This window comes from Ammospiza caudacuta, chromosome Z (assembly GCF_027887145.1).
Source record: "Ammospiza caudacuta isolate bAmmCau1 chromosome Z, bAmmCau1.pri, whole genome shotgun sequence".
In the NCBI taxonomy this organism is placed as follows: domain Eukaryota; kingdom Metazoa; phylum Chordata; class Aves; order Passeriformes; family Passerellidae; genus Ammospiza; species Ammospiza caudacuta.
This window is the reverse complement of record NC_080632.1, coordinates 14,763,872-14,908,050: the sequence shown is the minus strand read 5'-3', so window position 1 is coordinate 14,908,050 and position 144,179 is coordinate 14,763,872. Positions and strand designations below refer to the sequence as shown.

The window sequence follows — 144,179 nt, the reverse complement described above, 5'->3', positions numbered from 1 at the left end:
GAAAGGTGTAGGAGTAGTGGAAAAAGCATTAGGTTCAGACCAGTAAAAGGATTTGTGTTTAAGTGTTAAGCATTAAGGATTTGAGGTGAAGTAAGTTAAGTAAGGGAAGTCAAGAAATTTTTAATTGCTTACGAACTTATGTTGCCCGTCAGTATATTTTTGTTCGGGTAGGGGCACCTTTGAAGTTTTAGTTTATTGGTTTAAAAAAATGGGTAAATGTGTTAGCAAAGAGGGAGGCTGCCTAAGAAGAAACAAGAAAGTGAGAAGTATCCCCCTTGATAGCCCACTTGAGCAGCTGTTAGACAAGTGGGATTCTCAGGAGGCCACAAAAAGCCTAGACCAAATCAAGATGGTTCATTATTGTACAGAAGTCCGGCCAAAGTTAAAAGTTACAGGGAGAGTGGCCTTGGTATGAAACATGTGATCAGTGGATGTGCTCCCAATTGAGTCAGCATTTAAGAACCCAAGGAAGTCCAAATGTGGAACAACTAGCCTATGCTTCCTGTTGCAGAAAAAGGCCACAGGTGACGAAAGTTTAAAAATTTGCAAATTGAAGAAACAGGAAAAGGACAAGGAGAAAATTGATGGGGCAAAAGAAGTTAGTAGGAATTGGAATCCCCTCATGACTGGTGCCATCAAGAAGTTTTTGACTTTCATGACAATGGGCTGTACTTTAATGATGATAACCTATCAGGGAGAAACAGGAACCACCTGTCTAAAAGGGGCAAGAGAATCTTTGGCAGCAGGCTGGCCAGTTTGGTGAGACAGGCTTTAAATGGAAGGATTGAGGGCAGGGGATGTGTTGTGTCTGAAGTGGCAATGTTCCTGCCACTGCTTCCTCCTGGGGAGCCAGTGCATTGACAAATCTCCCTTGGCTGCCTCTCAATTTGAGAACCACAGGGCTAACTACATCAAGGTGTGTATGGCTTTGGTAAATCCCTTCTAGGGAACCTGGATGCTGCATCACATCTCTGAAATGCCTGTACTCAAATCCTTACAGCATGGAGAACAAAAAGGAACTAGAAACCTAAACAGGTTGATGTCACTGCTCACATTACTGGAATGTTGTCATGTGTACTGTATAGAAAGGACAGCTCAGCATGGTGAGGTGATGGCATTGCTCCTTAAGTGGGGGAGCACTGGGAATGTATTGAGCACTTCCCAGGGACAGATGAAAGAGTTGAGAATTTATGAGTGAGAATTAAGGTGCAGGCTGACAAGGGTGACACTGTAGTGGGTAGTTGCTGCAGGCCACCTGATCAGGAGGAGGTTGATGAGGTTTTCTGTGGGCAGCTGGAAGCAGCTTCACAGTCACAGACGAGGGAGCTTCAAACACCTTGATACTGTTGGAGGGACAGCATGGCTCAGCACACCCAGTCCAGGAAGTTGACCATTGACAGTAACTTTTTGACAGAAGTGAAAGAGAACCCAAGAAGAAAAATATGTTGCTGGACCTTGTACTAACAAACCAGGAGGGACTGGTCACAGATAAGAAGGCTGGGAACAGTCTTGGCTATAGTGACTATGAGATGGTGGAACTCAGGATTCTTCGTGGAGGAAGCAAAGCACTAAGGACGAGAACCCCGAACTTCTAGAGAGCTAACTTCAGCCTCTTCTAAGGGCTGAAGAAGAAAAAGAAACATTATGTAAAATGTGGGGCTGCTGCTGAACCACATGGGTGTCCTAGTGACAGAAGACACAGGTCAGGAAGGATTACTGCATGCCTTCTTTGTCTCCACCTTTACTGCTGAGGCTGGTTCTCGGGAGTCCCAGACCTCAGAGTTAAGAGAGGAATGCTGGAAAAAGGAAGATTTCGCTATGGTCAAAAAGGGTTGGGAGCTGAGGGAGCTGGCAGATATCACTGTTAAGATTCTCTCCATCATCTTTGGAAAATGATGGAGAACAAGAATGGTTCCCAATAAGTGGAGAAAGACCAGTGTTACCCCATCTTCAAAAAGGGAGAACACAGGAAGCTACCTGCCAGTCAGCTTCACCTCCCTCCCTGAAAAGGTAATGGAACCTTTTCTCTAGAAGTCACCAAGCATGTAAAAGAAAAGATGATCAAGAGAAGTCAGTTTGGATATACCAAGGGGAAATCATGCTTGACTAGTCTGATGGCCTCTGTGATGGCATGGCAGCATGAACTGGTGAGGGGAGCTATGGAGGTTGTCTACCTTGGCTTCAGGGCTTTTGACACTGTCTCCTATAACATCCTTGTAGGTAAGCTCAGGAAATGTGCAAAGGGGAGTGGACAGTGCAGGTCAAGAACTGGCTGAATGTCAGAGCTCAGAGGGTCAGTGGAATGGAATCCAGTTGGAGGCCTGTGGTCTGTAGCATTCCCCAGGGATCAGTACTGGATCCAGTGTTGTTCAACTTGTTTGTCAATGATCCAGACAAAGGTGTATAATGCAGCTTCAACAAGTTTGCTGATGATATGAAACTGGGGCTGGTTATCAGAAGGCTGTGCTACCATTCAGTGAGTCCTTGGTAGGCTGGAGAGTTCTGAAAAGACAGAAACCTAATGAGGTTCAGCAAGGGCAAGTGTACTACAACAGGGGAGGAATAACCCTAAGTACCAGCGCAGGTCAAGGCCTGACCTGGAAAGCAGCTCTTTTGAGAAGCACCTGGGAGTCTTCATGAATGACAAGCTGACTATGAGCCAGCAACGTCCTTGTAGGGTTAATGGGATCCTGCATCAGGAAGAGCACTGCCAGCAGTGCAGGTCAATAGGGAGGTGATCCTGCCCCTCAGCCCTAGTGAGGCCACATCTGCATTGTTGTGTCCAGTTTCTCAGTACAAGAACAACAAGGAGCTAGTGGAGAGTGTTCAGCAGGGGCCACAAAGATGATTAAGGGTCTGGAGCATCTCTCTCACAAGGAGAGACTGCAGGAGCTTGGCCTGTTTAGTCCAGAGCAGAGAAGACTGAGAGGGGACCTCGTAAATACAAACATCTCAGATGTGGGAGACAAAAGAATGGTGCCAGACTCTTTTCAGTGGTGCCCAGTGAGAGGACAAGGAATAATGGCCATAAAATCAAACACAAGAAGTTCCATGTTAACATGAGGAAGAATTTCACCTGAGACTGGGAAAGAACTGGAACAAGATGCCCAGGGAGGTTGTGGAGTCTCCATCACTGGAGACATTCAAAACCCACTTGGAAGTGCTCCTGTTCTCCCTGGCTCTGGGTGAATGTCCTGGTTCCACCAGGCAGAGTTAACTTTTGCAGCAGCCATGAATGGCACAGCCAGGTTATTCTATAGCAGCTCAGGCCCTGTGCAGTGGGGACAGACAGGTGTGGGGTTTTTCGCCGAGGTGTGTCGGATGTGCCTGCAGGTGGCACCGGATTCCATGTGCTGAGCAATCCCATGTCAATTATTCACCTGTCTTGTATACTCTGTTATTAGTATTGCTGTTGTTGCTGGTAATTTTCTTATTTGTTTTTTCCTAGTAAATTCTCCATATCTCAACCCGTGATCTTTAGCTCTTTATGCCTCCAGTGCTCCTCCTGCCACAGTGGGGAAGGGAGAAAGCAGCGTATGTATGGGCTGTTTCCTTGGGAACACTTAACTGAAGAACACCAATCCTAAACCATGACAGTGACCCTGCCTTGGCAGAGGTGTTGGACTAGATGATCTCCAGAGGACCCTTCACACCTTAACTGTTCTGTGATTCTGTGAAAATTCAGCAGAATACTGCTCTTGGTTTCAATACTCCTGCTTTCACAGGAGTATCAGTCTGCCTCCCTAGAGCATACACATCTACATATTGGCAGCTTTCACTGCCCTGGCACAGCTCAAGGGACATTTCCTGTGGATACAGCCTCTCTTGCTTCCATATGCACACACAGCTGGCCTGAAGGCAGCAACCACTGGAAGCTGGAACTTTTAAAACACCCTGAAAAAACAGCATCAACTAATGTAAACACTGAATTAAACAAGGAATGCAGATTTAAGCAGTGCCAGGTCCACCCAACCTGAGGTCTTCTGGCTGAGTTGTACAGGTTGAAGAGCTAAAGCATTTGCTTCCTCTACTAGGGAAGGGGTAGGTTCCCTTGAAAATGCTCAAGAGCCAAGTTCCTTCTGGATGCACATTTTCCTTCCCTGACTAGAGAGGGAGGCTCAGGCAGCCAAGATCCTAACATCAGCATCTTAAGTAAAAACTTGCCAGTCAGTCCAAACTACTCTTTAGTCCTCCTAAAATCAGAGAAACTGGTATATGAGCACACTTGAGAACCAAAGCAATGCTTTCTCCCCACAAGTCACCTATTGTTATGTTTTGTAGGAAAAATTGTTTCAACCAGGATACTCAGGAGCTGGGATGCAATAATGTGAATGACTACGATACTTTATTTCAGCTTTTATTAAAAAAAACCCAGGACATCACTTTTACATTTCAGAATATTTTCAAACAAGTTTTTTTTTTGTTAAAGCTTTAGGTATCTAAAAAGTGTCTACATGATTCACACCTGTATGAAGCTTTGCAAGTCACATCATAATCACCAAACAGCTATATTGCACAAAGATCCACACAATACCACACCAGTTTTAGCTTAGTCTACATTGTAAAGTGCTGTTTCATAGGGAGAAACTTGAAAAAATAATTATCTGGATAGGCAAGTACTGCTGAACTGCATTTCTGAAAGTTGACACTTCCATAGTAGTTGAAAAAAAGATCACAGCATGTTGTCAGTGCCTCTTGACAGTGTGTTTTTTATTTAATAAGCTGGAGTAAGCACCAAAGAGTACTGTCTGGAATGCATACTAAGTATTCAAGTAACACCAAAAGTCAAATTAATTTTTAAACTCAGGATGAGATAAATATAGATATATCAAAAGGTAGATAAATGTTTAAAGTAGCATCAGTTTCTGTCCAGTAGAGTAATTGCATAGCAGAACACATGTTAAATGAATTTGAAACTCTAGTAGAAAAGGCCCCTAAATTTTGAATTTCTTACTTCTACAGTCTCAAACCAATAATCTTTTTTTAGATCATGGAGTCTGAGACACTGTCTTCATATCTGCAATAGACTGTTCCCTTTACAAATATTTCCATAAAGTAAAAAAAGGTCTGGGGATACAAATCCAGATGCTTATAAAAAATCTTAATGTGGAAATGTGGAGTGCTAACCATGACATAAAGCATCTAATTTAGACCAGTTTCTGAAACAGAGGAATCAAAAATGAAATATTTGTCTATGGAAGGAGATTTGGTCTGGAAAAGAAAGTTCAGCCCTACAACCTACAACTCTAAGCCGATTCTTGGTGTGGTAGATGAACTGACCATGCCAGTTATACAAGGGGAGAAGTCACAGCTACTGAAGTGAGAATCCTTTCTCCTGGCTCTCTCTGACTGCTGCACTCACATAATACTCAGCAGAGTATACTAATGTAAGAGTTTTCAGTGTTTGACTTGGGGTTTAATAAATATTGGAGGGGGAAATGAAGTGGAAGGAACAAAAATCTTAACAGCAGAGAGATCATCTGAGTCTCACTACAACCAGTTTGCTCCAAGACCTGGAAAAGCAAACAAAAACATGGGCATGTTTGTGTTTCCAATTAAGCTACTCAGGAACATCCAAGTCTAGAAGCGACTGAAGAGCTGCAGAAGGCCCTCAGAACTTAGTGACTAGGTAAACAAGCATGATCGACATAAATAAATGCAAAACAGCCCACCAGTGGGGAAAACCCTGCACGCACCCTGCACAACCATCAGGACTGCGTGAAAAACAATGCAGAATAAGCTTCATCATGACTATGGTATCAGGTATCAATCAAATAAAAGGCAATTACGGTTTTAGGACTACAAGAAGGAAAACACAAAACTTTGTCATCCGTCACAGCAACAGGGTGTCTTATGGACAGACTGTTGTCAGCCTCAGCAGGCAAGAAGATTGCAATGGCTTCAATCCAGTAAGAGGGAAGATGAAAGGGATGGAATGACAGAAATTAAAGGCTATAATGATAACCATCTAAACCAGAAAAAGTTACTAAAAAGGCTAACTAGTGAGAGACCCTTTGTCTTTTCGCTTGGGGGAGAAAATTCCAAAAGGTACCCCATACTTCACACCTGCTGCTGTGTGTTTCTCACACAACTCACAGTGAATTTATGGAGTGCACTTTCACACAGTCTCATCAAGACAGAACATTTGCAGATGAGATGCAGAAAAGAAGTTGCGGTTGCTCGGCCTTTCTGGCTGGTATAGACAACTGCTTCTGACAGTTTTTTCCAACAGTGGCCACAGTCAGAGGCTTAAGAGAGAAGACACTGGGAGAGGTGGACTCGAGGTCAGATCAGTTCAGACAGCAAAGCCTGCAAAAGATTTGCATTATGACCTACATTCACTTAACTGTATTGTGATTTTCAGGTCCCGTTTCAGAGCTCTGAAGCTGTATATACATGTACTTAGTAAGCATCCTTTACACACATTCATCAAGATGCAATACTATCCCCAAATTAGAAAGCATATCCCCAAATTAGAAAGCATATCCCCAAATCAGAAAGCACCAAGTAGTTACTAGAAACATCCTTCACTTTAGATCCTTATTTTTCCGTAAGTCAACAGTTCACACACCCTACTATTTTTATACATGGGTTTCTATAAAAACAGGCAGTCCACCTCCATTCTCAGTAAGATCATGAAACAGATCCTGCTGGAAGATAGGTCAAAACTTATGGAAGAAAAGAAAGTGATCAGGGACAGCCACATGAGTTCACCAAGGGCAAGAACTGCTTGACTCACCTACTGGTCTTCGGTGACCCAGTGACTGCAACAGTGGATAAGGGAAGAGCTAAGAGATGTACCTGGGCTTCTGTAAGGCCTTTGATAAGATCCCCCACAACATTCTTATCTCCAAACTTGAAAGAGAAGGGTTTAAGTGGATGGACTGTTCAGTGAATAAGGAACTGGCTGGATAGCTATCCATTGAGTCAACAGCTCAATGTCCAAGCAGAAACCAGTAATGAGCAGTATCCCTCGAGGGTCTGTCCTGGCACTGGTGTTGATGTGGATCTCATGAGGTTCACCAAGCAGGGTACTGCACCTGAATCCAGGAAATCTCTACTATCAATACAGACTGAGGGATAGAGAGCAGCTCTGTAGAGAAGGACTTGGGCATCCTGATGGATGAAAACTTGGCCATGAACCAGCAATGTGTGCTTGCACACACTGCGTTCAGCTCTGGGGCCCCCAGCACAGTGGTTCCAGAGAAGAGGCACAAAAATTGTCAAGAGGGCTGTAATACCTCTCCTGTGAAGACGCTGTAAGAGATGGAGTTATTCAGCATGGAGAAGGCTCCAGAAAGACCTTATTATGGCCTTTTAATATATAAAAAGGATTTTAAAAAGGGATGGAGGAAGCCTTTTACCAAGGCCTTGAGAGACAAGACAAAGGGCAATGGTTTTAAACTAAAATATGATAGATTTCGGTTGGAGATTTTTTTTTTTAAAGGAAGAAATTTCTAACAATAGGGGTGGTAAGACATTGGAGAAGGTTTCCCAGAGAAGTGGTGGATGCCCCTTCCCTGGAAGTGTTCAATTTCATGTTGGATGCAGCTTTGAGCAACCTGGTTAGTGGAAGATGTCCCTGCCTGGGGCAAGGGGTGTTGGAACTAGATGGTCTTTAAAGATCCCTTTGAACTCAAGTTGTTCCCATGGTTCTATGATTCTGCTAATGTGATACAGTTTTAACATTAGAGGAAGTGAAATTTGAAGGGAGACATCCTTTAAGGCAGAAATTAGGTCTCAAAACTTAACCAGTGCATTTTTAACATTCTTACTAAGAAAAATCCAAGCTGCTACTAGATTAAAAAAAAATCAGATATTTCTTTAATACTTGCTTTTATAGGTTAATTTTTTAAATTCACATATAATTACTCATGTCAGCAACTCACTTCCTTTTCCTAAATACCAGGTACCATTACTCACACATGCAAACATTTCTGATTTTTAATTCCAAATTCTGACATTTAAGGGAAAATTGCACTTTATTTTAGATAGCTTATAGTTAAAGCCTAGAAGAATAAAGAAACTTACCATTATGCCACCAACTATATGACACTGAGTGTCAGAACTTGAATTTTAACTTACAATCACATTAAGGGTATACAACATGCAATGAGATTCAAGTTTACCTTCATCATTCCAAGTATAAGTTAAATATTCAACACCATTTCTAATTTCTTCTTCTTTCCTATTATATTTTTTATATTCTATTCTGTGCTGAAAGGCCAAACTGGTGCTCAGGGGTTAACTGGACAGCATTTAACCCTGCAGAGGCATTCAGGCAGATTTCTTAAAAGGAGAATGGCAATCACACACCGTCAGCTTTGACTTCATTAAATACAAAACTGACTATGTAAGGATTTAAGTGAAATAAAAGGCAGATTTCTACCCCGAAGAGTAAGTTTTGGTTGCTAGTCCTGAAAAGTAAATTTTGGTTGCTAGTCAGACTTCTTCCCTGCTCCCCCCAGGAAAAGAAGTCTGTGGAGAACAGCATTGCACAGATGACAAAAAAGGCAGGAGAATTCTCTGGTGCAGAAGTGCCTGGACCATTTATTTTAAAAAAATCACAGGCCAGAGGCTTGTGAGCAACTTGTAGGTGGAATATAATTTATCAGGACTAAAAGCTAAGGTAGAATTCTTCTGCTTACATTTTCTGTCTCAGAACAGCAATGGGAAGAGTTTACTGCACTAGATGTCGTCGTGGTACTCCCTGTCCTTGGCTGTGACAGCCTCCTCAAGGTGCACTGCCGCACTGCCCATCAGGGCAAACGCTGGGTACATCAGGCCGGAGCAATCCACCTCACACTCATACAGGCACTTCATGCGGCCTGCATCGTAAAACCCCACCCTGCCTCTGTCACAGTCAAGGCAGACGCCCAAGCACGACGGCAGGGGAAGGATTCTGCTGGCTGGATCCTTGGGAGCAGCAGGTGTGGCAGGGATAAAGAACTTCTTCATGCCTAAAGTGACCAGTGTGCAAGGCTGCGATGAGTCGAAGAAGATATCTTCACTCCCACTGTCATGACCGCTGTCCTGCTCGTATCTGGAACACAAAAAAACCCCACGTGCTTTTGACAAATGCTGAAGTGGGATCAGTGATGTGAACAGAAGAAGAACATTTCTGTCAGACCGGCAACACCACATGATCACCCAAAAATCTTGGTTAAAAAAAAATCACAGAATCATAGAATATCCTGAATTAGAAGGAAAACACTAAAAACATCATATTCCAAGTTCTAGCCCAGCACAGGACAACCCCAAGTGTTACACAATGTGCCTGAGAGCATTGTCCAAATGCCTCTTAAGCTCTGGCATGTTTGGTGCTGGGACCACTTCCCTGGGGAGCCTGCTCTAGAGTCCAACCACCCTCTGGGTCAAAAACCTTTCTCTACTATACAGCTTAAGGAGCTCATGACAAAGTTTTATGTCATTCCCTTGGGTCCTGGCAATGGTCACCTGAAAGATAAGATCAGTGTCTCCTCTCTGCTCCCCTCCATCTCCTCTTCCCCAGGCTGCACAAGCCAAGTGACTTCAGTCAATCCTTATAAGGCTTTCACTCCAGCCCCTTCAAAATCTTCATGGCCCTCCTCTGTACACTCTCTAACAGCTCAGTGTCTTTTTTGTGTTGTGGCACCCAGACCTGCTCCCAGCACTGGAGGTGAGGCTGCCCCAGAGCAGAGCAGAGCAGGACAATCCCCTCCCTTGCCTGGCTGTGATGCTGTGCCCGATGCCCCCCAGGACATGGGGGCCCTCCTGGCTGCCAGGGCACTGCTGGCTCATGTTCAACTTCAACCAGGATCCCCGGGTCCCTTTCCTGCACTCATTTCTGCTTTCCAGCCTGTCATTCGTCTGTCTGTCTGTACATCCAGGGTTGCCCCATCCCAGGTCAGAACCCAGCACTTGCCCTTGCTGAATTTCATGCAGTTGGTGCCTGCCCAGCCCTCTCATTGTCAAGATGTCTCTGCAGGGCCTTCCGGCCTTTGAGGGAGTCAGCTGCTCCTCCCAGTTTTGTATCATCTGTGGCCTTACTTAGTAACCCTCCCAGTCCTGTGTCCAAGGCATTTGTGAAGACAAAGAGCACAGAGCTGAGCATGGAGCCCTGTGGAACCCCCAGTGACAGGTCACCAGTCTGGTGTCACCCCATTCACTGTGACCCTTCTGCCTGGCCCCTGAACCAGTTGCTCATCCATCACGTGATGTCTTTATCCAGCTGTGTGCTGGACAGTTTGTCCAGAAGGATCTTGGGAGACGCAGCATCAAAAGCTTTACTAAAATCAAAAGAGATTACATCAACTTCCCTTGGTCAGCTCAGTGGGTTACATGTGTCATGAAAGGAAAGTAAGTTTTTAAAGCAGGACTTTCCCCTGATGACTACACTGTCCTTCAGGGGTTGTTCAGTAATTCCTAGAATAATCTTCTCCATAAATTTACCAGTCACTGAAGGGAGACTCACAGCCCTGTTGTTACCAGGGTCATCTTTCCTGCCAGTCTTGAAAACTAGGACAACATTTGCCAGTTTCCAGTTGACTGGCACCTCCAAAGACCATTGAAACATCAGAGAGGTCTCACAATTACATCAGTCAGCTCAGTACCCTAGGAAGAATCCCATCAAGCTCCACAGACTTATGGGGATTTGGGTGGAACAGCAAATCCTGCACAAATTTGGGATTGGCTGGGAGTTTATCATTCTCACAGCTATGGTCTTTGAGTTCTGGGACCCCCAAAGACCTCTACTGGTGTTGAAACTGTCAATAAAGCATTAAACATTCCTGTCTTGTCTCTGTCTCTTTTAGTGAGGTGACCATCCTCCTCCTGTATTAGGCCAATGGTATTTCTGACTCCCTTTTGCTATTATCGTGTTTTTAAAAAACTCTTTTTATTGTTCCCCGCGTTCTGGCCAGCTTCAATTCCAGTTGGGATTTGACTACATGAACTTTTTCCCTCAGATGTCAAGCAGCATCTCTTTATTTCTCCCACATTGCCCAATCTTGCTGCTATTTGCCATACCTTTTTTTTTTTTTTTTGCCTCAGCTCTAGAAGTTCTCTGCTCACCCAAGGCAGCCTTCTATCCCACCTGCTTGACTTATGATATTTTGGAATTGCCTGCTCTTGTGCCCTTAGGAGGTGGTGCTTAAAAAGTGACCAGCACTGATGGACTTTAGCACCTTCAATAGTGGCCTCCCAGTCTTTCCTGACTAGTACCCTCAGCAGCCTGAAGTTTGTTCTCCTCACGTCTAGAGTTGAAGTTTTGCTGGCACTTCTCCTCCTGACAACAGAGATTTTAAATTGCTTCATGGTTTCTGTGGCCAAGACGGCTGCTCATCTCCACTTTGCTCACGAGATCCTCTCTGTTGACTCAGAAAAAATCAGGGAGAGCACCTTTCTCAGCTGGCTCCCTTAGAACCCATACCAAGAAGTTATCATCCAGGTGTTTTATGACTCCTCTGGACCTGTTTGTATCATCTATGTGGTGCTTTCAGTTAACATCTGCCAAGCTGAAGTGCCCTAAAAGACAAGGGTGGTTGATGTAGAGATATTCCTTAGTTCCTTAAGGAATAATTAATCAGTGTCAACATCTTGGCTGCGTAGCCTGTAGTAGATTCTCACAAGGACATCAACTTTGTTTGTGCCATAATCCTTACCCAGAGGTTCTCAACTGCAGCACTGCCAGCTGCAGGCTCCATACATTCCAGGCACCATGTTACAGACAGTGGCACCCCCACTTCATCTGCCCCCAGTCCCTCTGAAGAGCCTGTAACCAACAGGGCACTCCAGTCACAGCACTCATCCCACCAGTGACACCTAGCTTAGCCAGGAAGGAAGAGGCATTTAGTAGGTGGGATTTCACTTCGGTTACTTCAAACAAGTAATAACACCTGAACTCCAATAAGGACAAAACCACAGAAGGCTTTACTAAGAAGTGGGTGTATCTAAATATACTTAGGCTAGGCAATCATTAATGAATCTACAGGTACAGTAAATCAGTTAACTTGAGAAGTAACTTAGCAAATATGACCAATCATTACAGACAAGAACATGTCCTGTGAGTTTTCCATGATGCTGCTATGTTACAGTATCTGTAAAATTCACAAAAAAAAAAGGTAGTGTTTTAGTGGTTTAAGTTTGGTGACTTTTTTTAAAGTGCTCTGTCTGAAGACTTCCCTGAAAGTTTCTCAGATGGTTACTGGAGAGTCTGCAGACATACTTGGTCAGTCTACATGCTTTGCTCTCCACCTCTGTCCTCAGATAAAGACGCATGGAGAAGCACGCATTCTTCAGTAGAGACATTCCCTACTTAGGATTTCAGTTTTGGGGTGCTTGTGGGGGCAGTTCTTTCTGTGTCAGCTAAAATTTTACAGCTCTCTATGCAGAGAAAGAAAAAGAAATCAGGAAATTTAGATCTAATTTCTCACTTTGCAAATGGCTCCATCTGGCTTCAAGCAGCTCAAGATTGTGCTGACACATTTTCCATGTGTTATACAGGAAGAAGTCAAACATTTCTAAATTTCTAAATAAGAGTCCCCAGGAGATAGCCTTCCTGCCTGCAGTTCCCACATATGTGCAGGCTTGCTATAGCTCTAATTGTGAGATGGAAATCTTTTTATTGGTTTGTCCACTGTACTTTGGCTTGTGCTCAGTAGCACTCCAATGCAGCATGCAAGCATGTAGCCTGGGGTAAGCCAGTGACTTGGAATCCACTGTGACACAGCTAGTGCAAAAACATACAAATATGCACAGTGAATACTGTTCCTCTGAAAGGCTGCCAAACCTTGTATGCCAAGGGAATTAAGGCAGAACCTTACTACTGATAATCAAGTATTGCTTCAGTCTTAAAACTTACTTATTTTTAACCTTCTTGCTTTAACTGACATTCCTTGGCATCTACAGGAACCTGACTTCTTTCCCAAAAAGAAAGAAAATAGGACGACTCTGGATAATCAGGACATCTTTCTGCTAATAACGGGGGAAACTGCTTACACAATATCCTTCAAACTTTTCACTGGTTAGGTTCACCTTGTGTACTAACTGAAAACAGACTTGCTCTTCATTTACTTTTAAAAAAAACCCCATCTTCATATGTAAAACATGCATTAAAGCAAGAGTATGCAATTTACCTTTGACTGATAACATCAGAGGTATTGTGGAACAATTTCTGTATCTTGCTGCCAGGAACAACTCCCACTTTCACCAGGTATGAGTAGGCTTCAACATTAAAAGCCCAGAAGTGCTTCCCTTTGGCAATCCCAGTGTCACCAATGATGTAATCCAGGGTTGTGAAGCATCCAACCTGCAAGCTCTCAGATCCCAGAAGCAGAGGAAATCCAGCCCTACTTTCCACAGATGTTCTTCTTGGGTTCAGCTCGAGATGTTCACTGTTGTACCCACATTTGTCATCAAAAAGAAAACTGAAAACTGAAAAATAGTATGCCAGAGAAAAATTCTGCTTAGTTATGTATTTGGCCTTCTGTGCTTATAAACTACATTTTAAGTCATACAGGCATTAGAATTTGCCACTCTTAAAGGCTACCAGGACTGTCATGCAAGCTAACAGTCTCTGTATGTTACTGACTTAATCTGTAACAGTGCTTCTAAACATTTATGAAACTGGTAACAGTGTAGGAGACATCTGGGAGCTACTGGAAACTGCTTTCAGCTCTTAACACTGACGGATATAAGAAAACCCCCTACCCGGAGCCGGAGGAGTACGCATGGTAACTTCTCGGCTCCAAGGGCTGCCGATGGACCCTTTGTAACCTTGAACTCTAAAGGCGTAGCTGCTGTCATCATCGAGATCAGATAATACTTTGCTCTTGCCACACACTTCAGTCTTCTGCCATATCACACTCTCCTCTTCTTTATTAAGTTTATGATACTCAAGGACATAGATATCAGCTGAATCTGTCTTCCCAGAGCATTCCCAGCTGATCAGAGCTTTGTTGTACATTCTGCTCTGCTCTTCGTTGATTTCTGGTATTTCTAGACCTGAAACACATGAGAAAAAAGGCTCTGAAATTTAGATACATGTTATTTTGGAGTTAATCATACAACCAGTCCTGGGTAACCCAAACTGTTATTGTATTCCAAATCTAGCTGTGCCCAGTGAGATTTCAGCCACTTTGTAACTAGGGAGTATTACAGTTATTTTTGGCCCATTGCTATTTTGTTTTTTTAGTAAACTGTTATTTTCTTCACTTCTATCTACTCATATTTTTTTTTCCTTATTGGTGGAAAGGGATTGGTTAAAACAATATTGGAAGGAAACTCATTTTAAAGCATGCACCTCTTAAAACTGTCTTAAACCAAGAGATAACCCCTTTGTTGAGCTATAGCACTGTTAAAGGGGGAATCTGACTCTCTCAATTAAAAGGAGTAGATGAGGATGGTTCTCTGTTCATACACTTAAATAAATCCCCTATTTTCTGTTTTTACTTTGAAAGGCTTGAGCCTTTTTTTTTCTGGCAGCTTTAAAAACTATTTCTTTCTGTCACGCAACAAAAAGCTTTTAGAAAGACTGAGTGTGATGTAAATACAATATTTTGGAAGCCAGTGCAAACTGGTACTGTAGGAAAGGAAATGTAATTTTAGTTTCTTTATGAAAGCTGAAACTAACACTGCTGCCAGGTAATGCCTTCTGAATCATGGAGACAGAAGGAACAATGCAAGCCACAACACTGAGCTCTGCAACTGCTGCCCTATGCAAGTTCTGCCTTTCTCCAGATAAGCCTTTAAAGCTAAAACTTGAGAAAGACCTAATGCTCTCAGAATTTACCATTGGAATAGAAGGACAAGTCACCAAGGATGTCTTCTTGCTTGGCAGTGTCCACCACAAAGCCTTCAAAAGTAGTTGCAGCTGCTGGTGTAAAGCTGCTCAGAGACTCGGTAGCTTTTTGGATTCTGAAAACACAAAAGTGGGATAGCACAAAAAAAAAAAAAAAGGCAATTCAAGTTGGACATTCCTTAAAGTAAAAATGCCAGGTTTTGCTTTTAAAAAGTTTGCTTTCATGTACTTACTGATGTCTCCCAGAAGTTTTCTCTAGAATCTCTAGAAAGATTCTCAAATGCCAAATTTAAAGGCTGTTTGTACATGAGCGTAAAGATAATGAACAGGTAGTCATTCAGTTGGCAAAGCATTTAAATAATCTGGAGCATTACATTCAAAGAACAAAACTGATGTAGGATGCCAGTAGAGAACACAAAGATCAAAGAGCCTAAAGCCAGAAGAGTCCTGGTAAATTAACTTGCAAATACCTGATAAAATCTCTGAGACAAGGAATTTGTCAGGGAGCTAAACAGACTGCCCTCCCACTTCAGTCCCACTGAGCAAGGCTAGGCATTGTGGCAGGACAAGAGCACTCCTCTCCTGAGTGTTGTTTCCTAAGGCACACTCTCATGCAGGAATTCCAGCTAAACCAGGATCATCTCCCAAGAATACAACTGCACAGACATCCTGGAACAGTACTTGTGTCTCAAACAGAAGATATTTAAGATACCTGACATGAAGTTGTTTTGCTGTTTGAACAAAACAAGAGGGATCTGTTTCTTTAAGCACTTCTTGAGCATATCCTACAAGGCCATTATTTTCCAGGAGCCCTTGGTATTCTTCCACTTGTGTTTGCAATTTTTCCAACCTTATATTCTTAGAAGTTTCAATTGCCCTAAGAGCTGCAGATTTCTTCTCTTCCAGGACACAATATAATTTCTCAAAACTATGAGATGCTTCTTGTTTAGCTCTTTCACTGTTGCACTAGGAGCAAACAAAAGACATTTCAGACAGATTCTACGTCACTGTGACTCTGTACAGAAACATGCTTAAGGTTGTTCAAGATATCACAGTAATCTAGTCATCCATTTGACAGGTAAGACTAATGAGCTTTGTTATGCTATTCAGCACTGAAAATGAGATCAGCACACCACCCAAGCTAGTCAGCATTTGCTGTCTTTAACAGAGAATGAAGAGCAGGAAAGTATTCCTCTGATTACACCCTGAGTTATGCATTACATTTGTCTAGAGAGCTCATGAAAAAGCACTGTAAAAACAGTCTCAGAAGTCTTCATGCCCAAGTGCTAGACGCTCTTCCACCTTCCCCAATCACCCTGACATGAGGGTCCAGCCCAGCTTCTCGTGTACACCCTCTGAACCTCTGAATACTGCCCTGGATAAAAGGAACTGCAAAACTCAGAGGCAGTCTGCAATCAAGACACACCAGTACTAGGAGCTTCTTTCATTTCTGCCTTTGTGCTTTTCAGCTTGTATGTGACTCTTTTGCAGGGAGATTTTGCCCTTAATTCTGCCTTTCTCAAGGTAAACAGGCAGTGTAAATAGTGCACCATCATAAATACCCTACGTGTAACCCACTTTGATTAAGGTACCAAATAAGCTTTATTTTATTTAAATTTACACAAACATAAACTTCCTTTTGTCTGCTTCCCATACTGGCAGGACTAGGTCTTACCATGTGTGACTCAGTCTACCACAAACTGTTCAAAAATTGTTTTACTACTTAACTGAAAAACTCGAAGTTTGAAACATTTCACTGAAAACAGTTTTGAATCCTTCCTGTGACTGTACAAAGGCCAACCCCAGACAACCTTGAAGCCACTCTTACCTCAGTTTCTTTCATCAGCAGATCCAGCTGTGTGATGTGAGCCTTCACCTGGCTCTCCTTACTGATGAGGTACTCGATATCTTTTGAAAGTTTCTCCTGTTGAAGTAAACCAGCAAGAACAGGACATCTCACACAAATTGACAACCAGCACTAGCAGGTCATCCTGTTTTATCCTCAGTTTATCTAGCCACAAGGACAAAAGCATGACACCAGTTATGAGCAGCAGTCCTGCGGAGAATTGTTTGGTGACCTGCAAAGCAACTCTGAGAAGCGGCTGCTGGCACAGGCTGAAGGATCAGAGGTAACAGTGTCAGCTGGCTCCCAATCACCCAGGAATCACCCTCTCTTGGATAGGGAAAAAGAGGCTTCAGGATATTAAACTTACAGAAAGGATAGTTATTAACTCATTTGTAGTAAGAGTTGCTAGAAAAATGAGTAGTTCAAATCACAGATTTGTCCCAGTGCTTCCTTAGCTGCAAGAGTTACAGGAAAAGCCTTACAAACTGGTGAGGAGGCCATATAGCACAAGGCAGGCTAATCTGATCTTTTTTTTTCCTTTTTTTTTTCTCCTGAGAGCAAGAGAGGAAGAAAAGAAAGAAGAGGAAGTAGGTGCTGCCTTCAATAGCTATCTGATGTTTGCAAGTCTTTACTGTTGTGCTTTGCTTAGGAAATTAACATTCTGAAGCTATGCAGCTTCAGAAACATACAAAGATATCAACAGATACTTCAGATGCACATTTCTCAGACCGGCTTCTCAAGTATCCTCTACCACAAGCTACCTGAACACTTATATTTAAAAAAATTGATTGTAAAGTTGATTAATTACTTAAACCTTCCGCGTTGTCTGTACTGCTGTACAATTAGCTGAAATAAGATGCCAGCACTTTTCTGGAGTTATATTTCAAGCATCATAGCAAACAGTTTGGTTTCTAAAATATGCCCTATATCACATTAATATATATATTAACAAATCTTGCACAATGACAGGGCTCAAAACTAGTCCAGAGTCTCCTAAACACACATCCTGGCTTCTATCCAGGGGAATTTGCCCTCACATCAGAAGTATTCTTTCCCTTCTTAAGGCCAGGTCCAATGATATTTTCTTGTACCTTAAGGGTTTTGTAGGCAGTGCTCATGGTTGTTACCCTATGGTTTGCATGACCTCCACCCAGTTTGCAAAGATGACAAACAGGCCTTCTGCAGATTTCACAGTACATATTTACTCTCTCCATTTCATGTTCTGGACACATCAAAATCTGTGGGGAAAAAAAAAAAAAAAAGAGCAGAGACAGTACAGGTGTACTTCCAAAATGGAGGTTCTCAACAAAAAATGAAAACATCCAATGAACCCAAAGCAGCGTGTGACTTCATCAGTGAATTTTTTATAGTCAGTTTATCTCAACCTTTTATATTTGTCAAGGCCATTGAAAGCCAGCAGATGAACACATACAGTTTCACAAGGTTTACAGTAAGTAAGCCTCTAGCAGTGTCTGTGTGGCCTCCATATAGCAATCAATCTTTTCCTAACCCTGCCCATGTTGTTTGCAATCCCTCCAGCACACTACACTCCACCTCAGAGCTGTAAATGCAACATATAACACACTCAGCCTGTCAAACTTAACCATGCTCATGCCAGCATCTCTTGCAAGAGCTATGAACTGATTCGTAAAGCAAGAGCTGACATAACATTGCAGCAATTTAAGTCCAAGCTACATTTTAATAAACCACATAGCCATTGCTTTTGGAGCCACGAAGTGCAGCCACCACCTACAGCTACAGTCATTTTAAAGACAAAATTTCAAATTTGTGTTTCAATTTTTCTGTCTGACTCCGGTTGGAAGCTGTTCACACTGGCTGCTACTTCCAGGATTAGCTCAAACAGCATTGCAAGAAAGCTGGAGTTTGCTAAAAAAATCACCTTTCAAAACCAGAACTTTTTGAAATGAATGCTCAAAGAGTTAAAAAAGTGCTGCTCAAGTCCAAGTTCCGGCAACAGATTAAACATATAAAGTGTGTGTGTGTGTGTGTTCATTTAAAAAAAGAAACAATGCTTGCTTTGCCTCATTCTAGAGAAAGACAACATTTGGGTCATCTATTACATAGGAGTTACCAAAGAGGAACTTTTGAGGAAGCTTTTTAGTTTCAATATGCCCCCACACAAGAGAGGTCAGAAAAGGGCATAAAAATAGAAAATTGTGAGCATCACAAATATGGACACAATAAGCTAAAACCTGAAACCAGCTTTCAAATCTCAAATGTTATCCTAAGGAATGGTTAAAGGCACCAGGCTCACCAGCACGTTAAGACTATCCTTCAACGAAATATGCAATTAGTGATCCCATTTGGATTGACTACTGGATTTGGAAGGAAATAAGAAAGAGAAAAAAGGAAGATGCCAAGAAAATCAGCTGTGCAGGCAAACATCTCCAAAAGCTACAGTCATTCACTTAATCTGCGGAAGTAATTTTTCCACACAGCAGTGTGGAAATTTTCCACACCTCACAGAAAATCCTTGTTTTTATTCATCTCCTCATATAAGCAAGAACTACAGCCTGCAAGCAAGAGACAGCAGAGGTCAGCAGACTGCCTTGTCTTCTCTCAAAACTCAAGAACAATCAGCCCAGTATGTGCTTCTCCCATCCCCACCACACACCCTACAAAGTGCTCTCCAGCCTGGTTGTAAATTAAAGTGGTGACTGAGGACATTGTTTAGGGAATCAACAAATACTACATGCTTTCAGCTCAGGTCTTAAAATTGCAGTGCAATGAAAAATGCACTTTTCTTACTTTATATTAAGCTCAAACAGTCCTCAGAAAAGTTTCTGTAAGAGCACAGTAAGGATCAGCTTGCTGCAGTTGGGAAGTTTTTCAAAACAAGTAGATGTATCTAAAGTTACCTACACTGTGCTTTTCTCCTTTTTTCCCCTCTTCCTGTCTTCACATACAATTAGAAATGCTAAATCCCACACGTGCACACATACTCAATACATCAGTGTCAGAATAATCTAAACCACTTCACCCCATCTTGCTCTGCTTCAAGAGAATTCACCTACTGACTTTTAATCCTGAATTCAGTCTGCATGTAGTAACACCACAGGGCACTTTTAGGAGTGCACAAGGATCACAAGATGCCTTTGGTATTTTCCCATAGCAGACCAGCAGCTGTGAGGATTTAGATGCCATAGAAGAAAAGTTTTTAAGGAGCTGTATAGCATTTTAAAGCAAGAGCTGAAAGATAGCATGCAAACTTTCACCTTTCTCATTTATCCAATAGAGGGACATTTCACACAATGTGCAAGCCCATTTGAAAGCATATGAAGCACATGTTCACTTTTAACTGGAATTAGTGTTTTAGACTCAAGGAAAATACCACCAAGTGGACTTCTGGACGTTCAGTATCTCCCAGCCTGCTAACTTTAGAGGCTCAAATTTTTCCAGTCTCAGAAGCAAAGTACACCAGGAGTGAAGAGCTTCTTACACATTGCACATTAGTCAGATTTACTTAATTTAACAATAATTAATCAGGACTCCTTTACCATCAGCATTTCTGGCACCTGTGAGATGTCCAGCAAGGAGGCACAGGCACATGCCCCTTCATGTCCCCCAACCTGTGCTGGGACATTAAGGTCATTATTGTGGTCCCTGGTTAGCAAGATATATCTGTGACATGTAACATCTGTGATCTAACAAATTCAGTAGGGCACTGCCATGTACTGCACCACGCTCAGTGTGAGACACAAAGGTAGTGGCATTTTGTTACCACTGTTTTGCCTGAATGCAGTAACAGCAGCACCAGGCTATAAAGTAGAATTTTTGCCATAGCTTTTTTATCTCTTCTGCTATAGATTTAAAAAAAATGGTGTAATAACAATGGAGAACATAACTCCATCTTTTGTTCTTGTTAGATGCAAGGAAGGAGAGAAAGAAGATGCTTGGTGATGGATCAAACTCAAGCACAAAGCATCCAAAGGGGATGTACCTAAAAGGGACATGGAAGAGGCCAGGTGTGTGGGGGTTTTTAAGTTTACCACACACAGCATCCTCCCTAGGCAGTCCATTCTAGATGATCAAGACCAAGGTGCCAGTAACACCAAGGGGGGTATGGATTCAATCCCTCTATGAATCATTCACTTAAAAGCTGGACTTGATGATCCTTGTGGGTCCTTTCCAACTTAGAATATTCTGTTATTTGTGATCAATAAGCCTTAAAAAAGAAAAGAAAAAGAAAAGAAAGACTCAGATCACAAGTAACACAATCCATTCCACAAAGTAAAAACCCTTATTTTTACAGGACCCTTCAAGTATGTTCTCAATGTCCCCTTCAATGACAGCAAGGAGCAAAAGCTTGTGGTTCACTCAATAAATAACAGCAATTGTCAATAAAGCAATCATGGTCCTAAAAAGCAACTATCATTGCGCAGATATGTCTGCAGCTACATGAGAATGCTGCAACCTGAATTCTGTAAGGTACAGTATACTTACCTTGGGTCTGAAGTTGGTGGTTGGTCCTACATATTCATGCTGGGCTTTTGCTGTTCCCCAAGGATGGTGTATTTTGAAACATGGATTGCAATAGCTTGCACTGCAGTCCATGCAACTCTTCGTGGACTCCTGAGCTGGAGGTTTGCAGAAATCACACATAATAGCAATGGCTGCCCTGGCTGCCTGTCTGTATCTTTCCACAATGGTTTCCAAAGTGAAGTTGCGAAATAAGCCATTGATGCCACGCTCCCCAAGATCAATATCCCGCTGGCAACTCGGACAAGGAAACAGAGTTGATCTAGGAGTCAGTGAATTGCGTTTTCTGCCTATGTAGACACCAAAACCCAATTTAGGATGAGTGTAAACTAAACTGGTTTAGATTTTAAAAGAAGCACAGGAATTTATGAACCAATTCCAGACTGTAGCACATCATCCAAACAACACCAATTCATACGCAGTCTGCCAAGCCAACGAGAATACAATTGCCCTGACAAGGTAGTGTAATGTCTGACTCCAAAGAACATTACAAACTACTACTCGAAAACTTAATTTTATGTTAAGATAAATTTAGCTCTTCCAATTCCACTTTCTTTATCTAGTTTTGGATGCACTCAAGCTGTAACCTTTTGAAACAATAAACACAAAACTTTGTGGAAGCCAAGTGGTTTAAGACTAACTGGTTACCCATAGAGAGAGCAGCAGCCTCCTAACATATTGAAGTGAAAGATGCTTACTCCCAGAGCAAAAGAAACACATAGCTAACCTTGAGATCCCTGATACTTGCTTTGGCTGAGTTCAAACTTACTTTACTCATCCCAAGAGGCATCACAAAAAAAAATGGAAAATGAGGCAACAGTGTGACATCTTGTAGATGTGACAGTCTGGTCAGAGAGCAAGAAAAGTAGATAAGTTTTGCCAGAAAACTAGGTAAGTTTTTCAGCTTGTGAGACTTTAGCGAGTTGAAGAGAAACAGTGATAGCTTATTAATATAAAAAAATAGCTTATTAATTAAAAATATAGTTGCTTTCCTACTCTCTGTTTTCTTGATTTTCTCAAAGATTGTTTATAAGAAAGGCATTTTTTTAATTAGCCAATCAGGTGAAATGCATTGATTAATTGACCAATCAAGTCTATCTGTATTGGAACAATGTATAAAAAGGAGGATCTGAAGTAAAGCTGCTATGCTGTGCAAACCAGCCTTCTGGTGAATCTGTGTCATTTCTTACTCAACAGCAACATCATCTCAGCCAAATAATTTTGTCAAAAAATGCTGAGGCTCATTTGGCCCCTCCTGAAAGGCCTTAATAAAGGAGGGTTGCCAAATCAGCCCTGCACACCAAAGGGGAATCTGAGGTAGTTATATCTTCAAGTTACTCTACCCTCAGCTGAGGAACCACAGATCTCCACAGGGATGTTAAACAGCATGCATCTACCTCTATTAATTTCTAAAGGGGGAGCTGCAGGGAAGCTGCACTCCTACCAAACAGCTACCCACAAATTTCTCCCTCTCTCCACAGTAAGATCACAGGCTTAAGCAAAGCCACTAACTTAAGAAGCCTTTTGAGTCTGTAAGGAGATGGCTCACACAGACTCAGAGGTTATTCTCAAGGTAATATTCCTGAGGTTATCAAACCAGGAGTGCATCCTGTCTCACTCATGAGCCCACAAGCTGCAACTACCAGAAAGAATCCTTTATGTATTTCAAAAGCAGGCTAAGCCAGTCTTTAGGTTTAACTTGTATTCTCTCCGTTTCCCCTTACAAAGAACCAAAAACCCCAAATTCTGTAGTACTGGTGCACTGCTCTAAGATCTCTTTAAGAGCACTGCATATTTGTATAACTGTCCTGATTTCATCTGGGTTAGAGATCATTTTCTTAGCGCTGTGGTTTGGATTCAGTATGAGGTAATTACACACTGATGTTTTGGCTGTTGCTAAGTAGTGCTCATCCTAAATCCAGGACTTTCCAGAGAGCAGGTGCATGTAAAGCCAGAAGGGAGAACAGCCAGGACAGCTGATCCAAACAGCCAAATAACATGGCACGGACGTGACACAAACTAGGGGCAGTCAGGTGTGACACGGTGGGCACTGGGCGAACAATTGCATTGTGCATCACTTGTTTTTCTTGGATTTTATTCCTCTCTCTCTTCTGTATTACTATTTTTTTATTTTTGTTATCCCTTCAATATATACTCCAGTATACAATTAACTCTATTCCAGCTGAAACCAGGACACTAACAAAATTTTAAATGACTTAAAGCTGAAATCTTAGTGTTGAAATTGGCTCTTCTTCAGAAAGAGAAATTTGTTCTTCTCTGTATTTAATCAGTATTTTCCCATCAAAATTGCCAATGCTTTATTTCTTTCTGAAGTGTCCTGTACTGCTACCCAAAATAGACTTGCCTTGAACTGCTCTCCTGCTCCTTCACCTAACAATCCAAAACCTCCATTCCTATCATGCCCTTTCCAGTCTCTTCAAATAAAACACCAAACCAACCCTCCTATGAGGAATCAGTTCCTTTAAATATCTTTGAAATTTAACCTGTGGTAGTTATGTATGACTGTCAGCTAAGAACTCACAATCAGAGCATGGATAAGTGTGCATGCACTGACAGTCTCCCACCCAGCCTGGTCCCATGCTTTTCTGTAAGTTCCGAGCAGCACAACTAGGCTGCATTTACAGAAGAAGATGGGTGACACAAGGCACAGGTATGCAAATCTCTACCTAAAGGAGCAGAGATTGTTGCCTGATTTCACTTTTTTTCATATTTACTTGAAATGAATTAATTACTGCACACCCTGCAGTACCTATAACTTGGCATACACAGCAACACACGCATGCAAGGCACAGCAACAACAGTGAAACACAAATTGTATTTTCAGTGTACGCTCCAAGCTAGCACTGCACACAGGAACACAGAGAAATCTTCTATGCAGACTTCTACAATGTCCTAGACAACAAGATGACTTCACATGCAGCGCCATGCAGAAAACAGCTACAAAAAGTGATCTAGAATACACACATTTGCTGACACTACGAAAATAATCATACAATGCAGCACATATCAGGACTGCCTACAAGTAGTATGCTAGAGCAGAGAGTGAACAATGACAAAGCAAGAAAACAAGGAAAAAAACCATGGTGCAGTGGTCAAGTTTAAAAATACAATCTGAAATTCTTATCCATCCCAATGGAGGCCTTTCATTCTGCCAGTGGTGGACTGAAATGAGACTGTCTCATCATGAGCCATGCTCTGCCAAGACTGGTGACATTCTTTACGGAAAGCAATCCAGTATCAAGGAAGTCCTGCACACCTTCAGATGTCTCATCCCTTTTCATTGACAGCACTCTGAGAATCTAGGTTGGGGGTTTTTTCCCATTTTAAATCCTAGAAATTTATTTGCTAAGCTGCTTGGCGTGTCCTGCCACTTCAATAATAAAAAATAAGGAGATACATCCTCTTTTTGCCTACTGAGTGTTAAAATACTAACACTCTAGTTTGCTTTCTGCTTAAAGGATTTCTATACTCATATTTTAAGAAGTAGTGAATTACTGTGGACACTATCTTTCCTATCTGTATGGTGTCCAACTTGCTGAAACTAAATTCTGGTTATATTTTAAAAAATCCAAACAAAAAAAAAGCACACAAAAAAAAAGAGAAAAAAAACCCTTGGATTTTGTAGACATATTTAGATGTGCAGCTCAGAGAAAGTTAGCTCCTACCCACACTCTCTTTTAGACTTGCCAATTCAGTTTACAACAAGCAAATATGTATTTTGTGAAATATTAGAAATCACCACACGAAATTTTCCACTGTGATTTGTAAACTGATTGCTCCACTTGCAATAAGTTGCTCAATCAGTTTACAAAAAAAAAATCACAACATACACTCAGACTCACAAGTATTACCATACAGATTGCAAAGACTCAAGTCAAAAAGCAGTTTTAAGTATGTCCTTTAAAGACAATTTTTAAACATCATCTTCGCAAGGAGAGGTACCAACACTTAAAATGTTCAAAAGTCCAAGCTGCAGTGAATGGTTTGCAAAGGGATAAGACATCTTAAAGTTGTGTTTTTCAAGTAAAAAGTATTACCAGAATTCTATGGTTGTGGAAGACATGGACACTTAATGTGTGAAAGTCTAATAAAAAAAGATTTAAAAGTCAACTGGATTCTCTTGCAACTGGATTCTCTTGCAACTGGATTATCTTTTTTAAAATACAAATATATATGCTATCCATAACTCATTTAATGTTTTTGGATGGGCTTTCAGGGGGAAGGAAAAATGGAAGGGAAAAAAGGGGATGGGTATAGCAAGGGGAAGGGGTAAAGACGGAAGCGGGAGAGAAAGAGAGGGGGCAAGGGGAAAGGGGAGAGGCCTCCTAAGAGAAGCCAGCAGAGCTAAAATGTTACTTTCAGATACTTTAGTCTTTCACAAATCAAAAGAGCTTTCTGCAAAAAGAGCAGACATGGACAGCCTTCCAAGAGGTCTGATGGCACTGTACAGTATCTCAGTTTAATGACACTTTCAGCCTTCAACTGAGGCAATTGAAACTTCCTCTTCCCATCAGCTGCTTTGTCCTCCACTGAGTGTGAAATTCAGATTTGTGTTTAGCTCACTTCACATCCGTCTTGAAGGACACCATATTCCATGATTACTCATGTGTCTGCCAATACTGTGGCAACAAAGAATTCGGGGACTTTTTCTCCCATTTTTGGCCAACAATTACATTTTTAAAATGTAATCAGTATTAAAAAAGTCCACACAGTGGTTGAGCTGCTCAGACAAAGCTCAATTTTGGAAACAAGATATAATTAAAAGACTGACAATCCTTCAATCAGGTTGTATCATTAGACACACCAAATACTACAAGTCTAAGTGTGAAATGTTTCATTTTCCTCACACATTTATGTGCTGTGATAAACTGTGAGATTCATAACTACCTACTCATTTCAACATGGTGTAAAATTCAATCTGTTCTTCATCAAATTAAGCAGTTTTAAATAAAATAATGAATGAATATTACATTCCATTTAGCAGTGATGGCCAAACACCACCTGTAAACGTAAGGAAGATCAATCCAATAATCAAACTTCATTACCAGTAAGACAGTTTCATTGAAACTTGAGCATGTAAACTCCTGAAAATTAAAAAGCAGGGGGTGGAGGAGGCGGTGTGGTGATTGCTAGGGTTCTGTGTGCATTTTTGTACCCACCAATGTATACTCAGTCATATACAAACAAGGAAAAAAATATAATCCAATCCTTAACTGAATTCCAGTCCAGTTGACCTTTAAATCATTCTTGCACAGAATGAAAAGCTGTCCTTATAGAACTTCTTTGCTGTACCTTTAGTCACTGCAAAAGAATTTTTGTGGACTTGACCACTGACAAAAAGCTATATGCTAATTGACAATATTTAACTCGAGATCTAAATGCTAGACTATCTCTAGCCAACACAAGAAGTGAAGCATTTCTACCTCTGCACCCAAAAGACCTCCTCTGTGAGGCTGCGAACAATGAACAGAGAGCTGTTTAGACATCAAAAAATAGATATACCATTGGTTTACAATGGTTCAAATGAAAAGCACCAACTCTTTTCTCTCCTGTGGCTGCTTAACTCCTGCAGGGTTGAAAGGCAAGAATGTTTAATTTCCTAGCATAGCAAACAACAGTAAGATTTAAGCAGAACAGGAAAAGGGAGAAATAAGGCATTGGCGGGGGGGGCATAGGGAAAGATATTTCAAACTTTCACACGAGTGTCAACATAACCACATTACACGCTTTAATTGCACCCACACTGTAATTACAGTAACATTAGAGATAACTGAACAGCAATAAGAAATAGCCTTCATTTTCATGTTATATACAGCAAGGCTTTGCTAATTAAAAATTATTTTAAATATAATACAAACAGGAGAGTATTTTTAACCAGCACATACACTGGTTTTTAAGCAGCACTCCATTTCAATGAGTTCTGTCGCTTTTACATTAAGATAAATTGTACTTGTAAATGCAAGCTGTGTGTGCACAACAAATACAGAGCATGACCAAACACAGACCTTCTACAGTCCTTCTACAGTCCTTCTGGCATACCAAGAATTTAAATGCCAACCCATTTTAAATAGATTCTATTCCTTACAGAGACATCAGGGATTCTTTAAGTGGGGGGAAAAAAGAAACCCCATAGTGGGAATAAGGTGTCATATGCATTTTGAAATGTGGCACTAAGGTCTTGACACTGACATGCCCTGCACAAGCCTCCCACAAGTTCTAGTGGATTTTTGTTATGCATGTGAGACCCCACTTTGAATGTTTTCCTTGCATTATCTCTCTTATGGAGCTGTTTTCTTGCAAATTCCCCTACAGATCACAAAGCCAATTTAGCAAGGCAATGCACAGTATGAGTTCTTCAGATGCAAGGGAACAACTATGCAAATGTAAATTGCAAGCTGGCGAACATTGCTGGTACCAAACTGGACTGACAGCAAATCTCACACTTGATATAGCAATGGAGCTATAATGCCTATAACATTAGAAGCAAAAACAGTATAATCTGAATTTAAACATCTATTCTTTAATGCTTCAATTTCCATATGCTTTTTATTCTGTAAATTTGAACTGTCTGAGATTATAATTTTCCTGTGATGTGCATCTGCCCAAAGCTCTTTGAGGTAAGAGGGGGCAAGCTCATTATTTCTAAATCTCAACCCTCTCTTGCTACTCATCAAACAGGTCTTCAGGAAAGCCATCACCTCCCTGTTAGCAGGTCAGATCAGGAGATATATTCCCATCAGTTTGCTGAGACTGTGGCAGACCACAGCGGATTTAAAGATTTACAACTCCTGCAACAACCTGTGTACATGTATCTCAGGACAGGGTGGTGGTGGCAGGAGAAGTACCAGGTGGCTTTTTGCTTAACAAATTTATTTGAAAGAGTACCGGTATTAACAATTCAGTACTAAGCAGAACTAAATAGCTGTTTAAAAGAAGCTGGTGAAATTGCACATTTGATCTGCGAAAACTGGGAAGGATGAACTTTAGTAACGTGAAATATAAGATAACCCATGAGCTGTCTCCAGCCTAGGTGTAAAATCCCAGGACACCTCAACCAAACTTCCTTCCTTGCCTCCCAACCAGGTGTTTTCTAGGGACAATGCTCAGAAATCTTCAGAGCCAACCACAACTTCATACCAATTTAGTAGAATCCACCCCACTCGCCAAAGCTGATCCTCTTTAATATCATTCTAATCATTAAGAAGCTATGAACCAGCATTAGCCTTTTAAAGATAAAGCTTTGGAGTTTCTCTTGTTGGTAACTCTTCCTGAGCACAGAGAAGTGTGGTTTTAAAGTGGATAATTATGTCAGAAAAAAGCCTGAATGCCAAGATTAGATATCTTTCAAGAAGTAAAGCATGCACAAAGCACTTTCAATGCATCTGTAGGAGAGCAGACCAACTCATCCACGGATTACAAAGACTGCAAGAATGTTTCTAGCAGGATACCACAAAGAGCATGAGTAGTCCTAAAGCTAAGCACTCCTTAAATCTTCAAGCAAGAAGGAGGCTGTTAGGGCTGTCTGCTTCCAGTCATCTGCCCTTCAAATCTGCAACCGTGCAATAATCATAACCAATGGAAAATTATTTACTGTATGCATAATGAAGTGGGCAGGACAAAACTAGCTTGCAAAGTCTACACAGGCTCAGAAGGAAGTCAGAAGTACTGCATTGGGGCTCATTGAAACCAGAGCAAACCATGGCAGGCAATGAAATCATCAAAATCTACATCTCCATGCTACTGAACATGATGCTACTACATGTCCATGTAACTGAAATGCAGAAATAAACAACACAATGGTTATAAAGACTTACAGAATGCCACAAAGACAAATCTATTAAAGATCGAACAGAGTGCATTGTCCTTAAAAATATTCCCATTGTTCTGGACACAAAATTAACAAGAGTAGCACTATCCCCAAGTTATCTCTATAACTGCATCAGGAGTACCAGGAAGACACTTACCAATGCAGACACCATTCCACTCATGCCAGTCTAATAATAAAATCAGGAAAACATGCACAATTTCATAATTTACATACCTGCTCTATTAATCCTGTCAATTCTGTCCACGCTAGAAGCAGCGATTCTAATTCGAGGGCTACTCTGATTAGAGGATTCAGAGCCTCCATCAGCAAAGGAGTCTTCAAATGCAAAAAGTATTTCTTTCACACATTTGTGACAGATGTTGTGCTGGCAGGGAAGGATCAGTGGATGGGTAAACAATTCCTTGCAGGCTGGGCAGATAAGCTCTCTTTCAATACCCTTAATGGCAATCTTCATGATAGAAAGAGGGAGAAACAAGTCTAAGTGCAGGAAAACATGAGCCACCAAGACTTATGGCACTACTCTATGTCACCAAACCCCAGATCTGTAGAACAAATACACACAATTTTATCTGGTTTGAGGCACTTCTTTGGATAAAACAAATATCAATTAACATTTATGAAAGCACTGACAGCATTCATTTCAACTGAAGTGAACATTGCCACTAGGCAAACTCAGTTCATCTTTAGGTCATGTCTGCATTGCAGGGGAGGAAAGGAGGGGAGTAGTCTTAATTCCACTCAAGGACCTAGTGAAATGCAACCGAACGCAACCATACGTCTCAACAATAGGAGTCCATATGTTTGGCTTGCTCGCTGGCTTACGAAGAGGGAGAAGGGGGGAAAAAGGGAAATTAAGTGTCAGACTGGGTAAACAACAGGCTTTCCTGACGTGTAATTCACGTTTAAGGGCTGAAACTGTCTTGACTTCATTGGGGTAACAATTCTGAGGTCAGGAACATTATTTATTTATTTATTTATTTATTTATATGTTTATTTACGTCTTTTATCTGTCGCACAAAGAGCCGCCCGTGGGTAGGTGCGGCTCTTCAGCAGTTCCGCGACCCCCGCGGCCGCCCCGGGCAGCCGAGCCGCGGTGTCGGCAGCGCCCGCTCCGCCCGGCGCCCTCGGGCAGCGCTTCCCCTCCGTGCCCCGCGCCCGTCGGAGCTCCCCGCCAGCCCTGCCCGGCGTCCCGGCCGCGCCGACAGCCCCGCGGGGACGGGCGTGCCGGCGCCCACCGCGGGGCACTGACGGGCTGAGGGACTGACGGGCAGGCACACACCCCGCAGCCCCCCGCAGCACAGGAAGCGCAACGGCGCACCCCGCCCTGGCGGCCGCGCCCCGCCGGTTCCCCCCGCGCTCACCGGGCTCTCCAGCCGATCGCTCTCCATCCCTGCACCGCTTCCTCCGCCTCCTCCTCCTGCGCCGGGGCGCCGTCAGCCCGGGCGGGCGCTCGGGACACGCAGGAGCAGCGCCCGCGGCGGCGCCCGGCGCAAAATGGCGAGCGGAGGCAGCGGAGGCAGCGCGGGCGGGCGGGCGCGGGGCAGCGCGGGCGGGGCGGGGCGGGCGCGGCCGCCGCTGCCGCCGCAGAGCGGAGCTGTCCAGCCGGCCCCGCCGCCCGCGCCCCGCGGGACACCGCCGCTCTGCCCTGCTATTGTCCTGGTCCTTGTCCTTCGCCAGGCGGCGCCGGAAATGCCGCCCGTCCCGGCAGTGTTGAGGGCTCTCCCGCTCAGCCATTGATCACCCCCCGTGGTACCCGTGTGATTGAATCGCCGAGTCGTAGAACGGCTTGGCTTGGAAGGGACCTCGAAGATCACAGAATCACAGTACCAACCAGGTTGGAAAAGATCTCTGCGGCCATCGAGTCCACTCTGTGTCCTAGAGCCTCCGCGCCCCGGAGTTGACACATGTCAACTAGACCTTGGTGCCAAGAGCTACATCCAGTCTTTCCTGAAATACCTTCACTACCTCCCTGGGCTTTGAAGAAATTCCCTGTCATGTCCAAGCTAAACTACTCCTGATGCAGCTTCAGATATTGTCCTCTCAACCCAAACATCTATTTCCAATCCCCAGGACACCTTCTAGAATGGATGGCTCAATCCTTCTTAAACCTGGCCTTACTCCAGGGTTGTAGCGCCAACAGCTACTCTGGGCAACCTATGCCAGTGTCTCCTCACCCTCTCAGTGAAGAATTTCTTCCTAACATATAATCTAAACCTGCCCTCTTTAAGTTTAAATTCATGATGCCTTTTTACACTACCTGGCCATGTAATAACTCCCTCTCCGTCTTTTTCATAAGCCCCCTTTATGTACTGAAAGACCATAGTAAGGTCTCCATGGAACCTTCTCTTCTCCATGCTCAGTAGTGCCAACCTTGTCAGCCTGTCTTCACAGGAGAGGTGCTATAGCCCTCTGATCATTTTTGTGGCCCTCTTTTGAACTCACTCCAACAGATCTGTGTCTGTCTTGTGCTGAGAATCGCAGACCTGGATGCAGTACTCTGGGTGGATAGAGCAAGGGCAGAGGAGAGGGGGATAATCTCCTCCCTCAAGCTGCTGGCCACACTTCTTTTGATGCAAACCAGGATACAATTGGCTCTCTGGGCTGCAAGTGCACACTGGTGCCTGATATCCAACTTTTCATCCTGAGAACCCTCAAGTCCTTCTCCTCAGGGCTGCTCTCAAGGACTCCTTCTCCCAGTCTGTCCTCGCATTTGGAATTGCCTCGATCCAGGTGCAGCTCCTTGCACTTGCACTTGCTGAACTTTGTAAGATTCTCATGGCCCCACTTCTCTGGTTTGTCCAGGTCCCCCTGGATGGCATCCCTTCCTTCTTTTGTGTCAGCTGCCCTGCTCAGCTTTGTGCCATCTGCAGATTTGCTGAGGGTGCCCTGGATCTCACTGTCCATGTCATTAATAAAGATGCTGAAGAGCACCAGTCCCAAGAGAGAGCCCAGAGGAAAACCACTCATCACTGGCCTTCACCTGCACACAGAACCATTGACCACAGCTCTCTGGCCAATTCCTTATCACTGAATAGTCCATCCATCAAATCCATGTCTCTCCAATTTGGAGATAAGTATGTCATGTGGGAATGTGTCAAAGACCTTACAGAGATCATCTCTCGGTCTTGCCTTGTCAACTTTTGCAGTCACCCCATCACAGAAGGCAACCAGTTTGATCAGGCACAATTTCCCCTTTCTGAAGCTGTGCTGGCTGTCTCAGACCACCTCCTTGTTTTTCGTGTGCATTAACATTTTTCCATGAGGACCTGTCCCATGGTCTTCCCAGGCACCAAGGTAAGGCTCAAAGTCTGTAATTACCCAGACCTTCCTTCATCCCCTAATCAAAAATAGGTGTGGTGTTTCCCCTTTTCCTGTCACTGGGGGCTTTGCCTGACTGCCCTGAGTTCTCAAATATCATGCAGGGGCATGCACCAGGCAGGTTTTGTGGCAGCTAGGATGAAAAAGAGGTGAAGAAGTGATTATGATGGCCAGCACCTCCTACCCTTCCCTTACAGCGCGTTGCCATTGGAAAAGGGGTAGTAAATACCCTTTTCACCATCCACCAGAACAAACTAAAAATACTTTTAAATTTCCAGCACTTTCAGGTTTTGGCAAGGGTGCACACACAGCCATTGCAGTGGCAATAGTTAACATAGCTTAAGCTAAGGGAGAAAGAACCAGTTAGAGAGCTTTGAGTGAAAGCATGCACTGTCCTCACATTACACAGGGGAAGGAGGTTTAGTTAATTAAAATACATGAACCCTGGATTATATGAATGATGAAATGTTGCCAGTTTGACAAACACCAAATTTGACCTACTTGCTTATTTGAAGAAAAACATCAGGATAAGAAGTTCCCTTATCCCCTGAAAACTACTTTTCATATGAGTCAATAAAACAAACACTGTTGACATGCCTTGCTTGGACATTATTTACACCTGGGTTTTGGGGCCTGGATGTGAAACTTGAATGGAAATTTACACTCACAAATCATGAAGACAGAGGTGATATTTTTACATCTCCAGTATAACAAAGAAGAACTTTCTACAGAAGACTTATAAAGATATTATTTAGCATTTACTTTAGTAACCAGTTTCATAAAAATACAGAGTGCTCTGGTTGAAATTATTCTGATAATGCCAGCAAATGTACAGTGTGTGTATTCAAACTGATACATGTCACTTAACTGGGCGTGGGGAGAACAGGTTGGTAAGGTCATATGTTGTCAGCCTTCCAACTATGTTTTGAATACTGATTTGCAAGCCTCTGAATAAGGATATTATCTCTCACCCTACCTCTGCTATTCCCCAGCTTCCTTGATTCCAGCTTTCCTTACCAGCAGGCTTACCAGTTTTTAATGAGCACTTGTCTGCACTAGCACGCTACCCACCCCTGATTGTGGCTGATGCAGGGCCACACAAACAATCACCCCCAGACGAGGACAAAGACCCCTGGGCTCTAAGGCTGCCTTTGAAACAGTAGGATGAACTTTTGTCTTTGGTGCCTCAGCAAGGAAAACCATTCTGAGCTCCGTGCCAAAGGTGTAGATGCCAGCACAGGTGGATGTTGCCGGTGCAGACAAACGTGGAGCACACATTTTCCCCTGGCCTCCTGAAGTCTTCAGGTGGACCAAAATGCCAGCTACTGTTACTGCCAGGACTTGTGAATTATTCCTTGTTCAACCTCTTAACAGGTCAGTAAGGTATTATCTTGTTTGTGTACCTGTTTGCTCTGGCTTCAGGGTGGTTTAGAGCAAGATTTTAATTACCACCTCCATTACATGGAAGAAAACGTCCTTGAAGGTCTCCAAAGGGCAAAACTCCCTCTTCTGCCCTCACACCTTGTCGTGGGGTGACAGCCTTTATCCCAATGTCGTGTGTTGTGTCTGGCAGCTGTGCCTTTTCTCTCTCCCCCCCCCGGCCGTCTTGCTGCGGCGGGGCGGGGAAGAGAGGAGGGGGTGTGACCGGACCGGGCACTTTGGCTTTTGGCTTTTGGCTGCTTGGCTTGGCTAGCCGCTTGCTTGCTTGCTCTCTGCTTTCTGCGCTGTTTTTTTTTTTTTTTTCCTTTTCTTTTGTTCCCTCTTTCTTACCCTCCCCTGAAGATACTGGACCGGCTCCGGACCTGACCTGGGACGTCCAGGACCCGCCCCGGAGTCTGCGAGAGAAGCTCCGCGCCCTCCACAACACTGCCTGGTTTCTTTTCTTTTCTTGTGTTGGGGAGTGTTCTTTTGTTACTTGTAAATAAATAGGTTTTGTTTTCCACTTTGCTCCTCCGAGAAATTCCTTCCCGAACCCGGTATTGGGGGAGGGGTGGTTGGAGGTTTGTTTTGTTTTGGGGGGCTCCCTCTTGGAGATTTCCCCTAATTTGTCCTAAACCAGGACACACCTTTTTACTAGCCTTTGATCCTCCCCTAGCTCAGGACTACTGAATTTGCAGTGCCAAAATTGTCATTAGCTTCAAGTGTTGGGAGGAAAAGCAAAAGCTAGAAATGACTGATACATTAAAAAGATAAGAGCACAAACCAAAGTCAGAAAAGACTCCTGTCCTTGGCTTCTGAAAAGGGGGTTAATAAGATCAGCATGACTACAGAAGTCAGGCCTATCTTTCTGCTTTGTTTCCAGCCAAAGATGTGCATCAATTGTACACCCGTTCTGCTCACAGGGGACACTTTTTGCCTGGAGTAATGCCTGGGTAGTGTTTAAGCAGCTCTACACATCCCTCAAAATTCAGCCCAGTTGCTTTGGCAGACAGGGCCTGACCAAGATTTACACCAGGCCCTGCGCTGCCAAGACAGCAGAAGAAAACAGTAACTAGGATGGGTGGGCATTGGCATCCTCTTTTCCACCCTACCTCAGGTTAAATATGCTTGTTAATTAAATAATTGATATGCAGAAATCTCCCAAGTGTCATTTGCATTGACTATTAAGATAGTTTGAAGAAGGATGCAGCACTGCTTTCCAACAAGCTGTAAAAATCCTACACTTGTTAAAAAGTGCAGCTAGAGTCTTACTGCAGGAAAAAACAAAAGCCTGTCCCAAAGCACCAGAAAGGTTCTGCCAACACCTCCCCTGCCTTCAGAAGGTCCTCAAACCAAAGCTTTTCAAGACATTTTAGTGCTGATTTTGCAACCACAGCTTGAGACTGAATCCGTTTCCTGCTGGTCTGTCTTCCTCTGCCTGAAAATATTATTGGAGCCAGTGCATCACTGTGGAGATATGCAGGATGAGAACAGAATTTTTCCTGAGCTAGTATGACTGACTGTCCTGACACACAAACACTTTTCTCCCTGTGCAATGTGTTTTCTTCCAGGAGGAATTCAGAGGGGTGTTAGCCCTCATTCCACTCTCTGTAAATTGTCAGCGATGCAATTTGCTTCTCTACTTACTTCTTTTCTCCTGAACAGCTGAACCTAATGAAGATGACTTTTACCCACAGGTTTCTTCCAGTCACGCAGGCTAAAAAATAAGGCAGCAATAAGGCAGGAATTTATGCTGCCTCAGAGAAATGTGTCTGTTTTGGCTCAGGAATAGAGGCTCAGTTTTGTCTTCACAAAGGCTGCCCTTCAACTGTGTGACCTTGAAGAGCTAGCGTGGATCTGTAGACCTTGGGTGTTTCAAAGTGAACATAACTATGGCCAGAGTATCTCATCATAAAAATATCCTAATCCCTTGGTTCAGGGTTGTTTGTCTTCTCTGCACAGAAGTGCCACAGGTCCATCATCCTGAAGGCTGGGCAGGTTTCCTAACAGATCCCATAACCTGATCAGCAGGACTGGACAAGTTCAGGATGTCCCATGTGCCACTGCTTTGCAGAGAGGACTGAGCAATAAAGACTGCACTCACTGAATTGCCAGTACAATGGGTCTGCAATTAGCTTTGAGTAGGATTTGTAGCTAGCATGTTTCAAAGTGTACTAAACGGGTTCAGTGTGTCTTTACTTTTTAACAGACTGCCAAATACACAGCACTCTGCTTCAGTTCCACAATGCCTGGAAAGCAGAAAAGGATCCAAGGACCAACTACACACAATAGTCCACACAGAGGACTCTGCTCTTTCCCTCCATATCTTGCAATCACTTGCCAAGCAATGGAAGAATTCTAATGCAAAAGCTTTCCAAAAATACAATACATTAAAATCAAAATATCTCCCAGCTCTAAATTTAGAGACAGTCCTATCTCTAAAGATATTATTACTGTTTAGCAGAAAGACAATGTAAGGTTATTTTGAAAAGTGTTTAGAATATAAACCATTTACATGAAAAAAAAAATATAAGCAAATCAGTCATGGGGTCAGTTTCTGACGCTATAAAGATGTGACACAATAAATAGTATAGTACACATGGAGCACATGAGGAGCTTCTCTCCTTTGCTTCAGACTTTGGATATCCCTGTCACAGAAGACAGGGAAAAAGCTGGCAGGGAAAAAGACAGAAGAAAAAGCCAGCAGCTCACCCCTGCCATGTCACATCCCATGTGCTTCTAGGTGCTTCAGGAAAACTGTTGGAGTGATGAGGACATGTCTAAAATGTGGAAACACACCTCTGTCACACAGGCTGACTAACCCAGCCAAGTAACTGATTAAAAGCTGTGAAGAAAGGCAAATTGGATTTTAACTGCTCTTGACTGGTTAGATCTCCATCTCAGACCCCCCTGAAGTATCTGACTTAATGCTGCTGCCTGACACTGAACTCCAAGTTATCTCTACATATTCTCTTAACCAGAGTCACTTCTTTGTGCAAATGCACAAATACCACATATTCTGGCATGCTTTTGAATACTCTGTAAAAGAAAGAAAATTGCTGTTAGAGGAGAATTCTCCTCATAGGGGCCCAAATCCCAAAGAAGCACTTTCCTGCACATAAGCAAGAAATATGCAAAGCCTTATCTTCTTTCACATGTGGAGCAGAGCTCCAGTTTGGCTGATCAGGCAGCCCAGAGCCACCTGCTAGCCACCACTAGCAAATGTTTCATTTCTCCTCTCTGGCTCCTCACTGTGATTTCAGTTTGAACCTCTGTATAGCTGTGTCCCTTTTTGTCACCTGGACAAAAGGTGAAATGCTACCACAAGAGAATTTTACATTAGTCATTATATGAAACCAGGCAGAAGGCAGGGACAGAAATCAGTGTCACCTGCAGGTTGCAGGTAGAGAGCATGCACAATTTAAAATGCTCTTAAAATTATTTTTATATATTTCTCATGCTCGTAACATAAGGGGCTTAGAGCTTGTTTCCAGTAGTATCTATTTCTCTAAATGCTTTTACTGGAGAATAGCCTTTAAAGCTGTTTCTTATAAACAACAAACTGTAACTTTCAGGTTTTTCTTCTCTTTGCTGATTTATGTTCGGCGATATCTCAGGGATGCCACTTGTTCAGTTTCTCGGCTGTTTAGGCTTGTAAGTTTTCTGTGAGCTGTTTAGGTGGCCTGGAAAGGCCCAGGGATGGCCTTGAAGAGCCCGGCGCTTCAAAGGACGAGGAGAGACTTCTGATCTTGTCTCGGTCTTGGTGTTTATTAATTGTTTATCTAAAAGATTTTCTTTCAGCCCGACAGAGGTCTGCACAGCAAGTCAGCCATGGGCACACTTCACAAGCCCCTGGGCGGTCACTTATCTTTATACCCGAAGTTACGTGTACAATATTTATCATTTCTCCCCAATACCTTCTACCGTTATTAACCGGTGCACTTTTAGTAATAACCAATCCCAAAGTGCCACCACCACCACAGAAGATGGAGGCCAAGAAGAAGAAGAAGAAGAAGAACAGGACACGCCCCAATTCCTCCATCTTACTTCTTTAGACCCCCCTGTACCAAAATCCTAAACCCTGTGTTTTACACTTTAACTAACTTATCCCTTCACCATTCACCCAGTGAAACCTTCCCAGTCCTCATACAGGTGTCGTCTCCTGTGTAGGATCAAAGTCCAGCCACCAGACACTTCTGGCAACGTTCCAGGACTCCCGAGCCCCCCAAGGGTGGTCTCAGCCACTCTGCACCTCCGTCCTGAGGTGCTGAGATCCCACAACAAACTGTTGGTTTCTGCAAACGTGTGGAGTGTAGGAAAAGATGGTAAAACAAAGCAAACAAGTGAGGACCTTGATTAAAATCGAGCACGTCGTTAGCTTCCATCTGAAACTCCCATTGGTTTATATCAGCTTATTGATTGTATTCTGCTTATAGAAAAATGCTCAAAAATGGTTTTACGGAACAGATGGCAAGCATTGGTATCATTTAGCCCATCAGATATGATTGTTTTTTTACAACATCTAAAAATTCTCTGGAGTTAATGCTACGAGATAATCCCATGCATTTCAAAAGAAGAAAACATACACCTATGAAAGTAAACCAATTTGAATTGGAGTTTGGGTGAATAGCTGGGGTAGGAGTGAGTGTATTTTTTCTACTGCAAAAGTAAACTTACAGGGAATAATTTGGGGGAGTGTGGGGAAGAGGCAGGGTTGGAAGAAGCCTGAGACCATTTCTGGAATGACATATCATTTTGAGAGAGATGAGTGTCCTTGCTGTGGTTTGAACTGAGATTTCAGAGTCCTGAAAGAAGGTCACACAATCTCTTTCTGCACCAGTGCCTCTGATACAAAACACAGTTAGTTGTTAATCTGTCTCTCAGGGGTATTTTGGAGTTCTCAGATGCTACTGTGACATTTGTGACAGGTGCCACGGAGGCCCAGAATATCTCAGAGAGTATTGTAGTGAGCCTAAACAGATGTTGTGGATGTATGGATTACACAAGGAGTGTCTTGTTGGAACTAAAAGTGCTACATGCATCTTTCTGTTCTAGGTACTATGTGCAAGTTGTATGTACAAAGGGGAGTCACAGGAGAATAATGAGTACAGATCATTAAAAGGGATAACAGGTTTTTGAAGTGACATTCCCCCGGGGAAAAGTGATATATAATGATTTGCCCTGTTTGAGAGGTCTGAGGGAGGTTGCCAGCTAAGTGGAAAAACAGCATGCTTGCCAAAAGGGGTCATGTGCCCAGGATTCAAGAGCTGATGCACCGTACTGCAGGGACCCCGTGCATTGAGAGTGAGTGTGCAAGTGTAAAGTATTCTTATTGTGTCCTGATTTTCTAATAGATCTTTGTTCAGTGAAAGCCAGATGCTTAGCAGTTAACTCAGAGAATGTTAATGCTTCCAGGCGTTATTGAAAAAGCTTTATTGATGGGGGGAAGAGGGAACAGGAAGACTGGAGTGCTGAAACCTCTAAGCTGCAATACCCTGACCCCAAGCAAATACAGTTTAGCATGCTGGCATGATTTATGTCATCTGAGAAAGCAGTTTAATTATCCCAGCAGAATACCTCCAAGCTGCTGGATAACATCAATAAATTACAAAGAGGCTGTAATCTAAAACCCCGGTCTGAAGGTTCAAAAAATGCAAAAGGAAAATGTGGAGAGCAAAAGGTCTCAGAGCAGGGAGCTGGAGAAGCTCCAAGAGTGACTGCCACCATGGGAAGTCTGTGGGAGTCACACAACTGATCTTGCTCCCCTTTTCTTCACGTACATCGAGTGTCTGTGATGATGGGACTTGGCAATGTCATTGTCTGTGTATAAACAACAGCACTGTTTGTAATAAACATGCATATTTCACACTACTGTGCCAACTCTGCTGTCTATCGAGCCATATGCTCTTGCAGAGGGTGTCTGAATTAAGTACAAACTGCTTAACTGTGGAATAAGGGACAGATGTAGCACTGTCCCATTGCAGGGACATTGCAGGCACAAGGCGTTTCTGGCCTGAAACACTTCATTATTTTCTTTGGTGTGTAAAATGGACAGAACAAGACTGAATTTTCCTTTTCATGATTATGCTCAGGCAAGGAGAAGCAGAAAATCACCCAGGAAACTCCTCATTCACCTGCTCTAAAGGTTGTTCCAGAACTTTTAGAAGAGGGAGTGGAGGAGAGGGAGAGGGAGAAGGATGTGCACAAACACCTGGCTGTGAAGGCAGCCTTTAGAGATATGCTGGAAAGCCACCAGGATGAGTCTAGAATAAGCAATATTTCTGATAGCATCATTGTTTGCCACAATTATTCTTAAGTTTAAAAATAATTGCGGCAAACAATAATTAAACAATAGTTTAAACTTGTGGCTGCTTCAGTTTTTGAAAAAAAAAACCCAAAAAACACTGTGCTTGAATCTTTGGTGCTCCCTAGTTTTCACACATATCAGCATCTCAGCAGTACAAGAATTTGGATTTCCTCTTTTTTCTTTCTTTTTATTTTTTTTTTTTTCCCTACGAAATGCGCGCACAAGTTTTCCTCAAGATACGTGCCAGCTCTGAATCGGAGCCTGGGGAAGGCAGCTTTCTCTGCAGCGTTGCCCGCAGGCTGTGGCCAGCAGCAGCAGCAGCAGCAGCATCCCCCCGGGCAGACGCATCCCATCCCGCTGGAGCGGGGCATTCCCCGCGCACGGAGCAGGAGCGCGGCTGGGACGCGACAGATGCGCGCCCAGCTGTGCTGGGCTGGGCTGGGGGACACTTCGCGTGGAAATTGTTTTTTAACGTTTTCACCCCGTAGCCTCGGAAGTGTGTGACAAATATTAGTCGAGCCTCCAGAGTACATTAGCTGTACAGACGAGTCATTCCTCCCCCGACATTCCCCTGAAAACCCGACAAACCGCTGGCGAAGGGAGCGGTCTCTCCCCGCGGGCTCTGCCCGCCCGCCCTGCGCTGTGCCCCGCGCTGTCCCGCTACCTTGTCCCGCCGCAGCAGCTCCAGGATGTAGGCGAACCGGGCGCTGTCCGCGGCCGCCTCCATGGCCCCGGGATCGCTCCGGGCGGGATCGCTCCCGGGCCGCCCCTGCGCTCCCTTGGTGCCCGGCGCCGGTGCCGCGGCGCTCCGCGGAGGGGCCGCCCCGGAGCCGCGGATGCTCTGCCCGCCCACCCGCGCACGGGACTCGGGATGCTGCCGAGAACGCCTCATCCCGGAGCGTCCGGCAGGGCTGGCGGCTGGCACCGCCTCTGCCCAGGTGCGGGCGCTGTGCCAAAGTGCACAAAGTTGCACCTGCTGGAGGTCTCGTCCCAGCTGAGCGAGGCTGCGTCAGTCACCGAGCCTGTGGCGTGGGGCTGGTGGCTGTGCATGCCCCACAGGGCAACACCCGGGGTGGGCATGCCTCCTTTCAAAGCACAGGTTGTAGTGGATGTATGCTGAGGAACAGAATGATTCATTTGTACTCAGGGTCCATCTGGCTTTCTTATCTTCTAAGCTTTTGTTTAAATGACAAATCGTGTCTCAAAAGAGAACACCTACTAATGTGCATAATTGCATACATGATCTCTCTCGTGTGTTTGCACTCTACTGGTGATGTGTTTGTGGGGTAACTCAAACAGGAAGAAATCTTCCTGTCAGCTCTTTTCTTCATCCCAGACCTGATGAAGCTTTTAGGGATGAGATGGATACAACATGCCTGTATACACCTGTGCCAGAAAAACTGGTCCCAGCAAGCCAAGTACCATCCTCTTCTTGATGAAGGCAGCCATCAGTCCCACTGAAATGTTCACACCAGGCATGAGGATCAGCTATCAGGTGACGGAGACCCTGCACAACCACCCAGACACAGTGGGCAAGGGGGCTCCACAGGACAGCTGGGGAATGGTGTTTGACATGTGGCAGACATCCACTTCTGCTCCGTGCCTGTCCCCACTCCATGCCTTATATACACCTTCCTCCTGGTGGAGGAACTGCAGTTTGCTTCAGCCAGCAGTGGCTCATTCCTTCCTGTTCTGGAGTCAAACTTCCCCAAACACAAAGGCCCCAGCTGCCTGCAAGACCTGGGGGAGAAGCACAGGTGAATGGCCAGCCCAGTGCTGTCTCACCAGTCCTCTTCCAAGCTGAGGGGTGGAAGGTGACAAGCCTTTCTCACGCTGTAGCTATCAGGTATCCCATGGAGCACATCACCCCTGTGTGGTGAAAACATACCAAAGAGTATTTTATAACAGTATAATGTATCCCCTCAGAGGCTGCATTTCCTAAGATATTGATATAGTAGTAATGTTATCTCAAATTCTCTCTACAGGTTACTCACTGAAATAGTATATCCTTCCTTTCTCAGGAAATGGGACTCATGAATAGCTTGAGACTTTTCTGTTAATAGATATTGCACAATTATGTCTATCAAATTACTCATTATTCAAATAGCTCATTATTATGATATAGACAGGCTTTCAGTGCACTTCTTGCTTTTGTGCAAACAGCCCAGGAATAAACAATAGGCAGTGGCACTGGGGACAGTCAGATGTCATCGCCCACACAGCTGAGCAGTCCTCCATATATAATTGAATTCAGTGTGAGATATTTTGCTTTCTGGTTTGATTTCAGCTCACCAAATGGCAGTCATGTAGGAAGTTTTCACTACTCTAATTTCTTTGTCTCAGTGTGGAGTGCTGGTAGAGGGCAGGGCTGGCTGAGGCTGGGACAAGGGGCTGCCTAAGGAGTACCTTGCTTCTCCCAAGCTGCTCCAGCCCAGCAGCCATCTGCAGCAAACCATGCTAGCCCCAGCAGCACGCTCCTGCCTTCTCCCAAGCTGCTCCAGCCCAGCAGCCATCTGCAGCAATCCATGCTAGCCCCAGCAGCCCTCCTGCTTCATGGAAGGCTGTACCACAATATCAGAGCGAATCTCCAAACCATAACCAGCACCAAGAGCAAACATACCTTTGACCCTACAGCTCCTTAATGACAGGCTGTGTGAAAAACCAGGGAATTTACAGCCCTTTGAGCTCCACAGCACAAGCTGTTCACTCCCTGGAATGCTTTCTGCGGAAGGCACGCCTGCACTGGGCCTCAGTGCAGCTTTGTCATCTCTTGGTCAAGCAACCCCCAACAGCCACCAGCCAAAGTGTGTGAGACAAGAGCATCCTCCTGGCTCTTGCACCACGATCTGCTCCAAATCAGAGCTCTGTCTGGTGTTCTTCAGCCACCAACCACACCGGTACTGTGAACTGTGTGCTCTGAATTTCTGGCTGCTGTCTCATGATTTTTTTCTTTGACAGTTGGGTTTGGGTTGTGTGCTTTTTTCTCTATTTCTGCCAAACCTTGTAGTTTATGGCCAGCCTGGGGTGCAATTCAAGGACTTAGGACAAAAAAAAAAGATGATTCCTTGTCCCCCTTCCTTCGCCTCCTCATGTCCCACTTCCATAAATTGATAAATGTAAATGTAAATGTAAAGAGATGTAAATGTAGCTCAAGTCATGAAATCAGCCAGGGTAAAAAGGATACAGGAGAAGGTGGAAGAAGCTGATGGTTCTTTCATGATCTCTTCCTGGAGTGGTTTTGTTTCAGGATTAGCTCTGTTAGCACTCCAGGTTCAGATGGCTGCCAGTGATAGTTAAGCATGAGGAAGCCACAAACCACTTTTGCATTGATTTCACAGCTTCAGCAATGGCATCCTCCCAAGCAGCTCTAGCCAGGATGATCCTGGCCCCTGCATGACAGGGCACTCTGCCATCAGGCCTGCAGAAAAGTGTTTTTTCTGCAAGTCCAGCAAGCCTGAGCAGAGCCCGTTCAGCGTCATTTACACAATCTCTCTCCATATATCCAGACTAGCTAGGAATTTGGGACTATCTTCTGCAGAAGATAACGATTCCTGTAGCCATTCTGAGGGTCCCTGTTTACTTCTCCTTGGATAGCAAACAGCTTGTGCCAGTCTTTGCCTTGAGTGGCAGAAGGCTGACAGGGGAATGCACGCTTGGAAGGCTGCAGACAGATGGGGAAGCTTCAAGTTGCAGCTGGTGGCCCAGGGGCTTTCACCCCTCTTGGAAACTGATGGCTGTGTTTTACACAACCTTTGCTGAGGTGGGCTGTATGTTGAAAATAGCTGGGAGCTCCTCACCTGTTCCACACAAATACAAGATATGAAATTGCTTTTCATGCTTTTCCTTCTTTTGTTTTGTGTTCTACATCGGTTCCTTTCTAAGGAATCAGGATCAAATCATGATCATGAAATTTTTGTCATGAAATTATCTAAGAGTACATCATATTATGTTAAAGTGAAACATACAGGATCATATTTGTTTTCTGTTACTTAAACTTGAAACAGGTCTCCAAAAATAATAAGGATACCAGTCAGATTACCAAATTATATAAACTATTCGGCATAATTTTATATCAGTGGAAAAACTGGTCCTGAATTTTAATCCTGGAATGTCATGCAGCACAAGGTTCTGTTGTGGCATGTTAGTACACAAATGAAAACACAAAGGAAATTTGTGTTTCCTGACCTGTGAATTATGTTGATTCTCCCAGGACAATGATGACAGCTCTAGATTTTCTCTTTGATCTCCTTCTCTGTCTTAGCTGAATTCTAAACTAAATCTGAATGGTAAAGCTCACTCAGATGCTTTTGTCTTTCTGCTCCCCTAGGACGGTGAGGTATTTTCCCATTTCCATGGCACAGGGAATCCAGCCAAGCACACAGCCTCAGTAGCTGTCTAGCACCATGGGGAGGTTGGTCTTCTCCCACTGTGCTCCTGTAAATACACTTGAACCTGTTGGCTATCACCACCTGAGGAAATCAGCTTAAAGGGTGTTTGAAACCAGTTGCAGGTGGTATGGTTAAGGGCTAGCTAAATAATTCAGTATTAAGGAGAGAAAGAGCAGTTCCATTTTATAGGACGCAGGGATCTGTGTAGATGTACTTTCATCTCAGACAACTCCTATGTCACTGAACAATGAAGATGCAAGAAAGGGGATGTTAAAGATCACTAGTGGTAAACTGTGCCAGTGTTCAGCATGAAATGCTTCACTGTTGAATTGTACATGTGAGCAAACATTTGAAATCACAGAAGAAACACCTCTGAAAGGAGAGTGTGCATGTCTCTGGTAAAGACTGTGACCTGCTTTTATTCTCTGAGCCTGCATCCTGCTTGAGTAGTATGAAAGAGAATCCATGTGAATAGTTTATGAATTTTATATAAACTCCTTCCTTCTGCAGGGAGTGATGCAGATGTGAACTGTCACTGGCAGAAGAAAATTGCCATGGAACAGATGAGACCTTATGTTGGCTGGAAAGGTGTTGCAAGCAGGACAAATGAGACCAAGCTATTTCAAAGAGCAGAGTACTTGCATGCAGACCTAAACCTCTCCCCGCAATAAACCCCATCTCTAGTTTTTCTAGGCACCACAGGGGCCTTTTATTCTGCCATTTTTTCCCCACCTGTGCTGCTCTCAGGTAAACAGAGAAACAAAAGTTTCCAAAGTCTCTTGACAAGCAGTCAGAAAACTGTCTGTTTGTGCATCTCTTCCACATTTTAACTGATGTTGTTTTCAAGGTGGCCAACTCCTGCACCTTCACCCTAACAACCATGTTAATGAACTCCACTCAGGATCCAGATTTAGCCTGGGATCCCCAGATCTCTCACATGATGCAGCTGCCAAAACACATCTTCACTTTCTGCTAGAGAGTTTGATTTTTACCCTTTCAATGTCTCTAAACTTCCTTAGTAATGTCGTTTTTATCTCTGATCATCACAGACCAAAATAGGGTTTTATTTATTTTCATGTACTTTAATAGAAAACAGCAAAAACGTGAAGGTCACTAAACACATAGGGCTTAATATGGCAAATAAGCAACATGAGATACTGAAGCAGTGGCTAACACAACCCACTTGGTTGCTAATGGCCAGAAGAAAGATTCTCACCCTTTGACTGTACCTCTCGTTTCTATTCTGGCTGTAAGTCCTTGGCAAATGTAATAAAATTTAAAAGTGAATTCCAAATCCATGATCTACTGGAGCCAAATAATTTGTTCTACTGTGCTCAAACCTTTTTGACACTGGAGATAACTATCCCTAGGCTTTTTTTTTTCTTGCTCCCTTTAAAGACCTCTGTTCAAGTTCTATTAATATATTCATTCAGTGTTTTTGAGACACACACAAGCACACAAAATAAAGTACAGAGAGAAAATATCTGCACTGTTTGAAAAATTATCTTTATGTATGATTTCCTCCTAGCCTGTCCCATGTGACACTAGAAGAGTATCACATGCCCCTGGGAACAAGCTCATTTAAAAAATATGGGTTAAGTATGTAGACCACTATTAATATTTAATGTATTGAGTATGTTATTAGATATTTATGAGGAATAAAGTACATAATTATGCATACCATGAATATATCATGTAATTGCCATTTTTTGTTGCAACTACTGTTAATCAAGTTTGACAATACAAAGAGAATTTGGGCTATCTAAAGTTTTAACAAATATTAATTGACCAAAACACAGCAAGCTTAAGTCTATTAATTTACTGACTCTATTCAGTTACTTAAAACAATGTGTCTAATGAAGAAATCAGAGACATGCAAATCAGAGAAAGATAAGGGAAAGATGATCACTGCTGAGATCTGCATGCAAATGTTGTCATGTATGTTTTAGTAATTTTGTGTGTTTTTCAAAAGGGGCAGGTCTGTAATTGTGAAGGCTCTGAAGAATGAAGCATAGACATGAAAGCCTTTTAGACTCAGCTGGCCTTCAGAGACTATTACACCCTCCTACAAGGCCTGTCCAATTCATGCCTTCAAGGTTTAAGTGTGTCAGCTGGGCTCCTACACTTTTCTTTCAGCTTAACTACACCAGGATTAGGTTTGAATTAACTTTCCTTTTTCAAAGTGGCATGCTGTGCTCCTACACTGAAATTTGTCGCCTGCATTTACCCATGGGTTAATGAAGTCTTTAATCCCCTCTGAAGGTGGATTAAGCTCCCTGCAGACTGGCTGTGCTCAGAGCAAGGCGGGCGCAGGCCCTGCTGTGCCCGAGGGTGCTGTGTGACCCTCCTGTGCCACCAGAGCCAGCCTGCCCCTTCACCTGTGCGCCCGCTGGGCATCTGAGGCTCTCCAGAGCCCCCACTACCCCACTGCACCCCCAAAGGCTCCATTTAACACCAGTATCCAGCTGGGATCAGCATTTAGGAGCAGCTGCCTGCAGGAGCAGTGACTCTGCTGCCTCTGGGCAGGCAGCACTGCACTCCTGAGCCTCCTTCTGACAGCCTCCAAGGCTGACAAAGGCACTGGTGACCTATCAAAGAACAAGTGGCTCAGACAAAGTTGGCTTATGAGTATAAAGGGATGTGCATCGCAGAGCAAAAGGTCAGAAATGTCACTTGGGGGACTTTGTCTGGAGTCACTGCAAAGAGAATTGCTCCTTTTAGTGCTAATGAAAAGCCAGGAGTGGAGTACAGTGACACTCCTACTCCCTGGTCCTGTTGTGTGGAGTGTGGGGCATAAATTTGTTCCTGGCCAGCAGTATTTGGGGTCCAAACCCCCAAATCATGGCTCTGCCTGGTTCCCCTTGTGAGCTGCTCTGCAAGCAAAGCATCACGAGGTGCAGAGCCAGGCAGAGAGCCGTGGCTCCAGGCGCTGTCCCACAGATACCACTGAGCAAAGTGAGCTGTTAGCCTTGCTGTGTGGCCTTGGTTGCCTTCAGCTCATGGGTCACAGCACAGTCTCCCATGAGGAGTCCCTGCCATGGGCCCACAAGCACTTACACACTCTTCTGGAGTTTCTAGGAAATGAAATCTCCCTGGATTCCCATGAAAATTTCTTTTCGTTCCTTTGACTTCTACAACTGCTTGACAAGTACAGCAGTTCTCATCAGGCCTCCCTGACGCAGCAGCCTAACTGGGCAGAACAGACTTCCCTCCAATTCAGTTACAGCACACTAAATCCACAGAGGCACACCCACCTTGCCCTGCTGTGGAGAGGAAAGTCAAATGCATGTTAGTGTGCCAAGGGTGACCCCTCTCAGTCCCCTCCCAAATAACTTGTCAGGCAAGGATTTCAAAGATGTTAAAGATAGACAAACTCATACTAGTTTGGAATATTGTATTATTTATTACAATTTTACTGCATTTATGTTGAACTGCATTTATGTTACACACTGAGGTATGTAAAATGTTGGCAAAATTGAACATTTGAGCCTGGTTTAATTTTTTTTACCATTACTTTAAAGCAAACAAGAAAAATCTGTTCCTGAGTGACAGCAGTAGACGAGCAGAAGTGCTTCGGCTAGAGCTGTCTCAACCCATAAGACAAGGCACACCTAAAGTGCCTGAATCTTCATTTTCCAGCGTTTCCAGAGCACAAAACTTTACTGAAGTGACTGAGATTGGGGCATTTACTTGTTAAAAAAAAATAAAAATCTTTCTTTATGTTCCTGTTGACCCCAAATCTAGCTAGCATCAAAAAGCACCAGAAAGCTCAATTTGTTCTGACAGGACAAGCGGCCTGTGGGTAGCTGGAGTAGGCTGGGCAGCCAGTAAGGGGATGGGAGGGAGTCCAGTCCAGACTATCATATCAACAGCTGCTGCAGAATTTAATTTCCTTTTATAGAAGGGAAACTGTGGGAACTGTTGCTCTCCAAAGTCAGTGGAGCCTTTGGTTTAAGAAACTGCCCTCCCTGGGGAACAGACGCTGCGTAACATCTCAGACGCCTGTGTGTTTGCTCAGGTTTCTGCTGCAGCCAAAAACAGTGTGCTTGTGTTTGCTTTATGCAGGGACCTGTGATGCCTGCCTTTTCTGTGGCTTCTGGACCATGACTTGCAGTCACAGGAGCTGAGAAAGCCTTCAACAGTCCTGAGAGGTTACAGGTAGAGGCCAAGGGAAATGCAGTGTTAGGACCATCCAGGGGCAGAAGGAGAAACATGCCAGGAGCATTCCTGCTGCTCTGCACAGGGCCCATGGGGCACAGCCCTGGCTGGGATGCCTGGCCAGGTCTGTGCTGGTGGCCACTGAGCTCAGAAGCTGTCACAAGGCTGAGGAACAGCTTTCCCACTGATAGCTCCCATTCCCAGCTCGTGCTCAGAGCTGGCAACGCCCCTCAGCATGGAGAAGTGTGCATCCTGGGCAGAGTAAACATGTGCCTCTGCTGTTCCCTCATTCCTGTGTTTAATAAAAACTAGGATAAACCAGGGCTGGCAGAAGGGAAGGGGACAGGACTTGTCTTAACGCCAGGGAAGCTCACCTTGTTAAAGCAGTTAACACCTTTTCTTCAGATGCCCACCATCACAGTCCTCATTTGTACCAGCAGCTCCTCATTCTGTAGAATTAAGTTGTTGGAGGCTGGAGTTTCTTTACACTGAAAACAGATGTCAAGGCATGGAGCCATCAGGAAAAAAATTGGTGGTAGTAGCAGTTTGCATGGTGTGCACAGGAAGCTATCTATAGCAACTGGGAAGTCACAGAGGGCATGTTATCACCGCCCTGCAGGACTCATTCTGGCCACATACAGGGAGTTATATATAGAGCTGTATACAAAAATACAGAAGAGCCCCATGCCTGTGTTGGAAAGCCTCATCAGGACTTCTCTTGAGCAGACTCCTGTCCTTGACCTCACCAGAGAACTTCATATTTCAGAGGGTATTTTGGAAAGATGCTGGACAGCAAGTACCTCCCGAGGACAGCTGATCTGTAAAATACAAGTGTACAGACCAGAGTGCATGTATGTCCAATCAAAATAAGATTTCTGATTTCCTTCTGAAGTATTTTTGTGCTATTTGTAGAAACCTTCCCCCTGTCCCGCCTTCCCATCCATGTACCTCACAGATTGGCTCTACAATAAACTGTCCCAACAGAGCAAAGCTGTTTTGGTTTAAGAATCCACAGGTTTGGGGTTCAGGGGTGGTAAAAAAAATAAATTAAAGTGGAATCTAAATAACTGTAAAAAATAGTCCACCAAAGTGCCCCAAGGCAGGATAAACTGTTCCTATACCATGCCCAACAGTTCTTAGTCTAACTGCTATGAAAGAGCACCCCTGACAAATGCTCCCTGGGCAACAGGTTTACACAGAGGATCCCTTTGGCCATTGTAGGGTCTGAATTCAAAGGAGGTTTTAATGATAAAATAAGCAGAATGGATGTTGAGAAAAAGATGAAACTTCACTTTGGTCAAGTGAGCTTATTTTAGTAAGGCTTGGCTGTAATTTAAAGAAGGTTGTTACACAAAGATTTCTGGACAGCACAACAGCAAATAAATATAGCTCTGTGCTTACAGAAACCTTTAAATTAAACAAAAGCAGCATGCAATTTCAACAGCACTCTTGCATTTTAGCTTTCCAGGCAGCATAAGCACCTGCCCCACAAGCACTCACAAAGAGCGATAAACGACAGAAAATCTTGACTCATTTTCACTTCAAATTTTTCTTCTGCAGATTTCATGTAAAAGGATAAGGTGGGAACCTCTCTCCCAGGGTGAGACAGAGCCTTTGTCTCATGTCTGGAGCAAAGGGAACACAGGGAGAGTTCTGATGGAAGCTCAGGCTGGATCTTGCAGAAACAGCCTCATGAAAGCCTCCACGCTCTCCCAGACCGAGCATCCAAAGCGGTTGGGGTGGGGTGGGCTGACCTGGGCTGGGCACCAGATGCCTTCCAAACCACTCTATCACCCTCCTTCCCAGATGGACAGGAGAGAGAAAGTAAGATTGAAAAGGACTCACAGGTTCAGATATGGCAGTATACTAAAGCAAAAGTGAAAGTTTGCGCATGCAAAAGCAAAGAGAAAAAAATAGGTTTATTCTCTACTTCCCATCGTTGGCGAGCAATGTTCAGCCACTTCCCAGGAACAAGGCTTCAGCACCTGGAGTGGTTGCTCCAGAAGGCAAACATTGTAAATGAAAATGTCCCACTTCCTTCTGCTTTCCTTAGCTTTTATATCTGAGGTAATGTCATATGCAACGAAATATCCCTTGGGTCCGTTTGGATCAGCTGGCCTGGTTGTGTCTTCCAGAATAATCAGCTGGCTGGTTGTGCCCAGCCCCAGAGACAGCACTGACACTGTGCCAGCACTGCCCAGCTGAACCAGAGCAGCACTGTGTTATCAGCACCTTTCCAGCTGCCAGTGCAAAGCACAGCACTGTGAGGGCTGCTAAGGGAAAATGAACTCAGCCAGACTCAACACAACAGATTAGCTCCTGGTCCTCATCCTAGGACTTGGTTATCATCACTGTTAGGAGTTAACATGGAAGTCACTTTCACAAACAGAATAAAATTATCAAAACTCAGCTGTTACATTCATATCTCCCTCCTTGCATTTGTAAATTTAATATAAACAACTTGTGTGGCAAGTTGAAACCTCTTTCCAGAACATTTTTAATTCTGAAAGTGAGAGAGCATGCAGATTGTTTCCACAGAGACTTTTCCTCAATGAACCTTCTCTTTTTACTGCAAGTAAGGACCATATTCTTCCTCAGAATCCTACTTGTTCTCCAGTGATAGCAGCCTGTCTAGTCCTATTCCCAAGTACAGAGCCTGTATCTGCAGATGAAACATTTTAAAGGATGCCAGTCTCACCTTAGTGGGAGGCAAGATCATGGAGCAAATCCTCCTAGAAATTATGGTAAGGCATGTGGAAAATAAGTAGGTGATTTGTGACAGCCAGCATAGCTTCACTAAGGGCAAATAGTGCCTGACAATTTTGGGGGCCTTCGTAGATAGGCTTACACTGATGGATGTGGAAAGGACAGCTGACATGATATATGTGGACCTGTGTAAAGCCTTTGACACTGTTCCACATGACATCCTTGTTCCAAACTGGAGAGGGTGGACCACTCAATGGATAAGGAATGGGCTGTACAGTGTTGCTCAAAAGAGTTGTGGTCAACACCAAATGTCCAAGCAGAGACCAGTGATGAGTGGCCTTCTGCAGGGCCTGGTGTTGGGACTGGCACTGCTCCACAACCCTGTGGGCAGCAGGGACAGGGGGACTGAGTGCACCCTCAGCAAGTGCGCCAGTGACTCTGAGCTGCTTGGTGCTATCCACACACCAGAAGGAAGGAATAGCATCCAGAGGGACCTGGACAGGCTTGAGAAGCGGGCCTGTGTGAACCTCATGGAGGAGTTTGGTACAGCCAAGTGCCAGGTCCTGCAGACAGAAGTACAGGCTGGGCAGCAAATGGATTGAGAGCAGCTGTTCTGAGAAGGGCTTGGGGTGCTGGGTGAGAGGCTGGACACGACCTGGCCATGGGCACTCCCAGCCCAGAGAGCCAAACGTGCCCTGGGCTGCATCCAAAGCAGGGGAGGGAGGGGATTCTGCCCCTCTGCTCTGCTGAGACCCTACCCTATTTGGAATTCTGCATCCATCTCTGGGGATCCTCAACTTAAGAAGGACACAGACCTTCAGGAGTGCATCCAGGGGAGGCCACAAAGACGATCAGAGGGCTGGAACATCCCTCCTGTGAAGACAGACTGAGAGGGGCCTGTCTGACCTGGGAAGGAGAAGGCTGTGGGGAGACCTACAGCACCTTCTAGTACATGAAGGGACCCTAGAAAAAAGTTGGAGAGGGCCTTTTTACAAGGGCATGTAGTGACAGGACAAGGGGGATTAAAACCGACAAAGTAGGTATTAGGAAAAAATTCTTCACTATTGAGGGTGGTGAGGCATTGGGAAAAGGTTTGCCCAGAGAAGCTGTGGATGCCCCACCCCTGGAAGTGCTCAAATCCAGGTTGGATTAGGCTTTCAGCAACCTGATCTGGTGGGATGTCTCCCTGCCCTTGGCAGGGGAGTTGGATGAGATGATTTTTAAGGTCCCTTCCAACCCAAACCATTCCATGATTCTATGTTCTCACAACGCAGTTATCAAACAAGCACTTCTCCAGTGCCTCAAAAATAAAGCAGTAGTGTCAGGGTTTGCTGCCTTTGATGGGTTCAGCTTGAAAACCTTTGGAGGCTGTTGTGCTCTGTGCCCTTAGGAAGACAGGTCCTCACCCAGAACATGTAACTTGGGAAAAAACACATGACAAGAGCTACAGTTAAAAAGAAATTACAGTTTTCCCACATTTTCTCAACAGCTCATCAATTTTTATTAAACTCAGAAACTAACCAGGCAAATAGAGATCCAGGAACACAAAAGCTTAAAAATGGTGAACAGAAAGTGTAAATCTACAACACATTGTAACCACTCAGTGGAGTAATTTAATAACCATTTAGTATAAAGATATTGAGACTTTCTTTTTTTCCACCCAGTGTCATCTGAAGCGAGGAAAACTTGTTAAGTGGTCTTTTCTTGCAACAGCAAAAAAAGAGCTTTTCAGAACCACCACAGTATTTAACAACAACGTAAACAGACCAATAATCTCATTCAATGGTGAATTTTGGAGATGTCTCATATTTCGTTGCAACAATAGCATCTTCTTACTTAAGGTCTCTCTGCTTCTTATGCATGTCCTGACATCTCTTTGACCTCCACAGGGACACTGATAGCAAGTTTCTCCAAAATGCCAGGAGATGGGCTGTCCATAAAAGGCTTTGACTTTGGAAACCACTGTTTCTTCCCTTTTATATTAGGCAACCCCACACTGAATGGCTCACTTGGCACAAAGTTGAAATGTATTTTTTCGGGAACACAACGGTTTCTACAGAATATTTAATTTCTATACTGGCATCCATGGAGAAAGCAAATTTGAGGCAGCTTCTTCAGCTCCTCTCAGGTTGTCTTTTACCTTGGGCAATAAAGCAGAGAGCACGGTATTCTTAACATGTGCTTCAGCATATGCATGTCAGGTATTTCTGCAATACCCAATTTACTTGCTAGTTTTTTCAGTGACGATGATTGTTCCATTTAGAAAAAATAATTCTCAATATGAAAATTTATAAATACAAACATGCTTAGAAGCAGCCTTCCAAAATGGTGTTACATCTGTCAGCAGCTATGTACAAATCAAGTGGGCCTGAAAGCCCTAGTGACAATGTTTAAATCCCCAGTCCTCACATCCTATGGAAAAGATACATTTGACTTCCTTTGTTCAACATGCCATTTTAAAGCAGTTTTTCTGGAAGAGAAACTCGGGCCACCCACAGAGTTTGGGAGTGTTTCAGATAGGATAGAGGCACTCACATTTGTCAGCCTGATAGCCAAGAGGTTTTTTGTCCTCAAGCACATGGTAAAGCCATTCAATGCATGAATTTCTTATGTAGGTTCAGTCTCAGCAATGTAAAGCTGTGGTTAACATAAAATTATTAGAGGTAGGTAATAATCACATGGTTTACTTTTTCTAGCTACATTTAAACTTCACAGTTCACATTTAAGTTTTAGCTCTATTTTGATGTATCCCCTTTAAAAGTGATTTTAGGTTATGGACTTCTGTGAAACTCTTGTCCACTGATTTCTCATTTAACATTTTTCTAGTCAAAAGACACAATAAACCACAAAAATCAGAGAGACAATTCAATACAGTCAGAATCCAGATGTCTGCTACAGGAACATTCAATGTTCATAATTTGTTTGCCTGACATAAATTGGGACATTCAGAATGGCAAATCATATATGCAGAGTTGGTTATTAGTACTGATTTTTATCAACTTAAAAAAGATTAAAGATTACAAAAGAATTAAAGTAATAAGATACTCAGTGTGAGATGAAAGCATAGGTATTTTGCTGCCTTCATCAAAATTTGGGTTAATGAGAAACAAATACACCTTAGGCAACCTTAGGAAAGGCCAGCTCTGCAGTCAACAGGCAGCCTGAAAAGATGTTGTAGAATAACTGGGGGCCAAGGAGATAAGAAATGTAAAATCCATATAAAGAACCCAGGGTAGCTTACAGAAAACATAGCAAGAAACTTTACCTGTTTTTTTGAGACAGAAAACTGTTAAATTACTTTCCATGAGAATTTTTCTTATTCACATTGTATGATTTTCACTGTTACCCCCATATTTTCTGCTGAGGGACCCCGATGTCCCTCACAGATGAGAATGTGGTCACACACAGGACAAGTCAGGAGCCATAGCTCAGGATTTTGCAAGTATGGATTTGCCTCACCATAGTAAAATACATCATTTTTCACTAAGCTAAGTAAGAAATTTTGACTGTTTCCCAACAGAGACTCCCAATACTTTATTCGACTCTTCTGAAACTCAAAGCTACTCCCTCTACTAGGGTATGTGGTAAAAGCTAAAAAACTCAAAGATGGTTCACCGGCAAGGCAAAGAAGCAGCGGTGGGGATGGATAGCTACAATTACATCTCACCTTCATTGTAACTACACCAGAAATCCATCCTATCCTACCATGAAGTCAACTTGTCATCACCATCTGATGCAAAGACAAGTAAATACCATGCTTTTTTGATCAATTTTTACTTCAAGATTTTTATTGTTTGGTTTTAAATGGATTTTTTTCTAGGTAGACCCCTATGACCTTAGAGACTTCTGCTCAGGGAAGCTACTTCAGCCTTTGCTGACCAACATCCCATTAAGCCTATTCAGGAAAATGGGATTCCCACAGGAATTGCAGTAGTGAGCCCCCTAGCTGGGAGATACTCTCTTTCAGGTATCTTGCTAGTTCTTTTTACTTGTGGCTGGATTTTTGGTCATCTCAGCATGTGGTCAGTAAAACCAATTCCCAAACTCTATCTTTGCTCCTTAACTCCTTCATGTTCCTTGAGTCAGTACCTTTCTTTTGCTCCCCAGTCTTACCCTACATAGCTCAAATCCTTTCCACCAGTTTGGTTCCATTACTACTCCATATTCTTCACTGGCCCCTCCAGCCTCAGTATCTCCCAGCTTTCATTTCTCTCACTCTGCAACAGTCCTACTCAGGCACCTCATTCCCCCTCTCCAGTACTGGCCTCACAGTTCTCTTGGTTCCAGACCTCCCAGTTTTTACAACTACTGCGCCTCTCCTCCTCCAAGTAAAGCCTCTACTGGGACATGTCTGGATCACACACACCCTACCCCACTCGTCCTCTGCTTTTCCAAGCAGACAACTATCACTAGTCATGCTCCCAATGCTGCCATGAAAATTAATCTGCTACAGAAATAAAACCTATCTATTTAGGTAGGAAGGCTGCTACAGGTTTGGACAAGGTGATTGTTCTGGTAGCCTAAAGATACCTATTGGACCTCTCTGACATGTGTGCTAGGGGTACAACTACTTTCCACTTGCCCTGCATTGCAAAACAGGAATCATGTTTATCCCCAAAGCTCTTTTTGCTAGCCAAAAAGATCTACATCCTGTTTCTTTGGGCTCAGCAGTGGCAAATGGTGCACCTAATCTGTCTTAGGAAGTCTTCAGTTATCTTTGGAACCTTTAAGAAAAAAAAGTGCTGTTAATGACTGGCAAGTTGAAAGATGTGGTGTCTACAGAATGCACAAACTGACCTGCCACAAACACACCAGCTGCAAAGTTACTTCCTTCAACTCTGAACAGCACTTCAAGCATACAAAGTAAGGCACTAGTAAAGCACTAAAGAAGCTGAGAATGTTCATCATTACTCTAATTCAAACAACTTCAATGTATTGCAAAGGTTTGTCTTTGGAAGCAGGTTCTAATGCTACTCTTGCATACAGGTATGCTTCCAAAAGACTGGGCTGAATATCTCTTATTGATGCACATCAATATGCCACACTCTTAGTGAACTTCACATGAAGAAATTATTTCAGATGAAAACTCTGTCTGGCTAACAATCCACTGCATCTGTGTAAAACCTACTCAGAAGAATTATGGGATCCATTTAGTAAGGCCACACAACCTTAAAAGTCCAGTATATTGAATAAAATAATTTTATTTGTATTTAATTAATTTGTTTGAGAAAAACAAAGTTTATGGAATCTGAAAGTTGATGATAATAGGTAATTTTTAACTGAGACTTAATATGAGAGATTCTCTACCCAAAAATATGTCAAACAGTAAGATTATAAAGAACTTCCACATTCTGTGCTATACTGTATGATATGTAAACAATTCTGAAAATACTTCCCCATTATATATTTTGACACAGTATGCACAAATTTTAAAAAATAAAATTAAAATGAAGTTTAAATGCCTCAAGGGATTTCTCAGAAGTAAAGCCATCTGAAAAGCCATTTATGGTCTGCGGTGACAAACTTCTATATAATCAAAATATTCCCCATTTCACAATGCAGAATAACCTGCTGAAGGCAACTCCCTATCAAAGTGATGCCAGCAACACAGATCTGATTGTATGACTCCAGCACTTAAAAGAGCACATTGGTTACACATGGCTTTTAACCCTGGGCTACAATTATGCTACCAGAACTAAATTCAAGTCTAAATCAGTCATGTAGAGAGGTGTGTGTCATCTGAACGCTGTTTAAAGTCCGTGTTTTCCAGATCTGATGAAGGTGGTGAAGACGCTCTGATGCTCTTGTGCTTACATTTAGGGCAGGATGAACTTTGCAAATATCAGGTTCTCCAATTAATGACAAACCACAGATCCCAAAGTAGGCATGTAAAGCATCTGAAAGAAAGACAGAAAAGGAAAAAAAAAAAATTCAGGCTGTAACAGCCAATATTCAACCCATATTCAAACACCTCTGAGTAATTACAACCAAGGAAAACAAATAATCAGGTGCCATATACTGGATCAGCAGGCAATCTCCCTCCTCAGGGAAGAATGATGCATCTGACTCCATTGATTCAGAAGGCTAATCGATTACTTTATTATACTATACTGTATTAAAGAGATATGTACTATACCACATCATCCTTACTTCTAATTTCTAAACTGAAAACTCGTGACTGCCAGCCGACAGTCCCAACACAAAGACGTGGACTCAATTGGTCAATGAATCAAAACACCATCACCAGAATCCAATCATCAAATTCCTGCAGATAAATAATCTTCCAACACATTCCACATGTTTGCAAAACAACAGAAGCAGCAAATGAGATAGGAATTGTTTTCCCTCTGTGCTTCTCCAGGAAAAAAAATTGAGAGAGAGAATTATGTCTCCCCTTGTTCAGAGGACATGTGAATACCACAGCCGTAATTTAAACTTGAGTTTCGATGGAAGGAAAACATTTCTGCCCAGAGTTACCAGCATGAACTAAAGTCCACATTTCTTTTATAACACCTTGTGCACTACATTTTTCTACACCACAGCCAAAAAGCAAAAGAATTTAAATATCCAAAAATAACCAGTCCAGAAAGAATTTTTTTTTTCTTGCAAGCACTTTTGGCTGGTTACTTTATGAGCAGCTAACTATTGAAATGGCAAAATTAGTGCAAATAGCTGCCAACAGCAAGACTTAAAGAAATTGAAGAAGGCATTACTTTCCCTAGCTTCCTATTTTCCTAAGGATAGAGATTATCCTAAGGATAGGAATTCATGCAGCTTGATCAAGAGATGGCTGCCACCAAAATGGGATACTCTCTCCTGTTCCATGCTGCTCCTGATGTCCACTTTACACCAGGGCTGCAGCTCGCTGAGTCTGCCTCCTCTGGGTAGCAGCAAGCTATCAGATTGGATTATCTGCTCATGAAATCACAGGTGAAAGGTAAAAAGACTATGGGAATTTCATGTGCTCCTTGAAAAAGCTCAACATGTAGCACTTTGTGTAGGTGTCAATAATTTAGTATCTCACTAAAATGATCACAGAATCATTTAGGCTGGAAAAGACCTCTAAGATCAAATTCCAATCCTTAACATTGCCAAGACCAGCAGGAAACCCTGCCCTTAAATGTCATATTGTATTTCCAGGGAGGGTGACTCAAACACTTCAAGTAGCCTGTTCCAACGTTTCACAACCCTTCTGGTGAAGATGTTTCCTACTATTCAGTCTACGTCTCTTCTAGCGTAACCTGAGGCTGTTTCTTCTTATCCCATCAGTTCTTTGTTAAATAATGCTAGTGGCCTCCACAACCAACAATATTTTGACGTCTGTTAGCATGGGAACAGCAAGACTACAAAATATTATTTTCCTGAATAATCACCTGGAAAGAGTTACTTGCTAACATTGAAAGTCCATGTCACACGTAGATTATCACCAGCAGTTGACTGTATTCTGAAATTTCTTCTAGTCTTCTTAAAAACATTATTGCACAGCAAATACAGTTTGAGTCCCCAAATTTAAACAGAGCTTTTATAAAGTAGGAGCCCCAGAAATTAAAATCTAATTCTGATTAAGTCTTAGGAACCTTTATATCAAAAGACAACTTGCCTTTCAGATATGAGACAGAGCTTGCAGGAAGTTTAGTTATGTAACTATAACAATGAAAACACAGAAGCAATCTTTGCAATGTTGCATTTATAGTCTTTCTTTGTATCAGAACTGCACTAACTTTGTGGGGAGGGACCCCACAAAGGCAATCAAAATCTTACTCCTGGCTCTGCACAGGACATCCCAAGAGTTACACCACATGCCTGAGAGCATTGCCCAAAACTTTCTTGAACTCTCACAGTGCTATGAGCACTTTCCTGAAAAGCCTGTTCCAGTGCCCAACCACCCTCTGGGTGAAGAACCTTTTTCTAATATCCAAACTAAACCTTCCCTAATGCAACTTCAGGCCACTCCCTTGTGTCCTGTCACTGTCACAGCAGAGAAGAGATCAATGCCTGCCTTTCCTCTTCCCCTCACAAGGAAGCTGTACCTGCAGTGAGGTCCCACCTCAGCCTCCTCCAGGCTGAACAGACCAAGGGACCTCAGCCACTCCTCACATGGCTTCACCCCGAGGCCCCTCACCATCCTTGTGGCCCTCCTTTAGACACTCTCTAACAGCTCAATGCCTTTTTTGTGTTGTGGCACCCAAAAGTGTCCCTGGCACTCGAGGTGCCAAGTACTGGACAGTTTGTCCAGAAGGATCTTGGAAGGGACACTACTGAAAGCCTTAGATTACATCAAATGGCTTCCCTTGGTCAGCTGGGGGGACAACCTTGTCATAAAAGCCAATTAACAGAGGTAAACACATGATGGGTATTTGAAACAGACTTTTCTAGTCTCTGACTCACAAAGTAAATGTTTCATTAAGACAAACCAAAACACTCCCTCCAAATGATACTGTTAAATCTATACGATGAGGAGGAAATGCAAATCTATCACAAGCACTGTATTTTCAGTGTGGGTTCACCCTGAAAAATTCTGAACTGTTGTTCAAAATGAAATTATCAACATATTTAGTACCGGGGCACAGATTCTAAACATACTCTTCCTTTATTATGACTAAATTTTTGTCTTATTTGGTCCACTTACAAAGACTGTTTATCTTCTCTGTACAAAATGTCATGGGCGCTGAAAACCTACTGGCACAAGCTTTGTTTTCAGAAACTTGCAATACCTTAATTGAATTCTAACAACTTTTAAAATTAAAAGATTTTAGCACCTTTTTGAGTTTTTTTCACTACTTCAAATGATCCACTTCTGAAAGCATAAGAAGTGCCAGACATACTTGTATAAACACAATCTGTAAATCATAGTACATAACTGCAAAAATTTTGACTCTTTTTACTTATATCAATGACTTCTGAATAATTAATTGAATTATTAATTTTCTAAAGAAACAAATATTTTGATATATTAAGCACAATTTACAGAGATTCCTACAACACAATATATCCTTTAAGCAGAACAGTTAAACACATACTAAATAGACAGTGATACTCTTTTAACAGTAATCTAAACAACAAGATTCACTTCCTTTGTGGCTGAACAAGGACAAATTTCATCTCCCTCTTTCCACTTCAAGAATTAAAAATGCCTTTATATTTTGAGGGTTTTTTTTGGTTTTGGTTGGTTTTCTTTCTTTTTTTCTTTTTTTTTTTTTTTCTAGGGTTTTTTAGGAAGGGTATGTTTTCTCTTACACCTCTCAGATGTCTGACTGCTGGAATTTATTTCTTACTTAGAACATACTCATTGCAATTTGGAGAAGTTATTTTACCTGGATGGCTGTCAGGCCACTTGGCGAATCCACCAACAAGGCGATCTTGAGTTGACAGGATGTAATTTCGGTTTTTCTCAAAATTTGTATATTGGAATATGTTCAAGAGCTGAAAAGAAATTAGATTGTAACAGTAATATAAGTCTTAGTATACTTTTAACACTAAGTCTTAACTAAGTGTTAGTATATTTTTAACACTAGAATATAGCGCCTATTTTTGAGATAAGCAGTAACAGCACAGCACTAATCTGGTAAACCTCCATTTCCTGCATTTTTTGCAAGATGAAAGACATTTATAGCCATTGGTGCATATTGGTGTACTTGTGTCAAATATCTAACACTTTCAAGCAAAGAAAACAGTGCTTAAAGAAATCAAAACAAGTCAATAGCTATCCCTACACTTGTTCTGTACACTACCTTCAATGTTGCTCCCACCCAAAAGGAATAGCAAGTGTCTACAGGTTTGTTGGGTCGCCCATGGTAGCCATTCTGTTGCCTCATTATACACCATCTTCTTATTCTGTTCAGTTCTTTTTCTGAAAAAACTTCCTCCAGTTTGCCCATCAAACACAGTGATGCAATACCACAAAATGTAGAGCCCCCTACAGAAGAGAAGAGAAGAGAAGGGTTTGCTTCTGTGAAGAGAAAGCAGGGTTTGCTATGCTTTGATACACAGATTTGCTGAAACCTGTATGATCTCAGTCAGAACTTTACCTAAGCTATTAGCAATGAAATCAATGGATTTTTAAAAGTATGGAAGAGTTAATTTTGAGTCTAAAATCCAAATAAATAAGAACACTCAAGTTCAGCAGGTACGTCAAAGGTGGGGGGGGAAACTCAGGAACTCCCTCATCCCAGCTCTTGTAGAAATAAGCTAGATCATTTTCTTAAAGCTGTTTCTTCTCACAATGCTGTGCAATTTACATTACACAGCAGTCCAGAAACAAGTAAAAGGAATTGCAACAAAAATATTTCTTCACTTGTAACTTTAAAAAGAAAGCTATTGGAATGCCAGCAATCAGACTGAAGTAGAGATGCCAAAGCCAGCCTCAGACACAATCCCCCAGAGGATATAAACAGACAGAAGTGTCTGGAGAGCAGAAGGAGAAAAAAAATTCGAACTAAAATTATTAAAAAAGCCCCAAACAATGTGCGCACTTAATATGGTGAAAATACTCCTGGACTCTCGTGGTTGTAATACATACAAATTGTGCTTCTAAGGATTTTTTTGCTGTCAAGGAAACTGTATGGTAAAAAAGATAAATGTATGATCTTTGTGTAGCCCAGCTACCACTTTTTAAAGCTCATCCAAGTTTATTTTGAGTCTAATACCTGATATGATAAAATCAGAGTCTGGGAAAGAACATAAGCAAGCTGCTGACAGGAGACTTGGGCCCCAAAGTTCCTTACAATTTCCTGGTGCTGGAAGACCCCAGAAGATTTAAGATTATTTTTACTCTGATGCTGAAATGCGGTGCTGAAGTATTGCTATTTGTTATCACTAACAGTTTACAGAAAGTTAATTAACCAATTGTTTTAATATCTAGGAGTATAATTTAAATTTTTCAGCTTTATTGATCCAGCAAGAAGGAAACAGAGAAAATCCTATCAAAGTTCAATACTAAGGGTAAACATCTGATAGGATCATAGAATCATTTAGGTTGGAAAAGACCTCCAAGATCATCAAGTCTAACCTTGGACAAATCAGTCCCACAGACTACAGCACTAGATTTAGTATGAGTCACCTAAAAGCCAAAAACTCCTCTGTCACAAGCAGACTGCTACTTCATGGCACAGAAACATTTTGCCTAAAAATAGCAGTCTCTTGGGGATCTTCAGATCTAGCAGCTCTTTACAAAAATTAACTGTTGCTTCAAGATTTGAACCCACAACAGATTCTGTACCTATCAGAGGAAATGCTTCTATGTTTTACCAAAGCTGTTGAAATTGGAAATGGTCAGTTACATGACACAAAATCTCTTGCAGATAAAATCCTCAGAGTAACAATGACACATGGAAAAAGTTTGCTCTGTCAGCAACAGCTGAGAACTAAAAGCAACACCTTTCAACAAAACACGAGATAAGATTTCAACAAAAACACTCATAAGATTAATGGGAGTGATTAAAAAAAGCCTGTCTGTTCAGATATTAAGCTAGATCTAAAGGAAGAAGTGACACTTGGAGGCATGTTTTGGATTTGCTCCTCCTCACACAGATTCCTTAGAAAAGAAGGAAAGGTATGGCATACCCTGCACCTGCTACAGCACTTTCAATACCACTCTGAAAGGTGTAGAGCACTTTGACATTCTTACCATGAGATTCCAGTCCAGCTCCCTGTGCCAGGCCATTATCATAAGACTGAAGAAAAAAAAATCCCAGAAAGCAGTTAATTTAGAACCACAGCACTTTGACAGACATCGCAATTTCTTAGTTTACCAGCAAAATTATCACCAGATCATTGCCATGATTTAACCTCATTAAATTCTGAACCTCCAAAAATTCTTGCTACAACACAGTTAATAAATCAGCTCTTTTTCAATGCAGAACGTTTTTATGATTTTCATGGAATTAATTTTAGTTGTGACACAAGTTAGAAACCTGAAAAAGGGTAAGCAACAAAGAAAAAAATCTTGTAATGCAGGTATAAAAAGAAAAAAAATGGCTACGTAATAACAAAACAAAACAGAATTAAATGGATAACTTAATCTGTCTCTAATCCAAGAGCAGTTCAACATTAAAAAAAGAGGCAAAATGCAAAGTACTGCTGTGTGTAGAATACTCAAATCCAAGCAATTCTTTAGTAGGAATCAAGTACATCAGGCTTTAAAAAACAATGAGAAAGGAATAAGAAGCAAGAAGAAAATTATAACATACATTGCAATAAACTTAAATTGGCTTATAAAATATAACTGTTAAAAAATACCATTACAGTGCTGAAAAATCACTCTGTTAAGTGCAACAGAAAGGGAAACTCAAGTCTGACAAAGCACCAAGAATACCATAGTTCATGTCTGTCATGAGCAATCTATGGACACATGTATATGTAAGATTAATAATCTTTCTTCCCTAAAAATCCATTAAGTCATTTTACTTGAAAAGAAACAAAAGATCATGTAATAAATTATTCAAAAATAGCAAATATTTATTTTACAGGAGTTCATAGAATACCTAATGAATTATCTCTGAACAAATACCAAATTGCTTAGTAGGAAAAATGAGGTGTAACTCTTGAAGTTAAATTACATCGGCCCTACGTATTCTACATCAACTGCTCAATTAATGATTGGATCAGTATCTGATCAGACACAAAGCACTAAAAATCCTTCCTCAACATCCTCCAGGTGCTGACTGTGAATTTCTCACATTTTCTCTGAAAGAGTGGCTAGTAGATACAGGACACCTTGACAAACCAATAATGACTCCCATAGTCCTAATCAAAGAATGGCTACAGGACTATCGTATCTCTAGAAACTACCTAAGGATTATTTTGTGCATCTGCTTTTAAAGCTGACATTGAGAAGAAAAAAGTAAACAGAAGAAGACACAGAAGCTACACTAAAACTGTATTCCTAGTTTTGAATTGTTGCTGAAAGCTGAAGCAACTGAAAATACTAATATCTGATACATACACTTCAAGCTGCAGTTTGATTTCTCAGGTTTGAACCAGTAAATTTTAGTAATCTCTATGAACTTCTGAATGTTAAAGCACACAGTGTGAACTCTTCCTTTTTCACTGCCTTTTGAGAATGCAATACAAATGTGCAACCACACTCCACAGATGCATTAATTGCTAAGAAAAGGCAAGCTGATTAGCAAAGCTATGCTGGCAAAGCTAATTAACTCTACAAACAGCAATTTTAAGAGGAGGTGGTTTGCTTTATGTATGACAAAGTAATTAGCTCTGGAGAGCTGTTAAGTGTGCATCCCAGACACTACTATATTGTGCTGTACAGTTAGCTTTAAACTCTAACAGACAATAGCTGACCCTCGGCAAACTGACACCTATTTATTTACAGACAGCAGCTGGTCTCTGGGGACTTGTGTGCCTTAAAGAGCTAGGGAATACTTTCATTTCTTGGTCCTTTTGAAAAGACTCCAGAAATTGTATGCAAAAGGAGCTCTTGATTACTGCAACATGACAACTGTATAATTAAATACTATCCTCAGGAAATGTGGAAATGCAGTTTGGTAAAATCTTCACTGCAAAGTCTACAAGTTTTACAACCAGCTTAACTATATCAACAGACCAATACAAGCGCATTTGAAGAAGACTACACTAGAAGAAGCAACTGATATTTTTAAAGCTTCTTGCAAAATCTCTATTAAAAAAAAAGCACTGTTGCAAAGAACAGTGTTGTAGTGTGTTCATTAAGTTCATTTAATTCCTCCCCCATTTTATGTATCTGCTCCCCCCCATGTTGTGTAAAATGGTTCTGCCGTCCTCAGTTTTCCCGCCACAGCCCTGCCAGTTCTATTGTCAATCTGTTAGGTTATATAATTCCTCCTCCCCTTTTTCCCTTACATGTATGCTTTTTCTCCTCCCTGGGCCAAGTCAATCATCCCCCACTCCACCTAGTATTCCAGAAGCTTCTCCTCTTTGGGGGTTGTGGTTGGCTGTGGTCCCGGGGCCCCTCCCATACCTGGTACCTATTGGGCTCTCCACTATGTCATTTGTGTTAAGCTCATCCCCTCTTCTCCCCCCATTGGTCTTCTGTAAACCCCTCCCGGGTCCACTCCTTCCCTTTATAACTCCTAAGCACCCTTTGTTCTTGGTCATTCGCTGGGACATCGTGGGCTTTCCAATAAACCAAGTTTAGCCCCCTGGCGAGTGTTCAGCTCCTTCCTTCTCGTCGTTTAGCAGCGATCCAGTCCGCAACCAGCACAGCCCGAGGCCTTACGACGCCGAGGGGTGCTGGCAGACCATGCAGCTGGGTGTCAGCCTTAACCTCAGCTAGCCGGACTCTGGCCCTCTCTGCTCTAGAAGGCTAGATGCACGCAGCTAAAGAACAGTGTTATTGAGCCTCTGTAAGTCATTCAAAATCTCAGCATCTTAGTATTTGTTGTGTTTTGATGAGTGATATGTCTTAAGTTTTGAATGCAAAAGACTAAGAGTCAATCTACACTGCTAAAAATTGTGTGTTGAAATCTGACAATTTTACTAACAATAAAACTGGCCTGGAATTATTTTTGTGATCAGCATTGTATAAACACCTTTTTAGTCGAACTACAACAAGAAGGCTATCTATTCTGTATGAAGATTCAATTATTTTTAACATTTTAAACATGGTTTATGTTCCAATCTCCTGCTGTTTTTGAAATGCTTAACTAAACAAATGCACTCCGTCATTCAGCTGTATTGAATTGTATGTCACAATCCTTACACTGCTTCGCTAACGGTAACAAATTCCAAAGCTTATTACAAACAGTACTGCAGTCAACCAGTTACATTACTCTCAATCCAGATGAGTTGTACTTCACAGGTATGGCAATTTGAAAAACTGAAAGAAGTTCTGTTAACTGTCATGTGCTTCATCTAGGTGCACACGAGTGACATACAATAGTAAATCAAAACCACGCCCTTCTGTAAAAGCAGTTTGGTACTGAGCAATGAAATCCTTTTTGCCTACAACTAAAGAAAATGACAGAATGAGGTGACATTGTGGCATTGTGACAGCAAAATAGGAATAAGCACTTACAATAAAGCCTATAGTTATTAATTGTATAGTTAATTACACAAGGAGCAACAAATGAAATAACCTCAAAGAGAATTTACTTTTAATTGTTCCATTTTATAGGTTAGTTTTAGCACCATCTACAAAAATCTTAATGAGAGAAATCAAGCTAACATTCTTGGATGCCACATTTCACAGTCGTTGTGTTTATTTATGAGATACACTTTAAGAAATACCTGGCTCGTGTGATAGGTAATTAAACTGAAATACATCTCAAGGAAAGTGGTGGAAAGAGATAAATGAATGAAAGAACAACTACTGCTGTGAAATGATCTTCACAATGGGCTGCTCCCTGAATGTCTGAGACTTCTTCAGACACATTTGCAGCTCTAAATGTGACCAAGCAGGATGCAAAGGTTTTGTGTCTTTCCTCAGAATTGCCAGACACCTTGAAACTGAATTAATTCACACAAATACTGGTTGGCCAAGCAGTGAAAACCCAGCAAACACAGACAGAACTAGTGTACACGTGCATGCCAACTCTTCAGTGAATTCACAGCATAGAAGTGGTTTAAAGAAGTCCCACTGAATACAGTGTAGAGTTAACCTAATTCACAGTAAACCTGGACAAAAATACAGCGTGTCTTGCTGCACATTTCTACATGCTAGAATGACTGTTCCCTAAAGAGCACTGCTTATTGGATCTCTCTAAGTTACTCATTAAGCTAACCAGGAAAAGACACAATCTTTGTGATAAGCCACAGTGTCTTCTGAACTTTGACCACGGCAAGACTTAGTTCTACTTTACTAGTGAACTGAAGTATTAGTAGGAGGCCTTCCAAGATGTCTTGCCATGGTAAGGCCTCAATTATTAGAGGTTTTTTTAAAATGCATCTCTTTTTCCAATAGGAACATAATGACTGGAATTTGCAGGTCCAACAATTAATGCTAAGCTCTAGAAGCAAAGTTTAAATTTGGTTCAAGATCACACTACACAATAAATCTCCAGTACCACTTCAAAGCTCTAAACTTTCAAAAAATCTCCACTTGTCTGCTCTGTTATGGCCTCATCTGATGCTGTCTGTTTTGTCTTAGAAAGAAACAGTTGCTTCTCCCTCTATTTATTTTTTCAGTGCTGCCTGTTACATTATGTATCTCTGTCACACTCCAGTTTACAATCTCATTTCCAGAATAAAGACTCCTAGTATATGAAATACTCCTTTTACACAAGCTGATTCATACCTTCCACAGTTCAACTCAACTTTCTTTGTCCCCTTCCTAGTTCCACCATTTCCTTTGGGATCAAAACTGCACTCAAATGTTCACAACTAACAGACAATGTGATGTACAGAACTACAATGAGGATTTTGCTCTTGGGTTTTGTTTTCTATTCTTTTTTAACACTTGATTCTCCTATTGTAACTCTGCTAAGCTATTTTACTAACGACTGATCTCAGCAAACATTAAGGTCCAGAAATGGTCAGAGGATGAAGAATGTTCCCTGCCTAATTGGTAAGAGCAAGCACTCTGCCTAAGCTCCTCTCTCAGACTGAAAGCAGAATGGATAAATCATCGTCTTTGGGTGAAATCCACTGAAAGGACTCAGCAGGAATATTCTCATGCTGAGAACTCATGCTAACTAAGGGGAGCTACCAGCTATGGGAGAAGGGCTCTTATGGGAAGCAGGGGAGGAAGATTCTAGGATTGTATAGCAATCCCCTTATCATGGACTGTTTTCTGGGGAATGCAGGGGTAAGCATAACTTACTATGGGATGGCTAGGGAAAGGGCCAATGGTAAGAAACAGAAATATCAAAGCAGACTGGAGAAGAACAAGGGGAAACAGAGGGGAAAATGGGATAAAAGGTGCTACTAGGATGTGAACAGACTGCAGGTCCATATCCTTGTATGACTGAGCCCTGGCCTTGATCATCTCTGTCTGTCCAGGACTATGGCAGTGCGCCAGAAAACTTCTTGAGGTGTACAGTAAGAAATACTAAGATGTCCAAATACCTCCTTTAAAAATAAACAACAAATAAAAAACAACTTGGTCTGAAGCAAGAGATTTTAAAGTCTTTGTTTAAACTTGTTTCTCACATAAATTGTACAATCTTGCTGCTGACAGCAACTACTGAAAATAGTCATTTACAAGAGAAGCTGTGTGTCATCATAAATTTGAGTCTTCTTTGTGGACCACAAGAATTTAACCTGTGTTTACTCACACTAAGGGAACTGCAGTTTTCAAGTTTGCTCAGCTTCCTTAAAAAATTGTATTTCAATCTTTGAAAATGTAACTCAATTAAACGAATGAAACAACATGAAAAAAAAAAGGAAATCTCCTTTACTCCAATCGAATATAAAGACAATTTGCACAGACACAGAAAAAAATGTGTATGTACTCATGAATACATTTTTTCATTCCAAGTATCGAATAAATAAATTATGAAGCGCATGACTGGAAACACGTAAGGATGAACTCATGTCAATTATTAGTTTATTTGAATCTGTGTATCTTTTAAAAAGCAATACTATAGCTCAATCAAAGATGAGGATTTTATTGGTACGCTTTTCCAAAGTGCTTTCTGCACTTTTTCTAAACACAAACATCACACCTTAGTTTTCAAAAACTTGCTTTTAACTACTTAATTATTTTAAATAAAGAGGCTTTTTAATACAGTTTGCAGCAAACAAACACACCAAATAAAATTATCTTGCTAGCACACATATTTTAATGAAATACAAATGCAAAAAGCCAGTGTACTTTGTAATTCTCAACTCGCTAGAGCAGGAAGAAAAAATAAAGAAATTACTGTAATACAGTTTGGACAGATATTTTTTTAAGCCACAGTTAAGAAAAAAAGCTTAAAGCTTGAAAGCATAGGAAGAAGAAACATTTTGTGAACACTCACCATACTTCTTCTAATGTAGTCTATTGCTTTCTTCATATCCATGCCTGACCAGTTATCGAGCATGTAGCAGATGCAGGAAGCACAGTACACAAACCTCATATCATTTTCACTTCCTTCCAGCACTGCACAGAAACTGAAAGAAACATTTCTGTCTTTAAACACTGTTTTGCCCGTTATACCAGAAAATATGAAATGCGGTTCAAAGAATTGCACAGTGTTTTCTCTAAAGATTAGTTTATAGTAGTCTCATAAATAAAACCCAAAGCTACACTAGATTTTCTTTTTAGAAGATGTGATTCTAAGCCAAGGAAAATGCATAGAACTCTAAACACTTAGGAACCTGAGTAACTATTTCCAGGAACATAATGATACTGGTGCTTATTTATTACAAGATGTTTATACTTACAGTCTTTAACCTATTACAGTATATACAGATACATGACTTACCATTTTACCTCTTTTAGGCAGAATTCTTTGACTTCCTAGGAATCCTAATAGCTCACAAGGCTTTCTTTCCTTACTGCAACTTGAGGACCAGTTTCCCAGGTATGTATAAAGGCAATTGCTCATACTACTATTTCTAATACAAATGGTGAATCAGTTTTTAATTAGTTACTGTTACAATTGCACCAAACTCTACGAATATTTAAAAATTTTTGACCAGGGCAGTAACCATCCCCCTGTACTGGGCACTGGTGAGGCCACACCTCGAGATTTGAGTTCTGTTTTGGCCCCTCAAGACAAGGAAGTCCATTGAGGTGCTAGAGTGTGTCCAGGGAAGGGCAGTGGAGCTGGGAAGGGTTTGGAGCACAAATCTGATGAGGAGCAGCTGAAGGAGCCACAGAGAAAAAAACACCGAGAGGACAACTTATCACTCAACTATCTGGAAGGTGGCAAGTTGGGGGTTGGTCTCCTCTCCCATGTGGGACAGAGGAAATGGCTTCAAGTTGTACCAGGCGAGGTTTAGATTAGGTATTAGAAAAAATTTCCTCATCAGAAGGTTTATCTAGCACTGGAACAGGCTGCCCAGGGAAATGCTGGAGTCACCATCCCTGAAGGTATTTCAAAGACACGTAGATGTGGCACTTAAGGACATGGTTTAGTGCTGGACTTGGCAGCGCTGGGTTCAAGAGTTGGACTTCATGATCTCAAAGGTCTTTTACAACCTAAATGCTTCCATGATATACAAAACTAGGTAAATGGTTGAATTACCTGTGACAATAAATAAACCTTTAATTGTTTCTTCTAGGACTTGCTGCTTGGCAAGCCTCCATTTGGTTCGAAGAGCCAGTTAGTACCCTCTGATGACTTAACCATTTCCAAGAAGCCAGCACATGTTCTATGACTTATGTGACTCCTAATCAAACTATTTTTCTAATAGAACAAAAAGATTATAGCTACTTCTATAAAGAACATGTCTCTTACATTCCATTCCACATGTGGGTAGTGGGAGTTGCAGCATATAAAGCATCTTTTACCTTCCATCCTCCAGCTGGAGAGCTCTCAGTCCTGCCAGTATGGCATCTTTATTTACTCGACTTAAATCATCTCCAAGAATAACCAGACATGATAGTCCTGTGTAAGTCATTGCTATGTGCCCACTGTCATAGGGATGAGATATACCTGGACCCTAAAAAAGGAGAAAAAAATAGAAATTTTGAAACATCGCAAGAGCTTACACTACAGTAAATATTTTTTTAAGGTAAGAGGTAAACAAATTACTTTTCCCTTTACTCATTGTGGTTAAACTGAAGGTATCCTGCTCAGCTTTCCTCACCAAACTCTGCTCAGCTTTCCTTATCAAACTAAGTTACTGCATAACTCTGCTACTCTTGTAAACACTTGGTCAGAAAAAAGCTTTGACAAGAACTCCATGTGAGGAACAATTAAGGAAAAAAGGTGATGTCTTCACCTGTACCTAAGTTTGTCCTGACACACTACTGGGCATTAGCTTCCTGGCAGCTGGGTAAGCACTCTTAAACAGCTTAACTCTGGATGTCCCTCAGCAGAGATTTTACAACATCATGATCTACAAGGAGAAAGCAGTGTGAGAGATTATTAGTAATCTCTCTGTCAACTGAAGCAATACCCAATTAGCCACTTACCTACTTTGATCTCTATTTTAAAATAATAATTAGAGTTCAAACACAGTATTTATATACAAAATAGCCACAGAAACAGAGAATATCCTGAGTTGGAAAGGACTCACAAGGATCACTGAATGTCAACTGAGAAGCAAAATCATAGTTAAAGGCTGCTCAGTCCCATAATACAACTCATAGAAATGGGAAAGGGATTGATACAGCTATGCTAAAACTACTATTTTTCTTTATGGTATTTTAAGGGCCCATCCTGGACTGTACTACTTCATGAAAACAGAAGCCACATGCAACAAGATGACTGTGGATACCTGGGATGGTTCAGTTTGGAGCAACTGGAAGATAACTATTTTAAACACATAAAATTATTTCAATACTGAGTATTAGAGATAGATTTTTAAATGATATTTTACTGGCATTATTGCCTAATCAGTTGCAATTCTTATTTTGCAATTAATCCTAAAAACACAAGGAAAAAGAAGTATAAAACCAAGTTTAATGTTATGTTATGTGTAATTGGTATTTTTCAGGCAAGTCATACTTATTTCCAAAGCCAAAAGGCTTTTCTTCTAGTAAGAAACTGGGAGAGAAATTGTTATTACCCACTAGACAGCAAGAGACTGCTTTCACACAAGGGAACCAGAGACAATTGGGAAAGGGAGGCAGAAAACAGGGTGAATTGGGTTCAGCAGCACTGAAAAAGCTATGTAACAGAGGAGAAGAGGAGTGTATGTGCTGAGAGCTGCACCTCCTCTCCCTTTCTTCCAGTCCTGGACCCTCTCTTGAGGAGGCATCACAAATTTCAACAGCTCCCACTCCCATCCCTGCCTCCTACCCTACACATTAAATATACGTATAGGGCACAATAAATTGCTTTTTTTAAGTGGTCTCTATTGACCTCAGCTAATGCACTGGTGCAGAGTATGCTCCGAGAAGACAACAAAGGGGGTATGGCCAGGGTCTGTTCTCCATGCACTTTACCTTTTGTAAGAATTAGTCTGTAGGTCCCACAGGAAATAAATTTACTTGGATCTCAGAGATGGAGTAAACAGTTCTGTTCTGTTGGTATTACCATCATGTTCCTCACAATCTCAGCCTTTTTTAAAAGAATTAACACTTAAAAGATTTAAGCTGGGGGAAGCTTTCAAACATCTAAACTTGGTTCAGTGATGTGACAGTGTTCCTTACTATATCAATTAAAACAGCTATTAAAACATAACTCATGGCCACCAAAAATTCCCAGTGACCACCGCAGAGCCAAGAAACTCTCTCTCCTGCAGAAGCATGGGCAAGATCTCTTCAAACACTAGTAAAGAATGCTACTAGACATGCACTAGCACTGGCACAGTCCCACTTTCAAGACAGGGTTCCTTCACCCAGGTGCCAATCCACACACGGAGCTAAGCGGTTTTGACACATTTGCACAGAGGTGTGTGCTGAGTGCTAAGTCCACCAAGCCAACACACCTGGTTACGGCCAAGAAGCATAATTATACTTTCAAAATATGCAAGTATGTAGTTCTTGTATTTATGAAGATTCCTCAATGCAGGGAAGAATGATGCGCAGAATGCCATGATATCAGAAGGCTAATTAATTACTTTATTATACTATAGTATACTATAACTATTTTACACTGTATTGCACTAACAAGAACTATAGTAAACTGAAGAAACTCATGACTGTCTGCTGACCAGACAGTCAACACAGCTTGACTGATAGGCTAATTAACACAAACAGTGTCCACCAGAATCCAATCAAGCAATCCCTTTAGGTAAATAATTTTCCAACACATTCCACAAGTCCAAAAACACCGGAACAGCTAATGAGAATTGTTTTGGTAATTCTTTTCTCTGCTTTTCACCATTCAGAGGGCATGTGAATACCACATGTAGTTACCTAATTTCTAAATAAATGCCTACTCAATAGCTATTTGACAATCTATCTTTTGCATGCTTTGATGTATTTCACAACACATTTTGCAGGTGTTCAGTTGGTAGGGGTCTTCACTTGGACATGGGTAGCCTCAGCTTTAGAGGCATCTTTTTCATGTTCTTAAGTTCATTGAAAGTACAAGATTTTAGCTGTTGCCAAATAATTAGTGGCTAAATTCAAGGTGTCTCTGCTTCTGTAATCTCTTTAATAGTTTCAAAACTATTCTGCAAGAATTGTTAAGTTTCTCACTTCATGGAACCACAAAATGGCATGGGCTGGAAGGGACCTTAAGGTCATCTAGCTGCAACTCCCCTGCCATGGACAGACACTTTTCAGTAGACCATGTTTCACAGGACCCCTTAAAATATACAGAAATGCCTGCTTAAAATAAAAAAATATTAGTACAGAGATATTTTGGCGCAGGCTTACCTGGGTCTTTATAGTACTTATTTTTATCTTACATTTACTTTTATATTCTATTTATTGTTATCTTTTCTGTGATTCATTCTGCAAAATATTTATAACTATTCATCTTTCACCAGTATCAGTGTTGCAGCCTTGAGAAAATAACAATGTTGTGTCAAGAACACAAAGATATCTTTCTTCCCCCCAAGTGAAAGGACATGTTAATTACCACAGTCTTACGTAAAAGTTGCAGCTATTGAAAACAAAATTCTGATTCACAATGCTTTCAACATACTAAAATTTAATCACAACACTTTGAAAATACTGAAAAGACCTAGGTTACCTGAAACTTTGAGGAGGCTGTTTAGCCCTAAATTAAAAAGCTAGTTTAAACTGCAGTAACAGCAAATCTGAGACATTTCAAAATCTGGGGCCATTTCAGTATAAAATTATTTTCTAATTCTAAAAGCAATCATGTTTTGAATGTGAAGCTAGAGGAGTCACTCCTAGCATTCATTCACAGTTAAAACTGCTAGAGTTCATGAGGGCTATGTTGTGAGTTGGTGAAGTGGATATGGTTTTGTTTCACTTTTGCTTTTGTCCCAAAAAGATGCAAAGACACTGCTGTCAAACACCTCAAAGGCAACAGCTAAAACACCACAACTCCCAAATCAAACTCAAATAACCTGCTCTTCAGAGATTTAGTAAAGCTGGATATTCTAACATAACCTTCATTTTTTTCTATTAGTTTGAAGGGCCCCTACTGACTGAATAGATTTGGCTATCACTTTCTTAAGAGCTCAAGAATGAAATCACTGTAGTGGCATGTAATAGATAGCAAATGTCCATGCAAATCCAAAATGCTTACAGACTTTTTCAGAAAGTATTTTTTATGGTAGGCTTAATAGAACACTTTTAAATAATGAAAAAAGAAAAATGACTTGACCATAAACACATCCCAGAGTCATGGCAGTGAATTTCTAACTCTTTTTTTTCTGAATTATTTCAGGACATTTCAGGCAACAGTGCTGGAAATGCTTTAAACCTTTATCTGCCAATAAATCAAACAGATGCAATCCTTCAAATGCAGACACAATGAAGAAAGTACTGCAATGCTTGAATAAAAACCTCATCCATGTGCAAACAATTTTCTAGAGATAGTGACCATGTAGCTAATTTCTACAAGTAACTTTATTCCACCCCTTAATCTCATATGTACAGTGGCCAACACATTCTAAGACACCAGTGGACAGCAACATATTTCCAGTAAAGATAGTATTTCAGTATGAAGCATTTACTATTGGAAGGCGAGAATTAAATTAAAACACCAGAAAGTGCTGGGAGGAGAAAACAATGCTCTGCCAATCTTACAGACTTTTTGTCTTCATGGCCCTTTACAAGGTCTCAGAACTATGTCCAGAATAAACTCTTCTAGCTTCAGACACTGGGGAGGATTTGAAAAAGGCTTCCAAAAGTATGCACTATTACTACTATTTAAAATACTACACTGTACAGCTGCTAAAAGTATGACACAACTAGAAAAGGAAAGTAGAGGCCAGTGTGCAGGAAGGACAAAAGAAGTACAGTAGTTCTGTCCTGTGTTTGAGAGTCAATCAAATTGTACAGAAAAGTGGATGAAAAAATCTGTGAAAGCACTAAACTAGCCTCTGCTAACCTCATTTCTGTCTTTTATTAAAAGAATTTTCTTTTCACATGGAAGAACTCTCTTGAACTGGGCTTCAAAGCATTTGCTCTCATTGTCCTGACAAACAGGGATAAACAGACGTGCTTAAGTCTGGGTGGGTATCAGGTGCAGTCAAATATGAATGGTTCAACACAAGAAGAGAAATACCAGTTGCAGACACTCACTTTGGAAGAAACAGCCAGGCCCAATCTATTAATACATGCCTCCCTGGCTGGTGTCACTGCCAAGATTTTAGGTGGTTTTTTGACAGTGGGATGGCCTACATGGCACCAGACACACTGGCAGCATCAGATGGGATTCACTTTTCTCAAAGGACCTGGACAAGCTCCAGAAGTGCGTCATGAGAAGCTCATGAGATTTAACAAGACCACGTGCAAGGTGCTACACCCAGGTGAGGACAACCCCAGACTGGGAGGGTGCAGACTGGGAGAGAAAGAGAAGTCATGGAGAGCAAAGGGCTTGGGGGTGCTGGTGGCTGAGAGGCTGGACATGACCTGGCCCTGGGCAGCCACAGCCCAGAGAGCCAAACGTGCCCTGGGCTGTGTCCAAAGCAGCGTGGGCAGCAGGGCAGGGAGGGGATTCTGCTCTCCTCTGGTGAGACCCCATGTGGAATGCTGTGTCCAGACCTGGGGTCTTCAGCACAGGGAGCACAGGAACCTGTTGGGACACATTCAGAGGAGACCACTAAGTTCATTAGAGGGCTGAGGCACCTCTCCTATAAAAAAAGGCTATGATAGTTGGGATTTGTCAGCCTGGAAAAGAGGAGGCTTTGAGGTGACTTAATTGTGGCCTTCCAGATCCTGAAAGAACCCTACAAGAACAACGGAGAGAGACTTTTTACCAAAGCATGCAGTGACAGGACAAGGAGAATGGCTTCAAAATGAAAGAGGACAGGTTTAGATCACGTACTAGGAAGAAATTCTTAACTGTGAGGGTGGTGAAGCATTGGAACAGATTGTCCAGAGCTGTGGAATCCCCATCCCTGGAAGCATCCAAGGCCAGGCTGAATGAGATGCTGAGCAATCTGTCTAGTGTACGGTGTCCCTGCCTGCAGCAAGAGGATAGGAGCTAGATGATCTTAAGGGCCCTTTCCAGCCTGAACCTTTCTGTGATAGCAAAGAACAGCATGTTCTGCACCACTTAATTAGGGCTATTCTGGCCAGCTTCTCTAACTCATGACAATTCTTCAGCTAGATAAGTTTTCCTTTGTTAGGAGAAGACCAGAGAAGGAAGAGACTGCACTGAGATAAGCCATAATTTGTGTGTCAGTTTCTTTACTGCTGTGAGAATTTAAGTTCTAGGTATCATTTTAGAATGTTTCTTATACACGTTTCTTAAAAGTTCTGCAAACATTTCAGTATTAACAGTACAAAATTCCCTGCTGTCCAGACATTCTGTAATTATGCAGTTAATACCATAGAAATGACATAAGATAATTTATTGCCTAATTGAAAACATTTCACATACACATTCTTAACTGACCTTGGAGGGATTGAATGGCATCCCTAAATATGAAGAACCTCTGAATCCACAGCGATTCATATTTGATCCTGGAAAAGATTAAAACAATACTCAACTAATTTGTTTTGTTGAAACATTTATTATAAACTGTAATTATCTAATGAGATCAAGACCCATTAGTTCAACACTATTCACAGGCTTAATAAAGTGTGCATGTGTCTCTTATTTCCCAACCTTAGTTTGGTATCTCTGTCATTAACAAAAAAAAAATAAAGAAAATCACAAGCAAACTTAACTTACTTATTGCTGTAGTGACAAAACACAAAGCATCAGATTTTTAATGTTTTTTTAATTTGGTGGAAGTACAGTTTGTGTCACTTGTCTTCCATGCTCACAAGAAAAAAAAGAGAAAAGGACTGCTCCCCTGGGAAAATGGCCAGAGTTAACATATTTTTTTTGTTCCTGTCTGGATTCTTGCCTGGTAATACCATCTGTTCTCAAGCAGAATTGTTTCAAGATACTTTGCAACACGTTCAAGGATAAACAATTCGCAGTTTTAAGCACATTGTAGCTATCAAACATTTCTGTCAGTGATACAGTGTAATTTGTTTCAAACGCGTCACAATACCTGAGCATGTGGCACAAAGAACCATGAACCAAATGCTGACAAGAGTTTAAGTACAGCTTTGCAGGACTCAGACTTGCTTTTGCATGGCAAAACCTCAGTTTACTGGTCAATGTCTGAAACTAAAAACCTAATGAATGCCACAGTCAAACAGCAGCTGGTTGTTCTTAAATACTATTGACATCTTTTAAGTTATTCGGCCTTTAAGCTAAAAATCCTCATGGATATTAGAGGAAATTGCCTCAGAATAAATAAGAATGAATAGTTATAAAGCTGAAAGCTCTAAGCAACATCACTATGCAATGTGGCCTACAAGCTCTGGTATAATTTAGCAGCATATTACCTTCTAATTCTAAGCATACTCTGTTTATATGCAAAATTTAAACTAAAAGGTTTTGTTAGCTTAAGGATTTCTACTTGGCCTGAAGTATGCAAGGTGCTCTGCCAGACAAGTCTTTGGAGCTAACTGACATAGAGTGAAACACCTGCAATTCTCCACTTCCTCCACAGCTCAGTCAAAAGTACTTCTTAATGATTCTACACATGTAACAAAAGCAACTTCAGCCTGCTTAAAAGCTGGTGTGCCATAGTCTGATCCACACAGAGGAAACAAAAAGACAAAAATAATATCTGTTTCATTTTATTATAATATAAACATTCTTAGCAGAGAACATTTGTCTATTCACTTGCAGAGTCAAAAACTTGCATTTTATGTCACCTCAGCCTCTGGAAAGCATAAAAAATTAAATGAGTCTTAAAGACTAATCTAAGGTCCCAAAGAACACTGCCCAAAAAGGCATCAAAATTTCAAAAATTACACAATGTGAACAAATCAGTAAGAGAAGACCTAGAATTCTTGCCCAGTAAGTTCCATATTTCCTAGGTGACATCGTGGGAGGGGGGGAAAATCACATTCACGTTCATTTTCAGTAAAAATGAACCTGTGTCTTAAGTGCTTAAGCAAACTAGAACCTCACTTTGAAATGATACTGGTAGGGAAACCCTTTACCTAGAAAAGAGATATTATGCTACTAACACAGCTATTCTGGCCTACTGCAAAGGACACATGCTACAATTAAGACAGCTCTGCAGCTGAACCAGAACTCAGCTGACAGCTGCTAGATGGAACGATTCATCCCAGAAATACCAATCCCCATCACTGGCCTTTTGGAGTGTAGCTTATAATTCATTATCAAGGTAGAAATGGCAGCATGAAACCCAAGCTTGTGTGCTGTTACTGGGTCAGCCTGATCCCCTTCTGAGTTCACAGATGCTATACAAATAGCTTAAAGTACATTAATGAAATCATGATGCATTACTCCCTTTAGATGTTCAATTTTCATGTAGTATTTCAAAACCGTTCTTCTACTACTGTACTTTTATCAACTAGAAAACCGCATTCACAATTTTAAAATTGGGATTTTTAACTGAATTACTAAGAATATAAAAATCTATTTTGACACTTTTTGTCAGTACTTCTCATCTCCCACTCCAAACTTCATACACCGGCTCCTAGGAAAAAGAGAAGACCAGCATGCCCTTTTAGGAAAACTTTAGGGCAAACTTTGCAGGGAATTTGATCATCTCCTCCCTTAAATGCATTAATGTGCTTGCAATAGATGCTTCCTAGACCTTCCTAGACTATTACAAGGGAGTTGCTAAATCTCTAGTCACAGCACATGAAGTAAAAAATAGAGTTTTGAGTTGATAAAGGAAGCATTAAAACAGGAAGTGAAAACAGCTTGTTTTTAACCACATGACTCTGGAACACTGATGTAGCGTCTCAAAATGGTTTTTTAGCATCCTGTGAGCATACTAGTTGAAAATCAAGTGAAAACCAAAGGCAAGTTACAGGAAATTACTGTCTTTCAGTTCATGAAAGAAACTTTACAAAGTGAAATTTCATCTTCTGTAAAGTTGGCTTTACTATTTTATTGCAATTTACTTGTACTTCTTGTTTTATGTAATAGCTTAGTATTGCTAATCACTCTTCGCTTTCCTGAACCAAAAATGGGCTATCAGAAACAGAATTAAAAACGAACTAGAAACAAATTAAAAGGCTGTGATCGCAGCCCATGTCCCTTGGGGAAAAACTGCTGGAGTGGCCAGTTCAGCTGCAGCAGAGTTTGCTGCGCCCCATCTCCGCCGCAGCTGAGAAATGGTTCCACTTGGTGTTCACTTCCACCACCAGCCTTGCTCAGCCACCTCCTCCTACAGGAGCTTAAGGCAGAGCAAAAAGTAACAAGTACTTCATAAACTGATGTGTGACCATTTGTGGTGGTTTGCAAAAACACACCTGGAAAAACGTTTCACGTTTGACAACTAAAGAAAATGGACCCTTTTCCAAAACCAAGAGACTCCAATGTCTAAATCAAGAGCTGAAACTTTCCTGTGAATAAAAAGATGTTACTTATGTGTCCTTAAACCAGAAAGTCCTTAAGATATGTAAAAGAGCTTCAAGTGATGACCACAGACAACTTATCCTGTGAGCTCTTTTTTTACAGACAGGGAATTTTTGTTATTTAAATTTTATGGAATTTGTTATTTATATTGCATGGAAGAATTGATAAACTTTTACCACTAATTTTTAACATTCAGATTATCCATACATTCCTCTGGCTGCAAGACTAGTCTCCTTTTGCTAACTACAGGAGTTTACACACATTACTAAAATAATATATTTAAAAAATCACAGCTTTAATCATGATTCAGTCCATACATCCAGATAAAAGTAAGCATAAGCTCTTCTCACTGAACTAGAGCTTGTAATTGCCCCTGTAAATCAAAGCACTAGAGGATGTCACTAAATGCAAAGTTCCATTCTCTAAAATGCCCATTATACATCTAGATAAACACTTCAAATGCAGCCATAAAAGCAAGTCGTGCTGGAACAAAATTTGCATTTTTGCTCAAGAAACTCATGATCAGAAAGCTCACATGTATTGATGATTTCAAAAAAGTCATTGTCATTTTATACATTTTTTTCAGTACTGCCACATAAGAAGAAAGAATCATTCATACAAATCTGAATTTAGACTTTGATAGAAGTAAGTTTTAGGTCTGTCATTTATCATACTGGTTTTCAGTGTAGTATCCATGGGTCCTGGGGATTCAGACCAATAAATAACATATGTTTTGTTATTCCTTTTGGTTCCATTTTTTTAGTACAGCAAAGCTAGTGAAGCATCCAGCTGTCAAAAAGTACAATTTTCTTCCTTCTCCCATAATGGGCTGGCACTGGCGCTCCCAATCAACACAGTTCACCAATACAACACAAAGCTAACCTTCTGTGAGATAAAGAAATGCGTGTTTTTCTGCCACTGCAGCAAGCTCTCAAGCAGGGTCAAACAAATGCCACTGTTCCTATGGGGGAGGATGGTAGATGAATATGGCCAAGCAGTGTGCTTCCACTGTGTAATTAGATTACTTGAGTACAAAGTTCTGTATTCACTCTCTTTTAAAAGTGCTGAACTGGCCCTGAATGTGACTTGCAAGAAACTGGAATATATCTTTCTTAAATTGTATGAGTTGCACTTAGTTAGTTAAAATAAACTTGAAATAGCTCTGTCAAGGAGCTGCACTATGAGAGGAAAAACAGTAAAACACTGACATGATCTTAAGAACAAGCAACTAGCTAAAAGAGGGTGCTTTGTCAACCCTTTCCCAATTTCACTAACACTTCAAAAAGTAGCGTTTTAATCTAACAATGTATCATTTCGGCAAGGCTTGTAAAAGAACATTACCCTCCACAAAACTAAAAAAGAAAAAAGCACTTTTTAAGATTTCAACTTCTTTCTAAGAAGAAACATAGTTAGGTCTTCTTGCAGCAACCACACAAAGAAAACAAAACCACAGTAGCTATGCACCTAAGTAAAGCATTCACTAAAAGGGAAGGAAAGGTAACAATGGCCAAAATCAAAGATAAAGCCAAACTATTTAGCATGAGTTACAGAAGATGGGGATCCTTCAAACAAGCAGAAGGCAGCAGTAAGTGGAAGCATTCAGCTAAGTATGTGTTTCTGTGTGAGGCTCAGTTTGCACATGTGATGTGTTGCCATTCCCTCCTAATTAGAAGTGGTATTGAGCCAGCTTCTGGAAGAGTTGAGCTAAACTTATGGTACCAAAAAGACATTTTCTGTTTGAATCACAGCTACAATAAACCCACAGAAGAATATAGTCTATCTTGACAGATTCTAATCTTCAACTTCCTCAAGTGCATTTTGATTAGGCTGACAGAGCATATGTTTGCCTTCTTACTCACTAGATCAAGATCTCAACATTAGTGTGCTTTAGTTTCAAAACTACAAACCTCTGAAGTGAAGCTGTCATTAGCCATCAGACATACTACATACCAGTAAATGCAAACATGTCACTTAAGGCTATCACAGGATATTGCGAGACTTTATCTAAGAAGCGCTCTAAACCACCAAATTCTGAATTTTCTAGCAGGTTCTGTAACACTCTGCTGTAGTGGGTTGACTCCAACCAGCAGCTGAGGCAAGAAAACAGAGAGTTGAAGAGAAGACTCAGAGAGTGAGACAGAGACAGTTTGATAGGTGAAGTAGAAGTTGTGGGTGCACAGCAAAGCAAAGTAGGAATTCATTTACTACTTCCCATCAGCTGGGCAGGTATACAGTCACTTCCCAGAAAGCAGGGCCTCAGCAAGTGTATGGGTTACTCAGGAAGACAAATGCCAGAACCATGAATATTGCCCTCTTTCTCCTTCTCTTACCAAGTTTTTAATTTTTTTTTTTTTTCCTGAAAATGATGCTAGATGCTATGGAGTGTCCCTCTGGATGGTCCTGAGGTCAGCCTGGGTCAGCTGCCCTGGCTGTGTCCCCTGCGGTATCTGCCATTGGAAAAGGAGTGCAGAGGAGGCAAAAAGAGCTAGCCCTGACTAGCACTGCTCAGCAATAGCTGAAAGACTAAAACACTCTTTTGGTACCAGGCTCGGAACACAGCAGATTAGAGGCTACTGTAAAAAAAATTAATTCTAGCCCAGCCAGTGCACCCACTATAACAGTTATTGATAAAAACAAATAGATACTAAGTTTGTGGAGCACCAACTACTCTGTCTCCCATCCACTGGAAAGAAGACTCTAAGGCAGCAGTAGTTCTCAAAATAATATGAATTTACCCTCTTAAAAAATGCTTTAAATAAAAATCAAGTTAAGTGCTGTGCATAAAGAAACCTTTGGTGGGACAAACATGAAAAGCAAAGAAATTTATTTTCTAATAAGAATTACAGGAATTCTCTTTTTGACTGATACCAAATTTTAGAAATTCTACCACTGATGCAATTTTTATAAATCAATATTCCAGGGAAAGAGACATTTATCAGAATGCATGAAAAAATTGCTGCAATAGAATGTTTCTTTAAAAGTAAAACATTGTGCTTTCTTGGTTTTGGTTTTCTTTTTTTTTAGATCCGGGCTCTTAAACTAGAGATGCACAAGCACTTTGAAACCAAAAACTTCAGTGCTGTAGCCTACCACAGTTTAGCCACTTCTCCAAAGAGGCCGAAAGAGGGAGTAGGAGCTCTGCTGCTGGGAGGCTGCCAATTAGCAAGCATTGCACGCACTCAGGATTATAAACCAGAGAGCCGATACATTTTACTGGAAGTAGACATTACCAGAGTGTAGGTGTTGTTCTTCACATTTAGTCATTCAGTATCTAGCCTGCTGCTATCAGCATCATTTACATTTTGCACTTTCTATTGCACATTTTGTCCAACAGAAAAAGGAAAAACAAATGACGCTGAAGTTTTAGTGGTCAAGTGACCAGATAAGAGCAGTGTTATTACCAAAAGCACAGGAAGAACAAGAGTTATTACAGTATGATACAAAAACACAGAATTGAAGGGCAGCTTGTTCTTCTAGTGAAAAGCAGATTTATTACTTGGAAAGCACAGAGCGCACTGCCAAAAGTGCCCTCCCCAAAACTCCTCTCAGTTTTGAGGGGATGATTGCTAGAAAAGAAGGAGCACATCTCTGCCAAACTGTCAGCCTGCACGTCTGCACATTTATATTTTTACTGCCCTCCCTAGGAGGCTCCAGACAATGGCAATATTCTAAACACTGAATCCCCAGAGGATTACTGCATACTATCAAAGACAAACAACCAAACAGAAATGCCTGTTCTAATCTCTCCTCATGCAAACTTCCCTCTTCTTTTGGAATTAAATCCTGAAGACTGGTATAAAAGTCACAAAGTGAGCAACTCCTAAAAACAAAGCATGTACACTGGGGAAAGATTTCTTAACAGTAAGGCACAGGAACCTTCTAATCATTAAAAAACTTCGTAGGATTTTTTATATAATCCAAATTCCTATTTTTCAAAAATCAATCCTGGAAGGCAATACGAGAAACAACAAATCCATCAAAACTAGTTCCTGTGGTGGATCGGATGGTTTCTATATCTCCAGAGTAATAAAAAGGATTTTTTTTATTACTGTAAAAATAAAGCATCAGCAGTCCTGACTTCCATATGCTTATTTCATAAAACTAATTATAGAGACCTAATTTGTTGTATTTAGAGACCCTATTTGTTGTATATAATTAGAATAAATAACAGAAGGAAACACTGAATTTTCTGCCTATATCCATCCAAAGTACACGGATGGATGGATGAATGATTTCACAGACATGCAACTGGAGAGACCAGCAGCCTGGAGCCATGCCCACAGCAGCATTTAACACGCCAGCCCCTTCTGTCACAGAGCAGCGGTGCCGCACCTCATGTCCCTCCCTCCTTCGCAGCCCTCGCAGTGCTGACAGCCATTCCCCTGGGCGGCCGCACAAAAATCTGCCAACAACAACTAGCCCACAGGAACAGCACCTCCCTAACCTCTGTCCAACCACCAGGAAAGGGACATTCCTGCAAGTTCTCTTGCCAGCTTTTCTGCTATGCACCTGCCATTCTGAGGACAGCTGGGATTCAGCAGCAGCATTATTCCTTCTCAAAACCTAGGGTAAATTCAACCTTCACAGATCTAAGGAACATCAGGCAGGGACTGCGTTATTCCTTTTTGCTTCTTACTCTTACACCTCCAAATCTCCAAAAGCAGTTGTAAAAAACCACACCTATGCTCACAGCTCCTGGCATTGAAGTGGAAGTCAATATAATCACTATTACACTTGTAATACTTTTAAAACAAATGCATTTCTTTTAGAAGCAGGTGAAAAGCATGTGAAACATTCCTCTGAAATATCTAAAGGTGTGTACATATATATATATATATATATATATATATATATATATATATAACTTTATTATACTATTTTATACTGGCTGATCTTGAAATTAATTTCAGCTTTTTCTAGCTTTATTACTTGTGAGGGATCTATACGCAAGATCTGCTAAACATCACTACCTGAAATTATCAGGACTGTACTTCAGGAAGGTCAACCTTGTATTTTATAAAAACAAGAGTCATCCACTATTCCCCAAGTAAAAAGCAAAAGTAAAAATGTTAATATCAATTTAAAAAAAACTAAAAACTCACTCACTGTCTTCTGTGGGAAGGACCTGCAGGGAATAAATCCATTCTATTATATCATCTTTGTTCACCACATCTAAGGAATCCAACATATCCAGACCAGAGAGTGCGAAAAATGCAATTGTCAACCTAAAAGAAAAAGATAAGACTTACACTTCCCACCATAAATATCATGGGGAAATTAACAATCGGTTGCAGCAACAGACACATCTATGAATTCTCAGCCTTTGATAGTGGTGCAACACAGAGCCTAGCTTAGAATACATGAAAGTCATCTACTGGACAAAATAATGTTCTTTGTATTGAAAACATTTCTCTGCCTCATCAAGGTTTTTCACATAAGCTGTCCCTCCTTTTATATAATAATGATATGTCAATTAAAAATTTATGTAAGGGGCTGTTTACCCAAAAGAAAACCCCAACAAAACAACCCACTAAGAAGTAAACTAGGTTATGATATTAACATATGGAGCACTAGTTCTCTGTGAAGAATTCTTACATGAACAATTCCCTAAACATGCATTAGGCAGATATGCAAGGTAACCCTTAACCATAGTAAGCTGCCTCTTATTGTGCCTCAAACCCAATTTCACATGTCAATGTCAAACAGCAAAGCCTACTTTGTAAGCAAGCAATGCATAAATAGGCATATAGAATGAATTAACATCTAGAGGTACTTATTTCTGGTCCCTGGGTGTAAAGCAGCCTAGATGACTACCTCACTTAAACATCTAAAATTAAGCATGTCACATTCAAGTATCCCACAGAGCAGTGGAGTAGCTAGCATGCTGAATGTCCTTCTTTCCTACAACTTGTTTTCTTCCATGAATGTGTGCTATCATACCTGCTAATTAACACCTTCTTTACTGGGCTTGTTTTAACTCAAACCATTGCAGCCACCGGTGGCATGGCCCTCCAGCAGTGCATTACTCACTCTGACAGAGCACCAAAGCAACAGCACTGGGTTAGGAACTTGGGAGCACTCAGTGTGAGAGAAAACGCTCTTGTAATGGTACCTTGGATGTTGTGACTCACTGAAATTAGCTGGATGTTTATTTTGCCACCCACACTTGTCTGACCCTTCCAGAAATTCTTGCTCTCCATACACCAGATAAGATGATGGATTGTGAAACAACTGCTACACAAGCAGAAACCAAAATTCAGTATGCAAAGGAAAGCCAACAGTTAATACCAACTTTCCTTACAAGATTAAGCTGTAATTAGTATTTACCGCACAAACTGGTGAGCCACCTTCGCCAGAGGTTGGCACCTCTGAGGAGACAGATGTGGACAGGAGCCGCCACAGCCACTTAATGTCTGCATGAGGTTCTGCATCAGAACCACAAACAGTAAGACCATGTGAGTCAGCCCAAAGCACACATGCAAAGGAATTATTCTAATTAAAACACAGCAGCCAAATGGCAACGCAGCAGATGTTAATCTCAATACAGTGGCACAACCTCCTAAGGTGACTTTCCTACCAGCAGGCTAGTAAAATATGTATATTTACTGTCATTATTTCAAATAAATTTTGAGTAGAGAAAACCAGAAAAAGTATGTTGCACACAAAAGTATTCTATGTAGAACAAGAGTATATTTTAACCCTTCTGATGACTAAGAAATTGTTTTTCAAAGTGTAAAATGAACACTTCAAGGCTTATATCAACTTTTCCCATCGATCAGATTTCTGTTTAACCCAGAATTTGACCCTGGGTAATAAATAACTAACAACAACAACAAAAAAATCACTACTTTTATTTTAAAAAAACAAGGAATTTACTGTTCAGCTACAATAAACTATTTCTTTGAAACACTGCCTGTATGTTCTGATTTTCATGAACACTGACAATCTTTTACTAGAGCTATTAAAAATACATTTTCACTCCATCTTACCCAGCTAAGTTACTTCCAATGAGGCACAAACATGCCAACATCCACACTAGAAACTGCTGCAAAGTCCAAAACCACAAGGCTATACATACAGCACAGACAGCAAATCTCATCTACAGTTGAAAATGCATGTGTCAGATATATGAACTTAAAAAGTAGTTTTCAGTATAGTTAGGGTTCAGCTCATTTATTCAGAGTTGACTGTCTGTCTCCAGCTTTACTGAAGAACAGCCTGTAGTGTGATGGAATCTATTTACGGTAGGCAAGAGTGTCTGGCAGCACTCGTCATACACAGGTTGCAATACAGCTGTTTAGGTACTGCATCTTTTCTCCATACGCTATCCTCCCTCACAGAAAATTAACAGACATATGTCCTAGCAAAAGCAACTCTTAGCAGCACCTCAGGTGACAGACACATGCCAAGAAGTGTAAAACTCTATCTATAGCCATTTCCACAGAGGATGGCCACCAGGACACTCTGGATGCCCAATTTCAGACCCCTTTGTCTTCAAGCGAGGACAAAGACTACAGTTTTACAGAAGAATTCAAAAAGCATTGGAAGTGACAAATTTGAGAAACTGATTGTGCTACAAAGAGCACCGGGAAGTACCAGAATCTTAAAGACTTCAGAGACCAGAAAGTTGCATTTTCCTGCAAAACCTCACAGTGCTGACAATCAACGTGTATGAAACACCATCAATCAGAATGTTTAAAAACTACTCTTGCGGCAGCTACTGTTGCATGTGAGTAACTACAGATAAAAATAATTGCAAAGGGTTTTGAGGCAAGAAGTTGAGTAGAGAACATTAAATGAATTTTCTTTAATCTCCGTTATTGTTTGACAATCGACAGCTTAAGCTGGAATGCACCATCACAGTGAGGAAAATTCCTCTACCATCCTTGTCCGGTGACAACAAACAGAGTTTTCTACTGCAGTGCAGTGAAAAAAAAATCTGACAAATTACTTTATTTATTTATTTAACACATCTCTCTTTAATTTAGTTGAGTTTTAGTTGAGTTTCAAAATAGAACAACTCCAATTCAGGAACAGGGGAAATATAAATAAAAGGGTAACAGCATTTCTTTCTGCAGCTGAATCAGCTCCAGAGGTTTGCTGAATTCAGTGACCTTGAACTTGGCAAGAAGGGAAACTTAATACCTTTGAAATCAAGCTGAAAATTATGCATTTGTGGTTCAATCTCCCAATTAGAATCTGTCAACAGACAGGTGTGCAGCCCTGCAGAACATGTCTACATTGTCAAGGGCCTCTGGAGATCATTGGTCCCACTTTTACAACACAGGGCCTCAGAGGAGATGACCCAGGATCCTGAGAAGCCACATCCTCAAATGTGATTCCATCACTTCAATAGGCAAGCTTTTTACGGTTAACTCTTCCAACAGTGAAGGACATTTCTTCTACAGCCACACAATTCTCCCCCAAGTACCTCATTCCCACAGCCTCCTGCCCTGTCACCACGATCCCTTGCCAACAGCACACCTCCATCTTTCTTTGGAAGTAGTTTCCCACCCATGGAAGACTGTGATTAGATCCCTCCTTATCTAGGCTGAAGACATCCCATTTCTTTAACTCTTTTCAAATGTCAGTGGGGCTAAGGTAAGCTATTTGTGTTATTGCTCTAGTACCTCTGCATGCTGTGGTCATTTTAAGGCCTATACACAGTTAGGCATAGAATGCCTAGACTTCCCCTTGCTGTCACCTACAACAAATGAGAAAGCAGACGGAAACACCGACTAATTTTTATGAATAAATGATCTACAGCTCTGCAATCAAAATGTCACAAAATTACAGAATAGCTGGGGTTGGAAAGCACCTCTGGAGATCATCTCATACAACCCCCTTCTCCTAATGCAGGTTTACCCAGAGCAGTTTTTACAGGATTGTGTCCAGGCAGGTTTTGAATATCTCCAAGAAAAAAACTCCACAAACTCCCTGGGCAGTCTGTTTCAGTGATCAGCCTGATGCTGTTACCCTCCTTCAGTAGGAGGAAGTTTTTCTCCACAGAGATGGACCTTCCTGTGTTTCTGTCTGCTGCCCTTTGCCCTGTCACAGGGATCACTTAGAGAGTCTGGCCCCATGCTCTCAGCACCCACCCTTTAACATACTTGAACGCATTGGTAAGACCCTCTCTCAGTCATCCCTTTGTGAGGCTGAACAGGTCCCGCTCACCCAACCTTTCCTCACAGGACAGATGCTCCAGCCCCTTAACCATCTTCTAAGCCTTCTGCTGGCCCTTCTCCAGTAGTTCCACTTCTAACTTTTCAGTATAAAGTTATATTATTTCACACACAGCTCAGCACTACCTGTTCTAGTCCTTACATGTTTATGCCAGGTGTTTGTGCTCTCAACCAAAATAAAGCAGGATGACCTGATCAAAGCCATGGAGCTTGCTGCGCAGACATTATAAAGTGGAAAAGAATTTTACTATTTTATTGGCTGAATAAGATTATCAAACCATTTACTTGTCTCCAATATTTTACCAAGTGCAGCTTGATAATCACAATACAGTATTCTTATACTTCCGATGTAAGAATATCAAATAAAGACATTCTGAAGCCATTAAAGGAACAAATGCTGCTCCATTCAAAGTGAGGAACATATTTCACTAGTATTTTCTCTTTTATACTAGGTAATGAAGACTTAAAAATACTTGTTACATGAAGAGGAGTCTCCTGCGTGCCGAAGCTTAGGTGATTTATTTTAAAATGGCTTTCAGGGCAGATTAAGAGAGTGAAGCACTAGATTTAAAACAGATTAGAAGGATCAACAAGTCTTCCCTCGTGGATGTCAAGCAGTTTACGCGAGCGGTGACTACACTTCTACACTAACACGTATTTTTTGGGAGCCGTCTGCTGGTGGTCAGATTTATAGGGATGTTTTTCCTCCCGGCCGGGGGACACGGCAGCGCTCCGGGAGAGGCTCCCCGGCACCGCGACCGCCCGGCGGGGAGGAGCGCGGCCGGGCCGGGCCGGGCCGAGCCGGGCGGACACGGCGGCGCCCGTCCCGCTGCTACCTGCTGGTCTCCAGGGACGAGTAGCGCTCGGGCAGGATCTGCAGGCACCGCTGGAAGAAGCGCACGTGCCGCTCCCGCAGGAAGTCCAGCCGCTCCGGCTCCCCCGGGCACGGCGCCGCCGCCTCCATCTCCATCTCGCCGCTGCTGCCCGCGCCCGGCGCGCCCGGATCGCGTCAGCCGCGGCGCCCGCCCCGGGGCGGGGAAACGGAAGGGGGAAGCAGGAGGAAAGGGAAGGGGAAGGGAAAGGAAGGGCAGGGGGGAAAGGGAACGGGGGAACGGGGGGGGGAACGGGGAGGGGAAAGGGAAGGGACGCCTCAGTGCACTGCGGCGGGGGCCGGCGTGGCCACCCCACGCTTAAGGGGCCGCCACAACCAGCTGCGGGGAAAACGCGCTTTTAATGCCAAGGGACATCACAGCCGGCCGGTCTGGCAGCCGGCGTGTCAAACGCGACACTCGCAAAAGACAGAGGTAATGCACGCCATGGGTCCGGCCGGCTCTGTGCCGGAAAGTGCCGGCTGCTGCTCCGTACTGCGGCTGGGACGGGCTGGTGCGCAGCTAGGACCCTCCTCTCCAGGCTGGGACAGCTCTGACAAGAAAACAGAAAGGCTTAAAATATAAAAGTGCACTTGTGTCATGCTGCACATCCATCGGTCCCCCTCCTCACCTCTGAGAAACACGCAACAGCGGTTCTGCAGCTGCTGGTGCCATCTCTTGACTGCGTTCCTCCCAGCCCTTGGAAGGTCTGTTCAACCTGGATCGGTCTCTGGTCACCCGAACCTCGACCTCAGAGTGAAACAAACAATCAAAAATAATTAGCCTCTTTCGTTCTTCACAAATGGAGTTTCATGACGCTCATTGGGTCTTCACTGTAGAAGACAGTGACACTGCTTGCTCACATTAAATTTTAGTAATTTAAAAGGTTAAACTCTTTTTAAACCCAGTATATGCAAAATGCTTCTGGGAGACAGCCTATTTATTTAAGTAATGGTAGAAAACTATATGAAAAATGAAAGCCACCACCCATATTGGGATCACTTTTATAGGCCTTACCCAGTGAAATATTACTGTGAGAGACATAAATTGTAGGAACTTTTCCCCATTTTTTTTAAACAGGAATAACTATGCCTACTGCAATTCTGTCTACTGATAACAAGGCATGACTTTTTGTTTTCCTTTATCAACTAGTTAAATAGTTTAAAACAATTGCCTTTCATATCAATGAAAAGAAAGTCTGCTTAAACCACCGAGCTGCACACATCTCTGGTTAAAACAAACAAAAAGTTACCTTCTCTCTTAACTTTGCCAATCTTTTTTCTTTTTCCTGTTTCTCTATTTCTTTAGTGTGTTTCTGTAGAACCCTTAGCTCCAGTTTATGTAGATCCTGAAACATAATGAGTGAAAAAGCAAACTTTTCTTCCTTAGTAAGACAAATTATGTAAAAATATAGATGCAGCCTTTTCACAGCTTTTTTGGTTTTATTTTTGGTTGGTTTTATGTTTGTTTTTGTTTTGAAATTATTGTAATAGCAAAAAATGAGGTTTCACTAGGTAGTTACATGCTATAGATTGTCTTGCACAAACAAATTATATAAAAGTAGTATAAAAAGAAAGAAATAAAAAAGTAGTAGTTCATACTCTGTTTATAAAACTTCAGTATGAATGCTGACAATAATACCAACTTTCCAGTAATTGCATTTACATTGATATGGGATCTGACTTTGCCTAACAGATACTGAAACCTGCAGGATATTGCAACAACTCTTTCTACCTCCCACCTGAATAGAGCACTCAGGTCCTCTGAAGTCTTCTTAGGCAGCACAGCCCAAGCAGTTTTTCTCAAAAAAATTATTTAGTGAAGAAATAAAAGCACTTCTGTATCGATAAAGAAATATGATCTTGAGTAATCTTGTAGAATTCAATACCTATTGCAGAAAAGGAGCATCTTTGTCTAAAATCAAGTTTCATACTCTTTATCTGCAATAGATGCTGTTATTTGTAATGAATCAATAATGGATTTAGATGAATAGTACTTGGACTTTAAAACCTATTTAACAGGTTATATTGTAGTAGGACATATCAAATTTAAAACAACGACATGCAAAAATGGAGGTGAAATTACGCACATGCTCTTGAAACTTAGAAATTTCTTCTGCAGCAATTTTCTTCCTTCCCTCCTTTTCAGCCTCCTCTTTCTTCTCATTTTCAAGCTTTTCAAGTTCCTCCTTTACTTTTTTTTGCAAGGTATTCCTTTCCAACACTAACTTCACGTGACTTTGGCTCTCTTTTTGCTGCTTTTTCTCTTTGTCTTCTAGTTTTAGTTGGGATGCTTGATCTATTGCAAATGCTACTACTTTCTGTTTCTTCCAGACTTCAACTGCAGCATGTTTTCTTTTTCTTTCTTCTTCTGCTTTTTGCTTCTGAGCTTCTTCACGCTGCAGCCATCTTTCCTTCAGCATTTTTTCTAATTTCTCTTTTTCCTTCAAGTTTCTTTCTTTTTCTTGCTGCTGCTTTTCTTTCCACTTTTTAATTGACTGCAAGAGACCATAAGAAAAAAATCCAAAGTTTCATGAAAATTTTACATATTCACATGGATTCAATCTGATGAAGACATTTGTTCCAAGAACACAAAATATGCACATAGGAATTAAAAGTCTATAGAAGGCAAAACCTAAAACCAAGAAGCACCTATATGTGTTTCCTCTCTTTTTTCCCCCCTATTTTGTGGATTACACAAGCAGGTTCAACATATGTCTGCTAAAACAGTTACAGCAATCGTAATAACTTCGGGTAGTTTTGAATGTTGATGCAATATGCTTTTTTAATGCAAATGTATCTCAGTTCTTGCTTTCTTTCCATTTAACCCACTGTTTTATAGTAGTTCTTATGTCAGTATGCCTTTTATTACTTAGATAGTTCTTGAGGGAATCATAATTCTGCGTGTCAGTCTGTCTTAGGTGTATTGCTTATACAGTGGGACACACATTCCTAGAGACAAATATAACAGGAAGACAGGATCAGTAACTGCTCTGGGCTTGGCACCCAGCTTGCACGATCACTGACTTCAAAAGCATTTCTAATATACTTTGGCAATACAACAGGCCACTTCTCTGCGTTGTTAGGTCTCTGCCTATTTGTAATTATTTATTAAAACAAGTACTTTGGCAGGTTGGGGATGATAAAGACCTCAGTTGTATACCATCAACTGTAGCAGAAATCTGCCTAGCACTACAACCAGAGAGGCAGATACAAAAACAAGAGATTATGCCTTTGAAAAATAAGTACATTTTCTGAAATCTTCAAAAGCCTTAGAGGGCTTATTTTACCTCTTTCTTTCTTTCATGTAAAATTACATATTCTTGATACCATTTGTCATGCTGTTCTATATCTTCTTTTGTTCTTCCGCTGAGATACTCAAGGACTTCATCCATGTAAGACAGCCTTCCTCTGTATTTTGTCCGTATTTTCAGAAAATGTTGATGATCATACTCATCCCAGCCTCCTTGCCGCCCCCCTGTTCGCTGAAGAAATTTTTCAAACTCTATTACTTCTTCGGGTAGATGATTTTCCAGTGTTTTATCAACTGTGATCCTGGCTGATGGTAATTTCCAAACTTTTTCTGCTGTTGAGCTCCCTAATGCCCACAGTTCCACCTTTCTCTCAAAGAGACTGAGCTCATTAATGACAGCTTTTTCCTCTTTCAAAAGCTGTTCATATCTGAAAAGAGACAAACACTGAAATGTAAGAAAAAAAATCCTGTATTCATTGTCCATTCACCAAAAATGAATTTTGGAATTGTTCAAGGCCACACAAGAGCTATTCTTCAAAGATTAAGAACTGGAGTGGTAACAGCACAGTTGTAATGATCCAGTAATAAAGCCCTACAAAATGAGAATTAAGTTACCCTTTTACTGAAAGAACACATTTATGGCATGCATACAATTAACTCAATCCCCTCCTGACACCAGTAGAAAGAAAAATAAACTCCCAAAACCCGATTAGAAAACAGAACAGCAACAAAAAAACCCCCCACAATCTAATCTCTTCTACAGCCTCTCTAAAAAGCTTATTCATAGGCAAATTGTTGTTATGCTGGAATGCTGCAATAGCTGTATAAACAACCTCTCTAAAAGTCAGTTTATCAAGATGCTAACTCTGACAGGTTGTACTTTGATTTACATATCTCAGGAATCACTACCAAAAGAGTAAATCATAAGAACAGTTTGCTAGATTAATGCAAAGATTTCATTGTCTTACAACAGCCCTTTTTCTAGTAGCTGAAGCACGTATAAACATACATTTGCCTCTGTTCCTCTTTAAAAGCATTGATTGCATTTTCTATTTCTTCCATCATTTCCTTGATCTTGTCAACAACTAAAAAAGGAAAAGAAGAAAAAAAGCATATAAGCACTATCCAGAAATGCAAGACTTGTAGAGACTTTCAGGACACATATCTCATTGTACAAAAAACCATGCATTTCCATCTCAAACAGCCTTAAAAGACAAATTCTTATTTATCCAAAAGGTGTGTTTATGAAAGGACTTAGCTAACCAGATGCAAATGCCAATATAAATGTTTATTTCCCTTAAAGAAGTCTCACCTTGACTAACCTTCAACTGATGCCCAAACTAAGACAGACTTATCCTAGAGTTCCACTTTTTTCTTATAGCAATGCAGTTAATGACTTAAGCACACTCAACTCTGGTTTATTCCACATTACAGCAATCCTTTTAACCTGCAGGTAACTACTTTTACGAAGCTGACAAAGAAACATCAGTGTAAGACTTTGTCCTGTACTGTCAGCATGCTGTAGTCCTGACTTAAGATGGTAATACAGCTGTGCAGAGAAAATATATTTTGCAGTGAAAGAAAATCCACCCATTAGATTAGATTATATTATTAGACTAAAGTCTCTTTTAAATCAGCCCAGCATCTCTATGGGCACACTGAATGCAGTTCAACTAACCTGTATTTTGGTAAAGTTATAGAAACTAAATCTAATTTTTCATCTTTCATGCCTCAGTACCTTAACTGACAGTTTAAGTAGATAATGATTTTTTTTTTTAATAGATAAAGCACTGAATAAATGAAATGGGATGCATTTTATCTAGCATCAGAAAGTCCTCAGCTAGTAGGAGGCCCTCAACCTGAGATTCACAAAAGGTAGTATGTACCACACGACATGGTTCTTTCAGAACCTGTTTCCCAAAAGCTTTAAAACATCCGAACTGAACAAACTGCTGCAGCATTTTCTGTGGAATATTCCAGTCTACATTTCAAACCAGTGGCTAGAAATTAATTCCCCGTAGAACCTACTCTGTGACCTCTTACCAGATCAAAGAGAATTACATGGTAGTAGAATATCAGGTTTATTTTGCATAAGGCAAATGGTACAGATAGGAAATTGGGCTTTTAACAACCTCAAGGAACAAACGTACACCACTTGTAAGACAAGTAATTTGCTGTTTCCACATAGAACTGCAGAGTCTTTTATGATTTCTAGGTTTAGTCTTCCCTTTCCAGATTCCTGCAACATCTTGAAGACTGGAGGAGAATCCCAAGTCTGCAGGAGAAAGGTATCTATGCAAGAAACCTGTCTGTAGAGGAAAATGTTTTTAAACCTGTCATCTTGACTTACACTCTGGTGTAGGCTTCACATCTTTCAATTGCTGCTGAAGTTTCTTCACGTTGTTTTGTATTTTTGATAGTTGCTGCAGGATTTTAGCTTCTGTTAAATAAAGTAAGATGCCGACAGTTGACAGTTTCTTTGTGCATTGTATTCAGTAAAAGAACAACAGCAGTGAAGTGTCCAAAATAAACTAGGGGTTTCTTCTAAGCAGGGACACAAATTCTTTTTGATGATAAGAAACTGCCACAGTACTAAGCATTTCAACTGATATTGCATGTAGCTGACCATGTGGTCCATGTTAGCTCCCTACACAGCATCAGCAGATTTTAAAATTAGTAGCTCCTGTTTCTAAAGGGGAACTTGGAGAATACTGCCTATGCAGGTGATAGTTCTAGAGTTCTGAGGCAGACTTTGACCTAGGCTTCAAAACACCCATTTATGAAGAGAAAACAAACATTGAAGTGTATATGAATGCACTACTTCAACAAGGTTCATTTATTCGTTGGGTTAAATAGCGAAGAATCAATGCTTTCATGTGCTCCAAGCATGTGTGCACTTGTTTGTATAGCCAAGTTACCACTTGGCTCCTTGTGAATCCATACATACACTGCTGAAGAGGATGAAATTCTGGCTACATCTTAGATACTAAGGACCTTTATCGTCTATCCCAAAAGATTTGCATTAAGGAAAGTGCAAGTTCCTGCTGAGACCACAGAAAATCTTACAGTATACAGATTATGCTGAAAGACCTCAACACAGTACAATGGGAATTTGGGGGAGGGAGGGGCGGGGGGTTGTACACTTTTGTATCTTTTAGGATATACTCCTTCACATCTGACATGTAGTGCTCTCATCACTGTCCTCTTTATTATCTCATAGCATCATTTCCATCCATATGTCATGCTCCCTTCTTACTCATGGAAAAAATTTCTGAACTTATTAGCTTAGTCATTCCTCAAAAAATGTACACTTCTTAAGGACTGCAAGATGTAAAGGACATTCTAAGATTCCTTAAATAAAAGGCGCACATCAGAACACACGCAAATTTGTAAGAAAGTATACTTTTAATTGTTTCTACATTCCTTTACTTTCTTCAACTCATTTTGATCTGTATCAGATAGCATAGCATGATTTATGGGATTATTGTTGAAAGAATTCAAGTACTGTGAGTAAAGGGAGTAACTTTTTTTTCTTGAACTATACTATAGTGTCTAAGTGGAACAGATACTGTAGGACAGACTGTCTACCATCTCACAGTACTATCTGAAGTAGGAATATTCATTGCCCAAAAACTCAAAAAATGCAAACACAGAACAGTTTAAAGGGGTATTTAAAGGCAACAATCAGTGTGTGAATGTTGAAGTAAGAATATTTTTACTGCACCTTAGCTGGACACACAAATATACACACAATATACACACAAAATTGATTCCAAGTTTCTCGAACAGTACCTTTCCACCACAGTGGTTTTACACTGAAGATTAAAAGATAACAGTTAGTAACATATGAGGCCCAAAATGTTTATGCTTCTGAATTTTGCAGTGAACTGTTTCTAATCACATGGTGAAATACCACACTTACCAGTATCCATCTTCTATCTAAACTGATCCCTCCGTATTACTGATTTTTAAACCATTTACAAAAACAACATAATATTTTAAAAAAAGCAAATAAACCCAAATAAAACCTCACTTACTTTCCATTTTCCTGCTGACAGTCATGCTGTGTTCCAGTTCCTCAAGTAATCTGTATTCTACCCTGGAATCACTCTTCCTGTTATAAAGGTGTCCAGTTTTGTCTTTTTCTATATTTGCAAGCCTAGGAAGAAAGGGTGCCTTTCTCAGTAACACTCAGCAAAGCCCCAAGATTTTCCAAGGTGAGTGGGCAGGCTGTGTTAACAGGACTGTCTTAGATTTGGTACAAATCCCTGGTTTGTTCTACAACTGTTTTCAAGGAAAGTATTTCTGCAGCTATAAGACTACACACCACAGTAACCCAAGAACTTTAACAAGAAATTAACAAGGAAATCACCTCAGTGATTTCCTTGCATGCATCGGTTTACACACTGAAATTTTATGTGCATGCATTCTCTCTGGGAGCCTTGCCAGACTGTTCCCTGGGAAGTGCAGGCAGACAGGCTGTATTAATGCAGTGGCACACCTAGATGGAGCCCCAGCACAGACAACATCACAGAGGGACGCTGAGCCACAGTTAAATGGCATGGCTTGCTTCAAGCGGCTTAGGAACATCTACATTACCCAGTGGTCAAATTCTCAACCACAATCCAGGATCCAGGGTAATCAAGGTGAACTCGATCCAGACACACAGTGTAAAACACCGGTGTGAGACTTAAGTGCCCTGTTAAATCAGGATTCACAACTGCAAAACTCTCCTTCAGTCAGATGGCTACATTAGCTACTCCCCAGAAAGCTCATCTGTTCCAGAAGAAAACTCCCTGTTCTTTCAGCTGCCAGTGCAGTTGTCATCAGCACTTGATCAAGATGTGGGGAAGCAGGTTTAAATCATTTCTGTGCCTGGGATGTCTTGAACCCTTGTTTTTCAAAACCGTGGCCTACATATTCTAGATGAAGTCTTTCAATCTTCTGCAGTTGCTGCAGTTCCCCTTTTGTCAGCATATCTTAAGGGCTTTAGGTCTTTACAGGGTAAGCACAGCTAAGTAGGAAGACTGAGAACTCAATTGTGCCTCACACATTTCCTTTTCTGGTGCACCTGAGAGCATCAATTTGAACTAAAGTCTTACTACACCACTGGCATAAGTCCAAATAGTAATTCAAACAACAGGGCATTTTGGAGCTCATAAGCCTATCCTGAGATACTGTAATAACCACAATAATTTGAACTCCTGAAAAGGATACCTTTAGCCTAAAGATTTCATTATCATACATTCTTACTTTGAACCTCGAGTTAATAATGATACCTCCAGAACAGAATAAAAAACATACTTATGATAAACTGTTTAACTTACTGAGCTTTTAGCTTTTCTGCAGTTCTTATGAATTCAACTTTCTTAGCTCGTTCAGCTTTGATCTTCCAGCTCTGAACCTGTCGGCCAGCACCTGCAGTACTGGAACAGCTCTCATTCTGTAGATAACAAAATCAATTGTTATTAACAACCTTTTTTTTAATTGTTTGTTGTTTGTTTGTTTGTTTTTTAATGCTCGGTACTTTCAAGCAGACAACACCACAGTGCAGAGCTCGATTTCCATTGGCGCGATTCAGGTAAATTTAAGCGGCCGGGGCACGAAGGTGGAGTGAGGAGTATGACACGCCCGCACACACCAATGCACTGTTCAACAGAGAAACGCCGAGTCCGCCACACCGAAGGGCTGTCTCAGGCCAGCCCGACACACCCGCGCAGCCCGGGGCTCCTCCGGAGGCGCGGCCCCGCCAGGCCGGGGTGCCAGCGGCCTTTACCTGCAGCCGCCCGGCTGCCGCCGCCAGCGCCGGGGCCAGCGCGGCCATGTTACCGCCGGCCCGCCCAGGGGAGGGGCTGCCGTGCCTCTCGCTGCCGCCATTAACTCCTTCCTTCCTTCTTCGCTTCCCGGGGTGCCCTTGCCGGGCCTGGTCTATGTTCCAAGGCTCGTAGGGATTGCTTCCTTCAGGAACACTGGGATAGGCCCTCATTAGCCTGTCAGAATGTGGAGAGTTCCACATGATTCAATGAATTCTTGGGGGCGGGCTCTGAAGATCTTGTTTCTCACTCTTGTATGCAGGTCAGACTTTCAAATGAATGGTCATTTAACATTTCTGTGGAACAGAAGTAATTATTTATCCAGTGGTTTTCCTGCCCCAGACGCTTTAGGAACCGGTGTTTCCCTGGCTGCAGGACACAAATGCCCTCACAGATGCTGCTCAAAGGACTATGCTGAAGATGTTGTATTGTCTAATTGATGTTCTTAAGAGCACTTTCCAGATACATTTTCCTCTTTGTATTTTATGACTATACTTGTTCTCTTGGTATTTGCTGAATAGAAATTAAAAAGTAAAGGTGAACATTTCAAAGCCTGGAAGTATTTTTCAGCATAAAATAAAGAGTGTTGTTCTCACAAATTGCTATCTGAAAAGCTTGTAAAAGTAGTCTCTTAGCAGTGTTTCAAAGTCCTCTTTGCCTTGGCCTTCACTATTGGGTGTAAGAGAAAAAAGTAAGTTATGTTAGCATTTGCTTTCTTTTGGTGATTGTCAGCCCTTCCAAGTTTCCTGTTGCTGTGAGCAGCAAATTGGTCACTTGTTGGGGACGGCTCTGCAGAAAGCACCTTTTTCCAGAAAATGCTTTAATAAGGTGTTTCCACTCATAGTGGAAATCAGGTACTGCTCAGTAGTTCATCAGTTTCTGGCTGCTCCAATCTTTATGACTATTTTACTTTACTTGTGCATTACTCAGAATCCTGAGGACTTTGCAGAGTTGTTCTTGAAACCATATGAGGGGATATTTCAGGTGTCGGAACATAGTTAGATTTGGTTACTTCTGGCTTTGGACAGCAGGGACTTGAACATCAAGTTGCAACGCTGGTATAAAACTGAACCCTGGCTTTCAGCTGTGCCAGGGCATTATTCATTCTTTCTGTGGAGAAAACTTCATTTCATCCAGGATATGCCTGCTGTGGGTTCACCTTGACTGGGCACCAGGGCTCCACAAAGATGCTTCACCACTTGCTCTGCTCAGCAGGACAGGGGAAGAAAATGAGATGAAAAGCTCAATTGGTTGAGATCAAGGCAAAGGCCACATTGAGAAGCAAGGAGATCCATTCTCTAATTGCTCTTAGCAGGTGATGTCCAGCTACTTCCTGGGACTACGGCCCCAGTACATGTAGCAGTTGCTTTAGAAGACAAACACCTTAATAATAAAAATTCAGCACCCCTTGGCTTTTGTTTTTACACATCATATGGTATGGAATGTCGCTCTGGTCAGCTAGGGCCATCTGTCCCAGCTGTGTCTCCCTTCCCTGCCTCTTGCACACTCTAGACCTGCTGGTCTTTGAGGGAGGTGTTGGAGAGACAGCCCTGATGTCACGGGAGGCCAGGCCTTTGTGGCTACAAACACAAAGCACAGCTGTTTGGATGTTAACCCCACCTCAGCCAGACCAAATACAATGCCACAACTCTTGGATGGCCGGTTTGCCAAACAGGTAAACAGATAATCTGAATCCAGAAGAAGCAATCCAGATAATTATGTAATAATTTCCTTCTGACCTCTACCACATTATTTTTCGGCTTAGCTTGGTGTTTGAAGTCAATGAATCCCTGGCTTCTCTGTGCGTTTTGCTTCATAAAATCTTCCAAGATTTGGCAGAAAAAAAGGCATGGAAATACACCAAGGAAAAAAAATAAAGTTGTTAACATTTAAAGGAATAGAGTACACATAAAACAGGGAAAAAAGCCAATAACAGAAAAAAAATCCTAGAAGATGCAATGCCAACAGTCAAACAATTGGTCGTGGTCACCTTATTTATGGCAGAGGCCTCATATGTCACAGCATTGATTCAGCAGTATCTGTCATTTTCTGAAATCCTTTGAGCCAAATAGAGAGACAGGACTGCACCAGAACTTAATATTGCTATCCATGAGATTCTTGAGGAAACCACCTGTTTAACCTCAAAGTGTAAGCATCCCCATAAGAAACACTTCTATATGTTTCTCTTCAGATACCTACCCCCCTCTCCCCCCCGCTTTATATTGAGACCTCAACTGGGATGCGTTAGGGCAATTACAGAAAAGACAGACACTGTAACAGAAGTGAACTGGAATTAGTTTAAAAGAGTAAATTAATAATCAGAAGAAACTGAAGCCTTTAACCCTCTGAATGCAACTATCCACTTATGAAGGCACTCATAAAATTGTCTAGTTATCCCACACCATAAAAGCACCCAGTTGCTGCTACCAGGGGCTTTCCCTGTATTTTTATTTGTGGAAGAAAATGTATATGAGTGCTGAAAAAAAAAAGCTGTTGAAGATACATGGGTGATAAATGCTAATTCAGGGAAACTAATAACGGACTGGGGGCATGGGGTGGATTAGCAGAATATGGAGGACAGCTGCACCTGCAGTAAGTGCAGCAGCACAGTTGTGAGTAAGGATCAAGGTTCTGCACTATGAAGGCAGAATGCTTTCATCTCTTCAGCTTCTGTCCACCAGGTGTCATCTGAGAAACACGATAGCTACTGAAGGCTTAGCTTTTGGGTTGTTGGGTTTTTGTTGGGGGTTTTTTTGTTTGTTTGTTTTTGTTTTCAGTTTTTTTTAAAGAAACCAACAGCAAGCTTTTAGTGTCTGTAGACAGCAGAGCCTGCATTCAGCACTTTGGCTGTCTCTATCCCTCTTTATGGTATGATATGGCCCCATATTGATTCCATCAGTTTCCTGTTATTTGATGAGGACTGAGTGCTCATCACTTTTTCCTGCAAGTCCTGACTTGGAGACCTGGCAGCCTGGACGTAGATGGGGTTTTGGCTCTGCAGCTGCAGACCAGTGTCTGTGTCTCCCAGTGCCTTCTCCTGCCAGTGCCTAACTTGCCCCAGAAGTCAAGGAGCTGCAACTTGACAATGGCATCATAGAAATTAATTTTCTGTACCCTAAATGAATGCCTATTCTACTCACCCCAACTCATTTTAGCATAAAGCTGTGCTTTAGGTAGAAGGGAATTTGGTTGGTGGCATGATGGCAAGGAAAGGTAGCTTGGTTTTCATGTTTAGTACCCCCTAGATGTTCCAAAGAAACTAAAAGCACTAGATATGAAAAGAGGCCTGGAGTAAGTAACTTAGTTTTAGTATGTGTTTGTAGGAGTGTTGGAACGCAAGCCTCTCTGAGTTCCTCAGAGAGGGAGGTGAATGCAGGGGTGGAATTAAAGCCTTTAGAGAAACTAAGATATATTAAGCCACATAGATATAAAGTAGAAGTGTAGGTTTAAGTTTTAAGTAAATAGAAGCGTAAGTTGTAATTTTAATTAAGTTTAAGGTTTAGGTTTTAAGTAAGTAGAAATACATTTTAAATGCCTTAAGAAATTGTATCAACTAGCAAAGGCCCTTAGGCCTTGTTGAAAGTCCAGCAACTTAGTTCTAGACATAAAAATAACACAGCAGTATCTTGCCACTAGAACAGATAGAATTATGTAAAATAGAGAAAACTTCATGCATAAATAGATAGAACTATTCACATAAAAAGATAAATTTATTCACGTAAATTATAAGTAAGAAAACAGACAGTACATTTGCGTAAATAGATAATATTATATACATAATTTTTCAGATAAGAACTGACACTACTTTCATACTACTTTCACACATTAGAATGAAGTTCAGATTGGTTTAGAAAGAATGTTTTAGAATTGTGTTTTTAGCTGATTGGATGTTTTATAAATGAAAAGACCCATAGTGGGATACAATCATCATCATCATGGGCAACATAATCTTCAGCATCAGCTTCACCATCATCATCAATCATCACAGCATCAACACATCAGCAGCCACAAGAAGAAGAACATGGCAGAAGAAGAAAGAAGAAAAGTTGTGGTCCCTGCTGCTGGTGCTCTCTGGAACATCAGACTCCACTACTGCCGCTGGGACATTGGACTCTGTGCCTGAGAACAACTGTTGCTGCTACTGCTGTTCCTGCACAGAACCTGGGACTGTATATCAGAAAGCAGCCTTGCAGCTGCTGCTCCAGCTTGGGACTCTGTACTAGAAAGGTTTTAACACAGACTCTAACACCTTGAACTCTTTGCCTTTGAGACTGATGTATTCATGCAATAAACAACCTTATAACAGCCAACAAATGCTTGTGTCTCTTTGGAGACCCTAGACCCAGTAACAACCTCGACACAGAAGAATATAGGTGGTAGGAATAATAAAAATAAAATAAAAAAGCTGTATTCTAAGTGTCCACTGAGATATCCACTCTGCTCCCCTCCCCTCTCCTCCCTTCCCCTCCCTGTTAGAACCCTCATTGAAATCTAGATTTCACATTAAAACTAAAATGGAAACCAAATGGGAAAAGAAAAATCCCTGGAAAAATCTAAGGGTCCCAAATGAACATAATAGTTTCCTTCCCTTTCTCCTGATTTATAACTATATAAAAGACAACTGAATAATTATTAATCCTATTCATTCCTTTTTCCCCTCCAATTCTTCCCTTCTTTGTTTTTTTCAGTTTTTGAGAATTTTTACTATATTTTCACATGATTTCTGACTCTCACCTCTTTTGTAATTATCTCATTTATCTCCCTTTTCTGTTCTAAAAGCAGGAGGAAAATGTTTCCCACAACTGTACTTGAAATAAACAAAAAGAGATAACAAGCATGCCAGTAAACAAACAATTCCTAATGTGTTTTAAGTCTCAAAGGTTTTCTTGAAAATCATTCTGGATGTGATGAAGGTGTTAGTTCTAAGTTCAAGTCTCTGTGTTCCAAAATACTGCTCTTCTTAGATCTTGGCAAGCAGAGGACAGAAAAGTGCTCTGGCAAAATTACAGAAGGTTTTAGTCTTGGCCAAACCTCAACACAGCAAAAAGTTGGATGCTGTCCCTGGTACACATTTGTACATTCAATCAACAACCTTAGCAGCTGCTTGTGTTGGGAACTGGCAGACTGTATAGGTCACACCACTACATCAGTCATGCTGGGGCTTTAAGACCTTACTCAGCAGCTGTCTCTGCCACTTTTTCATCATGAGTTTTTAATTTATCAGCTCCTATACTGCTTTCCTGTAACTGGTTATTAATGCAATCAAGTGTGATTGACTTTCTTATGGCCTTTTGTTGCCCTGTTCTGAAGCATCTGCAAAAAGCTGGCTGCCTACTTTGGGCTGTTGGGAGCTTTTTTTCCTCCTGTCACCTGAAGGCCAAGATTTGACTAACTCAAGTCACACTGAGCAGCACTCTGAAGACGTCAAATATGTCAGAGACAAATAAATGAGAATGCATTACCAATGTAATGGCAGGTTCTCCAGGGAAGTGTGTGCTGCAGAAAAGAGAGTTTCTAATGGGTACATTAAAACCCTTAAGTTTTATGGTTGCTTTTTTTTCCCTCAGTTCTGGTTCCTACCAGATACTGAGAAATAGATACTATTGCTATAGTATCTATGAGAATTAAGTGATTAAATTAGTGGTCAGAATTAGAAGGTGCAATTTAGAATGTAGTACTCCTATATTTTTCTCTTTGTAGTTACTCTAAGTCCTTTTGCTTAAGCAGCTGAAAGAGCATGTGTGTGACTTGGGACTGTATCTGCACAACCTGCCCAGCAACACACATATGTCAATCACAGTCACAATTTTCACCTCCATTATTCTAGATATATGGCTGAAAGGTGCAAGACACACTCACTGCTATTTAACATGTCTTTGTAGTTTAAAACAGGAACACATAAAGTCCACTTACAGCAAAACCCCCTTAATATTGTCCAAATTCAGATTAAAAAATAAACTTGAATTAGGGGTAGCATTTACTGCTTTCATGGCCACCATAAGGCTACTCCAGTTTCACAGATTATTCCAGATTTCAGTAGCACAGAGTTAAACATAGTGGCTTTAACCGATTTATTCTCGCAATGAAAACCAGCAGTTTGCTAGAAGGTTTTATTCACAATCACTGAGTTTTCTTTGACCAACACCCATTTATCAAAGAGTGACCTTCCAGACCATATTAAATATTGCCTCTAATTTTTGCCTCAGAACAATTTGGAATATGTGACACTACATGTGCAAGAATATACCAGTTTGTGCCAATATTAAGTAAGTGTTTGTGCACAAGACATGATAAAGACATTTTGTGGGTGTTAGATAGGATCTTGGTACTATTTTACAGGAAGGGATTTAGTGAAGATTCTCAACATATTGTCTGTCCCATTGATCTTTCATGGTCTCTCTCTACATTCTCAAAGTCGTGATTCTGAGGAAAGTACTCCTGATTTCTGTCCCGATAACCTCCCAGTGAAGTCATTAGGAATGTTGCTGTATGAAAAGTTGACACAAATGGTGCTTGATGCTTTTGATAAGGTTTTGGATAGGTTTTTCCACCTCAAATACTACAGAAGCAGCATTGACAAGCAGTGAGAAGGGAAACAGCTCAGGAGCCTTTAAAGGCCTTCATTTAAGCTCTTGTCCTAATTTGTAATTTTCCTTGATTTTAAAATAGTACTTAGAGCAAGAAAACATCCAGTAGAAAATTTAAAAGTGGAAACAGGTAGGCAACAGGGCCGGAAGAGATAGCACCTGTTACCAATGCAGGAACTGATCTGGTGGTCTGCTGCCATTGCCACAAAACCGTGCCTGTAGCAATACCTTTCGGCACCTCATGATGCCAGTCCTATGGCTCCCAGCATAGCCCCCGGAAACTGACACTGTAATAAGAACCTGAAACATACTCTGTGTCAATGAATTTGCAGGTGTGTTTGAAGACAATGATCTCTCCTTCCATATTTAGCCAAGAAGCACAAAGTGACATAGACCCTTTTTTTTTTCTGTGTTGCTACTCCTGCATAGCTACCTTAGAAGGATCTGCATAGCCATTATTGATTCCTATCTGCAGTAGACACAAATTAGAAAATAGTTGAAATTATCAAGAAAGTGAAAATAGATCAAAGGAACATTATTTTTAATCATCTGTTGGAAACCTTCAGTGTCGGGTAAGGATTGTGGTAACAGGTATTGAAAATTATTTAATTAGTGAGAAACTCACACAGCCAAACAGAGGTCAGTAACTGTGTTTTTGCAATTTTTATTCTTTCCTATTTATGTTTTTTGCTTTTCTTGAGATACCAGATTTTATCTCTTTTAAAGCAGAAAATGAAGGCAGAGCTCTTTTGATTAGTTCCTGCCTGTTGGCAGAACTGCAAATTGTCAAGCTGTTTTCAAGGAAAATGAAAGAGCTATCAGAATATATAAAACACAGTCGCTTGCATCTAAGTGAAGAAAATCTTTTCATGCATAATGAGATATCAAAAATGCGAAGTGCTGGAGATGGCTGGAATGCAATAGCTCCCAGTAGAGGCACGGTGATGCAGTGAGTCTAGAATACATGATTTAGGAGAAAAAACCCATGCAATCACATGTAGAGTGTTTGTATAGTATGCTATTCTTGCTAACATGGATTGTCAGCCTGCACATCATGGTGGCCTTTAGTTAGATAATCCAGTCAGAATCAGAAATATATTTGATTGGAAAAAAACAGTCTTGTGGGGCACAGAAGAGAAAGTGAGGGACACATGCTTGATTTCTTCTCAAACAAGATCTTGCACCAGGGTAAGTCACACTTCAGGCACTGATAAGGAAATGCTGTAACTCATACAATGAGATTTTTTCCCTTAATGAAGTCTTTAAGAAAGAGTATTTCTGATGATTAAATGTCTGAGAGAAAATCGCCTGCATGAGAAAGGTGAGAGGCTTGAATATATGTTATAGAACTTCCTGGCAGATTGGGACAAAAATATGTAGTGCAATATGTTTTCTATTAACAGACTGTTAATAGGAGAATTTGCAAGGATAATTCATCAGCAGATAGCCTGGGATAATTAGATGATGTTAGCTGCGCATGACCTAAAATCTAAAGATCATGGTGAGATTACAAGTGGTTTTAATTCTGGTAAGAGTAGTATGCTCACAAAGCCAGCTGCCAAACTGGTGTTTTTAGGTGTAGGCTGTTCTGTAGTATTGCTAAAACTTACATCCACAGGTTTTCACTTCTTCCTGTATTCAATGGGCTGTAATCACAGGCTCAATCTACTTCCCACATAAATCTTCATAGGATACTTCTGAGCTAAAGCAGCACAAAACATTGTTTTAAGCTACTGTTGCCACTGCCACTGCGCTCCTTGCCTTCTGTCTGAGTCATCACTTCAGTACCCATGGGATGGGGAGTCAGAAATGAGCAGCTGGATGCCAGGACTTTTCTCTTGTCAGAAGGTACACTTCTGTAAATCGATAAATACACACTGTCAGTGCTACATAAATGAAAAAAAATAAATACCAGCTATTTACTCAAGGCAAAGAAAATACAGATGCGTGCCCTTTACAGATATTTAGCTGAAGCTGTGTTGCGAGAGGTATTAAATGCCTGAGCATACAATAGTCCATCTGGAAGCATATTCTAGATTGGTACATGATAATGCCGGATAACGTCCCTCAAGTTCAACATTCTGCTTAGAAACTTTCCCTGAGCAATTCCCTGACCATTAAGCGAAATGTTATATGCTCTGACAGAACTTCTTAGGCAATTTTCTCCATTTCCAAGCAAAGTTCATTTTTCTTTTTTTTTTCCCCTGTGTCATTTTATTTATTGGAGAACTCCAGTAGGACTGATACACTGTCTCTCCCTCTGACATCTGTCAAGAGCTATTTCCAGTAAACTTTCTTTTAGGGAGAGAAAATCTGGATCCTGGCCATTCCTGCTAGTCAGATTACAAAATCAGAGCCTGCCACTCCGCTGAGAACTTTTAGTATCCCAATTGTATCCTGCAGCGCTGAGGATAATAAAAGTTTATGACAAAATACTGTGAGTTATCTGACCCTAGTGAGCCTAAGAGTAATTGTCTTTTTTTTTTTTTTCTTTTTTTTTTTTTCTGCCTCTATTGACATTTTCAGGTTTTTGTTTGCAAACTGGTGGGGGTTTGTCACAGCAATGCATAGAACACTCAAATGAGTGCCATTTGCTAGGACTCAGGGACATAAGACAAGGCACACTCCTGCACTGACAATGCTGATGTAATGTGATTTGAAGATTTCCTGCACTTGAAGAACTGTCCTGCAGTGAGATACATGGATTTAGCATGATCTTTGTGTCAGAGGCCTCTGTTAACACATCAGCCCATACACACTAGCATTTCACTACCTCTTCAAAACAAAGCAGCCCTTCTAACACTCGGCTTTTGTGCCCTTGCCACTAGATGCTGCTATGCATTAAAGGTCACTTTGTGTTGTTTCCCAAAGCCAGATGAATGGCCCAGAAGGATTTTCCCAGTGCACCCATGTCCCAGGTGGCTATGAGCTGATGCCTATTCCATTCCCCAGCTGAGGGAGCCCCACAGCCAGGGGTCAAAGCTTGTTCCAAAATAACGGGCCACATACCTGGAAATGTCCGACTTTGATGGGGATCTGGTACAATGAGTTCCCTCCATGGGGAACATGATTTACCTGCAGATCAGCATCTGTAGTTCTGCCTTCCATCCTGCCCTCAGTCTCCCTCTGGATGCAATCAGTGTGGTGTGTGTCTGACTGCCAGATTATGTTTCACTTCACAACTGCTCTGATTGTGTTTGCACTTACACAGGTTCCTGCAGGGGCGAAGGGACAGGCACAGTCCACAGCCATGAAGTCAAAAGGGAATGCTGGGCCTTTCAAATATGACACAATAGTATGTGTCATAGCTTACTCAGGAATATGCAAATGAGAAGTAACCAAAATGTATTGTAACCCTTTCATTTCATGCAACTTTTACATAGCTTAGCTTTTATCTGATGAGATTACACTTGGATGGATGAAGAGGCAGATGCTGACAGAGCCCTCTCTAGCACTGCTGCTGGACCATCTGCAGGAAATAAGAGTGGCTTGGCTGTGGAGACACCCATTCAGACTGAGCCCTTGCCTGCCAGCTCTGTCCTGTCTCCTGTAGTGTCTGCTGGTGGTCTCAGATTCCAAGGTACTGAGGAATATGTAACACAATCCCCATGCCAATACTAATTGATAGCCTCAGGACACATTCGTGTGGGGACCTGCTGATATGTATATGTGGTCTGGTTTTACATACTTCCAAAAATGACCTTAACTACCATTCCTTGTCTAACAGCTCTATCTTATCTCTCTTAAAATATGTCTTCAAAATGTTTACTTATTTTGCTATGTCTGGTTTCCCAGACAGTTGAAATGCTCTTTGTAAAGGTCACAGAAGAGCAAGGAAATTAAAAGAAAGATCACTACTAGGAGCACAATCAGCAATTAAAGAAAAAAAACAATGGCAAGGGAATTTACAGGTGCTTGTGCAGCTCACCTGCAGCTCCTGAAACTTAATGCACAGGAATTAGTATTAACCCAAAACATAAGAATCAGATTTTTCCAGATGCCTTTCATTTATAATAGTAAAGCTTTGAACATTTCAATCATAGTGTGCTTTTCAGTGGGTTAGGCCATGTCTCTCCATAGGCCCTTTTCCTCAGTTAGGCCCCATCTGACCAAAAAAATGCAGCATTAAACACTGTATCTAGAAGAAAATTCAATACAAAATTGTACAGAATGACTAAACCCCAGACCTGTGCTTGAGTTGTCTAAGCATTTCTTCTGATGTGTGGAAAGCTTTCTGTGGGGAGCACCTGAAATGGCAGCTGCTGTTGGAGTTCACCAAAAAGTATAAACAGTAAATGCCATTTTCTCTTCAGTCCTGAGGACCTTTCCATTCCATGTTTGCCATCTGCTGGGTGTTGACTGGGGGGCATGAAAAGTGCCTGTGCAGCTCCACCATGCTGTCCTGGCTTGGGGCAGCCCTGCACACAGCCACACAGCTGCTGAGGTGACACGACTGCTGAGTGCCTGAGATGGTCAGGTCACCCTGCATGTTCAGATATATTTTCTGTACTAGACTGTAAAAAAAAAAAAAAAAAACAACAACAACAACAAAAAAAAAACACCACAAAAAACCACACACAAACAAAACAAAACAAAAAAAAAACCCAAACATAAAAACCAACCAAACAAAAACCCCACCCAAAACAAAACGAAAAAACAAACACACAAAACAAACAAAAAGCCACAAAAAACCCCAAAAACAAAACAAAAAACAAAAAAAAACCCAAAAAAAACAAAACCAAAAAAACCCAAAAAACCCCAGAGTGTTATACTGTCCTTTTTGTCGAGTATTTATCTGGAGTTTCAGAATGCACTTTTCCCCACAGTATCTGTGCAGGTACCTAGATGGTGGCAGTAACCTCTGTCTCTACAAACCCCTCTCTGCATTATACTCAATTACATTTCAGTATGTTACATTATTTTACAAAACTGGCCTACTGCCAAAAGTAAGACATAACTAAATTGAAATACCTTTCATTACAGTGATTAAGGACTATTAGGAAGTAAAATTTTGAACTTTATTTGAAAGTACAAAGTGTTCACTACTTCCTTGTGGAATAGAGACAATGACCACTGAGTCTCAGACGTGCTGTACTATGCTTACAGTATATGAGGATCAAATTTATTTTTCTTAAACAATTAATACCTTATCCCTGCAGAAATACCATTTCTAAGTCAGTTTGGACATATGGTCATGCACAAGTCCTTTCAAAATCTAGGGTTAAATCATAACTGTCTTTTCTACAGAAACCAGTACTGTGGGAGAGCGACCCACCTTAGGCTTTTTTGCTCCAAAGCCAAATGGACTAAATCAGATGTTCCCCTGATTATAAAAACTAATAATAGTAAATTGATACATTTCATGCATTTGCATTAGTAATCCCAGTAGATATAATTAAAAAGCTGGTTTAAAGCACTTATCATTTTCCTTTGAAGTTGCTGAGCAAAAGCCAGCTGTCTAAAAGCCAGAGATGGGTCAGTATTACAAATTTAATGCATTGCTTGCAGAACTGCTGCAGAAAGCTGTGTACTCTGAAAGTATTAATGACAGAGCCAGAAACCAGGCAGTAAACATTTTTGGTGCTTATTGAATTAAGGCATTGAACTGCTGTTATCTTCGTAATTTCCTATATTGTTAGCAGAGCAGTGGTTAGGGGTGTTTATATTTTGAATACAATGCAATCCAAAAAAAAGATTATTATAAAATTTTAACTAAAAAAAAGTCTTAATTGTCTCTTGGGAAACAAAAATAAGTTGATACAGGAAAATATATAATGGATACAGAAATTAATCAGATAATATATTTAATTATTCCTACAAAATGAATGCTCACCTTTTGAAAGTTTTATGCATAATCCAGAAATGTACAGGCCTCTGACTCGTGATGACAATAGTAAAAGTTTTATTTCTAAATCGCTGTAAAATTCTGTGGACAAGTAAGAATGTAACACCTGGACTATTACAATGTGAATCAGAAAGAGAAACATTAAAACGGCTATCCCAGCTGTTTCTTTAGTCCTAGGGACATTTTTATTTTTCTGGCATGCCATCAGTATATTAAAGGTGTTCAAGAAATTTATCTTGCAGAAAAGTGTTAGCACCCTTTAACAACACCTAGATAAAATCAATGTGTTGCTATAACGTCTGCTCTGAAGTGCATCAAATACACAATGCTTGAGCAGGAGCTCAAATTATCCAAATAAATATATAGACCTCTGCTTTCTATCTTGTTTTTTACTCTTGCAGTTTGAAGGTACACTAATATAAATTTAAACATACACTAAAATGTTGGATTCATTGCATAAGTCAACACCAGAAGTTATTGTCCCAATGCGCATTAGGGTCACAAGAGGCACTTCACAGGAGAAGACAAGACCTGCCTTCTGCTCTGGTGTGTGGCAAATTCCTCAGAGGTGGTGGATGAGCCTCTGAAGAGCAGCCTGGGAGGGCAACGAGAAGGGCAAATGCTGCTGGTGAGCCACAGCCCCAGCTGACAGGGGAATAACCCCCTGCGGCAGGGTGCCCGCCATCACCTGGAAGCTAACACTGGTACAAATCCAAACACTGCCTCCAGAGGGTGCTGAAGGGCTGAAGTGTTGCATTTCTGTTGGAAATCTGCTCTTGGGATGGTGACCACCTGGACACACATGGCTGTCCCAAAATAGCTTCCAAAGCTGATGTACAGACTGCACACCTCCCAAATGCACATGTTTGCCAGGGGCCCCCTGTCAGGCATCTGACAGATATTTGCAGAAAAGGACTCCATTGTTTTTCTCTGCATCATATAGCTCTTGCTATGGATGATATCTTCTAAATTTAGCTTTTTGATTTCTTTAACAGCAAAAGATTTAGCTTTTCTCTTACCTGTTTTTTTGTATTTTGCTTTGCCAGCAGAGGCCAAGCCTATTAGATGTTATGTTAATGCTCCTAAGTAAAATATATATTTCCTATAGCAAATAAAAAGGATCGCTTATTTAACATGGATAATTTTTATTTCTTTTGATTGAGTGCAGTTCACAGCAGACATAAAATAATTTAATTCAGCTCAGTCTTTCTGCTGGCTTAGGAAGCTGCAGATGTGCCAAGTATCTTCCTCCAGCTTGACTGAGCAATATCAGGGTTTTAATTTTTGGGTATATATTAATCTTCCCTTGTCTACCATGATTTTCTGCATGTAGTGGGCTAACTCTGATTTAATCAGGACCTTTTTTGGCTGGTGTTCTCCTGTTGACTTTTAAACAGTTGATCTAGTAGATCCAGCTAGAAACTGTGCAATAAAGGGCCGTTCAACCTGCAGCAGTACATCTGCAGCGGAACGTGCTACAGAAAAGCACAGATCTGCCAGGAATTCTATGTGAAGACCCAGATGCTGAAGCCTGAAGTGTTACACTAATTTTACTTTCTTTCTCACTAGTTAGAGCTAGTTCAATGTTCTGGGGAATGAATAGACAGCTGCCACAAAGAGAGTTGGTGATTGTAAAGGCAGATGCCATGTCAATGAGACAAAACAAGCTATTTAAATGGTGCTTCAAATATTGTGACATGAGAGGATATACAGGAAGGCCTGATCCAACACCTTCTGGACTCAGGGATGGTCCTTTACTGAAAGAGAGCCTTGGGCCAAGTAATAGCTAGGAAATGTTTGAAAACACTACTTTGACAAACAATGATAGTAATGTAATCCCTTCTTTCTCACAGGAGGCTTTCCTTTATACAACTGTGACTCCACTGCTCACTAAATATACCTGTGGTTCTGCATATTCTGTGCAAATAAATTCATGGGGCCTTACTGCAAATATGTGTACGAACTTTAGACCTGTCCACAAAAAGAATAAGCTTGAGCAAAAGCTAGGGTTTGTAAAGCCACTTGAAATGAAAGATATTGCAAATGCAAATTAGTATTATTATGGTGATTTCTTTCCTCCTCTTGCGTGATACCTTTCATCCTAGAAAATTTCACTTCTTCATAAAAAGTGTATACATATCCCATTTACTAGAATAGAAGAAGACAACATGAATATAAATTAAGTTTACCTTCAGATACCTGGACCTAAATGCAAAGTAGCATGCAGTTTTGTCCTGTTTTATTGGGAGGACACTTTAAAATGAACCTGAAACAAAAACACCTGCCAATAAATCTGCAATTTCTAGGAGCATAACCATATTAGAACTTTAGTCTTGCAACATTTCTGAATGTTGACACTTCTTTAGAAGGGCATTTTCATGACATAGCTTTGAAATGACACACAGGCAAACCAAGAGTGCTACAGACACAACTTCACCTGTTAAAGCTGCCTTTGAGGCTCCAGACTGTGGAGGAATGTCTCTTTGATGATAAAGGATCATCATCTTACTACTTAAAATAGAATATATATATGTTGTGTTTCCAATTATTTAATACCATACCATTTCCATACCTTTAATACCATGTAAGTACTGTGAAATTTCTGCCTGCCACGGAAAAGGTCACAGAGGTAGAAAGAAGCCATCAGTTCTGAAATGCCCTGAGTCAGCAGTTTCTAATGAGTCTTCAGTTTCTGATGTTTCTGAAATTGCAGAAGGTGCAGGCTGGCTGTTTGCTGTGCCCAGAGGTTGTGGCTGCATGGATGGCAGAGGGCTGGCAGTGCACACTTTGCCTCCTAGAGCCCATGGATCATGCCCATGACAGCAAGTTGGCAGGTACTGCCCTGAAATTTTTCCTATACCTGTTCATAACAGGCTTTCAGCACCACTGGTAACGTTTTGCAGGCCTACCCATGTATTTTTACTCATTGCTAGATATATTTATTTTGCACATGAAGAGGGAAGAACTAAAAACTAATTTTCCAAGAAGGAAACCTGCTCGGCCAATGGGGAAACCATGGACATTTGCCACAAGAGAAAATCCAAAGCACATATTTAGTTTTTGTGTGTTTTCTTACATCTCGCTCCAGAAGAGGGCTTTTACTAAAACAGCGTAGAAATTGCTGAGTGTCCTTGGGCCAGATTGAAAGGCTGGTGTTCTCATCTGGTAAAAGTAGCAGTCTCACAGAAAGGGTCTTGCAGTAGCTTGGGCACTACAGAGCTGTAGAATTTGACAATAAAATACACAATAAGGAAATGTTTGATTGCTGAGGTGAATGTATAGTCTAGTAGGCCTAGAAGGTTAATTATCAGTAGGAGTGTTATTAGTGATGTTAGGATTAAAAATCATTTGTGTTGTCCCTTGTTTAGTGGGATCATTACTGTTTGGTAATTAAGAGGAAGAATTGTAGTTAGAGGGCGGAAGGGTGTTGTCATGGGTGTTGTGGGAAGTAGTAGGGCAGGAAATAATACTGAAAGAAGGATTAGAGAAATTCCTAAGAGGGGCAGGCTTGTGAATTTTTCAAAGTTCATGGTCAGGTTCAAGGGGGTTTTTGTGGTTGAGATGGCTTTGTTACAGGGGGAAATGTTTGGGGTGAATAATGGGAGTTTGGATTGAATGATTAATGAAAAGGTCAGTCATGGTGTTAACAGAATGAACCGAGCAGCTGGGAAAGCCCACATGGAGTGAATATGTGTGTGCAAATATGTGTTAAGCATTCAGTCAGTGTCAGTCCCTCTTTCATGGGGATCCAGTTTTGTATTAATTTTTTCCACGATCTCCTAATTTTGTGGCATTACTATCAATATGTGGTATTATTGTTAATGCTACATGATAGCATTATTAGGACTGTATTATTATTACTGAGTAATACTCCAACATGTGATATTTTCTAATCTAAACACACCTATTTTCTAATAGGCGCATTTATAGTCCAAGACAGGAATATATGCAGCTAATCAATTTGCTTCCTACAGACCTGCTACTCTAAGCTTCTTCCTCTGAAGCCAAAATGGGGGGGAACATATCTTCCAAATGACAATGCTCTTAACTTGATTCCTGATTTTGTTTACATCACATATGCATTCCTTTTTTATGCATATAAAAGGCAGGACAGAAGAAAGTCCTGTAATTTGTCAGGTGAGAGAATGAAATACCATTAGGCTACAAAGCCCAGCTTTGCAGAAAATGAACTTTGCATCACTACAAAAACATCAGGTTTAACATCAGTCAAAATGTTCATCCACAAGCAACATTGCTCAATTTACCTTTCTTTGATCATATCCCATAATTTCCCAAACTTATCTAGTGAGTGAAACAAGTAATTAACAGAAGGTGTTGCCCAAGCAGAAAATGAGCTGCAGTCAAACAAACTGCAGTCAGTTATCAGGAAACATGTGTAAGTTACTAGATATCAGCTTAAAGCAAAAAAAAATTATCTACATTGTATTTCTTGTGTGGTGACTTTACAGAGTCCATATCAAACTCAATTTAAGAGATATGGTGTTTTATAAACTCACAAAACATTGCAAACATAGACATGAATAAAGAAAAATAAACTGCAGAGACAATACTGCAGTGACTAAGGACTCTAGATTATGTGTTTTCTATACTTCAAAATTCAAGAAAAAAATGGTTGTTGGAGAGAAAGTCAGCAGTGTGGATGGAATAGGCCTACACTGGGTTTTTTGAGCAGTCAAAAGTTACAATTTAATTTCATTTTGAACCCTCAAGAGAGCTATTTTGCTGAATTTGGTGCCATTTGATTTAAGTGGCTATGATTAACTCTTCAGCTATTTCCTCATTCATATATGTCAGCACGTGGCTGGGTGACCCAGTGTAATGCAATATGTAACTTTAATTTTTTTTTTTCAGTTTACCTCACTTGTGAGTGTTTACTCATTGTATTTTATCCTGAGGTGTTTAAAAGTCATCAGAAGAGGGGTTGAAAAGCACCTGGATTTCTGTGGGGTTGGAGTCATGTCCAGCCAGTCCCTTACAGAGCTCAGACAAGACCCACAGCTCCTTTCATGCCACTGACATTGGCCTTAGGACTTAAGGCAGTCACCATTCTGACTTCTCAAAGGTCATGAGAGTCCTGGGTTTTCTGTGCTCTCCCAAAAAAGTCTTAAGGTTTCCTATCCAGGATACATGTTGGCAAACGTAGGGATCAAAATTATGGTGAAACAATTTTGCTTTCTGCTCATTTTGGGGTAGGTCTCACCCCATCCACAGTGTAGATCTGACAATCTCTGTCCATTATGGATGGTAGCAGGGCTACCTGGGGACTATTTCAGCAGCTTGAAGGCTCCTGGGAAGGAGTATCTCTGCAGGGAGCAAGAATGATGAGGCAAAGGCAGTGATGAGCTCTCTCCTGGAAGTGCACACATTGCTCTGTAGGTGACACTGATGAGCCAGGGTGGAGCAGCCACCTGCAGAGTGGTGCCCTACTTGTATTTACATTTTTCATTCCAGATTTCTGATTGGGCATGAATCACTTTTCAGTGGTTTGGCCTACTGAAAGAAATCAAAGGTCCTCATTTTTTCCAGGGCAGGATGCCTTTTAACATTAGCACTACTCTTGCAGATTCCTGTTTGGTTTATACAACAAGCTGCTCTCTTAAATGTACCATGGACAGAAAGTTTAGAAATCCAAGAAGTTCCTTGCAAAAAAATTCTCCTTCCTTGTTCCTTAGTGTATACTCAAGAAAAAATGGGACACAGTCTTGGGAAGAGAACCAATGTTACAGCCACCTGCCTTCTTTGGTGAAGAAAGTTGCTCCATTCTCAGCAGTGCAGGCTAGTGCAGTTTGCCCCCCACAAACCCTCTCTGAAGCAATCAATTTCACTCTAGCATCAGTCCTGTGAACGTGAACAAGTTATCATAGTAGCATAGAATAGTTTGGGTTGGAAGAGACCTTAAAGATCATTTTCTTCAACCCAGTCATGATGGGCAGGGATATTTTCTACTAGACCAGGCTGCTCCATGCTCCATCCAACCCGTCCTTGAACAATTCCAGGCATGAGGTACTCACAGCTTTCCTGGGCACCCTGGTCCAGTGCCTCACCTCTCTACAATGTGCATCTGTTAGCTCATATAGGCAGCATGAAATCCACACTCTTTACCTGTACAACTCCTACATCTTAGAGCTACAATTATGCTAATTAGATATTATGCAGATGAGATTTTCAGATAAAACAAGGCCAACAATATAACCTGATATATCTATCCTAATACTTTTAATTGAACTGCTTGCAATGTGTATTTTTAAGAAAATAAGTTGTAACAAAGAGCTTTAGTAGAAAGTAATCCACTTTCCCTTCTCCTTTTTAGTGGACTGGGGGGAGGCATTTTCCATCTGAATTTGACCATTGTTTAAATTAATCGGATAGGTTTTGTCCCTTTTCTGGATTAACAATTATTTGCCTCTCTATCATTTCATTTAAGACCAGGTTTGTGCAAATGGAAACTGGTGACTCAGAAGGATTGTTCTGGGACTTTCTCTTTAGACTCTGCAGAAAACATCACGATGGCTTTTCCAGAGAGTTCGTTGAAAAAACAGAGTGTACTAACTCAATGTCCAGTTTGGTGTTGCTGGGCTGTATTGCTCTGTGTGCCTATGTATCTTTCTGCCTGCCTCTGAACCAAGCTTATTTATGTAAGGCTACTTGTGCAAATGAAAATGCTGTTGTTCCAAACAACACAGCAGTCAAACAGTGTATTGAGTTTCTAGCTGGCATAAACCCAAGGCCTTGGTGCTTTGTACAAAGAGTCCCCAGCTTGTGAGAGCACAATATGATGGAAACAAGAGACAGAGTCTGTCATCAAAAATATGGATCATTTGCATAATTTTGGAGTCTCAACTACAAGAAATGCCCAAAAAGGTGCATTTGTTGTATATCTATCCTTGTATTAAAATTTTCTGCTGTCAATACTCTAAATAATTAACATTTGAAAAGAAAGGTCTAAAGGACTAACACAGAAATAATAAACAGAGACAAGCAGAGCCCTGAAGTGTTGTGAGGTAACAGAGTGGAAAACATACGCAATGAAACATCTACAATGCTCAAAACCACCATGTGTTGCTTTGCCAAGAACTCTAGCTGTGTCACATAACTGTGCTGAGTGTTAGTCATGAAGCAGGCCACCCTCCTGGGAGGGAATTGGAGTTAATGATCCTGCCTTTAAAGAGGCTTCATAATGCAGGAACCCTCTCCAACCACAAGTCTGCGGTCTTCTTTTGCAGCAGGGGCCATCATCCTTTTTAAGAGTACTGCTGTGGTATATTCAGTAAAAATAAACTTTACAAGACTAGTTAAGAAGTGATTTCTAATGCAATTCTAGAATAGTACCACTCCACAAGCCTTGGTTTATTAATATCCCTTGATGCCTTTTGTAAACAAAAGACCTGCCCTAGTGGGTTGTAGTCCTTCCAGCTCACTTTCCTACATAATGGGCAAGGACACGCCTGGGAATCCAGGTAGGAAGTTTTGCCAGTGCCTGCCACTACACTGACTTGGTTCAGGCTGATTCTTTTTCTCTTTTTCTGATTTTGATTTCTTTTTCTCTTTTTCTCATATTAGGCAGATGTTGCCTTTGCAAAGAGGCTCCAAATCTGCCAGATTGCTCTGCAAGGAATGTTGGTTCTCAGCACCATTCTGAAAATGGAAGGAAGAGGCAAGTTGTTCATAAAAGGGTAAAGGACTAAGCAGTGAATGCCACTATGCCACTGTATGTTTAGCTACGATACAGCTTCCTATTGGACACTGTGTTTTGTTTAAAATAGCTCCAAAAAAGTCAAAGAATGGAGAAGTTCCAGGAAAAAAAAAAAAAAAGGTGAGATTTGTGAAGACAGAGGACAGCTTTCCTATATAAAAAATTGAGCAATTTAGCACACTTCAGAATGGAAAGGGGCAGAACTCAACTATACTCACTAGAAAAAAAAGAAAAAAACTTAGAAAACCCCCAACTTTATTCACTGTAGGATATATATTGAGTGATTTGAAGGAGGTGGCTGTTTTTCATGGGCTCTTCCAAGACATTACCTCAACAACACTGACTGAAATAAACATAGGAGTTTCCAGACAAGCCCAAGAGGTAGGTCTTCACTAAAACCAGTTAACTTGAATCACTCATTGCTCCAAGACATTGTAAATGATAAAAAGGGTTTTTTAATGAAAATTATAAAAATTTGGATTTTCAAAATAAAACATTGATAGGTCCGTCTGCTTTTACTAAGAAAACAAAACAAAACAAAAACCCAAAACAAAACAAAAAAATCCCAAACCAAAACAAAAAATCCCAAAACAAATAGAAAAACTCCACATCACCTTAAATTAGAATAACTTACCAAGTTTTTCTAGTTCTTCCTTGCCCTTTTATCCAGATTAAAGGACTCTCATTGAAAGTGTTTTGGTCATATTTTATAAGGCTATTTAAACCAGCTTTTCTGTTAGTAATATCAGTGTCCTTGGAGCTAGTCAGTAATCTATCCTTTTCTGTGAAAATATTTATGACTTGCAAAATACTTTAAAATGCTAGGCAAATATTCAGAAGTAAATGGAATTTTAATTTCTATGGGAAATGGTTAGTAAGATTAGTAAATCAATCTGCATGCCTAAGTTTACCCTTGAGGGTGGAGGTTGTGATCAGTGTCAAACACGATTGTGCATATGCTTATGAAAACTGGTTTTAAAATGCACTGGGCTGGTTTTCAGTCCAAGGTATGTACATGGTCTAATTCATTATTTCTTGAGCCTACTCAGATGAATGCCAAAGCAAAAGCAAAATGGGAAGAGAATATTCCCATGTAAGTCCTGACCTATAAAAAACAAGAGCATCATTAAGAAGCCTATGCAGATGATGATCTTTCTGTTTTCCCTGTCCACTTCTATCTGACCTTGATCATGATGTTCCTGCTTGAGGTTACTCCTGAGGTCTTGTTCATGTCTTAACAATTTTCATACATATTCCAGGTGCTGGAATGGAATATAAATGTATGTGTTACTGAACTGTGATATGAAATCTCTAGTATCCAAGGAAACAGAGAAAACACATGAGCAACTCCTTTTGTGAAAAGTTAAACCAAATTATCTGTATCATTTTACTTCTCCAAGGGATTTACTATCTCACTCAGATAAGCAAGTGTAAAAATATTTTAAATGTCAAAGTGGAACTTGCATTGCAAAATATAGATCCTAGTCTCAAGCACCCTACTTCTTAACAGGGATTTCATCCTTGGGTGTAATTTTGGGCTATTAAAATAAAAAAGATGAATCACAGATTATTATTTGTCTCCAAACCCTGGATCTTCTCTAAAGATGAGATGCTGATTGCAGACAGCTTGAAACTGGACATATTTTCCCACAGCTTGCTAGTTTATGCCTGCCTGTGAAAAGAAGGATGTAGTAATGAGGTGATTAAGCAAAAATTGAGATGTACTAGATGGAAAATACTAAACCACTATCCAGCAATCTCAAAAGAATCACAAAAGGAAAATGTCCCCTCATATATTCACTACAGTTATCTACTGCTGCCCGGAAATGAGAACTGCTGGAGTGCTAGGAAAAAATGGTTCTCTCTGGAGCTTTCTATTGCAGGAGGGAACTCACAATATGAGTGAAAAGGAGAAGAAGTTTTTAGGCAAGATTTGATCTTTTGATCTTTTGATCTGCTTTTGTATCCAGGCAAAAGCCACGTAATGCTTTTCAGTTCTGTTGCTTGCTTTTAGACAGATATAGAGATGTAAAGCCAGTGTCATTATCCAGAATTGCTCTTTCAATGAATAACCAGGTGTGGACAAATCCTCAGGGGTAATGGAAAGGGGCCAAGATGGGGCACAGATACTGTGTGCAAATTTCCATGCTTATTTTTAGAGTTAGGGATCAAAGGAAATGTAAGATCTCCATAATAATCTGTGCAAGAGAGAGGTGTATTCCTGGGTTTAAAGTGTTGTGCTTTGGTGTTTCCCCACAGCACACACACTCCTGAGCCTGATGATCTGCCTGAGGGAGAGTTCACATTTGCCATGGATTTTCAGATCCACAATAGAGACTACAGTCTACTGGGAGTCCAAATACATCATGACTTTTTGTCGTACCACCTATGAGGTAAAAAGCAGACAGGGTAGAGCTGCCCAATCCTGGGTCTAGACAGTCCCAGCCAGTCTAAATGCACATACATACCTGTGTATGCACCTATAAGCATACGCTCCTCAAGCAGAGAAAAGACAAGGCTAAATGCGTGTGGATATAAATGTAGTCTCTATGAAGCATAAAAATTTAACTGTGTTTCAGTGGGAGGAAGGTCAAAACCTTCTAACAATGGTGCTGAAACAGTCCATCTGACTGACATGCAGACCCTAAGAAAGCTGCAGGCCTACAGAGAAACCACAGCTGTGATGAGCTAGCAGTCTGACTCTCTGCTTGCACATTAAAGCAGTTACTTTCTAGATGTCCCTATGGTGATGAAAACCTTAGCTCTACAGAGGTGTGGAAATTCAAAAGGGGATAGAATAAAAATTTGCAATTTTAAGGCCTTCAAAGTGAATCCAGCTATTCTGAGAGGCGGAGGTGTCTAACTGGTTGGTTTTTTGCTGATCTGAGATAGGTTCAACTTACTTACAAAAGAGCAAATCTGCTCTCCACCCCTTGCATACTTGGTCAGTATTCAGGCCAGCAACCAACTCCAGCAGCTGTGGACACTGACAACCTACAGCTACACCAAAATGTGCAATTAAACAAAACAAATTAATAGCTAACTCATGTAATTTGCTTAGCTTAATCCTATATCAAAGAGTCAGAAATGACCTGTTGTGAAGATGCACTTTATAGCCTGTACTGGGGCAAATTTTCCTTATGGGTAAGCTCTGCTCTTAAAACAATAATAGCCAGGGAATGGTGTGACTGAGAAATTCCTGTTAATGTTTACTGTGTTGCAGAGAAGAGGTTGTTCATTTCTGAGAAGAGTATCAGGTTCAACCTATGTGGCCAACAAGAGCTCATTCTAGAACTGACCATTCTGGCACCCGTCTCCAGATGAGTGATTTCACTGAGGGGTGGCTTTGTGTGTCGCTGAATAATTTTAACTGATATGGTGAGAGGCCTCACCTTTATTAAAAATGATTTCCCTCATTTTCAGGGTGCTTTCAACTATTTCTTGACTTTGTTCAGCTGTTCCTTTCTGTAGACAGGAAAAATGAATCAGGGGTGGTCTCAACTATGCCTTCATTTATCTGTTTATTACATCTGACAAGAAGCCAGGGAGTCAAGATTCCTTCTGCATCATCCTTCTCAACACATCTCTCCTCACCTGTTGCCCCAAGAGATATGAGCAGAGAGAGAAGCTCCATGTGAACTGGGTCATGTCACTTTCCATCCTGACCTGAGCATCTTTATGGGACTGATGCTGATTACAGATGTTTATAAATTACAGAACTGAGAAGAATAATACAACTACCTAGAAAAATTATCAGGAGATTAAAATAAAGCTTGGGGTCTTTTTAGTTGCTGGTTTTTGTTTGGGTTTTTTTTTACATTTAGAGCAGCATTTATGTTGTATTTTCCAGCTTTACCCACGTCTCTGACAAGTAAAAATATGCATGTATTTTTTACTTAAAAATAAAAAGGAAGCAAACTACTACAGAGTTTGCTACATCTACATTGTTTAGGCCCCTGCTTCATCATGAACAAGATGTGATTCAGGGTCAAATTCTGAGAGGGTTAGGAAATGCCCTTGTGACCTGACATGCCTGCAGGCCACCCTTGCAGTGGAGCATGGTCGCCTGTGCTCTCACTCTCCTCCTACTGTTCCTCATGTTTTTGAGTAAACAGCCAGGCACTGTTGTGGGAAGAGGGGACAGAGAGGATGGCGTTGGGACACCATGGGACAATTCAATCAATCATCCGTAACCCCCCCCTTCCTTCCAGAAAATTCCACTTTTCCATTGGCTCTCTTCCTAAGAACACCCTCTCCCCATTTTCCTATTGGTGTGCCCCCAATCACCCCACTCTAAGCCCCTCTCTGTACCCTCTCCTTAGTGGTCGAGGTGTACCCCAATCCTGCCTACTCCTTCCCCCTTAAAAACCCCAGTCCCGCCCGGGCCCGGGGCTCGGCACCCTGGCTTCGGTACCCTTCAATCAAGGCTGTACCCACTTTCCTTCCCTCCCTACGCCCTCGGACTTCCCGACATTAAAGCCTGTTGGAACAGCACCTGAGCCTCTGAGCCCTCCTTCGACCTGGCTGTGCGGTCTTTAGTCATCCAGGACTGTGCGGATGAGCTAGCAACTAGGACCCCGAAAGCCCACACACTCTGGTCTCAGGAACTGGGATGATGGGCAATCCACAGAATAGAAGAGAAGCATTTATCATCTTATATGATCACAGAATCACAGAATCACAGAATCACAGAATCAATTAGGTTGGAAAAGACCTTGGAGATCATCAGCTCCAACCTGTGACTTAACATAATCGTGTCAACTAAACCATGGCACTGAGTGCCATGTCCAGTCTTTTTTTAAACACTTCCAGGGACAGTTACTCTACCGCCTCCCTGGGCAAGTCCATCCCAGTGCCCAACCCCTCTTTCTACACAGAATTTTTTTCTTACATCCAGCCTAAACCTCCTCTGGCACAGCTTAAGAGACTCTGTTCTCTCATCCTGTCACCGGTGGCCTGGGAGAAGAGACCAAACCCCACTTGGGTATGCCCTCCTTTCAGAGACTTGTAGAGAGTGATAAGGTTGCCTCTGAGTCTCCTTTTCCCCAGGCTAAACATCCCCAGCTCCCTCAGCCGTTCCTCACAGGGCTTGTGTTCCAAGCCCCTCACCAGCCTTGTTGCTCTCCTCTGGACACGCTCAAGTGCCTCAATGTCCTTCCCAAACTGAGGGCCCAGGCCTGGACACAGCACTCAGGGTGTGGCCTCACCAGTGCTGAGTACAGGGGGAGGATGACCTCCCTGTTCCTGCTGGCCACACTGTTCCTGGTACAGGCCAGGAGGCCCTTGGCCTTCTTGGCCATGTGAGCTCACTGCTGGCTCTTCAATCTGCTGTCAAAGAGTACCCCCAGGTCCTTCTCTGCCTGGGCACTCAGTATCCAGCTACTCTGTACCAGCCTGTCATGCTGCAGGGGGTTATCGTGGCCAAAGTGTAGAACTCAGTCTTGTTAAATTTCATATTGCTGGACGCAGCCCATCTACCCAGCTGAGGGATCTCTGTCCAGCTCCCTCTGCAGAGCCCTCCTACCCTCCAGCGGATCCACACACGCTCCCAGCTTGGTGCCATCAGCAAATTTGCTGCTGGCAGACTCCATCCCCTCACCCAGATCACCAATGAAGGTGTTAAACAGGACCAGCCCCAGCACAGGCCCCTGAGGGACACCCCTCAGGGTGAGCAGCCACCAGCTGGGTGCAGCACCGTTCACCACCACCCTCTGGGCCCGGCCATGCAGCCAATTCCTAACCCAGCAAAGAGTGCTCCTGTCCAAGCGTGGGCTGCCAGCTTTTCCGGGAGTGTGCTGTGGGAGATGATGTCAAAGGCCTTGCTGATGTCCAGGCAGACACATCCACGGCCTTCCCTGCATCCACCAGGTTGGTCACATGGTCACAAAAGGAGATCAGGGTGGTCCTGCCCTTCCCAAGCCCATGCTGGCTGGGTCTGATCTCCTGGCTGTCCTGTAAGTGCTGTTTGATCAAGATGATCTGCTCCATAACCTTGCCAGGCACTGAGGACAGGCTGACAGGTCAGGCTGTAGATCACAGAGTCATAGAATGCCCTGCGCTGGAAGGAATCCAGAAGGATCATAAGAGACCAACTCCTTACCTTACACAGGATATATAAAGAGTCACACAATGTACCTGAGAGTCTTTTCCAAACATTTCTTGAACTATCCCAGGCTGATGCTGTGACAGCTTTCCTGGGGAGCCTGTTCTGATGCCCCACCATCCTCTGGGTGAAGAACTTTTCCTGATATCCAACCTAAACCTCCCCTGACTCAACTTCAGGCCATTCCCTTGGGTCCTGTCCCTGTCACCATAGAGAAGAGATCAGTGCCTGCCCATCCTCTTTTCCTCACAAGGAAGCTGCAGAACTGCAGTGAGGTCTCACCTCAGTCTCCTCTTCTCCAGGCTGAACAGACCAAGTGACCTCAGCCACTCCTCACACAGCTTCACCCAAAGGTCCTTCACCATCCTCGTGGTCTCCTTTGACACTCTCTAACAGCTCAATGCCTTTTTTGTGTTGTGGCACCCAGACCTGCTCCCAGCACTGGAGGTGAGGCTGCCCCAGAGCAGAGCAGAGCAGGACTATCCCCTCCCTTGCCTGGCTGTGATGCTGTGCCCGATGCCCCCCAGGACATGGGGGCCCTCCTGGCTGCCAGAGCACTGCTGACTTATGTTCAACTTGTCATTGACCAGGACACCCAGACTCTTTCTGCAGAGATTTTTTTCTTCCTCTCTCTTCCCACTCCTCACTGACTACACCTTCTAGATTCTTCAGCATCCAAATGATGTTTCACAGCTGGAAAGATGTGTGGGCTGCAGACAAAAACACCCCACTGTCCAAACAGAGTTTACTATTTCTTGCATGAGCAATGTATTGATTTTAGTTTGAAGGTTTCTTCCTAAGAAAATTAATGTCTATAAATATAAGCTCTCTGATAAAATGTGAAATGTTCAGCATCACAGGAACCAAGTTTAATTAATTAAAAGGGAGTCTGTTTTTCTTGATTTGAGAACAGCAGGAAGAGAACAGGAGGCAGAGAGCCGAAAATGCTCCTGTCTGGCAATGAATAATGCACAGCATGAGGAAGAGGGAAGCTGAAACACTGGGTTATAATGTGTGAATTTTTTGAGCTGTGCAGTTATTTGCTGACCTTTTCCACCAGGGCTTCACTGCCATTACAGGACATCCAAATAGGATGTGTAGTGAGGTAAATGTGCTCTCAGAGTTAGAGGACTGCACATCCCTTATAAACATTGTCCTTACATGCTGCTCAAGATATTTAAAGTGGTTGTGATTAAGATCACCAAATATAAAGGTACAACATATTCCACTCCATGATGTCATCTGTCCTTTAGTTTGGGGACCATACTGAGGCATATCAAGCACACCAGGAATTATATGTATAGGGAAGTCCTAAAGGATTTCACTGAAATCATAATTTTTTAGGCTTTTGAATCACTCTGTAATTTTTACTGGGGACACTCCACTGCAGAATGAGCATTGCAGAGGGCACTGATGGCCATCCCAGGGAAAGAAATGCAGGTTTTACTGACACTGCTGGCCTTGTAAGCTGGCATTACTGAATCTGACAAAGAGGTTTGTGAGCCAAAGAGAAATGTATGTATTCTGTTCCTGCTTGACAACAAGTTATGCTGAAAGTTTTAGAGCAGTGGTGGCTGTGATGAGAAGTGTCACAGGATGGGGACTTAACACAGATGTCACAGGGTTTGGTGGTGATGAGAGCATTCTAAGCAAGAGGGTCTTCCAAATCTGTGCTAAAATGTGGCATCGTGGATGCAAGAATGGCTCTTTTCAGCTCACATTTTAGACTTGTTCAGGCAGCTTTGACAACAGAGAATTTATAGAATGGGAAGTGTTGAAAGCGAAGGGAGATGACCCATCCTTGTTGATCAGCATCGAACTCCGATTTATTGATCTCACACACTTTTATAGTGGTGTTAAATTAAGCTCATGCATATTGCAAAATCCGAGCTCATCATAGGTCACAGATTACACATTAACCCCTCCTTTTGTTTTCAATACCTGTGGTTTGTTATTGAATCCAAGATTTATTTTCTCACCCTGTTATGAAAGTTCTCAAGGCCTCCATGTTTGTCAACTTTTGCTTTCCCAAGACTTATCCAAGGACAAGATATTTACTTGTTATTAAAAACAACCTGAGAACTTCTGCTGTTTATATAAACATGCCTGATAACTTTTGTTGTTTACAGAAACAGGCTGTGAGAATTAGCTGCTTACAGCAGCCTTTTACTTTTCCATCAGCTGTATATTTTCATGGCCTTTTTTCCTTCAAGCCATGTCTGAGCAAAATTCTCCAACAGGGAAGCTTTTGGCACTGCTGAGGATCATCCTGCTGAAGGCAGGAAAAGGATGCTCGTTAGTGTGATAGAAAGAAAAATAACAACCTGGTTTTTCCCCGTGTCTGTTTTGTCCCAGGCAGGCATTCCAGCTCAGCAGCTCTGGCCTGGCCCACTGGCAGCCCATGGAACAGGGCAGAGCTTCAGAGGGATGCCAGAGGGACCTGGAGCTGATGCCAGAGACCCTCTGTGGCGTGGAGATGTGCTGTCCTCATGTCCAGGTCCAGTTCCAAGCCCAGGGAGGAGTCCAGCCTGGCTTAAGGGCAATAAAGAAGGTAGTGCAGCTCCTTCATTATAGGATGATTTAGGGTAAGAAACAGAAAACCTTCTCTTTTCCTCTGGATTTAGGCTGCCCATGTGAAAGGAGAGTGAGGCTGGGTGTCTCACTTAGGCACACAGCACTCCTGAGTGTGTGATCTCTGTGGCACTACCGAAAGAAGCCCACAGTGGGAAGCAACATGAAGGCCAATAATTCTTGATTTTGTTACAAGAGGATGCTGCTTGTCATCCAAATCTCCCCTGTTAAATGAAAGAGCCTGCAACATCCTGATGAGTGTAAACAGTGTTGAGTACACTGACTTCCTTCTTTTCACCTTGAGAGCCACTGCACTTAATTTATTTGTTAACATTTTGTGAAGAGAGCAGAAGAAAAGCATTACATAAAGCCAAAATCTGTTTCTTTTAGTGCAGCAGATGTGGAAAAGTCAGCACTGGCAAATTATGGATGGACCTTAATTTTTTCCAATATGCCAAGGGAAAATAAGTCCTATTACTGTGCTCAGGGCTGTGGAAAAAAAATTTAAAAGATTAATAATTAAATGTCTACTCCTGATTCTGCAGTATATCCTTCAAATATCCAGAAGATGTAAAGAGGCTGCAACCCAGGGACGTAGTCCTGATCACCCTTACTGACCTGGGTGCTTTTTGCCCAGGCAAACAAACATTATTGAAGTCAGCATGACTTCAGAATAAACTTTACCCTTTACAGGAAGAGACTGGCAGACAGAAGTTAAAGTTTAGATAATCTTTTCCTACCTCTCATTCAATAAAACAATATTTGTACACTAAAAGGAGAGGAAGATGAGAGGCAATATTGCATGTTCATGAAATACACAAAACAGGCTCCTAGCTGTTACACAAAAATGCAGCAAATTTAATTACACTGAATGCTTTTGACAGAATTTTGAAATCTAAAGGATTAAAAGTTTTCTGACAGCTTTCTGCAGTCAGTTATGGCTGAGTCAGCAAATAGCACTGTGTTGTGTGTTTGGGGAAGATAACTTTTAACCCATATTGAAAAACAGGAAGGAAGGGGGGGAAAAAAGCCCCTGTTGATTTTTTTACTCTGCCACAACTTGTCATAGCTCCCCTGAACAAAACTAATAGATGCAATGGGAAAGGAACAGAAATTGATACCTGTGCTCAGCTTGTCCAAAGCTGAGAGGGTTTAACCATTAATAATTACTATGAAGCCCCAAGGAAATAATTGCTGCTGTTATCACATGGTTTAGGAGAGTTTTCATTTTTATGCTGCAAAGAATATGATATGAAAGTGGCTTTTTAGACAGAGCTTTGGTGAGGGGTTTGGGAAATTCTGAATCACCCCCAAAATAACATGAGGACTAGGAGAAGACTGTAGGAGAGGGCAGGGTGTTTTCAGACTCGCTGTGTCTCTCCAGCAGTGTGCTCTGCTCCAGTCCACAGTTATCCACAGTAGTGAAATTTTGTCAGCCACCACTTCCCTCAGTGCACACAAGCACGCCAAGTACCTGTTGTGGTGGCAGCTGTAATAAATTTAGTGCCACTTAAAAAAAAAGGCATCAGAAAATCGTTGTCAATAGAAGTGAGCAAAAAAAGGCAAGGGAATTTGAAGCTGAGAGTTTTTGTTAGGTCTTCTTTCTTTTTTACACCCCCGCCTCCCACACCTCCCCCATCACTTTATAGCAATATAGGCACATATTTTAAAATATGCACTTTTTTCTGTCTGTTGTCAGACATCTCAACAACACTGCTAGCAACATCAGCCCGACAGGGCTAAATTGGATGAGATGTTCTGCTGGTACAAACTGGCACAACTCTGTTTAAACCAATGGACTTGCTTCAGTTCTGAGCCTTTTTCTTCTCTAGAAATCACCCTCTTATTTCATACCTCCCACAGTAAGTGAAATCAGGCAGAGATTTTTGGGTTTGCTCTGGGAGACCCTGCAAACAGAGGCACAACAAGAGAGAGCTCCCATTGGCAAAGATTAACCCTCAAGCCCATTGCTTTTGGTGTCACTGCCTGCTTGTGCCACTGCAAGGCCCCTTGTGCATGGGGCCCTGAGGCTGTTGCTCCTGAGGGGCTCATGAGAATTAAAGACTTTTTACTTGCATTTTGGCAGCACTAGCAAACCTTAAGCCAGGAGGCTTCAACACCCTAGGCATTGCACAAACATGGACTGGGACTCAAGTTGCAAAATAACCTTCTCTGTCATACCCCCCACTCTGCAAAAATTATCTAGTTTTCACTGACAAGCAGTCCTCTAAGCTGTCAAGCTCTGCCTCACATGTTCAGCACTCAAAATTAAAAATCTTAAATAAAACGGGTATTTTAGAAAGACAAATATATTCTAGAGACGAGAAAAGCTAATTTTACGTATCTAATTAGTCACACTTGGGAGTAATAATAGAACCACTCGGGTTATGCTAAGTTATTAATACTATGTAAAATACAAGATATCAGTTGTGTCATCATCTTTTTTTTTTTCCTCGTTATCACTAGATCACAATTTCATCAAACAATAATTTGTCATGTAAATTTTTTTCCCCCGTAATTTTACCTCTCATATGTGAAGGTGCAAATGTACTCATGCTAGAGGAGCAGGAAGGAGCAGAAATTCTGTCAGGAATTGAGAATGCCAGGTGAGAACCCCACACTGGCTGGAGACCACTGAGCGCAGGAGCTGGTGCTTTCTCAAAGATGCCAGTTTGGAAGTACAATTGTTTGCTGCTGACCCCTGAAAAACAGAAGTGCTTGCACTAACTGTTGCCTTCTTTATTAAGGAATCAGCCAGTTCGGCTGGAGAGGGTGGTGCTGCTGGGCTGGAATCCTGTCACACTGGGAGGAGGACTCCAGCTGGAGTGCCTGGCCCCTCAGGTGCACTCACTGCTCATGCTGCTGCAGTGTGATGGACAGGACAGAGATGCTGGAGACTCCTTGGCTGGCCTGCTCCTGGCTTTTTTTGGCAAGCTGAGAGCCCCAGTTGCAGGACGAGTGCAATGGAGAAAGACACAGAGACAGATCTGTTTTGGCACAGACTGGTCAGGCAGTGAGAGGTCTTGTGCCTGGAGAGAAGGGCACTGCCCCAGGCACTGAGCAGGGGAGCACCAGGAGCTGCATGCACACAGACCCCAGCCCTCAAGATCAAATCAGTCTCCCACGTCATGCCATGGAATATATACTCTGGTGTGTCTGCAGAGACAGAGGACTTTGTTTTTCTTGGTGTTTAGTTTAGCATTCAACCTCTGCACTGCAAAAAATATTCCTCTTCTTTCTCTGAAATAATGTGTGTGAGTTTAAATAGACATTTATGCCTTTCAACAAAGATTTTAATTGCATTTTTATATAAGCATATGTATGCATGTATATATTCTCCTTACTAAGGCAACCATACTCCTTGTGAAGATGTATTTGCTTCATTCAGTGGGCCAGATTGTGTCTTTCCCAAACAGGTGATGACCTTCAAACAGGGTCCCATGACCCAAAACTACACCCTGCTGCTCAAATATTTTTGACAGGCAGTCAACCTGCCAGTTGCCTTTCCCCTTCTTACACTTTCAACCCCCTCTAACAGGAATTAGAGCATCACCTGGGTCCCCGACTGCCACTGCCCCAGAGCTCTGTAGTCCCTTTGAGTGCTCTCCAGCTTTCCCAGCACTGTCATTGGTGTCCACACTTAAGAACATCATGGAGTAGTAGTTCAGGGGCTCAGGCAGGCCCTGGCAGTGCCCCCAACACCCAGATCCAGGTCCCCAGCACGCTGTGAACTTCTGCAGCCCCAGGTCAGGCTGGCAGTGCCACTGTCCCCTGGTGCAGGGAGTGCCCTGCTGCTGGCACTGCTGCCCTGGGGGGCTTACGGAGGGCAGGGTCAGCTGGCCCAAACCTCACCTGAAAGCACGGCCAGTTTCCTCAGCCTTGAGGGCAGTGACCAGATTCCTCAGAGAACCTGTGGATACCCCATCCCTGGAATTGTTGAAGGTTCAGGCTGGATAGGGCTCAGAAAAACCTGATCTAGTGGAAGGTGACCCTGCCCATGGCAGGGGAGTTTGAACTAGAGAGTCTTCAAGGTCCCTTCTCAGCCCATATCACTCTTTTGCACTACAGTTCTATGACTTTATGAACTTATAGCATAGTTACAGACCTTTGGATAGAGCAGAAGTCACCAGATTTCATCCCTTACTTTTTCCAGAGGCTGCTGGCTGTTCCACTGGGAACAGACCCTGCCTGCACCTGTATTGCAGCTGGGGCGTGGGGTTCTTGAAGCTGTTGTATGTCTGAGAAGATTCTGTCTATCTCTCTTAGTTCTACTACATATTAATTTTCTTTAATTTTTTCTTTTTCTTTTCTTTTTCTTCTTCTATTTTTTTTTTCTAATATGTGGGAGATGTTCTTGTCTTCTGTCACTATTTTTTTGTTACAAAGGGAATGACAAGGAAATTACCTAGGGTTCCTGCATGGTAAGAGATTTTGCATAAGCAGAAATCACTTATTCAGCATAATCTCCTAAGAATCTGTACAAAAGGCATTGGAAGCACATTAGAATAAAGTTGTCTTTGTCTAGCTAGCATGTGATTTTAGGGAAAAATTTATTTGCATACAGGGAAAACAAAAAGTCAGCATACCACTCGAAGCTGGTTGAAACCATGTTTCAGCTGAAAATAGCACTGCTAATTTCCCTGGAGTCTCAGTACTGACACACAACTCTGCCTTGGGATGTCTTTCTTGTTCTACACCTGGCTTTGGGCAGCAGTCTTAGTTGGGGCTCCCTTGTTTTGGGGACAGAACTGGAGAGCTACACGGTTAAAGGAATATTTGCTAAGATAGTGTAACCCCAAAGGGATCACAAAATCTATCAACAGAAAGATACTGTGCTCTCCAAGGCTGCACTGCAGAGTGCACAGGCCCTTCCTTTCCTTCTTGGGTCTGGGCAGAGAGCTCACAGGGGTGTAAAATGCTGCAGAGTCGAGATTGATCAAGTGAAGCTTTACCTATGAGGATGGACTAGAAAAGAAATATCTCAAGACTTTACCCACGTAAGCTTCCAAGTAAGCCTGACAGTATTAATGAGGCAAGCACAACTTTTCTCTCTGCTTTGGCAAGGATATTGGAAGATCTTTAGCATCACTTTTGTCCATCCAAAATTAGTATACCCTCCAAAGCAGATATACTCATGAAGACACCATGCTGTCCGTAAGGAAGATGAGACCTGTTCATGGAAGAAACTTCTCTGAGCTCTGTTCAACAGCCTCCCAGGACTCAGTCACAACAGAGAATGAAAAAATTCCAAATTACATAAACAAAACATAATCTTATAACCCTCTCACCTTTGAGACTGCTATTACCTTGTGTTTCCTCATTTCCATCTTCCATCACCAACTTTCAGACGTGCTTTCTCTTACTAGAACAGCTACTAGAACAGCTGTTACTAGAACAACTCATGCAGTGTCTGCTTGGCAAAGCTGTCACAAAAGGTTCAGTTTCTACCCAGGGACTCTGACATATAATTTTGCCATTTTGCTTGATGGGTGCAAACAAACAACTGCTGCCATCCCACTGACAAGTGTGGTGATCTGAATATTTATCAGTCCAGGGACAGAAAACTGCTCATCCTAAAATAGCCACTTATTGAAAGAAATTTATTAAGCTTCTGCCACTGCGAGGAGGGGTGAGCCTTGTACAGCAGTGATGTGCCAGGCTAGTGCAAATCCACACCTATCATGGCAAAGTCTCTGTGACTCTTCACCAATCCACTACTGTTGTTTCTGGCTTGTGATAGCTGGAAATCTGATCTCCTTTTATTTTTAATACAGGTTCTCTTCCTCTTTTACTAGAGCATAAAAGGTAGGACAACTTGAATATTGAGGACAAGAAATCACTCTATCTCCCGATGACCTGGTGCCAGCATTGGGTAAGACCTTGGAAATTAAATATTTCCTTTCAGCTGCAATAACACATGTGGTTATGTTTTTGTCCACAAAGATTACCTTACAGAAGGTATTACATGAAACAGAATTTCTTGAGTGTTTATTTTGTTTGACAGTATCTCTCTTCTTACATTAAAATTAGAGGATACAGCCTTTTTACCACCTCCAATTAAAATGTCATTGAAATGTCATTATGTAACATTTTTTTGTTATCATCCTAGTGACTAAAATACTTGGAAAATCCCCTGCCAATGCTCAAGTGTATTTCCCCTCTCAGACAGTCCCAGCTCTGCCCCCACCAGATCACCCTGTGGCATGAGCTTCCCCCTGAGAGCTGGTGGAGATGCTGGCCACATCCCTGTCCCCTGGCACTCTCCACGAAGATGGAGACTGAACTGTCTTTGTTATCTGTAATCCTGGACTGAAGGGCTACATCCTGCCCAAATCCTGGCCTCCACAGTTCTAGTTAGATACTATATTCCTTCTCCTGTCCCAGTAGTTAAGCTGGGTCCACTGTCCACAGGGACAGAGTTGCAGCATTTCCCTACAGAAATCAGAGGAAGCCACGGGCAGTGTGTGAGGCACAGCAGCTCCTCTGAGGCATTCCCCTGCACAATGCAGGTATGCTTGCTGCCCACCCAGGTGCACTGGCATCAGATCTCAAAAATGTAAAATAACTTCAGCTCTTCGTACATGGGACACTTGTTTTCCTGGGCCTTCAACATGCTGGTCTTCTTATTTTTGTTCTTGGTATTATAATTAACACACCTATCCTCACGCACAGGCTGTACTTTTTATCTTGCACCTCACAGCTGTCAATTGTTGTTTTCATGGTAGCATGGCATTTTACGAGATTGTGTTGGCTCCTAGGTAGGAAATTCAATTGGACTGCCTGGAGTGAAACTGTTATTGAGGTAGTCTCTTCCCAATTATTACATCTCCAGACAGAATTTGTAACCCACAAGCTCAGTGTCCGCTTTCCTTACACTGTGAGTACCATGGTGGACTTAGAGAACACCCTTAGAGGTTCCTTCCTCCTCCTTCAAGGAGTAGGCTCTAAGGGTGTTGACCTTAAATGCAACTTGCTGTTGTGCTGCTAAAGGCGAGAAGTTACTGATAGAATCTCCAATTTTAATGTTTCATTTACCATTCAAAGAGCAGTGGTTTAATGAAACTGCTTTTTACACCACGGTACCAAGCAGATTAAACTAACCTTACATAAATGCATTTCCTTTCCCATTTTGATCATTGGAAGCTTGCAGAAACTCTTTTCTGCCAAAAGGGATAACACACATCTCTTCTATGAAGAGGTTTTATTTTGTTGAGGGAATGGATCTCCTTTTATTCAAAGGAAAATACTCATCAATAATCAGCTTTTATTTTTTTCTGTGAATATACTTAATGGTGCTGGTTGAAAGCCAGTCTCCTCTGAGACAACTTGAAGTCAGCTCGTTCACATGTAGAAGTAACACTCTACTGTATGACTAATTAATTTCCTAATTAGCAGCTGGCTAACTGTTATTATTTTTAATTAAATCATCCACCAAGGCTCATTGTGAAACAAGTAACTCTTTGTCATTAATACAAAAGTTAGATCCTGACATTTATATATTAGCCCAGCTAACATAAAAGGCAAGCCCTCCAGAGCTGTACGAGGCCTGCGCACCACAGACCATCCATCTGTGTTTGTGTGCAAATGCCCTCACACTGACACATGCTGATCTGCACACAACACACACACACAGGCTCATACATGCATTTTCCAGCATGGTTTTCAGCTCATGTATATTCTGAATGTTTCCTTCATGTGGTTCAGTACCTATACAGGTATAAATCAGCCGAATGTCTATAGTTATGCCCAGGAATGTCTGTATGTTCTCCTTCACGTTTATTAAATGTGAAACTCTCTAAGGTAAGGTTTGCTTTATGGCAGATGAGCAGTAATCTGTGTCAACAGGTGCAGTCTGAGTTGAAAGCAGAGTGAGGATCTTGACTGAATTCAATCTGTTGATCCTAACACACTCTGTTTTTGCAGCTGTGCTGCTTTACAAACTTGCTGCGTCACATAAGTACCATATAAATATAACTTACTGAGAAGTATGAGATACCTCGAGCAACTGAAGAGTTATTAATAGTGGAGTGGTCTACAGCAGCCAAGCTGTATTAGACAAGATCAAGTCTGCCTGAAACCCAGCAAGTCGAAATGTTCAGAGGGATTTATTCCTGTGCAGGAAAGAGCAGTTAGAGGAGCAGCACTGGTTCCTTCACTGGAAGGAAAATGAATTCTAGAGAAACAGGCATAAGAAGCAAAAACCAGAGTCACACACCAGCCCTGTCTACCATTTGCTTTTGTTTTCTCCAGGCTTTTGCAGTGTGGATGTCTCCTGAGGCTGAGGGAGATGGGTCCATGTCACCGTGGGAGGAAGGCACCTGTCGCCTGCAGAGTGCTCCGCGGTGCTGCAAGGCTGGGGCAGGCTCTCCTCCAGAGCCCAAGGACCAGCCAAAGGAGAGGAATGGCAGCTGAAAAATAGGGTCATCTCCTTTCCCAATAACCTCTTCTTGCCTGCCTACCCTCATGTGTGCCCTGCCTGCTCACCCCATCTGACATGCAGACTCCACTCTGCTGTCAGGGCACCGTGCCACCGCTTACTCAGCTGTGTTCCAGCTGGGTCCTGAAATGGCTTTGGGGTTTCCAGTGCCACCAGGGTGTAAAGCATCCTTGTAAGCCTACAAATGCCACTAATACTGGTTTGAGGAGGGGGAAGCAGGGACAAGCAATTTTAGAGTAAAAACTGTGGGGTTTACAAAGTTTTTTATCCTGAGACCTATCCCAAGCAAGGAATGTCTAGGAAGGTGACCATGAGCAGTGGTTTGAGCCCACCATAGCTCCCAGCTGAGCCATACGAAGACTGCCTGTCCCAAACCTCTGGATACTTTCCATCTGCATCAGGCATGCAGCATCTGGGCAATGCCAAGGCACTGTGGTCCAGCATGGAAAATTCAGGCCTTAAGTAATGTCAGGCTGAGCTTTCTGCTGGGACAGCTTCATTGAAGGAAATTGTTAACCGTGGTGGTGGCTTTCCTACAGCCCGTGGTGAGGCTGTAAGGCCATGCTTGGAGAAGTGGGGGCAGGCAGGGCAGGCAGGGCTGAGTCCCTGTGCCAGCCATTCCCACATGGAGAAAGGTTTTCTTGCCCCTCCCACCCCCCCAGGTAATGCTGCATAAGGGATTTTCATCTACCCAAAGTTCTTTGTGAGATAGGAGCAGCTCATTATTTTTAATGGCTCTGACATCATTGTCAGTCATGGATTTACCAAAAGGATAATGGGCTGTTGTTTGTCACTGCCTCTAGCATTAGCCCTGTGGTGTTAATGGGCACACCCAGTCATATAAGGTAAGCAATTACACAGCCTCCATCTTTACCTCAGGGCTACAGTCCATTCTTTTTAAATCATCTTCAGCTCTTGTGTCTCTAACTTGTACTGGAAACATCACCTGCTCTCTAGGCACCTTCCTAATGGGTGTTATGAGAAGATCAGATTCTTTTGTGGCTGAGAAAGAGGAGAATTTTCTTCTTTTTCTTAAATGCCAGAAGACGTTGAAATTTTCAGTTGATCAGTAGATGTAAGAATATTGTTTCTGGGATTTTTTTTATTTTTAAGCTAATATCCCCTAAACTTCCACTCCTAACCAATTTTCAACATATTTAATTTTTTAAAATAAATAAATAAACTATTTCCAGGTCTATTTACTCTAATCAAAATCAGAGTACACATTGGCATTTGAGTGGTAGTTTTAATCTATTTTTCTCCTTATGTAATGACACACGTCTCTGTTCAATTTGGTGACTCATCATACACTTCAGCAGTAGAGTCCTCTGAAAAACAGAGCATAATGCATTCCTAGCAGTTACATACTTCTTAAAAAAAACGTTATAGTCAACCAAGATTAATAGAAACAAATAAGGTTCGGTCCCACTTGCATAATTTAAAATAGTGTGGTCTATTTCACCACAGCACTCATTTTAAAAATGGTAGCACCACTTGTGATTCATAAGAGTATGAATCCTGTCACATAATTACACATTTAATTCCATTTAGCCACCTACATACATCACCTTGCTTTTCACCTTTATTGTTAATTCTTTCCTAATTCACCCAGGCTAATGTGGTCCCAGAGCTCTTCTAAAGTAGTAACAAAGACATGCGTGCATATTTATTTATTTATTTCATTTTAATTGATTGATTGATTGATTTATATACTGTGCTTCTAGGCTGCCAGTTTTTTCTGAAATTCATTGCATAGGTAGGTAGCAAAAAAAGGTCTCACTCTGCTAAACATACAGCAGAGAGGTCTAGCAGGAGAGATGCATTTTGCAGTATCTGGGAGGGAATCAGTGCCTTTGGGAGATTTGGATCCTCTTGCTTTTCAGTTTGTCCCAGCATGATGGAACATGCAGCCACAGCCAGGCTGTGTCTTGGGGCAAACCCCGTGATACCAATGCTATCTCGCAACCAGTCATCAGATTGCTCAGTTAGTTTGGCTCTCCTAAGCAAGCAGGAGTCAGAAACTGTTTTATGGGAATGTTCTTTCATAAAAGAATAAGGTGTGCCTGCTGGCCAAGAGGTATAGGAAAGTTGTTATCCAAACCCAGGAGACCGGGTATTGGCAATGTCAGTATCAGCCCCCTCGACATCTCAAGGCAAACCTCACAGGCCTTGGGAATCTACATTTGGGCTTTAGTTTTAAAGAGCCTGAGAAATCTGAGCACCTGGCTGACATTCCCATGTTGCTCCCAGGGGCTGGAATCAAAGTGTGCTGCCCAGCGCACCATCCAGCAGGCTCATTTCCAGGTGCAAGGCATTGCAAACCTGTGGGACACTCAGTGTGGACCTCTGTGGCATGGCTGTGCATCTGGAGGAAAGGGAGGCAACTTTTAGTTTGCTGTAATGTGAAAAGCAGTGCTTCCACAACTTTGAGATTTATGTGTTCACTGTGTGTATAAGGAATTGAGAGGGACAATGTGCGATGTCAGTTTAAGATATGCCATAAGAAAGACACAATAAAAGTCAAATCAAGCCATAAGTCTTTGATTGAGATTAAAAGGATTAAAAGATTAAAAACATTTCAAAGCAGTGACAAGTTCTAAGACATTTACTTAAAAATAATAGCTCATTCTTATTTTAGGCAGTGGTACAATACTATAAAGAGTCCAGATGACAAAAAATGTTAGGGTTAACCATGTGTGGAGGAAATTGCCAAAATATCAACAAATATAAAAATTACAAGTATCAGAGCAGTTCAAGAGATCTGTACAATGGATTTGAGCAATCCTGTCTGCACTGGATTATTTCCACAGAAATAATACTGGAATTTTTTCCCCATTAATAGACAGCTCCTATTTGAATTACTTATTTGTTCATATCCTGTGTAATGAATTGACATGTTATTCGGACTGAAGATGTAGGAATTAGTTCTACGCTTCTCTCGGTGCATTCACTAAAGCTGATTTATCCTGTGTGTTGCTCTTGAGCAGTGTCTGTCTCTGGCTATCTCTTTGGCTATCTCTTTGGCTATCCATTTGGCTATCCCTTGGGCTATCCCTTGGGCTATCCCTTTTCCCATGGCATTGCTTCCTAAGGCCCTCTAAGACTTGTGCTCAGGGATTGCCATCCTGGCACCCACACAGAAGGAAGGAAGGAAGTGTCGGAAGGAAGGAAGTGTCGGAAGGAAGTAAGTGTCGGAAGGAAGGAAGTGTCGGAAGGAAGTGTCGGAAGGAAGTGTCGGAAGGAAGTGTCGGAAGGAAGTGTCGGAAGGAAGGAAGGAAGGAAGGAAGGAAGGAAGGAAGGAAGGAAGGAAGGAAGGAAGTGTCAGAAGGAAGGAAGTGTCGGAAGGAAGGAAGGAAGTGTCGGAAGGAAGGAAGGAAGTGTCGGAAGGAAGTGTCGGAAGGAAGTGTCGGAAGGAAGTGTCGGAAGGAAGGAAGGAAGGAAGGAAGGAAGGAAGGAAGGAAGGAAGTGTCGGAAGGAAGTGTCGGAAGGAAGTGTCGGAAGGAAGAAAGTGTCGGAAGGAAGGAAGTGTCGGAAGGAAGTGTCGGAAGGAAGGAAGGAAGTGTCGGAAGGAAGGAAGTGTCGGAAGGAAGGAAGGAAGGAAGGAAGTGTCGGAAGGAAGTGTCGGAAGGAAGTGTCGGAAGGAAGAGTCGGAAGGAAGTGTCGGAAGGAAGTGTCGGAAGGAAGGAAGGAAGGAAGGAAGGAAGGAAGGAAGTGTCGGAAGGAAGGAAGGAAGTGTCGGAAGGAAGTGTCGGAAGGAAGTGTCGGAAGGAAGTGTCGGAAGGAAGTGTCGGAAGGAAGGAAGGAAGGAAGGAAGGAAGGAAGGAAGGAAGGAAGGAAGTGTCGGAAGGAAGTGTCGGAAGGAAGTGTCGGAAGGAAGTGTCGGAAGGAAGTGTCGGAAGGAAGGAAGTGTCGGAAGGAAGTGTCGGAAGGAAGGAAGGAAGTGTCGGAAGGAAGGAAGTGTCGGAAGGAAGGAAGGAAGGAAGGAAGTGTCGGAAGGAAGTGTCGGAAGGAAGTGTCGGAAGGAAGTGTCGGAAGGAAGTGTCGGAAGGAAGGAAGGAAGGAAGGAAGGAAGGAAGTGTCGGAAGGAAGGAAGGAAGTGTCGGAAGGAAGTGTCGGAAGGAAGTGTCGGAAGGAAGTGTCGGAAGGAAGGAAGGAAGTGTCGGAAGGAAGTGTCGGAAGGAAGTGTCGGAAGGAAGTGTCAAAAGGAAGTGTCGGAAGGAAGGAAGGAAGGAAGGAAGGAAGGAAGGAAGGAAGGAAGTGTCGGAAGGAAGTGTCGGAAGGAAGGAAGTGTCGGAAGGAAGGAAGGAAGGAAGGAAGGAAGTGTCGGAAGGAAGGAAGTGTCGGAAGGAAGGAAGGAAGGAAGTGTCGGAAGGAAGGAAGTGTCGGAAGGAAGGAAGTGTCGGAAGGAAGGAAGGAAGTGTCGGAAGGAAGGAAGGAAGTGTCGGAAGGAAGGAAGTGTCGGAAGGAAGTGTCGGAAGGAAGTGTCGGAAGGAAGTGTCGGAAGGAAGTGTCGGAAGGAAGGAAGGAAGGAAGGAAGGAAGGAAGGAAGTGTCAGAAGGAAGGAAGTGTCGGAAGGAAGGAAGGAAGTGTCGGAAGGAAGTGTCGGAAGGAAGTGTCGGAAGGAAGTGTCGGAAGGAAGGAAGGAAGGAAGTGTCGGAAGGAAGTGTCGGAAGGAAGTGTCGGAAGGAAGGAAGGAAGGAAGTGTCGGAAGGAAGTGTCGGAAGGAAGGAAGGAACTGTCGGAAGGAAGTGTCGGAAGGAAGTGTCGGAAGGAAGTGTCGGAAGGAAGGAAGGAAGTGTCGGAAGGAAGGAAGTGTCGGAAGGAAGGAAGAAAGTGTCGGAAGGAAGGAAGGAAGTGTCGGAAGGAAGTGTCGGAAGGAAGTGTTGGAAGGAAGGAAGTGTCGGAAGGAAGTGTCGGAAGGAAGGAAGGAAGGAAGTGTCGGAAGGAAGTGTCGGAAGGAAGTGTCGGAAGGAAGGAAGTGTCGGAAGGCAGGAAGTGTCGGAAGGAAGTGTCGGAAGGAAGTGTCGGAAGGAAGGAAGTGTCGGAAGGAAGTGTCGGAAGGAAGTGTCGGAAGGAAGTGTCGGAAGGAAGGAAGGAAGGAAGGAAGTGTCGGAAGGAAGTGTCGGAAGGAAGGAAGTGTTGGAAGGAAGGAAGGAAGTGTCGGAAGGAAGTGTCGGAAGGAAGTGTCGGAAGGAAGGAAGGAAGTGTCGGAAGGAAGGAAGGAAGTGTCGGAAGGAAGTGTCGGAAGGAAGTGTCGGAAGGAAGTGTCGGAAGGAAGTGTCGGAAGGAAGGAAGTGTCGGAAGGAAGGAAGTGTCGGAAGGAAGTGTCGGAAGGAAGGAAGGAAGTGTCGGAAGGAAGGAAGTGTCGGAAGGAAGGAAGGAAGGAAGGAAGTGTCGGAAGGAAGTGTCGGAAGGAAGTGTCGGAAGGAAGTGTCGGAAGGAAGTGTCGGAAGGAAGTGTCGGAAGGAAGGAAGGAAGGAAGGAAGGAAGTGTCGGAAGGAAGGAAGGAAGTGTCGGAAGGAAGTGTCGGAAGGAAGTGTCGGAAGGAAGTGTCGGAAGGAAGGAAGGAAGTGTCGGAAGGAAGTGTCGGAAGGAAGTGTCGGAAGGAAGTGTCAAAAGGAAGTGTCGGAAGGAAGGAAGGAAGGAAGGAAGGAAGGAAGGAAGTGTCGGAAGGAAGTGTCGGAAGGAAGGAAGTGTCGGAAGGAAGGAAGGAAGGAAGGAAGTGTCGGAAGGAAGGAAGTGTCGGAAGGAAGGAAGGAAGGAAGTGTCGGAAGGAAGGAAGTGTCGGAAGGAAGGAAGTGTCGGAAGGAAGGAAGGAAGTGTCGGAAGGAAGGAAGGAAGTGTCGGAAGGAAGGAAGTGTCGGAAGGAAGTGTCGGAAGGAAGTGTCGGAAGGAAGTGTCGGAAGGAAGTGTCGGAAGGAAGGAAGGAAGGAAGGAAGGAAGTGTCAGAAGGAAGGAAGTGTCGGAAGGAAGGAAGGAAGTGTCGGAAGGAAGTGTCGGAAGGAAGTGTCGGAAGGAAGTGTCGGAAGGAAGGAAGGAAGGAAGTGTCGGAAGGAAGTGTCGGAAGGAAGTGTCGGAAGGAAGGAAGGAAGGAAGTGTCGGAAGGAAGTGTCGGAAGGAAGGAAGGAACTGTCGGAAGGAAGTGTCGGAAGGAAGTGTCGGAAGGAAGTGTCGGAAGGAAGGAAGGAAGTGTCGGAAGGAAGGAAGTGTCGGAAGGAAGGAAGAAAGTGTCGGAAGGAAGGAAGGAAGTGTCGGAAGGAAGTGTCGGAAGGAAGTGTTGGAAGGAAGGAAGTGTCGGAAGGAAGTGTCGGAAGGAAGGAAGGAAGGAAGTGTCGGAAGGAAGTGTCGGAAGGAAGTGTCGGAAGGAAGGAAGTGTCGGAAGGAAGGAAGTGTCGGAAGGAATTGTCGGAAGGAAGTGTCGGAAGGAAGTGTCGGGAGGAAGGAAGGAAGGAAGGAAGTGTCGGAAGGAAGTGTCGGAAGGAAGGAAGTGTCGGAAGGAAGGAAGGAAGTGTCGGAAGGAAGGAAGGAAGTGTCGGAAGGAAGTGTCAGAAGGAAGTGTCGGAAGGAAGTGTCGGAAGGAAGTGTCGGAAGGAAGGAAGGAAGGAAGGAAGGAAGGAAGGAAGGAAGGAAGTGTCGGAAGGAAGGAAGTGTCGGAAGGAAGGAAGGAAGTGTCGGAAGGAAGGAAGGAAGTGTCGGAAGGAAGTGTCAGAAGGAAGTGTCGGAAGGAAGTGTCGGAAGGAAGTGTCGGAAGGAAGGAAGGAAGTGTCGGAAGGAAGGAAGGAAGTGTCGGAAGGAAGGAAGTGTCGGAAGGAAGGAAGGAAGGAAGGAAGTGTCGGAAGGAAGTGTCGGAAGGAAGGAAGGAAGTGTCGGAAGGAAGGAAGTGTCGGAAGGAAGGAAGGAAGTGTCGGAAGGAAGGAAGTGTCGGAAGGAAGTGTCGGAAGGAAGGAAGGAAGTGTCGGAAGGAAGTGTCGGAAGGAAGGAAGGAAGTGTCGGAAGGAAGTGTCGGAAGGAAGTGTCGGAAGGAAGTGTCGGAAGGAAGGAAGGAAGGAAGGAAGTGTCGGAAGGAAGGAAGGAAGGAAGTGTCGGAAGGAAGTGTCGGAAGGAAGTGTCGGAAGGAAGGAAGGAAGGAAGTGTCGGAAGGAAGTGTCGGAAGGAAGGAAGGAAGTGTCGGAAGGAAGTGTCGGAAGGAAGTGTCGGAAGGAAGTGTCGGAAGGAAGGAAGGAAGTGTCGGAAGGAAGGAAGTGTCGGAAGGAAGGAAGAAAGTGTCGGAAGGAAGGAAGGAAGTGTCGGAAGGAAGTGTCGGAAGGAAGTGTTGGAAGGAAGGAAGTGTCGGAAGGAAGTGTCGGAAGGAAGTGTCGGAAGGAAGTGTCGGAAGGAAGTGTCGGAAGGAAGTGTCGGAAGGAAGGAAGTGTCGGAAGGAAGGAAGGAAGGAAGGAAGTGTCGGAAGGAAGGAAGGAAGGAAGGAAGGAAGGAAGGAAGGAAGGAAGGAAGTGTCGGAAGGAAGTGTCGGAAGGAAGTGTCGGAAGGAAGTGTCGGAAGGAAGGAAGGAAGGAAGTGTCGGAAGGAAGTGTCGGAAGGAAGGAAGGAAGTGTCGGAAGGAAGTGTCGGAAGGAAGTGTCGGAAGGAAGTGTCGGAAGGAAGGAAGGAAGTGTCGGAAGGAAGGAAGTGTCGGAAGGAAGGAAGTGTCGGAAGGAAGGAAGAAAGTGTCGGAAGGAAGGAAGGAAGTGTCGGAAGGAAGTGTCGGAAGGAAGTGTTGGAAGGAAGGAAGTGTCGGAAGGAAGTGTCGGAAGGAAGTGTCGGAAGGAAGTGTCGGAAGGAAGTGTCGGAAGGAAGGAAGGAAGGAAGGAAGTGTCGGAAGGAAGGAAGTGTCGGAAGGAAGGAAGGAAGTGTCGGAAGGAAGGAAGGAAGTGTCGGAAGGAAGTGTCGGAAGGAAGTGTCGGAAGGAAGTGTCGGAAGGAAGGAAGGAAGTGTCGGAAGGAAGGAAGTGTCGGAAGGAAGGAAGAAAGTGTCGGA

General features: G+C 42.0%; 3 protein-coding genes across 3 annotated transcripts; all 3 read right to left on the bottom strand.

Annotated features, from left to right (window-relative positions):
- Positions 1 to 8,070: 8,070 nt before the first annotated feature.
- On the bottom strand, positions 8,071 to 29,419 carry TRIM36 (tripartite motif containing 36). The gene is made up of 9 exons (XM_058823867.1): positions 29,188 to 29,419; positions 21,090 to 21,415; positions 17,717 to 17,863; positions 16,608 to 16,703; positions 15,492 to 15,745; positions 14,771 to 14,895; positions 13,690 to 13,983; positions 13,116 to 13,413; positions 8,071 to 9,043 (listed from the first exon to the last, which is right to left on the bottom strand). Exons 2-9 carry the CDS (start codon positions 21,246 to 21,248, stop codon positions 8,689 to 8,691), a joined length of 1,728 nt encoding a protein of 575 aa, XP_058679850.1. The 5' UTR covers positions 21,249 to 21,415; positions 29,188 to 29,419; the 3' UTR covers positions 8,071 to 8,688.
- A 23,328-nt stretch (positions 29,420 to 52,747) lies between these two features.
- Positions 52,748 to 90,067, bottom strand: PGGT1B (protein geranylgeranyltransferase type I subunit beta). The gene is given in 10 exon segments (XM_058823405.1): positions 52,748 to 57,030; positions 57,033 to 57,167; positions 60,585 to 60,693; positions 61,002 to 61,186; positions 62,897 to 62,942; positions 69,165 to 69,297; positions 70,643 to 70,794; positions 76,788 to 76,855; positions 84,900 to 85,018; positions 89,812 to 90,067. Coding segments are annotated over 10 exon segments (1,125 nt in total). The 5' UTR covers positions 89,946 to 90,067; the 3' UTR covers positions 52,748 to 56,986.
- Positions 90,068 to 90,071: 4 nt separating this feature from the next.
- CCDC112 (coiled-coil domain containing 112) lies at positions 90,072 to 98,920 on the bottom strand. Its single transcript, XM_058823404.1, has 10 exons — positions 98,873 to 98,920; positions 98,424 to 98,539; positions 97,134 to 97,255; positions 95,447 to 95,536; positions 94,106 to 94,181; positions 93,134 to 93,524; positions 91,934 to 92,341; positions 91,097 to 91,192; positions 90,476 to 90,594; positions 90,072 to 90,397 (listed from the first exon to the last, which is right to left on the bottom strand). The coding sequence occupies exons 1-10, from the start codon at positions 98,918 to 98,920 to the stop codon at positions 90,367 to 90,369; spliced, it is 1,497 nt and encodes a 498-aa protein (XP_058679387.1). The 3' UTR covers positions 90,072 to 90,366.
- Positions 98,921 to 144,179: the final 45,259 nt, after the last annotated feature.

What these genes read in the sequence shown, in the direction of transcription:
- TRIM36 (XM_058823867.1), bottom strand. Translation starts at nt 21,248, where the DNA reads ATGTGTGATTTCTGCAAACCTCCAGCTCAGGAGTCCACGAAGAGTTGC. An exon ending in CTGCCTACAAAACCCTTAAG is followed by an intron (nt 16,704 to 17,716) that starts GTACAAGAAAAT and finishes TTACTTCAACAG; the next exon opens with GAGAAACTTTCAAAAGATAT. An exon ending in CTTGTCCTTCTATTCCAATG is followed by an intron (nt 13,984 to 14,770) that starts GTAAATTCTGAG and finishes CATGTGTTTCAG; the next exon opens with GTCTAGAAATACCAGAAATC.
- CCDC112 (XM_058823404.1), bottom strand. Translation starts at nt 98,920, where the DNA reads ATGGCCGCGCTGGCCCCGGCGCTGGCGGCGGCAGCCGGGCGGCTGCAG. An exon ending in TGTCAGCAGGAAAATGGAAA is followed by an intron (nt 95,537 to 97,133) that starts GTAAGTGAGGTT and finishes TTTATTTAACAG; the next exon opens with AAGCTAAAATCCTGCAGCAA. An exon ending in TACATGAAAGAAAGAAAGAG is followed by an intron (nt 92,342 to 93,133) that starts GTAAAATAAGCC and finishes GGTCTCTTGCAG; the next exon opens with TCAATTAAAAAGTGGAAAGA.